The sequence below is a fragment of the Amaranthus tricolor genome, chromosome 6 (assembly GCF_026212465.1).
Source record: "Amaranthus tricolor cultivar Red isolate AtriRed21 chromosome 6, ASM2621246v1, whole genome shotgun sequence".
Lineage (NCBI taxonomy): Eukaryota > Viridiplantae > Streptophyta > Magnoliopsida > Caryophyllales > Amaranthaceae > Amaranthus > Amaranthus tricolor.
Genome location: NC_080052.1, coordinates 28,383,249 through 28,513,981, shown reverse-complemented (window position 1 = coordinate 28,513,981; position 130,733 = coordinate 28,383,249). Strand labels below are relative to the sequence as shown.

The 130,733-nt window shown below is 30.6% G+C and overlaps 9 protein-coding genes across 10 annotated transcripts; 6 read left to right on the top strand and 3 right to left on the bottom strand.

Moving 5' to 3' along the window:
• Positions 1-35,064: 35,064 nt before the first annotated feature.
• Positions 35,065-36,252, top strand: LOC130815798 (protein S40-5-like). Its single transcript, XM_057682276.1, has one exon. The coding sequence runs from the start codon at positions 35,182-35,184 to the stop codon at positions 35,827-35,829; it is 648 nt and encodes a 215-aa protein (XP_057538259.1). The 5' UTR covers positions 35,065-35,181; the 3' UTR covers positions 35,830-36,252.
• Positions 36,253-54,468: 18,216 nt separating this feature from the next.
• LOC130815856 (NEP1-interacting protein-like 1) lies at positions 54,469-59,854 on the bottom strand. The gene is made up of 5 exons (XM_057682361.1): positions 59,479-59,854; positions 58,689-58,840; positions 56,846-56,929; positions 56,160-56,342; positions 54,469-55,009 (listed from the first exon to the last, which is right to left on the bottom strand). The coding sequence occupies exons 1-5, from the start codon at positions 59,837-59,839 to the stop codon at positions 54,836-54,838; spliced, it is 954 nt and encodes a 317-aa protein (XP_057538344.1). The 5' UTR covers positions 59,840-59,854; the 3' UTR covers positions 54,469-54,835.
• Positions 59,855-67,093: 7,239 nt separating this feature from the next.
• Positions 67,094-74,488, top strand: LOC130814861 (calcium-dependent protein kinase 2-like). The gene is made up of 8 exons (XM_057681099.1): positions 67,094-68,396; positions 70,090-70,233; positions 70,324-70,476; positions 70,731-70,846; positions 72,346-72,513; positions 72,621-72,748; positions 73,012-73,111; positions 73,917-74,488. Exons 1-8 carry the CDS (start codon positions 67,586-67,588, stop codon positions 73,989-73,991), a joined length of 1,695 nt encoding a protein of 564 aa, XP_057537082.1. The 5' UTR covers positions 67,094-67,585; the 3' UTR covers positions 73,992-74,488.
• Positions 74,489-74,812: 324 nt separating this feature from the next.
• LOC130814863 (phosphatidylinositol/phosphatidylcholine transfer protein SFH11) lies at positions 74,813-78,012 on the top strand. The gene is made up of 2 exons (XM_057681100.1): positions 74,813-76,179; positions 77,194-78,012. Exons 1-2 carry the CDS (start codon positions 75,439-75,441, stop codon positions 77,620-77,622), a joined length of 1,170 nt encoding a protein of 389 aa, XP_057537083.1. The 5' UTR covers positions 74,813-75,438; the 3' UTR covers positions 77,623-78,012.
• A 2,653-nt stretch (positions 78,013-80,665) lies between these two features.
• Positions 80,666-82,736, top strand: LOC130815743 (transcriptional activator TAF-1-like). Its single transcript, XM_057682226.1, has 3 exons — positions 80,666-81,203; positions 81,448-81,520; positions 82,697-82,736. The coding sequence occupies exons 1-3, from the start codon at positions 80,666-80,668 to the stop codon at positions 82,734-82,736; spliced, it is 651 nt and encodes a 216-aa protein (XP_057538209.1).
• A 1,758-nt stretch (positions 82,737-84,494) lies between these two features.
• Positions 84,495-88,176, bottom strand: LOC130815450 (peroxidase 42-like). Its single transcript, XM_057681927.1, has 4 exons — positions 87,766-88,176; positions 87,207-87,395; positions 86,949-87,114; positions 84,495-85,226 (listed from the first exon to the last, which is right to left on the bottom strand). Exons 1-4 carry the CDS (start codon positions 88,024-88,026, stop codon positions 84,817-84,819), a joined length of 1,026 nt encoding a protein of 341 aa, XP_057537910.1. The 5' UTR covers positions 88,027-88,176; the 3' UTR covers positions 84,495-84,816.
• Positions 88,177-89,594: 1,418 nt separating this feature from the next.
• On the bottom strand, positions 89,595-97,124 carry LOC130815128 (tRNA wybutosine-synthesizing protein 2/3/4). Its single transcript, XM_057681488.1, has 9 exons — positions 96,252-97,124; positions 94,134-94,533; positions 92,855-94,027; positions 92,253-92,382; positions 91,821-92,056; positions 90,720-90,855; positions 90,456-90,532; positions 90,257-90,363; positions 89,595-90,142 (listed from the first exon to the last, which is right to left on the bottom strand). The coding sequence occupies exons 1-9, from the start codon at positions 97,087-97,089 to the stop codon at positions 90,039-90,041; spliced, it is 3,201 nt and encodes a 1,066-aa protein (XP_057537471.1). The 5' UTR covers positions 97,090-97,124; the 3' UTR covers positions 89,595-90,038.
• A 9,113-nt stretch (positions 97,125-106,237) lies between these two features.
• LOC130814675 (ATP synthase gamma chain, chloroplastic) lies at positions 106,238-107,836 on the top strand. The gene has a single exon (XM_057680817.1). It carries the CDS (start codon positions 106,528-106,530, stop codon positions 107,605-107,607), a length of 1,080 nt encoding a protein of 359 aa, XP_057536800.1. The 5' UTR covers positions 106,238-106,527; the 3' UTR covers positions 107,608-107,836.
• Positions 107,837-107,967: 131 nt separating this feature from the next.
• Positions 107,968-121,145, top strand: LOC130814674 (starch synthase 3, chloroplastic/amyloplastic-like). 2 transcript variants are annotated; one of them, XM_057680815.1, is made up of 16 exons: positions 107,968-110,731; positions 112,410-112,473; positions 112,579-114,207; positions 114,323-114,537; positions 114,630-114,897; positions 115,255-115,430; positions 116,137-116,244; positions 116,370-116,479; positions 117,343-117,448; positions 117,632-117,802; positions 118,153-118,281; positions 118,441-118,623; positions 118,689-118,820; positions 118,897-119,008; positions 119,397-119,520; positions 119,692-121,143. In XM_057680815.1, exons 1-16 carry the CDS (start codon positions 110,603-110,605, stop codon positions 119,822-119,824), a joined length of 3,789 nt encoding a protein of 1,262 aa, XP_057536798.1. In that variant the 5' UTR covers positions 107,968-110,602; the 3' UTR covers positions 119,825-121,143. The 2 variants fall into 2 exon arrangements, with proteins under 2 accessions (XP_057536798.1, XP_057536799.1); XM_057680816.1 differs by lacking the exon at positions 118,153-118,281 and having other exon boundaries at positions 119,692-121,145.
• The last annotated feature ends 9,588 nt before the right edge of the window (positions 121,146-130,733 follow it).

Sequence of the window (130,733 nt, the reverse complement as noted above, 5' to 3'; positions counted from 1 at the left end):
CTTCTACGGTTCTACAAAGTAATTAGCTATTTTTTTTTTATGTACAATTCATTTATTGTGATGCGTAAATGTGAAGATAACTGATAGGGTATTTACTATTAAGCAAAACTCTAAAAATAAGAACTAATTGACAATGCACTTCTTATAACTCCATTGACTTTAATTAATTAAATTTATAAGAGAATGTCTTTAATAAATTAACTGTTTATTAACTTTTCACTTTTAGGGCCTGTTTGGTATGAAAAATTAGACTCCTGGAAATGGATATGGTTAAGCCAATCCATTATAGAGTTTGTTTGGTTTGATACTTGGATAACGCAATCTGTTTTCAAGAAGTAACAGAATCCATTACATTGTTACCGCGAATAACAGAAGGTGTGATTTTCTTCTTTTAGGTGCATCTTTGGATTTCATTTTGCTTTTATCAAGTGCAGAACGTGGGATTTTATGGCATTAAGTACATGACAGGCATTGATGTGGGCTTAAAAAGAAAATCAAGCTTGAAGATGGGTCCTTTTTCTCTAAATTAATTTTTCCTTTTATTTTAAATAAAATTTACATACTTTTAGTTTTTAATAATAATTACGTTAACTTTTTAAATACCAATCAAAAAATAACAATAAGTCTTATAATTTCCCTTTCCATTTGATGAAGCATACCAAACACACCCTTAAGAGTTATTAGTTACTCATTAAATTTGATTTCTATACTTTGAAAAATGTTATTTACTAATTAACACTTAATTTACTAACTGAGTTTATTTTTATCGATGTTGTTAATCTAAAATGAGCTAAGTACAACCTAACTTTTAATTAATTAAAATAATTGTGCTCCATAAAATGACTTAGACAACTAAACAAGTCCACTTGAGAGGGTGTTTTTAATTATTAGATTTTGATATAATATAGAAGTATAAATATGGGGCGACGTGGGAACTGCTAAAGAAAAGGATCTTTGACTATGGGTTACATAAAGAGAAGGGGAGTTGTGAATTGTTAGGTGTGAATTAAATTTATAATGTTTAAAAAAAAGTAAAATTTATTATAATTTAGATAAAATATAATTTTTATTTATAATAGTTTTATTTCATGATCCCCAAATAAAAAATTAAATATTTAGCGGATCCAAATTTGAGTTGAGGGATACTTTTGACAAATTGACATTAGTATATTCGTTCATACTTCATTAAACCAAACTCAATTTCCCATATTTTTGCTTGATATTCATATATAAACTTCTTTAGTCTCATATTTAAAACATGTTTAGTTAAAGCAAATAGGGATGTAGTTCCTTGCAACAAAAAAATATTACAATAAATATGAGATTAGTATAGACAGAATACGACGTAAAATCCGACCAAAAACATGTAAGTTACTTGAAAATTAGGTCCACAATTCGAAAATGACCCGTTTTGTGAAAATTTGTATTTTTTTTAGTTACACCATTTCACTTTATTATTTTTTGTCTAAACCAACTATATTTCTCGTCACTTATTTTGTTTTGAGTTTAATTTACTTTATCGAAGGCTTAAAAGCTGTATATTAATCTCATTTTAAGTTTTAAAATTAATTTCTAAAAATCATTAGTGATAAAAACTTAAAAATATAAAAAATCAAAACTTTTTGATCCATTAGATCGATTCAAAGTGATTGAAACCAAAATGACCTAATAAAAACTACTATACCCATACTTAATCCTATGTGAAATAATTTGTCCCAAAACACACCCAATTGTTGGGTTTTGACAAGTCTAGATTAGTGGCACAACAAACAATGGAATTTTTATTGCAAAATTAGGTACGTTATACTTTCAATTTCGTTCATCTAACATCTAGAACATAAATCCCAAAATAATAATAATCATAATAATTACTTTTCTAATTTGGATTATCTTTTTAAAGAGTAATTTTAAGATGTCTTATATGAAATTATCTCTAATAAAACGAACTCATTGTCTATTTTTCTAATTGATGATTGTAAAGTTTTAAGTTATCATTTTAAGCTTATATGTTATTACTTTAATACAATAAATTTTATTGTTTCAGGCAGCCTGATAGAAATAATCTCATGATGATATATAAACAGTCTCATTTGAGAATTTGTGTGATAAATCAACATTGACATATTTGGATTAACTTCTAGTCTTTTAAAGCCCATTAAAGATGAGGCCCAAATATTATGTCTAGGAACTGTAGTGGTGATCATTCGTAATTTAGACAATCAACTAGTAGAACTCTAATAATTTAAATTTCAACACTTCCCGATTTCCATAGTTGGTTTGATCAAAGATGAGTTTAAGTTGGGTCAATTCGTCTTTATTGAAGGCCCAGATATTTAAGGCAAGAATATGATGAATGAAGATATATGTAAAAAGGACACTTTTCTCGCATAAGGTAGGATTTGGGTGAGGGTTTTATTTTTTCTAAAAGATACGGACAAATCATACTCGTTTCCCTAAGGAGGAAATGAAGAGAGATGCGCGCAGTCAAGAACCCCTCAACTGATACTTGCGCTCAGTAGGGGTCGAACCCCAAATCTTCTGCTCCACATGCAGATGCTCTATACATTGAGTCACAAGCGCTTTTGGTATGAATGAAGAAATGATCATATTTAATTCTAAGCCTAAAGTTAAAATGTATCCTATAAATTATGGGGTGTTGTGTAAACGACTGATATTTAATAGGAAAAGTTGCATATCTTGTGTCACTAGTAAGTCGTGTTTAAAAATAGTGATTTATTAAAAAAAATTCTATATTATACTGAAAGTAAACTATTAGATAAACTACTCAAAATTACTTGTTCCATAAACAAAAAGTGGAATGTACCATATATATTCCTTTTAAAGCTAGATACATTACATTATTTGGGTCTAAAATATTTCCAGATTTGTTCATCAGAGAAACTTTATAGAAAGTAAATTAATCATGATTGATTGTGATGGGTGTCATCTTTAGTGGACCACTAATTCATTACAATGAAACTACGTAACTAATATGGCTAAAATTATATATTTTTTTTAAAGAATTAACAATTTAAAAATGTGTTTATATAAGATAAGAATTGGAAAGATGAGATGCACCACATTTAATTATTTCAAAGCTCTATTGTACTCATCAACAATATTATCATGTTCACCTAAATGGGATTTCATTTCATTATAGGCATAGCAATTTGTGTGTAGAATATGTGTATGCACCAATCTAATACAGATATAGTGGTTAATTATGGTATTGTTCTCATCACTTTATGGTCTATGTAGAAAAGATACATCAAACTTATATTGTCACCAAATCAAGAACGTAAATAAAAAAAGTTTCTATACTATTCATATCAATATTGTACTACGTACTTATTCTATTCAAGAAATCTAGAAACTCCACAATTAAACATGCTTATTGTAATGTGAAGTAGAAGTTGCGTACATATTTTTTTCAAGGACAATTGTGTCAAAAAAAACTTGTACGTATTGGTTTGTGAGGCTAGTCTACAACCTTCATGGATAGTGTCGAAATATCATCGAGTACGCCAATCGAGATGAATATATTGTTATAAATGGTATCACAGCAACTCTACGACCGTAGTTGATTTGAGAGGGTTAGACCACTTAGTGTATGAAGAACTTGGAGCTGGATAGATAATTTGCAGAGTGCAATAAGAACGTTGGTATTCCAAGTGGAGGTGGGTGTAATAACTTATGTTGAAATCAAAAAGTAGAAAAAGAGAAGTTGAAATCGTCTTTAGTTTTCAAGGATACTTATCTTAAAAAACTCAAATTTAAGATTGGAGTGGAATAGTCTCATGATGAATAACCTTTAGAGAAATTCTCGGGATGCACATGAGTGAGGATGAAGTCCACCAAAAAAGATGTATGTTGATTTTTAGCTATGGCAAGTCTACAATCCTATAGATATAGTGTTACGATTGGGACAAAGCGAGGTTACCCTTAGGTATTACTATTACTGCTATAGTTATTCACTTGTACACAAGAAACATTATTTGATTGCGCGAACCATATTTGGAGAAACATATAAGGTCTAGGGCCATTTGATTGTGGGTCAAAGTTACTTTTTAATTTAACATAAAATTTCATCATAAATATCACTCAATTTTTTTTTATTTGTTCTTTCCATTCTTTTTTTTTTTAAATTTCAATGTAAAATTAAAAGTCAAATAATTTTAGTTATAAATTTCTAAAAATTTTAAAAGTAAATATTTGAAAAATATATATTTAGACAAATTCATCAAAATTCCACGTAAATATGTTTTTCATATAAATTAAGTTTGAAACTAAAATTTGTAAATTTTATTTGAAAAGAAAATACCAAAAAAAAGTGAGATTTTTTTTTCCAACGCACACTATATGAGATTTCTATATATGTAGGAACATAGAAGTAATTCATTCATCGAATATAATACTATAGTACTGCTTACCCAGCCAAATAAAGAACTTTCGGTACTTGTTCCAGTTTTTATACACTAAGTTTCAACTTTATGAATTATCTAAGCAAGTATTGTAAAATTTGTGGACCCAAAATTTTGACCGGTTTGGGAATTGGGACCGTAAAATGCAAATGATGATAATTGACATAATAGATCCGTCCAATAAAAATGATCTTATTGTAAGATTGTTCCGTTTCAAAATTTGTGATACATAATGAAATATGAAAAGACGATATTCAAGAACAAAAGTTGTAAAATGGAAAAAAATATGTTTCTTTTTAGATGCAAAATGAAGAAAAAAGAATAAAAGTTAAAAAAGAGTTAGTTTTATAAGTAGCAAATTGTATTAGTAAGACGTTATTGTTGCACGCCTTGATACTCGCCTTAATTTTGATTAAAATTGCATATAAAATCCTATATTAAAAAAATTAAATTTTTCTGTTTTCTTAGTTTATATATGCAAAACTTTGAATATCAAATTCAGACCAACAAATAATTACTAAATATTATATATTCTCTACATTTTTTTGAAATATCATTATATATTTAACTTAAATAGAATTATAAGAAATTTTTAAGTCAATTAATACTATTTCCAAGAGATATAAAAGTACTTAAAAAAAATAAAAAATAAAAAATAAAAAATAAAAAACTACAATGTAAAACCCTAAAACTGTGAGTTTAAAAATGGTTGCATGTGTGAATAGAATAAAGGGCCAACTGCCAATCTGATCACATATTATATCAGTAATCTAACAGAGCTGCGGCGCTGCTATAGTTGCACCGGCCTATAATTTGCCATCACAACTAAATTAATCGGTAGTTAAATGATCTTGTCAACGAAACTAATTCAATTAAAAGTTTGTATTAATGATTAAGACATTAAAATATGTTCTAATTTATATTTTAACACGCCTCTCTATCTGTTGCTAAAATTTCACTTTAAATAAGAGGGGCGGTTGAAATTCAAATATATAACCTCTTGTCACGCTAACGTTTTATATCATGTCAAATAACTAACTGAATTAAAAGTTTAAATTGATGATTAAAACCTCATAATATGCTATATACTCTAACACATTCCTCAAGTTTATTTACTGATGTATATATTCTTCTCTTTCTATGATGTAAAATTACTCATATGAGAGGTATTCACTCATAATATGTGTGTACATATTTTTTTTACATAATTTTAAATTATTTTTAAAGTTAAATCAAATTAAATTCGATTATAAAATTAAATAAGTTTTAGGTCATTGAATTTATTTTGAAGATATTGTAAGTAACAACTGTGTACTTTAACATTATTAATATTGCCATTTGCCTGCCTAGACAGCTCTCCATTCTACAACATTTCACTAACTTCCAACTCACATATTACCAGTATTTATTTGATTTGCTTCGAATGCCCAGTATCGTCCTATATCATCAGTATTTTACTAAAGATACTAGCGTCTTCCTAACAATTTCAATTAGAAGACAAATAATTCAATTGAATATAAGTTATTAATTAATCATACATATTTTGGAAACATAATGGGAATCAAAATTAAAAGAGCTTCTAGCTAGACTATTTATTAGAGTATATAATATATTTTAGGAATTTAATAATAAGATTAAACTGATGATTAAAATTCTATTATATTATTAATTAATGAAGTAATTTTTTTAGGACTTCTACGTACTATGTAAATGAACTTGAAAAAAATTGTAGTTTATAGTTTACGCTTTAGAATCATATATTATACTAAAAAAGCTTAAAAAATTTTAAGTATCGCAATTAAAGAGAGTTTGTTAAATGGAATTAATTTATTGGCTAAAGAAAAGTGACATAACATTTGATCTTGATCAATATCTCTACAATTAAAGTATCTTAAACTAGCATTATTTATAGTTAAATTGATGACTAAATTAAAGAATATAATATACTGCATAATATATTGTCGACAATTTTCAAAATTGTAGAGTTAATTTATACATATAACCGTCAAAATTGATACATATAACCGTCAAAATTGAGTGTTTTTACTACATAATTATCTGTCTTTATTTTTTTAATATCATATGTTTGTATATGTCGATTTAAAAAAAAAATTACATTGCATGAGTTTCCATACTATCATGTACTCACTTTATTAGTATCCTTAATTTTGATATTTAAGGAAGCTTCATTTTAATTAAAGATAATACCTCACGTTACTATTTGATAATTGGGTCCGGTCATTTATAAATCCTATCATAGGAATATTAATTTGTAGAATTGAGTTGATTGTGAAAAATTTGCAAATATGTTTTTATCATTTTGTATTTGTGCCATATTAATTAAAAATTCTATCAGTTAACGGTGTAGAAAGAGGGTGACGGGTTGGCTGAAGCGCAAAAGTTAGCAGAGTGAAAGTAGCAGTTAGGATTCTGATTCTGGTTGGCGATTTAAATCCAAATTCTGTACACATGCCCTCTGATCCTGTCCCTTCCATCCTTATGATACTCCACTATACTCTATCAATTATCATTAGAATAACATTTTAGAATTAGACATATGGGCAATGAAGAGTTGATTTTATCCATTGATTTTTTTTGCTGTTAAATTAATTTTATAAAATAGGAGTATTATTTTCTTGTTTATAAATATGGTAAAAAAGGTAAAAGACTATTCTAGTATTCCGCATAAGGTAAGATTCAGTGTAGTTTTTTTTTTGTGAAAGAGACGGACATACTATACCCGATAACCTTAAACAGGGAGTAAAGAGGGTTATGCACAGTAAACCCCTTAGGTGATACCTGCGTCCGGTAGGGGTCGAACCCTACACATTTTGCTCCACATTTAGATACTCTATCCATTGAGCCACATACAAATGCTTTTTAAATTAAGGAATTAAAAAAAATATAATCTTCTTAATATTTTTAACAACTCGAAATGATGCGAGTATTATTATGGAAGTATAATAATGAATAACTAGTACTTTCTTTGTTCCAAAACACAAACATTTGACTTTAATGCACTATGTTTAATACTATCGCTAATTATAAATAATGAAAAATTATAAATATTTAATATTTGTAATCTTTGTATCAAGACAAATCAATTAAAATTCCACTTAAGTATGTTTTTATTAGAGTAATTGGTTTGAATGAGTATTATCATTAATCAAGGGTGTATAAATATACAAAGTAAACCCTATAATTAGGGAAGGGATATAAACTTGCACAATATATAAAATATTTACATAATTAATCATATCTACTATCACACCCTCTCAGTTGAATCGAGTGGTTTACAGACGCTCTGAGCCTGACACGAAAATCATCAAATAGAATTAGGAAGGCCCTTGGTGAATATATGCTATCTGATACCAAGAAGGGACATGAAGGACATGGATTTCACCCCGTTCCACCTTTTTGCGAACAAGATGTATATCAATTTCTATACATTTGGTGCGTTGATGGTGAAATGGATTGCCAAAAAGGTAGACCGCACTTACATTGTCACATATACCAAAGTGGCCTTCGTAATAGGACATTGCGGTTCAAGAAGGAGATTATGAAGCCAACAAGACTCAAAAACAATTATAGATAAGAAAAACCAATCATACATTGAGAGTAATGAATGAATAATACAATATTTCTAATATTATATCTACCTATTTGTAATAGAACGAAGGAAGTATATATTCTAAGCCGGCTGTTGATTTAATTTTCTAGCCTGGCTTCTATCGCTGTAGTAATTAAAAGAGGTAGTCTAAATACATAATGGTGATTTGTAATAATAGAATGGGGCTTTTAGAATTTTAATTTATCTTTTCTTACTTTGTTTAATTTATTAGTACACCCTCCATCCCTATGAGATTGCACCCAATTTATATTGGGTAAAATTTAGTGAAAAGTGAAATTTGGTTGGAGAATAACACAAAAAACAAGTGGATGATAGAAATGAGTGGTTAAGATAGAGAGAAAAAATTAGTTTGTGGATGAGATTTAAAGAAAAAAGTGAAGTCATTGCCAAAAAAGGAAAAGGTGCAAATTGAGTGGAATAAACAAAAATAAAAAGAGGTGCAAATTGAGAGATACAGAGGAGTATTTGTTTTATCTTTTCATGGTAATTTAAAAATCACGGTAATTAATTGAAAATTTGGTAATAAAATTAGAGTATTAGTATCAGCTAGTCTCTTGAGAGACGTAAATCAAGTCCAACCCATTAAAAGATTAATGCCTACTTATCGTATTCTTAATGCCTACTTATCGTATTCTTAATGCCTACTTACATTATCCTTAATGGTTACTTTTCGTATCCTTAATGCCTACTTTCGATATTTTAAATGTCTACTTACATTATTCTTAATGCCTACATACAATATTTTACAAAATATATAATAAATCGACCTAATTAAAAATAATCTTTCAAAGACACAGTCTATCATATCATTTGTGTAGTGGTATTCGTAGGCCTTAAAATAAATTGTCAGTGTCCTATCTCATCAATGGCGTTACTATTGATCATGACATGGGTGGTGGACCTGCTGCCCTATGGAAATTGTACTCCTTTATTCATAAAATACAGATGTTTTGGGGTACAAATGTTAAAATGGACTTTCAGATAAACAATGTAATTTACATTAATTGTTAATTGATATGTAGCATTATGTTATAGATCTTAAAGTTTTATAATATTGTTATTATTTTTTACCTTAATTATTTTATTAGTTTTATATTTACCATTTTATGATTATTTACAAATAAACGTAATTGACTAAGATTTTCTAGTTAAAATGTTATATTATGAGTTAGGTTATTTTTTAATCTTGTCGGGTTTGGGTCAATTCGATTTTGTCAAAGAATATTTTAAATTATCATTTAATCTTAATTTTTTAAAAAATATATTTAATAATTTTTTAATAAAATAATATTTTCTTATAAAAAATTTAATATACCAATTGTGAGGTAGCAACAAAAAATATAATTGTTGACTAAAAGTATAAAAATTGACATGGAATTTAAAATTTTGACAAAATTAGAAAATGAGTCAAAATGGTGTAATTAGATTATGTCTGAATTAAACCCAATTTTTTCAATATTTTTAGTGTAAATTGTTTTGGGAGTATAGTTCGAACTTTTCGAATTATAACCCACTTTTTTTGTCAAATTCTAAGTTAATTTCTAATGGGATAAAAATTTAACAGATCTAATTAAAAGTATAAGTGATTCTAGCCTTCATAATTGGTTTTTTTTATAGAAGTACATATTTGGCTAATATTTTAAATTTGTGCTTGTTTTGCACTTCTACTAGTTTAAGTACTCCATTCAGTTTCGTTAATTTTTAATACTATTTTTTTTTATTTGTTCTTCTCATTTAGTTATTTTAAAAATTTAACGTAAACTTAAAAATCAATTAATTTTAATTTTGAGTTTTTAAAAATTTTAGAAAGTTGATATTTAGAAATAATATATATTAACGCGAATTTATTAATATCTCACATTAATATAATTTTTTCATATAAATCAATAAAAAATCATAGTAAAAATTTAACACTGAAATTCGTAAATTTTATTTTAAAAAAACATATATATGTTGTGAACTATATTTTAAGAATTCATTCATCAATATTTCTTAATAATCACGTAGCCTTTTTATTAATTTTCGTTAGCTCAACCAAATAAAGATTCTATGCTTTCATTGTCTCATAAATGAGATATAATTTATAGCATGTCATATCAATAAAGAAAACTAGATATGACGTATAAGCATGTTTCCTTCAACTTAACTAAGACAAAGTTATTAGTTATAGAAAATTGAATCAATTTTAAGCAATCAATTAGTTTAATAGTTTTGAACTTAATTATTGATCAAAAGTGAAATAAAATGATAGACAATGTAACCTTAGTTTGTTCACCTTTAACATAATCCATTTACAAAGAGGCCTTGGTCTAAAAGTATGAATTTACAATTGCTTAGCAAATATAAGGTAAAAATACTAGCTATGGCACAATTATTATCTCTAAATTGTACTCTTTCCGTTTTCTATTGTTCTTCTAATTTAGAATATTTCATTTTAAAAAGAGAGAAATTTGACTGTAGTGTTTGAGAGATATATCGAAGATAAAATATATTCAAGTAAAATCTCGTTAGATTCGTCTTAATGTATACTTTATTATCATATATTTTTTATAATTTTTTATGATGCATGTTTAAAAATATTAAGACTTAAAAATTACTTCGAAAAATATGTCAAAAATAAACGGGATTAAAAATTAAAAATACAAAACATAACATATTCTGCTAAGTGTCTATGTAGATAAATGTTAGTCTAGAGCTTTAGATACTAATCATCAGATATAACTAATACAAAAGGCACATTTATTTGTATCACTATTCCTTGTTTATTTAATTTTTTTTACACAAGAGTGTAAATTTTTTTTCTACAAACAAAAAATAAAATAGATATAAAATGAATAAAACTACAATAGATGTATAAGTCAAGTATAAATACAAAATTTATGTAGGAAATGTAAAATGCTATATCTATATGTCTTACTCCTATTATATTAATTATGTAAAGGTAGGGCATAATGTTGAGGGAAGCATGATGGGTTGATTATTGAACCCAATTGAATTCACGCAACTTGATTGTATTGATAAGTACAATTCAATTTTGGGCATGTAGATGATTGATGCCAACACCCACCAGAATGTCTAGGGGTGCAACTTTACTAATTTCGTCTCCTAAATTAACTTTTGGAGCTAAGTTTATTATTTAAGGATACCAATTTACTCATATATATATATATATATATATATATATATATATATATATATATATATATATATATATATATATATATATGCTTTTTTCTTATAATTGGGTTTTACATTTCTCTACATAAGTATATCCAGTATATCCTACTTGTAAAGCAATAATCGTCGTGTATCAAAGAAAATAAGAAGGTTACGACCAGTTAGATCCACGAACTAAAAGACTTTTATATACAAAATAAAAGGCTCAGAATATATTCATTGGCAAGACCAATAGCTAATCTTAATAGGGTGAATTTGATTTGCCCGTATTAAAATTTTTTTAAACGTATTGTCATAACTCATTTATTTTCAAATTGGGTAGGCCGGGCTTAACGGGTAGCCCAAAAATTATCAAGTGAACGATCCATAAACAATAAATAACACTATAAATATCACTTTTGAATCTTGATTGAATTTTTTAATAAGCTAAGATTTTTTTCTTCATTGAGAGTCGTGGTTAGTAGAATATGTATTTAATAGTGATTTTGTTTTTTATTCCATACAATATATGCCACTAAAATTGTGAATTCAAAGACTCACACACAACATGAGTGGTTTACAAGTCCTTTAACTCCCCAACCGTTACTCTTGAAACTTGGAAATATTGGACCACATTCGTTCTTCGATACCATGTTTTGCTCTATATTCAAATGTATTCCTTTTAACTAAAAAATTCTCAAAAAAATAATTAAATAGACAATTTTAAAGAGACGGAAAAATAAATACTTGCACAAATTTGTGACAATGTCCAAAAAAAATAAAATCACATGAAGGAATCAGAGAATAAAAGATACTCAAGAAAAAGGCCTTGAATAAACAATAACCATACCTTTTTCATTGATGGGAAACTGTTGATATTGTAGAGAGATTCTTTTAGAACCTTCTTTTCTTATCAATTGCAACAATTAGTTTTTAAATATTATTGAAGTTATATTATGAGTAACAAAATTTCTATTTTATATGTTAGTTTTGTCATTATTTAGAATAATTTAATTTATGGAGTATTTTTTTTAAATACAGCGAAAAGAATCAAATATGAAATGTGAATCTTTTGTAAATATTCATTATTTTTGAAAAAACTTATAAATTTAAAGAGGTTAAATACAATACTATATATATTTTCCTTGTCAAAATTATCTAAATGACAACTCGTTAAATCATTAATTTTTGGCAAAATGTTAAAAAACTACCTAACATAAACCCAACTTTGCAAATAACTACCTTAAATAAAAAATTTTGCAAAAAACTACCTTACATAATCCATTTTTTTGCAAAAGAGTACCTTGTAACGGAATTTGGCGTTTGACCGGCATTTTTAACCGTTGACCATCACGTGCCTTGCACGTGGTCCCTTTATTAACCTAAAATCGTCTTCTTTTCAATTCAGAGCATTCGAAGTACTGCTTTCATTCCTTCTTCTTCGCAGCGAAGAACCCTAAATCTTCTTCGTTTCAATTCACAGCTTTCTTTCATTCAATTCGCAGCGAAGAACCCTAAATCTCTAATTCATTCAAAGATCATCGTTTTCTTCCAATTAATCAGCTATGTCTTCTTGTTCTTCAAGCGAAAATTCTTCAATTGAAAAATGTGGGTGTGGAGTTCCCTTTGCAAGGAGGGTTTCATGGACCAAGGAAAATCCTGGAAGAAGTTTTAATACTTGCGTTTTTTATGATCCTGATACAAAATCGAGGGGTTGCAAAAAGTTTAAATGGGTTGATGAACCTGAAATGGCTGTTTGGCAAAGAAAACTCACTAACAAGCTTGTGGAGGAAAAGCGACAATTGGCAACCGAAATCAAGATTTTGACATCAAGGATATCTTGCTTGGAACATGAAAAGGAACAAGCTTTTTCAGAAATTAAAATGATTAAGAAGAAATGGATGAATGAGAGGGAGCATGGAAATCATATTAAAAGCTTTGTATTAGGGTTTTTGTTTTGTTTTCTGTTGGTGTTTCTTGTAAAAATCAAGATTTCTGTTGGTGTTTTGTAACATTGATTTGGATATTGTAACATAATGATGATGAATGAATGAATTAACTTTTTAGTCAAGGCTGTGCTGTGCTGTGTTTTTCTGTTGGTGTTTTTTGTTCTGTGCTGTGCCAATTGTTGTTGTTGGTCTTGATTTGGATATTAGCGTAATTGTTGGTGTTTTCTGTGCTGTGCTGTGTATTAGTCAAGGATGCACAACCTGATTCAAACACATGATCAGTTCATTACTGATTCAAACACATTGCTGCACAACCTGAAATGGCTGATTTTAGTTCAATTACTGATTAGTCAAGGCTCACTTTTGCTCCACATGATCAGTTCATTACTGATTCAAACACATTGCTGCACAACACAATTAATGATTTGCTGCATACTGATTCAATTTGTTGATTCAAACATATTACTGATTCAAACACATTTGCTGCACATATTCAACTTCAGTAGGTATTGATTCAAACACACAGTACAACTGATTCCAATAATGATTTGATTACATCTAGTTCAAGAACTTAGTTCAAACAGGGTACATATTCTGTGGTTGCTGTGCATAATAAACTTCAGCTCAATTGCTGTGCTGTGCTGAGTATTAGTCAAGGCTCAATTGCATTGAACACTAAAATTATGAACATTGAACACTAAAATTATGTGCTGTGTACATATTCTGTTGGTGATGTGTTTGATGATCAGTTCAAAATCAACATTGAACACTAAAATGAATGAATTAATACATGCTGCATACTTATGAACATTGAATTGTTTTGCTGAACATTGAACATACTCAGGAACTTAGGACCATTGCTGCACATGATCAGTTCGAAGGATCCTGATACAACTGATCAGTTCAATTCTGAATGATCAGTACAACAATGATCAGTACAATTAATTCAACATAGTACAATTAACTAAATTCAACATAGTACAATTATGATCAGTATTTGCTGTGTGTTTGCTGATGAACTGATGAACTGATGTGTTTGATGATCAGTTCAACATTGAACACTAAACATGCTGCATTAATACATGGCTCACTTGCATACTTATGAACACTAAACATGGCTCTCTTGCATACATGCTGCATACTAAACATTGAACACTAAACGTTGCTGCATTAATACATTGATCAGTTCAAATCAAACACATTGATCAGTTCATGAATAACACATTACTGATTTGATTCAAAAACAGAAACTGATAGTACACATTGCTGCACATTACTGATTAGTTCAAACAGCAGCACATCTACTTCATTTAAATCGACAATTTCAGTTCAATGAACATTGAACATTGCTGCACATATCAGTTCATTGAACACATTGTTGATTTGCTGATTTGCTGATAGTACAGAAACATTGCTGCACATGATCAGTTCAAACACAGAAACATTGCATACTGATTCAATTTGCTGATTCAAACTTTGGATACATCAACACAATTCAAACACATTTGCACCACATGATCAGTACATTCTGAATGAATCAACTTAAGTATTCAAATACAGGGTACAACAACATTACATTCTTAGTTCAACATTCATTTGCTAAAATACAATTAACTAAATTCAACATTACAGGGTACAACAACTTAATTCAACATAGTACAAGTCTATATTTGACTATTTTGATCCATTACACATGAAGTAGATGCATTTAACTGCATTTGTTGTTGACCACTGGAGCTAGGCACATCATTCGCTGTAGATTGTTGAGTAGAAGAGGTTCCCATTTTAGGCCTTCCACCTTTTGACTGGGTCTTTGTTGGTGGTGGTTTCGGTGGATTCTTGCAGCCCTTTTTGTAGTGACCTAGGTCACCGCAATTACCACATCTCCGTTGCTTGAATTCTTTAACTTTGGATACATCACTCTTACCTCCTTTACCTTCACCAACTTCCTTCTTTCTCTTCCTCTTGTTAGGCCTTCCAGGCATCTTTCGATATGGTGGAGGAAGTGGTTTGGCTAAAGTGGTTGTTGGCCACATTTTGTGTCCTGGCATACCATAAAACTTTGGACTATACGTTTTTCGATACGTTTCTACGAGATACGCCTCGTGGACAAAGTCTTTGGCATCTAATTTTCTAAGCACAATACAAGCAACGACATGTTTGCAAGGAATCCCTATAACGTCCCAACTTCCACAATGGCAAGTTCTATTGGCCAAGTTTACAACGTAACAGTCTTCAATATCATCCACCTCAAACTCATACACATCCACTGGGATTACCCTTAAACCATATATTTCTTTTGCATTTTTTTCAATAATTTTAGTGATAGCTGGCATCAACTCACCTTGAAAGTTACTCAACCCTTCCCTTTTGGCTGCGCTTCGTTGCATTACATATCTCCTAATCCACTCCATTAGAGAAATTATAGGCTTCGCCCTTGCTTCTACTAACACATTGTTGAATGCCTCACAAATATTGTTCAATAACATCCCAGACTTACTCCTATTACAAAAAGCATGCCTAGCCCAATGTTTTGCAGGAATAGCAGCTAGATATGCATATGCGTCAATAGAAATATTCTTTATTACATTCATTTCTCTATCAAAATGATTCTGTAACTTAAATTGTTACTAATTAGTTTGACATTACATTCATTTCTGTATCTAAATGATTCTATAAACATAAATGATTCCATACCTTGTTGTAGGCTCTGGCTGCACTCCAAAAGTGTTGTTTGAACAACTCTCCAGGGAACTTGATCTTGAAGTTCGCCCATATATGTCTACAGCAGAACCTAATTTCACATTCAGGAACCACTGAGTTCAAAGCTTCAACCAAACCCTGCATTTTACACAAGTTTTTTTAGGGTTATAACATTAGTTACATTTGAAACAAGAAACGTATTAACAAGAAATTACCTTTTGCCTATCGCTCATGAAGGTGAAAGCTTCACCTTCTGCTTGAACCCAACTACTCGATGCAGTTACCGACCTAAGGTCTTCCACCAGAAGATTTAGAAACCAAATCCATGTTTCTACATTTTCAGTTTCAACCACAGCCCATGCAATGGGAAAGATATTATTGTTCCCATCTTTACCAACAGCAGTCAACAAAACCCCAGGGAATTTTCCCTTCAGATGTGCCCCATCAACACCTATAATAGGCCTACAGCCAGCTACAAACCCCTCCTTACACGCTGTCAAGCATATATACATCCTTTGGAACAAAGGTGGGGGTGTGTCTATTCCAATGCATTTAACGATTGCTGTGCTTCCTGGATTAAACGTCCTTATTGCTTCCGCATAATCCCAAACCCTGCTATACTCTTCACTAGCATCACCATATAGCATTTTCATTGCAATTCTTTTAGCCATGTAACACTTAGAATACTTCACTTCACAACCTAACTCTCTATTAACCCGTTTCTTAAATGCCTTTAATTCCCAAGTTGGATTGTCCCTCCAATCATCTATGTATTTCTCAGCTAAATACAAAGCAGTGACTTTCTTATTTTGGTGTTGGTGACCACATGTGTGGTTTGGAAAATAACTCCTTATTTGAACTGTCTCCTCATCTTTCAATTTCACGGCATGAACCTTAAAATAACACTTCTTCTCCTTCCCACAAACACAGTTCACAATTCTACCTTTCAATTTCATGCAATCGCATCTGTTGTAGCAATACACACTGATCCTATTTGTACCATTATGCAGGTAATAATAATTGTAACCACATTCAATAGCATGGTACCTTAGTGCTTTTCTAAACACATATGTCGAAGGAAACTTAAGGCCTAAAGACAAATTAATCTTACCCTTGAAATCAACCTCAGGGTTGAATGTAGGATAGTTGCATATACCTTCCTCATCATCATTCAAGGCACTCAAATCATAATCATCAGACTGCGGTTCATCATCATTAAAGTACATGTCTGTGTTGTTTTGCTCATCAACCTCCTTATCTAATATCAACCTAATTTCCTCATCATCTATAAACACATCATCAAGACCATAAACTACATTTTCCGCAAACAAATCAGAATCATCCTCATATTCATCTTCATTAACACATGTATAATCATCATCACTACTACTATCCTCAACCTCATTAGCATTACCATCTATATTTGCTAAAACCAACTCAGAAATTTCAATCAAGACATCATCTACCCTTACATTACCCACCTCAGTTGACAACTCACACTGCTTCTTTTTCGAATCAATGGCTTTTTTACGGATTGTCAATTTCTTCATCTTAGCTAATTCTTACGGATTGATATAGCTAATTTTAAGAACCCTAATACAGTATTCAGATACAACAACAATCAAATTACAAATTAAAAGATATGAAACAACAATTTCAAATACAAAAAACGCAGCAGGAGGAAGCAAATCTGAAAACGAACTAAGATGCAACAAAGAAGAACAAAACCATAATTAATTAGTAGTACATACCGGATTTGCTTAGAAATTCCAATGAACTTGATCTTACGAGCTGGATGGGACCGAAATGAGAAGGTGAAAGCTTCAGGAAGAATGGCTGGAAGAGAGCAGGATTGAGTGCTGCGAATTTGGGAGAAAGGATAATTAGGTTAATAAGGGTAACACGTGACTGGCACGTGCTGGTCAACGTCAAAATTACCGGTCAAACGCCTAATTCCGTTACAATGTAGTCTTTTGCAAAATATTGTATTATGTAAGGTAGTTTTTTGCAAAATTTTTTATTTAAGGTAGTTATTTGCAAAGTTGGGTTTATGTTAGGTATTTTTTTAACATTTTGCCTTAATTTTTTAAAACCATTAGAAAAGTGGTAAAAGAGACCTTAGGGATGTCGTCGGGTAAACCAAAAGTGTTCAAAGAGTCATGGTGGTGGAACGATGAGGTGGAAAAGAAGATAAAAGATAAAAACAACAAATTTAAGGAATTTATGGTATGCACGAAAGAGGAAGATAGGGTTGAAAAGAGAGTGAGCTATAAAGAAGCAAAGTGGGTAGCAAAGAAAGCGGTAACGGAGGCCAAAAACCGTAGTTATGAGGACTTATATCGGAAGCTTGATACCAAACAAGGGGAGACGCAAATTTTTAAGTTGGCGAGGACTAGGGCCAAACAGCGGCAAGACTTAGAGGCAGTGAAATACATCAAGGATGAGGGGGGACGAGTTCTCCTGAGACAAGAGGAGATCAAAACCAGATGGCTCCAGTACTCCTCACAGCTGCTCAATGAGTCTAGGGGGCCAACGGAAGTGAATAATCAAATTTCTGACGTCCAAAGACCACTAGAATATGGGTCAATGAATGATATTACCACAGGAGAAGTAGGACAAGCTCTCAAAAAGATGGGGAGAACAAAAGCAGTCGGGCCAGATAACATCCTGATTGAGGTGTGGAGGGGTTTAAGAGAAGAGGGCATTCGTTGGCTGACAAACCTCTTTAACATCATTTTAAGGACACATAAGATGCCAGAAGAATGGAGGAATAGTACATTAGAACCTCTATTTAAGAACAAAGGCGATGCGGAAGTATGCGGAAACTATAAAGGTATCAAACTTCTAAGCCACACAATGAAATTGTGGGAAAGAGTGATAGAGGGGAGAATTAGACGGGAAACAGTGATTAGAGAGAACCAATTCGGGTTTATGCCAGGAAGGTCAACCATTGAGGCAATTCATGTTTTGAGGAGACTGATGGAGAGATATAGGGAGCAAAAGAAAGATCTGCATATGGTGTTCATTGACTTGGAGAAAGCGTATGATAGCATACCACGACGAGTCAGCTGTGAAAGCCTCAAGGCTAGAGGTATTTCTTCAGTGTACATTGAGGCCATACGGGATATGTATGACAGAGTTTCGACTAGCATTCAAACACCAGTGGGTAAAATAGAGCCTTTTCCGATTAAAGTAGGGCTACATTAGGGATCGACTCTAAGCCCTTTCATCTTTACTGTCATAATGGAAGAGAATTCTAAATCTATTTGGGAGACGACACCGTGGTGCTTGATATTCGTGGACGACATAGTGCTGGTAGCAGAAACCAGAAAGGAGGTTAGTGACAAATTGGATGACTGGAGGGAAGCTTTAGAAGGTAAAGGTTTGCGCATTAGCCGTACGAAGACCGAGTATTTGCATTGTGACTTTAGTGGGACATCACCGGTAGATGAATCAGAGGTGTCCATAGATGGAATTGTTGTTAAGAGTACAACCAAGTACAAGTATTTGAAATCGATCATCCAAAGGGATGGGGAGATTGACGGGAATGCAAATCATCGTATACAGGCGGGTTGGCTCAAGTGGCGAGCAGCCACCGAAGTGTTATGTGATACGAAATTCCCAAGCAAGTTAAAAGGAAAATTCTACCGGGCGGCAATAAGACCTGCTCTGCTATATGGGACCGAATGTTGGCCTATGAAGAAAATTTTCGAACATAAGATGAAAGTTACAGAAATGCGTTTGCTGAGGTGGATGTGTGGGCACACTTTGATGGATCGAATTAAGAACCAAGAGTTTAGGGACAGACTAGGGGTAGCCCCTATATCTGAAAAAATGCGCGAGCATAGATTGAGGTGGTTTGTCATGTGCAGAGAAAGACTTTTGACGCCCATGTGAGGAGTGTAGAAAGCATTATAATAGAGGGTAAAAGGAGTCGAGGAAGACCCAGGAGAACTTGGGATGAGAAAATAAGAGTTGACTTGCAATTGGAGATGACATATCCATGTCCCAGACTTTTGATGTCCGCATAGTTTTCCTTTAGTGCCCGTAACCTCATGCTCCTATCGTTTACTTTCTTTTAGTTATGTGTTATCCTCTGTAGTAGCTCCCCTTTTTTAGGCCTTTAAATTATCTTGCACGAGTAATCACGTCTCTTTATCTTACTCGAGCCGGGGGACTCCTTTGGCCGCGCTCTCCTTTATGCGTATGAGTTGCCGCCGTCTTTCCCTCCCCAGACCTTGACCTTAGTCCTCTATGCGCTGGATATACTGGATAGGATGATGATGATGATAAGTGAGGTTCATTAAACTTCTGTCTAAGGAGGGTTTAAAGGTTGATCGGATGTGTATGCCAACGTTCTGTAAACACAAAAAATTTGTTTATATTTGACCTTCAATAACATTTTTTTCTTGTAATTCTACATGAATAAGAAATTAAAAAACTACAGAATATTCTATCTGTAGATTATATTGTAAAAGTAGAGCACTTATTATTATTTAGAATTGCACCACAAGGGAAAAAAGTGTATAAATTACAGAATTACAATTTACAAGCTAAGCAAGAACAGTTAGAACGAAGCAGAGCCATAGTGTGAAGATCCTCAAAATGTGGTTTTCGTGAGTAATTGGCCAAAAAAATATTTTTTAAAAAAGAACCATATTGACAATTTTAATTTTTTTTAAAAAATCAAAACAATTCAATTAGATTTACATCAAACTAAATAGTATAACTACGGTTTGATTCAACTAAATTATTGAAGCAGTATCAACAATTAGCTGTCAAGCAACCATCTCAATCAACACCTTGTGTAATGACCCGTCTTAATATAGGATGTATTGGCGGAAACAATACACTAAGTTGAGTCACTAAACCTTTGAAAAAAAAAATTATAACTTCGAATAAACTAAATCAAAAAGTCATTACATAATAATCCAGGGAGTAAAACACTCCCATAAATAAAAAAAATAAAATATCTAAACTTCAACTTAATGTTCTAGGTAACCCTACACTCTCTTAGTCTTATTCCCCAGTCGCTCCGAGTGAATTCAATCATCACCTGCAACAACTAAACAGCAAATTACCACTTAGTGGCCAGTAACTAGACCGTCTTTAACACCAAGGTTCCAATTTAAACAAAGGACTAATGCGAGGCTTAATTAAAATTCAAATCAATTAACAACAATCCAACCATACAAGCCAAACCGATAGAGTCAAATATTGTTGATCAATTCAATTAATACCAAAGTAGGATAACCAAATCAATTAAAACCAAGGATAACTTTTCCGAAACAATTTAACAAAGTCAAGTTAACAATATTTTGAAGTCGTACTTGGAACAGACGCAGTGAACAAATTCGCGGCCCACTAAGCCTAGATAAAGTCAGGGCGATCCTCGGGTCAACCACAATGATATAACCCTGTCTAAGAATGGCCAATCTCTCTCGTTTTCCGAAGATCCAGCATAACGAGAACAACAACTAAATCTAAAACTAATCTACTATAGATGTGTTGTCCAATCGAAGGAACCACTATGGACTTACCCAACGATTTCCAAATAACAACAAAACCGATGTTCATAAGGAACCACTATGGATTTACCCTTAAGAACCCAAAAGCCACAATGACCATTTTCAGAATACCAAAACTACTAGGGAGTAGTTCAAAACCAATCAAGATCAAAATCATACAGTTTAAGTTGTAATGTCTGAGTTTGGAATAAGGATAATTCGAACATAATCAAGAATACACCTTATAACAACTCTTGGCAAGAATATACTACAGACAATGTTATTTTATTCTTAAGTATAAACTTGTCGACAAGCAACAAAACAGTTTTATAAACCATCACAATAAAATCACATAACCATTATAATAGTCAACAAAAGTCAATGGTTATGTCAAGTTAATGCCAAAGTCAAGTTCTCTATTTACATGACTTTAACAACAAATGATCATAAACTATCTAACTAAAATAAATAAGTAGTACATGAAATTAACACATAACCAAGCAATTAGGTACATGACCAAAATTAATGAATAAATTAATAAATTAAATCAGATTTTAATTCCTCTTAACCTTAATTAATTCACAAAATTCAAATTAACTAGTTTAAGCCATTATTAAGTAATAATTTTATAAAATTAAACCCAAATTCATTAATTTAAATATTAAATAATTACCAACTAATTAGATACTAATTAGATCACATGAAATTAGATTTTAACCTTTTAGCCAATTCTCTTAACACTTTACTCATAATTTAGTTAATTTAATTAACCAAAATGTAACTAGACCAATTATATTAAATAAATTTACTAAAATAATTATTAGACTTAAATTAATGATAAAACTTAATTTCAGACTCAAATTTAAATAATTTACGTGGCTAACTAATAATAAAATAAATTCTGGAAATAAACTGTCAATTAATCGCAATAGTTGAATAATTACTAGAAATTCCATTTTAATTAGATTAATTGGCCCGAATTAACCAAAATTAATTTACACTATTACCTACTGATTTATAACATATTTTAGTGTTAAAATAATGTGGAAATAAATTAAAATCAATAAATTACAGCCCAATTACTATTAACAAAAAGTGCAGATTTTCCAAATTTTCATAATTATTTAAAATAAAATTATTCAAATCACGAAAATTAATTTTAACCAATCCTAAATTAAATCTATGTTATAACACATCATAGAAAATTAAAATAAGAATAATATATGCACGAAATTAATTAAAGCAAAATTTACAATATAAAATCGAACCAATCAATTTAAATATTAGTTAATCCTAAACAAGACTTCTATGTTTAATTAAGAAACTAAGTGAGGAAAAATCTAGTTACCTGGATAATGGAGGAAAGTAATAATCTTTAGAAGATTAAAGAAAACTCCAAGAAAATCTCCCAAATAATTTGCAAAATAAGTTCCTTGAAGTAAGCTTGAATAATTCAAAATAAGTCTTCAAAAGTAGCCCAAAAATATTTTAATATTTTGGCACTTGAAGAAAAATAAAGCAAGTATTTTGTTATGTTCTTTTTTTTGAGAGAAAAGAATGAAAGAAAGAAAGTTTATGAGCTAGTTTATAAATGAATGAAAAATTACATAACAATAGGCTAGTATTTATAGGAGCGGAAAAACTATCCCAAAAGACTTCTCATAATGGCTAAAAATTATGAGCATTAGGGAGTTCAATCAACTTGAAGAAAAGAAAATGAAAAGATTTGAAGGATGTTCATGCATTCATTCCATTCTAGAATGTACCAAATAATTAAGCATGAATTAGAATCAATTAACCTAATTAAACACTAATTTTACAAGCCTATCATGATAATAATGTACTAAAAAAATATATAGTCCTCCTAATCGAATACTTGTTACCACAAGTTGGTCCAAAAAATAAATAACCTAGGACATATAATAGTAGTACATAAATTTAATTAAAATAATATATTAACTCAAAAACAACAACAACAACAACAACAACAACAACAATAATAATAATAATAATAATAATAATAATAATAATAATAACTTACCCACATTTTAAATCACATTATAAAGCATAAAAGAGATAGTTATAATAAATCACAAATAATATCATAATAAATTATTTTAAATTAAAGACTAGACTTAAAGAAAAGTAACTAGAAAGAGGAATAAAATGGAAATTATGCCATAGAGAAAATTCAGGGCATTACACCTTGAGTTGAAGGTTGAGCCATCAGGATATGTTATATACTCTAATACACATTCTCACACGAGATCCCTTTGGACTAAAATTGTGGATGTAACATGGACCCTCCTTATACCTGACGCTGAATATTCCACTTAAATAAAGAGCAATTAAAATTTGAACTCGTGACCTTTTATCATGCTAAATATAAAATATTAGACAAAGTGAGCTGACCCCAATGATCATGTTGAATGTAATGATTACTAAGTAAACACATGCAAAGGCCCGTCATTAAATATCTTTACCAATTACCATCATCATTTACAAACAACATAACATTTCTAGCAAAAAACAATGATTTAAGTATTTGGAACAACTAAAGTCTACAAGGTTACTTAATTGTGATCCTTTCATGGCTTCAAGCCTCAACTAACATTTAAACCAATATTAGATGAACCTAATAAATTTAATCTTAGATTGTCCATTTTAGTAACCATTTAAAGCCACTACATTAAACTATAAACATTTAAAGCGACTACATTAAACTAAAATTAATCATTGATTGTTAATATAAAGTTCTAAATAATATTTGCCACTAAGGTGTCTATTTGTTATAATTAATAACAGTAAGATTGTATAAATTAAACTCCTTTAAACTTCGCTTTAATTTGAAACACTTCATGACATTAGGATATATAGTGGTATGTGAAATTTAGTAACCTTTTAATGTGAAACTTTTATTTGTAATTGCAAATAAAAATCCTCTCTCCATTGGTGAACCATACAATTACGGCCCGTTTAGTAGGTAGTAAGACTAGTCTTAAACGGTGGTAATAGGAATGAAAAATTAGTATAATTTTATTTGAAAAATCTCTTGGCTATCTTGATGGCCATGGTTGTTCAACTCCAATCATCTCATTTTCTTCATAAAATTCATTCCAATGCATTATACCATTGGGAGATGTGGTATTAGGTGGTAATGAAAATTTGTAAACAAAAAAACTTTTTTGTGATGAAAGTTTCATTACCATGGAACTGATATGAAACTTTACTATAAATCATTCTCATTACCACCATTTAGTACGATTAACCAAATGGGTCATTAAATGTTCAAACTTGAGAATACTAAATTAGCTGAGTGACACAGATTCTACTCTCGTCACCTATATATAAAAAATTCATTTCCTCTCTTCCTTTGCCAATATAAAATCTTTAAACTATCCCAAATAAAAAATTTAAAAGTTGAGTATAGTATGACCGTTAAAAACGTATAACAATTGTTAGTTTAGCGAAGTGCACGAGTTCAAATCTTTATTTCTTTAATTACAACTTTTTTTTTGATAGATTTTAATAACAACTTAAAAGGTTAGACGAGAAAACTTTTATACTCTCTTTAATTTACAATTCAAATCCATAGTCCAAACTTTTTTTATAGATTTTTTTTACTTAAAATTTGCCACCTATAATCCTTATCAGTTATCCCAAATTATATTGCTCTTTGATTTGTTTTTTACTTAGTTTTTACTTTTCGTTTACTTATATGCTTAGTTTTTTTATGTATATTTGTTAATCATTGTTATAGGTCAAACCTATGGTGCTGACCGGCGAGTAAAGGCAGGAAGAACTTCTTCCAAGGATCAATTTTGAGTCGAGAGACTCTTTAACCGCATCCTCCTTTATGGATATAGTTTACCGTCTTTTTTTCCTCTTCAAACTCTGCTCATAGTCCCTATAAGCGGGATACACCTGGTATAATCGATAATGATGATGAGTTATCCCAAACTAGATAGAAGGGGATCTGTGGGGATGGAGAAACAACTTGATTCTCCAAATGCAAGCCATGTTATCATTGGATTCCCCTTGATTCCTAAAGTTAAAGATGGTCCCACATCTAAGCGCATGAGGGTGGGACCTACCAAGTCGTAAATCACCAATGATATCAAGGAAAAGCTCCTACCCCAGTGGAATGGGTGGGTCCCACAATAGTATTATTTGAGGCAGATTGGGCTCAATTTTCCTATTAACCGTCACGCTTACCTTCTCCTCAATCCTCATATCTTCCAAAGGCTAATGAAGTCGAAACATGAGCATGCATGGGTCCACTTCTTCAAGGTTGAGGTTGAAATCATGCCAACAATAAAATGTGAAAACGATCGATTGCAATAAGTAGTCCTATATGTTTTCCTTTATAATATGTTTTTAATAAAAATGATTGAATATGAGATAATAGTTATGAAGATGAAAATTTTCTGCTATATATATCTTGAAAAAATTAGTGATTGTTATTAATATTTTATCGCAAATTCGTGAATAAAATGTTGAATCTGTTGAAACTAGTACACTCATGTCTACTTTCATGCAATTCATTTTTTGAGACAAATAAAAATGTTTTTGATTTGAACAACATCTTTATTTAGCCAATATATTCCATAAACTTATGTTCCTTAAGAAGAAGAATCACGAGAAATCCATTGAAGTTAGTATTAATACGTCATGTTTCAAATCAAGCATCATGGGTTACGTAAGACCATCAACATTTTGGCCTCAAAAACAACATGTAAAATAAAATGACAAATTTTTAAATTCTTTTACTCATATGATATAATCTTAGAAATCTTGTTAAGGATCCGACTCAACTAAAAACATATGATGATAGTTGAATACTTGATATACTCTAGCATGCTTGGCACTTAATATTTCACTTTAAATAAAGGGTGGTTGAGACGTGAACTCGTAATCACTTGTCACACTGACTTTCGTTACCATGTCAAAGAACCAACACAATCGAAAATTTAAGTTAATAGTTGAAACTCCAAATATGTCATATATCTGTTAAGAGATTTATAGACATATTCCTAGTCCAATTATGAGATATCAACTAAAGTTTAATTGTTGAAGAAAAAAAGGGGCTCATATGAATTTGAGGACTCAAATGTCATACATAAAGTTGTTCCTCTAACTTATTTTCAATTCACAATAATAATATAGGTCCACACTTTCTCTTAACATATGGACTATTAGCCCCAACAAAGTAAACTAAATTAGAAGTGCATTGTTTATCAAGGCTTATTAAAGATTGTCACTTGACAATCGATTTTAAGATCCTAAAAATACATACTTACATACAAAATTACAAGAAGGGGCCAAAAACATCTTCTAAAGGCATTGACAAGGAAACCATTATAGACAATGCCAACTTGGTCCCCTACTTAACTATTCTTAGCCGTCCAATGTGCCCATCAAATGGGAGATCACCATCCTATTAGGGGCTTGCATTCATATGCATTGTTTTGGGTTTGGCAAGTTTTGTTCATCAATAAAAGCCAATTTTATATAATTACTATTTTCATTTATGACAAATTATTCAATTTTATTTTATTACAATTTACCCAACTTGACATACTATTTTTACTTTACATATTTTATTTGTCTAGCTGTTTATATTGTCTAATGCTTTGTTTTATGCAACACCAGTAATATATAATCAAAAAATTGTTTATCATAAATATCTAGTCATATTTCTAAGTTACTTGCATATTTTCAAAGCAACATTACAAATATTATAAAGAGGACACAAAATTCCATTACTCAAATCATTTTATTATAGTAAGATTGTTAGGTTCTTTATAGTTCATCACCATTAACAACAAGTATTTCCATATTTAGTGCAAGTGCATTGGCTTCATTAATAACCATTTTGGCAATATCTTCGCTTATAGCAAAATTAGGTATTATAATAAAAGTTAGGCAATTAGTAGACCAAAAAGGAGACGAATCCAATTTGACATGAAAGGCAACAATATTATTTCTGCTACTTGATCAATTAACAACTAAAAAGCAACCAATAAGCTAATTTTAAAATGTTTGAGAAACACCTTTGTTGGCATAATTTGTATCTAAACTTATTTTGGATATTTAGTTAATAGTTTAAGGTGGATTTTTTGTTTAATTTTTGACTTTTAATTTTTTAATTGGTCAAAAAGCTTAAAAAATATAATTGATAATTAGCTTCTGAAAAACTGACTTTTTAGCCAAAATAAAAAACTTAATTTGATTGGTTTTTTCATTGATTTTTAACTTGTTGATCTTCTTTATCTTTAATAATCGGTCAACAACTAATATCTAATTTCAATCTAATTTCAGTAAATAGTAAACATCTTCTCAAATAATTTGCTTATCCAACTTACTTATTTAAATAGCCTAAAAGTAACGAAAGAAACACTTCTAATTATTTTCAACAAAGCACCATTTACAACACTTGAAATTATTTTCGCTCACCATTTTCAAATCTTTTTAAGGTTATCATGCATGATTAACTCCTATCACTTCGACTGAAAAGCTAAGTTTTAAGTTAAAATCAAAAATTTGATTTAAATAGTTTTTCATTGGCTCTAATCATAATTTTTTTTTTTAATAGCCAACAACTAAAACTTATTTGTTTTATACACGTCAACATAACAATGCGTCAAGTGTCACTATTACAATGCATTTTGTAAGTACTTTATATCAAGTGTCACACTTACAAGGTTAGGTTGTTATTTTGGAACTCATTCCTTCATCTTCCCTAAATGTAATGCAGATTATCAATGAAGAACTTTATTAAGAGTGATTTTAATTGACATAGAGTCTACATATTAATAAATAATATCCTTTTTAGCTTTGAAAGAGAATCTAACTCATAAATTAATGTAAGACTAATTAATGTTAGTTAATTTTTTTAACCACTCCTTTTACATTTCCTAATGCAATACACTATAAATTGATAGTTCATAAAAAGACTAAAAGTTTGAAAAATAAAATTTAAGTAATATACATTAGAGTAACTCTACATTTTTAGTTTAGCTTATAAATTCACAAAGAGTCATAAAAAATACCACTCAAACAAAACACACATGTATTCCTTTCCATGATCAACAAAAACATACAAATTCACTCTCTTTTAAGTATTCCTTTTCAAGATATAATTCTAACATTCGTTTTAATAGGTAATATCTGATTATACTACTATTAAACTGTATCACTATGATAACATTCTTAGCACTTTAATTAAGTGTTATTATGTATATGATTATACTTAATTAGTATTAATTTGCTAATGCTTAATTGATAATTATTATGTATCATCACAAAGTAGTAAAAAGGTTCTGTATAAGGACTTTGCTGAAGTTGGTAAAAGGTCCTATACTCCTATATGTTATGAACCTAAATAATAATCTATAAATCTATGACAAAAAAAAAAAAAGCAAAAGTGAAGCTACATCGTGGATGACACGGGTATAATCCTAGTTAACAAAATAATAACAGTTATTTATCAAACTCAACCATCGTAAACTTTACTGGTGAATAGGCTGCCATGTGGTGAAAGAAAAGGCTAGATTGTTGGACCCACATTGAGAGTGATGTAACACGTGTTTGGCCATGGAAGGATGAGAAATTTGCGTCTATACCCATGTGGACTTGGGACCCAATAAGTTCCATTTGAGTGCAGCAGTCAAATTATGTGGGGATATTTCCAGTACGGTCAAGTGTCAACTATTTACTATACTTTCGGATTTTTATAAACTTAAGCACTAATATTGTTTAATTTTGATCAATATATCTGAAACAAATATAATTTGATCTTTTTATAAATAAAAGCTTCATAGTGAATTAACTACGATTTCGATTGTTTATATTATCTTTCTACGGACCAAGAATAATTTATTCTCTAAGATATAAAACAAAAGATACTAAATATTTATTTCTAGAAATTGGTGAGAGGAAATTATGAATTTCAAGCATTAAGATAGATCTAGGTGTTTGACAAACAAAAATAATTATTAGTTGGTAGTTGATTCAAGTGATATATTTAAACAATTGATTTTATTAGCTAATCAAACGAGTTGATTTTGAATATATTGTTAGTAACGACTTTTTTAAAAGAAATTTATAATAACAAATTATTACAACTAGCTAATTATTTTTTAAACGCTAACATTGAATGGGTAACGTGTTGTAAGCAGTTTAAACACAAAAAAGTCAATGTCAAATTATTTTACTAAATTCTTAAAATCACCTGGCAAGAAAATTAAAATGAATGGATTTTACTACCTAGACCACTAAAAGTTGTAAATTTATGGGATGAGTTATTCAAATGAAAGGTCTAGATTAATAAAAATCATTCAGTAATTTTTTTTTTAAAAAAAAGCAATCTACCTATGGATAGAAAAACATAAGTAAAATCAATTACGGATAAAAAAACGTAATTAAAAGCAATTTAATTTATTTCAAACCCTCATAATATTAATTAATTGATCAGATTAAGACCCTATTAGTTTTTATCTCAAACTCTCGTTATATTAATTATTCTACAAGAATTTAACTTAAATTTATCTTGAATCTAAGCTATTGCTCCTAGTCTCAAATTCTGAATAAATTGATAAAATTAATAAAGAGATTTTTAATTTATAATTAACAAGCACAATTCAATCACAGATTCATAATTTATAAATACCTTTACAATTAAACTAGTTCAAAGTCAAATTGGGATCAACCTCTATACCCTAGATAAAATTAAAAATACAACTAAAAACCACAATCATGATACTATAACAAAACAAAAAATATATGAATTAATTAATAAAATCAAGAATAAAAATTAAGAAAACTTTTCAAAAGAAAATAAATCAAAAAAAATTTCTCCTAGTAAATGAAAAGCCCTGAAGTGATTTAAGAAAAAAGGCTTTAGAAAACAAGCTGAAAAGAAGGGTTTATACAGTTGTAATTATAAAAGGTATAAAATAAATTTAAATGTAGTTGATTAATCCTAAAACATAGACAATTAGTTGGGAAAATATAGATATAATCTGGAAATTACTCAATTAGCCTTTGACGAATAACTTGATCTAACTAAATCCCATTTCTGGGTTGGCTCCTCATCAATTCTTGCATAATTATAACTTCTGTATTAAAAGTTATGATCAAAATAATAATTCATGTAAATTATGGTCTTATCAAAATTTTAACAATAATGGTCTAATACTTATCTCGAATTGTACCATTTAGCTTAATATACAACAATACACCACCATACATGTCAATACTAATCTTAAGGATACTATGCTTTATTATTTATGTGTGTAAAATTTTTAAAAACTTAATATTCTAAAAATACATACTTTATAGAGATTTGAAATAATAATTTATTGATTATAACTATATATGTTTTTTCTCAAGGTATAAATTTTATGTAATAGTCATTATTAGGTAAAGAGTATGACAAAAAAGTAACTTAGAAAACTGCAAATGTGCAAATGCGCTAATTAAGATATAAATTAAATAATTAAAATTTTATTTTGAATTAAATATTTTGAAATAATAAATATGAATTTAGCTCAATTAAAAAAATACTCTTATGAACTAATTTTTCTTTAAAGATAATTTTTGACCTTTAGGTTGTTGGGTTGTATCAAATGATGCTTGAGCAATAAAATTTTTGTGTTCATGAACTTGTCCAAGATTTGTCAAAAAAGTAAATGATTTTGTTATGCAAGTATCGTGTTCATAAAAATTCAATTGCCCCTTTCAAATCGTTATACTTTAATTTATAATTTTTCTTTTTTCTGTTTTACAATTACTTTCATAGAAATTTTAATTTATGTCATTGGTCATCTTTTTTATCGCAATTTTAAAAGGATAACGAGAGTTATTTTTAAAGTAATATTATAATTACTTATTAATATAAATACTATTTTTCAAATACTCTATGTAGTCAAATAGGTATAAATAGCAAGAAAAAAGAGTTTTTGGATGAAAGTTATTGATATAATGTGATCACTTGTTATGTTTCATGCATGTCACATGCATTTTTTCGTTTAATTTCTTTATGTTTGGTTCACGCGTGCATCGTTTTGATATGTAACAACTTGAATGTTATTTACGTTGTTGATCATATGGTAAATTCTCGAGCAATGTCCACAAAGAAATCCAAACTTCTCAAATCTCTTCCACTTAATGCACGTTTACTTTGTGTATGATCATAATTTTATTTAGTAACACCTCTTCATCATGCGTGCTAAAATAAAATATTCTGAATTAATAAATTCATTCCCACTCAAATACATGTTATAAATATAATGTTTTGTATAGATTTGATTCACATTAGTATGCATCAACCTTAAAAGGTATAAGAATAGTAAGTATTTTTTTAATTGACAAGTACAATCAATAAAAAACACACCTTCTATTTCTTGGAGAAGTTGCCATTTGCCATTTTTGTGGGGTGTTCCTTTTATTGTTTCTATAAAGAATCTTTCTATTTATATCACAAATTTTAGACAAAAATAACCTTGTTTATAATGCATATGGTCCCTACATATGTTGCACTAACTTTTTTTTTAACATTTTTATATTTCTTATGGTCTCTACATGTTTCCTACTAATTTTATAAAAAAAAATTTATAAGTTGTGCTCCTTATATTTTTTTCATAAATTGCTTTTAATATTATTTATGTTTATGGCCCCTACTTTTTTTTCTCCGTTAAATTTATTATTTAATAAGATATTTTTAATACATCTACTATCTAAAAGATTTTATTTTTCTTAATTGCCGTAAATGTTCTTTATGGAAACTTCATTAAGAATGGGAGAGTACCAGGTTTATAATTTACGGTTAGAAAATACTTGTATTGAGTAACGTACCAAAGAGTTATTAGATCAGGCATACTTCATCCACTTGATCTTAATTAGTAATTACAATTAGAAGGGTGTTAATTAAAGGGAAAAAGTCTAAAAAATATCATTAATCCAATAAATGAACACTTAATCATTGATTTAGCAACTTGTGTCCTTTTCCTACGGTAATAGCCCCTACATACTTTATTATTTTTTTCTTATTAAACATTAAAGAAAACAACTAATCTACTTGCAAACTACTCTTTTTCTACATCAATCAAGCAATTAGCTTCAATTATTCCTCTTTCTTTAACATTTTAGTATTACTTATTGCACTGTTAAAGATGATGTTTCCTGGAGAAGACAGTTTGGCAAGCCACATAATGGAAACTAATTTTTGGAATAGGCCAAAAAAATCTATTAATTGTATTTTTTTCTTACTCTTATTTAGTAAAAAGTTATTTTTCTAACTCTGTTATTTCAAATGTGCCCTCCATTATTCATCTTAACAAGGGTAAATCGTAATATTGAGAGTCGATATTACTTCAATGGTGACCAGTACCATATTTCATAGGCAAGACCTGAATTCAATTCTCATTAAGCTCATCCCCATCGTAACCTGTACTACAACAAAGAGCGTAATGTTGAAATAGGAGTATCTTTTATTACCGAGTAAAATTATTGATGTTTTTCACATATAAACTTTGATTTATCTCTCTTAATGCTTCAGTACTCACTATTCTTTCCTATTCATTTTAAAATGTCCCATTTAATTTTGGCACATTCGTCAATGAACTTTTTTAATTTTAAATATCTCTAATTTTCCTTGAGTAAAAATTATAAAAAGTTAATATTAATAAATTTTACAATAAGACGAATCAAACAAGATTTCACATGATTATGTTTTAACTTATAAATTAAGAACAAAGACACAATAAAAACGATTGATGAATAGTGTTGTAAATCAAATGGTACATTTAAAGCGCATAAGAGGAAATATAAGCAAAGATAATTTTATAATACTTCTATTTTATCATTTGCTACTTTAATTCTTGTGATATATACTTGAATACACCTTAAAAAACAAAAGAAATAATATAGCATGGGATACTCAAATTGGCCCATTGCTCCACTTTATTACATTTCTATTTACTCGTATTTTGGAGTTTTATTTTAATTGGTTTTTCCATCACATCATATAACACAACATGTTATTTTTAAATAGCAAATTTAAAAACACATACTAATATCTATGAAGTATTATTAGAGTTAAAATACTGTTAATTCTCAACTAAATCCAATAAAACAGTAATAAACATGAATGGCAACAGCACGCGCCACCTAAGGTGCATGAGTATCAATCAATCACCTCCTATTGGACAAAAAAATAATTCAATAAGACCTATGATCACTTTCATTTTTATTTATTTATTTATTTATTTTTATTCATTTATTTATTTATTTTCACTTATTTTCATTTATTATTTCCATCAAACAATTCCGTTCCACCCTCTTCATCCATTGACATGAATCTAATTCCTTCCTCCTCTCTCCACTTTCATTTTCATTGTTCACCCTTATTATTAGGGATGACAATTCAGTCCGAATCCGACCCTAGTTCGACTCGATCCGAGGAAAATAATCCGATTCGAGTTTGAGGAAAAGGTTATCCGACTCCAACTTCGACTTCACGATCCGAATCTGAGTTAGAGACAGACCGGAGTTGGACCTTATTAAAAATCCGACACTCCGACCCGACTTCCGACCCTGAAGGAAATCCGACTTTGAATTTGACTTTTAACCCAACATTTTGTTTTCTTTAAAACTCTAGACGTGACTAATTAAAGCTTTCTCTCATATTAATTGTAATTTTCGATTTCGAAAAACTACTTGGTATTTTTATTTAGATCAATTAATCAAAATACGACAAATCAGATCAAGTGAAATAAAATAGACCAAATCAAAATGCGAGAAAATTTTGTTAAATTGTAGTATTAGAAAAATTTCTCATGTTAAACTTGAATTCAAAGTACATATTTTTTTGTTAAATTGTATTTGAAAAATATATTTTGTTAACTTCGTATGCTTTAAATCATTAGTACAATATCACAACGATAAAGTTTGATAATAATCCGACTCCGTTGGAGGTCCGAGTCGGGGCAAACTTGGAGTATGCATAATCCGACTCCGAGTGGAGGTGGACTGAAAAAAAAAGTTCGACTAAAATCCGGAGCAAAGTCGGAGTATGTATAATCCGAGTCGAGTTCGACCCATTGCCATCCCTACTTATTATAAACTCTAAATTTTAGTCCTATTAATCAGATCAGGTTGCATTAGGTTGAGTTTGAATTCGGGTCATATATAAACAAGTTAGAAAACTCTTGACTAGAATCCAACCCATTTACTTAATTGGATCAAAAATTACAACCCTGACCCAACCTAAACCTAACCCATTCAATAAATAGATCATTTTAACCTAAATATTGAATAAATTAAATTAATTAAGTTTAGGTTATACTTAATGATTTAATTCGAAATTAACACGCTTAATTAAAAGGGTTAAACAAGTTTGTTTCATGTTTAAAATTTTGACCTGAACCTTACCTATTTAATAAACAGATGAGGTCGGTTAATTCATTTAATTAATTGGATTAGAAGTCACAATTCAAAACCACTTTTTCGAATTAAATTCAAATCGAGTTAGCAGGTCGAATCGACTTTTTTCCGGGGTACCAAATTCATCCTAAATACACCCTAAATCCCAAATTAAAATTGAATGTTAATGGCCAATAGGACCCACTAACCTTATAACTATAACATACTTACATACCCTTCAAAATTCTATATATACTTGCTTCTCTTCCAAACTCACCCTTATATTTTATTTTTCTACTATATTCAACTCTCATCTCTACTTTGTCCTAATTAATACATTTATTATTATTTTTAGTTAATCATCTAGTTAAAGAGGTGATCATTGATCAATGGCCAAAGGCCGGAGATTAACCTCGAGCCGAAGCGAACGGTTACTTGGTACCGGAAACTACCATAGCTACCACAACCACAACCACGGATACGGATTTCATGAAAATGGCACCGTATCCGAGGTGTCGGAATTTGCGGAGGAGGATGTATGGTCAATAGTGGACGACAACTCGGATAATTATAACCACCATCATCACGAGTGGGATCCACGCGCCGCCGTGGAGAGTGAGAGAAGGAGGGTGGCATCAAGTGTCACGTTCCGCCAGGAAGACAAGCACGTGGGGGGATTGTCCTTGGCATTTGAAGACAAAACGGCGCCGTCATCTCGTAGGATTCTGCACCAATATGGAGGTGCCACGGGGACCCCACGAGTGGTAGGCGCAAATAGGCATGTGGCTACGTCAGCTCCTGTAAACGTTCCTGATTGGAGTAAGATTCTCCGAGTCAACTCGGTTGAGTCGATGCATGACTCGGATGAGGATGATCGAGTTACTAACTCGGTCATGGAGCCACCCCATGAGTACTTGGCTCGGAGTAGACAAAAGAATGCATTTTCGGTTTTTGAGGGCGTAGGTCGAACCCTTAAGGGTCGAGATATGAGTCGAGTTCGTGACGCAGTTTGGAGTCAAACCGGTTTTGAAGGGTAAATATTATATTATATTAAATAATAAATTACGCATTGAAACAAAATATTAGTGTAATTTTTACCTCTCTTTATTTTCCTAAGGTGCCTTAAAATTAGTTAAAAAATATGGATTAGGAACTATTTTTTGAACAAGAGGGAGAAGATAAATGATGAGGAGCCACTCGGTAGTGAGTCAACTCAGTGAGTTAGCAAGTATTGGAAAAACTAAACTGCCTAGTGCTGCCTAAAGCTTCCCCAATATACTCTCCTTCTTCTCTGTCTCTCCTTTTTAGCTGGAATTTGGCAAAATTGTCTTAGTATTTGTCAATTGTCAGTAATAATTTTTACTCTTGGTAATTTTGACAGAAGGAAATTTGTAATTTACTAGATTTTTTAGAGACAATAATTGAAATTGTAGAGTGATGGTGAAAGTTTTTTGGATCAATTTTTTTTTCTTGTTTTTTTGTTTTTTGGCTTATTTTATGTTTTTTGTGTGAATTTCACATGAACAATAAATTATAATTGTCACTTTTGGATCCTTTTATTTTACTTTCCCATTTTTATCTATATGATGGACTAATGGTGAATTTTATAACATGGATATCAATGATTCAATTGGTAAAATTTTGGGAATATGAAATCTAAAAATTCTCTCTATTTAATATTTATATTTTCATCTTCTTCGGCATACCTTGTTCACATAAAAAAAATAATTAAAATATGGAGAGTTAATAGAAACACAATAGATCATACCCAATTAAGAGAGATAACAAAAGTGTGGGCTTAGGTTGCGGTCAATACGCTCTCAACTCGAAAATTTAACATTATATATTTTCAATATGTATGCAGTATATACTTCCTCCGTTTTGAAATACTCACTACATAACGATTATTGACACTATTTATTGTTGAAGCTTATTTTATATATTGCGGCTAATGTGTAAGAAAAAATATAATCAAGTGAGATCTTATTTGAATCGTCTAATCACATACTTTCATAATATTAAGTTTTTATAATTTTTAAATGTGCATAATTCAATATTTAAATGATTAAAATAACACATTGAATTGCGTAAAAAGTTAAATGCAGCAAATATAGTGAAATGGATGAAATATAACAATATAAAATTCAATAAGTTAATTACTTTTAAATTATTTTACAAGGTGAATAGTGAGCTTAAAATGCATTGATTGTAGTGATATGATGTTGATAGCGGATGAAATTATTATTAACATGAAGTATTAGGTGACACTAAATATATGTTAGTAGTAGTGCTAGTGTAATGAAAATGCAAGTCTAATAAGTGCTCAAATAGATAGAGGTAAGGTTTTGATGTGGACTACTAGAGCATTTTAGTCCCTTGAAACTAAACCATAAAGGACAATAAAAGATAGATATTCCTTTGGAGTTTCAAAGCTTGTAAAATGTGATTAATTTAGTGACAATTTTATTAATTAAATATTATGAGTTTTACAAAGGAAAGTTGTTTAAAAAGTTTAATCTAAATTATATTTTTGATAGTAGAAACAAAGTTTCATTATATTTTTCTAAAGAGATATATTTAAAAATTATATATTGTGGATTGAAAAAAGTGATGAAACTAAAAGTAAATAATAAGAAAGGTAATAACTAGAGAAAGTATAGAATTTATGAGTGCCATGAACAAAAGTATTGATCAATGCGATAAAAGGAAAAATGTCTCTTTTACTATTAAAGATAGCATAATTAAGATGGTTAGAGCAAAGGAAAAAGATAAATTAAAGAATATTCTAGAATCAATACGTTAGTTTATGATGAATAGCTCATATTTAGTGTTTGTTTGATGAACAAAAATTGGTCCTACATAGACTATATAGAGGGGCATAAAAAAAAGCATGTTTTGTTTAATCTAAATAAGATAGTAAATAGTATAACTCACTAATTTAAAATTAATCAACTAATAACATAAGATGAACTGATTATCATAAAAAAAACAACGTTGAGTTCATTACCTTCGTACATGAAATTTAGATTTTGCTGTGAGTATAAAAAAAACAGAATAGCTTATAGTTTTCAAAAAAAATCTAGAGTAAAAACTTTAAGTTTAAGTATCTAATTAAAATCAGTTCCTTCTATAAATTGTACTTAACTGATACCAAAATTAAGAATGAATTACACTTAAGATCATGTTAGTATTTTATATAGATAATAAATATCATTTAAGTTGGACATATTCTAAGCAAAACAAGAGAATTGGAGCATCAAACAATGGAATCAAAGATGAGTAGTAGAACTAGAAACAAAATCTCAAAAGAGTACATACAAAACCAATGAATTGAAAAGGTAGACAAGGGGAATAAAGATAAAAAATAGACACAAACAATTTATGTGGGGGACTTCAAATTCAATCCCTAAAGAAAAGAGAAAAGAGCCAATTGGTATAAATTAAGTGTTCATTTTTAGGAGAATGGAGAGATGGAGGGTGGTTCAATGTTCATATAGTTGTATCATCTTAGAGGGGACCTATTTTGGTTTCACAAGTTGACAAGGTCATGAAAATTGTTAACTTCATGTACTTGAAATATGACACAATTTTGGTGGGGTTTGTGCTTTTCTTTCTCTCCCACCCTTTTTTGAGAAAGGGACACACTTTTCCCTTAAGTTGGTTTCAAACACTCTAACTCATTTTCTTAACTTTTTCTTTTAAAATTATTTTTCACAAAAATAGAAAATAGTTTTTAAAAAATTAGAGTTTTTAATTGGAAGTGGTCCTTGTGTATCCTCAATATCAATGGTATAATAATTAATTAAGGTATTAAATAAATAAGGGCATATTCCTTTGATCTTTGATTCAAGATTTATTAATTGTTTGAATGAAGTAGTTGTTTGATGAAATATTTGCTTTGCATCATGATCTACTTTTAGTTTATAGTACTAGTAATAAAGCATACCAAAGCGAAGGTGTATGATTATTAATACTCTAGTACAAGAGCAAGAGCTCACTTTTGTCCTTTAGATTTAGGTTCTTGTTTTACTCCTATATGACAATTAGTAATCTTTATAATTTTATGCGTTCTCTAACTTATTTTTTAAAAAATTATAAAAACTAAGTATTTTAATTACTTCTAATATCATCATTATCAACATCCCAATGAATCTCGCTCAAGGCAGAATATGGGTAGGGTAGAAAAGAAGGCTTTAGGAAGACCAATACCCTTATCACGAGGAGGTCACGATCGAAGGAGCCTCTCAGCTAGAGTATCGTTTGACATATGAGGTCCATGCAAAGGAAAAGCCTGCAAAAGAAATCAAAAAAAAAAAAAAACATTTTTAACTATTTATATAACAAAAAATAATATGAAGAATTAGAAGTTGATATACTTAGATAAAATATATTCATGTGGAATCTTGTTGGATTCGTCTTAATACATAATTTTTTTATTATTAACATGCGAATTTAGAGATATTAAAGCTTAAAATTTACGTTGAAACACGTGAAAAAAAAATTAAAGTAGACAAAAATATAGAGGAAGATATATTTTCTCAAGATCTAAAAATTCATGCTTTAAACAAAAACTATTTTAGATTTGGGAATTTATCTAAAGTTTCATTTTTTAGACATAGGGATCCTTTCTCTGTAATGCATGTAAAAAGGTTTTCGTTAATTTTTGAAAACAAAAAACCGAAAATAAAAAATCAGAAAAATTGATTTTCGCTTCTTAGTTTTTAGTTTTCACAATTAATATGTTTTCAAAAACTTTGACTAATTTTATATATATAATAGGATATATATCATATAATTAACTTTAAAAATCAAAATATCAAAAGTTTAAAATCACAATAATACAGAACGAAACCTTAGCTATAGGTTTCCAATTTATGAGTTACATAATTAGTCAAATTTATTGATATAAATAAATTGTCATGTGCATGGATGCCCACTATATATTAACAAGTCATCAACTATTCCTTTTCATAGAGGTTGTTTGCAATGAGAAACCATACAATCATACAATCATACCACTGACACGGTGTGTGGACATCCAACTTTTTATTTTTAGTAATCTTCAAAATAATTAATTAATGGCCCGATGTCTGATTTTCTTTTATTTAATAGTAGCAATTAAATAAATATCTAACTAAAATTTTTCTTACAAATTATTCTTTGTAATTTCATTTACGAGTTAGGGTAGTTTTAATGTATAAGTGCACGCATAAATATAGTGTGGAAATAAAAATATAAAAAGTTCGGTAAATATAAAGCAATAGCAGTAATGTTAAATAAAAAACCGTATATGGATCAAACTAAATAAATAGGCCACAAAAATATACAGTAGAGACGGGATCAATAATGAAGAAAATTACTAATAAGCTTACAACAATTTCACGTACGTACAACATTATTGTATGTATATTCTAGCCAAGTAGTCAGATGAAATGATATTGAAGAAGTAATAACAATATAAAAATAAAATAGATGATGGATACAATAATTAAACTGAACTAAACTCAATTAGTCTTACATATAATTATAATTATCAAATCATAATCCATAATTTGTGATCATTTATGTATTGTACAGATAATGTTGTAAAGTGTAGGCTTGCGGATTAAACTTTAGTCTTTTTCTCTCGTTGTAGGAATCTTTCCACCAAAAAGTCTTTGTCGAGTCGATGGACACTTAACCGCATCCTCCTTTATGAATATGGGTTGCTGTCTTTCATAACTCTATAAAATTTGATCATGAGCGAAATACACCGTGTAAAATGATGATGAGTCCATAATTCATACCATCATACATTAAGGATAAGTAAATGGTTATGTGACAAAAATAATTAGTGTATACCATTAATTAATAAGTGTATATAAAATACAGGCATTGTAAAATAGTATTATCATTTTCTTTTATGGAGACTACGTCGTAGTTGAGCTAAAGTGACTTTCGTTAAAAAACAAAATAGGGCATCCCATCAAACCTTATTATAAGTGTAATTATTGGAGTTTAGCGATTAGAGAACAATAATATTATAAATGCTATCGTCACATTTAGTAAAAACAAATATACTTAATATATGTACAGTAATTAATCCATATATCTCCATCGAATGAAGTCCTTCTCTAGAATTATAGGACTAGGCTACTACGTTTTCTTTTAGTTTCACGTACACATCTCACTATTTCTATAATACACCTCATATTTATGCATGATTTGGATGTATAATAATTTTTTTGATAATAATGTAGAAATTTAATAATTTAGGTGAACATTTTCAGAAGTAGATACAAAGTGATGTTAATGCTATTAATTGACGCCACTTAAAATTGAAAATATGGTATAAATTAAAATTAAAGAGCTATAACTCTTTGGCGCCATCTAACATGGACAAACTATCAAAAATTGCAGATGTTAAATAAGAAAATAATCGTTAGTCAAACTTGAGTGCTCAACAATTTTACTGTGTGAAATATTAATACTTCATATGTGGATAAAATCTCAATCATCAACTTACAATTTTGATTTAACTGGTCTGACCTTAACACGGAGAGATTTCGATATAGAAGAAATTTTAGAGGTTTATAGTGAATGAGTATAAATTGAAGTAATATAAGTAGTGATATAGATGAAGTTTAAGTTAGCAAGGTGATTTTGAAGAATGTTTAAAGTTTTATGATTGAAGTAGTAATATAGTTGGCTAGTTGGACCAAAATATGACTAAAAATAGGTAAAGGTAAAAAGAACGATCAATGACTTTGAGAAGCATATTTTCTTTGCCATTGAAAGTGGGAGATGCCATAATCCCTCTTTTAATGGACTAAGTACACCCACTTGATTCTCTACTCTATCAATTTTCCTAGGACCACCCCACCACCCAGCTTGATTAGGGATTAGGAGACAAATTTCTATGATTTTGTTTGTTAATCATTTCAAATCATACTTTTAATCTTGGGGTGTTACTTTGATTATCATTTAATTAATCTTTTTATTAAATTTTGTTAGTTATATATTTATATACTTTTGATGATAATTATAGTGTGTAAATATGATTAAAAGTGAGAAAAAATAAGAAATGTGTTAAAAAGAATTAGAGAAAGTGTTGGGAATCGACATAATTCAACTAGAATATATTCATGAAAGCAGTAAAAATTTAGATTTTAAGTTGAATTGAAATTAGTTCTTAGAATTGAAATATGGAACGATAAAATTCAACATACAATTTGGAGTAATGTGTTGAATATATTTGACAATTTTATTAAAAGATGCTAAAAAAATTGAAACTTGATCAATTGTTTTTCATTTAAACATGCAATTTACTCTTTGTAGTTTGTTCGCACATGTATACTTACATATCTGTGTGTTCAAATGAATATTCTTAAGGTCTTAATTATAAGAAAAAAACAATAAATTACAACACACAATCATAAACCAAAAAGATAATCAAAAAATTTTGAAATTAAAAATTCTTTGTTATTCAATTCTCAAAGTAACATGGGGTAGTAGTGGTCGAAGGTATTTTTTTTTTCACCGTTGTGACAAAAGTTCGATCATTGATATCTATAAAAAGAATTAAATCATTTTTTTCCTTAAACTATAGGAATCCTCTGATCTACCTCCGAATAAAATAAAATTTAGGAAAAGTATCAAATAGTTGTTGAATTTAGTTAGAATAAAAATTAAGGGCAAAGTTTAATATTTGACCAAGGAACCCAAAGGTGATTGAGAGGTTGTTTAGCCAATTGAAGAAAACCATGAGAATCATATTGTAACAACTCGACTTTTCATTGACTAAGTAAATAGGGTCATTACAAGGTTTAATTCTCAAGAAACTTAAAACTCAATTCAAAAACTTAAGCAAAGAGGTTACCAGTTCTAAAACATAGCTAAATGAGCTAATTCTCAAACCAATCATCTAACTAAAATACAAAGTAATCATAAAAGTCGTTCTAAAAGTCCAATATAACCAACACAAGCAAGTCTAATATACATCTATCAAAAAACTATTACAATACTACAACTTCTCACGAACTCAGCTCGATTTAACATCCATGTAACTCTAATCATCACCGATAACCCATCATTCCGGACCGATTCTAATCTATAAACAATCTAAAAGATGGAAACAATAGGGGTCAGATTTAACTGAATCAGATGTAACAATCCAAAACAACAAAACGTAATAATTAAAATCTTAGGTTTAAAAACAACATTAGTTTCCTAGATCTATGTGAGCACAGGGAGTCTAGTTTGAGAGGTGCCCTATAGCTCTAAAGCTATGTCACTCTCGGGTGAAGCTAGTTAATATCTGAATGACAATTCGCCTCAAAAATAGGGAGCAGGGAACAATGTCCCTCAACTCCATCAATGACCAGCTCGCAAGCCTGATCCATTTACCATAACATAATATCAACATAAGCAATCTCAACAATTTTCAATTTCAAAAGAGCTTTAGTAAAAAGTTTATTTTCAAGAAATGTAGTCTGACCAGACCTCTTCAAGGGACTATTACTACTCACTAAATCCGACGCTTCTGATAGCCAAGGCCGATTCATCATAATCTATTAGAAGAGCTCCTCGACGAAGTCATCTCCTGAAACATAACCGTAAACATACCATCACTTACGTGCGTTCGATGCTACTATACTAACATATAACTTATTACATCTCCTCCTAAACTATAGTCTAACCAAGATCCTTATTTTACATTCCATGATTTTCAAAAGTATCTTTCCAAACTAAAGCTTAACCAAAACTCTTGTTTTAGCATTTCTACTCATCATAATAGTAAAACCTTAATCTTTAATTCACCATTATAAAATAAAATTTATGATCAAATCTAGACTGTTCAACCTCCCATGCTCACCACATCAAAAATCCTCCATTTATTATTTATTTATTTTATCTCAAACACAAAAGTAGTCATCTAAGCCCGTAATTGACAATGCTCATAACACTATATAAAAAAAAAGACAACTTACCTACTACCCGAAACAGTCGAAAATTAGTCGGTATAGTGCTATACTGACTGATTTCCAACTATTTTGGGTTAGTCGGTTCAAAATGGTCAGAAATTAGTTTTAGTAGGAAAATAGTCGGAATTTCCGACTAACTCTGGTTAGTCGAAAAGTTAGTCGGAAAACACTATTTCAGAATTTATCATAAAATGACAAGAGAAAAGATTTTTAAAAATTTTCCGACCAAATTCCGACCACCTGGTTGCTCGGAAAAAAACTGTTTAAATAGAAGTGCCACGACATGCCAACTTGGCGCCCACCTGGCACCCACGTCACGCCCATGTGGCGCCAACATCACACCTCAACAATCAGCACAATTACCTCCCACACCAATGCTCGGAGAGGTTTCAAACCTCAGACCTCTTAGTTATTACACCAAGATTCCAACCACTAAGCCATCTATTATTATTATTATTATTATTATTATTATTATTATTTGTGATAGTCTATGCAATGTTATTATACTTATAATATTAGTTGTATTAGTATATCATTATTATAACCCGTTTTAGTGTATCATTAATATGATATTAGTTGTATTAGAATAATATTACTCGTAATAATATTAGTATATTATTAATTGTATTAGTATATAACTAATTGTATTAGTGTATTATTAGTTTATTAGTATATAATCAGTTGTATTAGTGTTTATTAGTCGTATTAGTTTAGTATTAGTATTATTATTAGTTGTCTTAGTATATTATTACTTGTATTAATATATTATAACTCGTATTAATTGTATTAGTGTATTATTATTATATTATTAGTTGTATAAGTATATTACTATTATAACTCGTATTAATTGTATTAGTGTATTATTATTATATTATTAGTTGTATAAGTATAATACTTCTCGTATTAGTGCATTATTAGTACTTTAGTTTTTTGGTCCTATTAGTTATTATTAGGCATATTAGTGTATCATTAGTATAATATTAGTTGTATTAGTATATAATTAGTATAATATTAGCTGTATTAGTATATTGTTAGTTCATTTGTATATTATTACTCGTATTAGTGTACTATTAGTTGTTTAGCACATAATAAATAGTCATATTAGTATATTATTACTGGTATTAGTTCATTATTATTATTATTATTATTATTATTATTATTATTATTATTATTATATTATTATTATTATTATTATTATTATTATTATACTTAATAATTAGTTGAGCAAAATTACTATAAATAAGTTAAATAAATTATAATTAGTTAAAGAAAATTAGTTGCAAAATTATGAGAAACTAATAATAATAATAATGGTCGGTAAAATTGTAAGATTATATATTATTAGAAACCAAAATTGTAATATTATAGTATAGATAAATTCAATAGTGGGCCCCAACGAAATTGTGTTTGTGGCTAGTATTAGCTTATTCTTATAAGGATACCCCACCAAATGGAAATTAGTTTTATTTGGAAAACTTTACGGACTAATTTTCGATTCAATTTTAGTTGGAAAATAGTCGGTAATTTTTTTGACTAAAATTCAGTCGGAAAAGAATGAATGGTAAATTTTCTGTTTTTTTTCAAACTTAAAATTCTGACTAAAAACTGATTCAGTAGCAATTTAGTCCGAAATTTTGACTAACGCCTGTCAGTCGGATAGTCGGTCGGTAATTTTCGACTGTTTGGAATTAATCGATGAATTTTATTCGGAAAGTTTTTTTTGTTTTAGTGTAAAGACTCATAATCCCCTAAAATCTTAAATCATTTTACGTTTAATTCTTGACATGTATTTCCAATTAAACACCAATATATACATTCAAACTCAATATTAAAAATCCTCGAAAATTTTAATCCCTTTAAGAATATCAAATTATTCAATATTTTACCCATAACAAATATAAACCAAAATCCTTAAATCTCAACATCCATTAATTTAATATCAAATAACCCAAAATTCCTCTTCTTTAATAGAACAAGTATATACACTTAATCCTTAAGTCAACTAATTAATTATATGTAGTGAAAATAAGTTGTCAAGATCGATACGACGTTAAGAATTTAGATGAAAGATGTAAACAATAAAGAATAAAATAACGTTTGATAATGTAAACTTGCAAAGAGACACAAAGATTTAAGGAGGTTCACCCGAAGATGGCTACGTCCTCCGTCGTGTGTAGTTTTTGTTTATATTATATCAATGGAGTATAAAATACTATTACAAATGAAGTATTACAATTGTGTAAGAGATAAAACAAAATGCTATTTGTTTGGCTTAGGGGTTGTGTTTGATGTATCTTGATATGTGAATGAGAGCTCTCTATTTATAGGAGAGATCACACTAAGTAACATTAAGTACATTAAAGCTATGAATAAATGATAATAAAACAGCCCCAGGTACTTGAAGAGTCAAAAACAGCATTCTAGGAGTATCAGAGACTTTTCTCGACCAAAACAGGGGCTCGCTCGGTCGAGCGGGCTACAGGAAGTTTCTGATTGCATTCTGTCTGCTCATTCGACCCAGCCTGGAGCTCGCTCGGTCGAGTGGCACTTCAGAGGGCTTCTGACAGTATTGCTCGACTTGCATAGTAGAGCATCTTGAATTAAACATTTGCACTTCTTCATTAAGTCTCATAACTCCCATGAATAACTCACAACCTCATTAATCCATATTTTTAATCATCATCATAACTTACAATCATCAAGACTCAACTTAATACACCCACATTAACACACTCATGGGATTCCATCCCAAGCGTTAGCGATATTTTAAATCGCAAATCACATTTTTTTTAAGCACATAAAGCACATAAGCACATCATTTTTACATAAAAACAAATTTCATTTAAAATACTAATAATTTTTTTTTAAAAACGTAATTTATCACGGAGTTTCTTAGTATCGGATAAGAAGATCCGACCGTACGAATAACGTTGGCTCTGATATCAAGTGTAACGGAAAATCCTTTTCTAAATATAGTTTTAATATAATAAAATAGTAAGTAATGCTGAACCGTAATTATTGCGAAAAAGAAACGAACAAAATAGTATTTTCAAAAAAAACAAAGAAAACTTAAATCATTAAAATATAATTTTACGTATTACATCTTTCTTTAATACATAATTATCGTTTTTTACATACCCGTAATATAAATTACCTATATACTATATCCTAACATCACATAGACAATTTAACAGATTCATGTAAAGTCACCTGCAGCATCTGCTCCCGATATATGGGAACAGCCGATGAAAATCGGTCAGCTTTAAAAAAAACCGAGTATAAAAAACTTACCGCAATTATACAAGTATGGATAGTATATGCACGACAATAAGTAATAAGAAAAAATAGTGCATCACAATAAATAATATGCAAGGTATCTTATGTATTATAGGAAATTCATCATTTTTTTTATATTAGATTTATTTAAATATATTAAACTTCTGGTCCTTCTGCTTGAGTACCAGGGCGTGATTTACTAACACTTCTGCTTGAGCGTTAGGGCGTGGAATCCGATTACTTATTTAATGAATGCAACACATATGATCTTTGTTTGATATATGTAAGGGCTTGTTAGGGTGAGGTATACCAAAACCCCCTAACTTAATGAGAGTCGTCACTCCTCCAGTACAATGTTGCTCGAGCCACAGGTCAGGTTAAATAACCTTACTGCGTTCGCTGTATTTTACGTGCCGGAAAATACGTCCCAAGTTTTTTACATGCTGGAAGCATGGTTCGACATTTCCTTACTATCAAGACTTTTTATTATCATGTTATTGTTTTCATATAAATGCAACATTGCAATAACATAACAGCAATAAATTTATAACATCTTACATATAAATAATCATTTATTATTAAACTAAATCAAAACTTAAATGGGTCTTTAGTATTTATTTAAGATAAATTTTCAATTAAGCTTTATTAATTTCTTAATATTCAATTTCTTAAATGTCTATTTATTATAAATGATAAAATAAATAGTTCCATCATAAATAAATACTAAAAATATCTTAAAAAATGACATATTGGGTTTATTATAGATCCTAGCCCATTTATCCAAAAATTTTTAGAAAATAAAATTTTATTTAATTTAATTAATTTCTTAATAGCTTAGTTTTAGATTTAGTACATGAATAATTAATTTCCTTAAGATTAAAATCTACACGAAATATTTTAAAATAAATAACTTATTATTAAATGAGTTTGTGTATATTCTTATTCTCCAAAATAAATTAATTTTAATTATTATTTTCATTTTTCTTTGTTTTCGCCTATAATAATAATTTAGATTATTAATTTATTTCTTTAAAATTTAAATATCACGAAATTTCACAAAAAAATAATTTAAATGAAAGAAAATACAATAACACTAAAATAATTTATTTTTTTCCATAATTAATTATTTTTAACCCAAATTTATGAATTTCCTTATTTTATGCGTTTTTTTAGCAAAAAATTAATAATAATATTTATACTCAACTATAATTCACGAAATTAATACAAAATTTATATCTCACATATATATATGTACTGAAAAATTTTCGTTTAAAAATATTAATATTTACTATTTTAATTAAAATTATTTCAGATTATGCGGTTTTTGGCAATTAAAATGAATAATTCATATAAATTAAATTGCAACGAATTAATTCACCAAAATTTGTGGAAAATCAAATTTATATATTATAAACACATAAAATGTATGGGCATAATTTCATGTAAATAAATATATGTAAGAATTTATACATTTAATAATTTCACTATTAATTAATTTCCTTTGTTGTAGAATTTTTAGCCACAAAATTAGCTTCCTCCCCTTGAATTTCTATAATTAACACTAACGACTATTATTAGAAATTTTTTGAGGATTTTTAGGAATTTTTCTAAGGTTTTTAGAATTATTTTAGGAATTAGCTTTTATTTGAGAATTAATTTTCTGATTTTCCTTCTCCCTTTTTTTTGTTTTACCCACGGTATACTTGGTTTGTTTATAGGCTAAGGATTGTAAAATTATTTATTATTTTAATTTCCTTCATGGGCAAGAAAAAATAGGATAAGAACTAACTTATAATCATCCCATCCAAATAAGAGCTAAATGGAAATTATGCCACCTAACTTTGTCTTGATGACGCCAACTTTTAGATTTTTTTTTTAATTTTTTTTAAATTTTATTATTATTATTATTATTTTATATATATATATATATATATATATATATATATATATATATATATATATATATATATATATATATATATATATATATATATATATATCTTTTATTTTTAATCATAATCTAATATAGGAAATAAAAAGATTAAGTTATTGTAGGTAATTTAGCTAGACTTAATATTTAGGTAATTTATTTTAAGAGAAATAAATTATATATAAAAGAAAATCATGAACTTAAGAACGATTGGAATAAAATTCGAAACGGCATTAAAAATAATAAAACGAAATGATTATTGAATTTGTCAAAATATTTAAAATTAAGAAATAGGATCTGTTACAATTCAAATTCTAATGTTTATTTTAAGTGTCCAATTTTAAATATTCGTAATTTCCCAAATGTTACACATTTATTGTGATATAAGTAGTTTTCTCTATACTCCAAATTCAAAAATTTGCATGGGATATGACCGTATGGAATATGGATTATCTAGGTAAATTGAAAAAATATATTTTTCTTATATGAAAAATATGTTACAAAAAAATATTATTATTTAATGGAGCTTCATACTTTTTTTTTTAATTCACAATTCATATTTGCAATTGTTTTTTCTAACAATATTTTATAAATGAAAATTAAAAACATCATGATTAAATATGTGCGTTGGTAAGACGAAAAAGAATTGAGTTTGCTCTCGTTAAAATTGTCGAATATGAAATGATTTTGCACTTTACCCAAAGGCTGATTTATAAAATATTTTAAATGAGAGCTTCATCGCCGTGAAAACAATATACTAATTCTGTCTCAATTGTATTAGTAAGTGGAATATAAATCAGGATGGAGGGAGTAAAACATATTATCGAAATTAATAATAAAATAATACCAATAACCAAATTGTGTCACAGTTTTAAGTAGAACTGAATAAATTTTGGTCTAAACAGTAAATCAAACCAGACCAAACCGTAATTTAAGTATTTGGTCTAATCTACGGTCTAAATGGTTTGTCTGATTTTCTTTTCTAAATACAATTTACAGTCCGATCTAGGTTTTAAAATTTTCAGGCTAAACCGGACCAAAAAGTCGTAATATAGTTCGGTCTGATATAAACCGTAAACCATGGACCATTAATAATGTATGACATTATGCTGGACAATATGGCATTTAGAGGTTATTATGGATTAGCTGAGCAATCTAATAGTAGTAGGCGAATGTAATTTTAAGTATGGAATTGTTAGCTATGATGCTGCTTGTTTATAATCTGACTTTTTTTTAAGAGGCAAAATCAATTTGTTTTTTTCGACTATACTAGTACTTAACATATCATGATTGATGATTCATATATCATACATCAAAGAAAGAGTAATGTACCTAAAAATCAATAGATTATCTTAGATTCTTAATTAAAAAATGCATTAAAAAGAAAGAATCGTAAATCAGATCAAACCGTTGTAGAATGGTCTAGTCCGATCCGTTCTGGTGTATTGATTGGCGTGAAAAATTTTCAAATCGAAATTTCTGCTCTGGTTTAATTTTTGTATCAAAACAGACCAGACCAAACCGTGTGCAACCCTAGTTTTAAGAGCAATTTACATTTTTTTTGACAAGGATTACACAAATTGTTGTACGAAGTGGTTTCATTGTTAAATGTGTATTATACACGGATTAAGTAGACCAACTAATATAAATCATGAAATATAAGATCGTATCACTAAAAAACAATCACAAAAACTTATATGCAACGGTTGTATGAGTGCAAGCATTCATAAATAGGACAAATAGTCCACGACCAAATTTTTAAAAAAAAATTTTAAATATTTTTATACCAAATTTTAAACATAAAAGATTAAATTGAAGACCTAACATGCCAAATATAAGACTTAAAAGACCAATTCCAAGACTTAAATTGATTTGGTTTTAATTCTTAAATTAGGTATTATAATTTTTATTTTAAAAAAATCCAATTTTATGACTTAAAATGTCAAATTCGAAGCTTAAAAGACCAATTCCAAATATCTTAAATTTGGCCTTTTAAGTCTCAAATTTGGATTGAAAAAAAATTATATAAAAAATTAAAAAATAAATTACATGTTGGGCCTTTGTTGCTTGAAATTGGCAATTTAAGTATTGAAATTGGTTTTTTACATTTTAGAATGGACAATTAAAAGTTCACAAATTCTTATATGAGACGGTCGCATCCTGAGACATGCCTCATACTTGGATTAAATAGCGTAATAATGAAAATTTTTAGCGCATGGACTTCTTGTATTGAAGTCATCACACCGTGAGACGTTTAGTTTTGAGTGATTAAAAAAAACTTATTAGTTTGGGCTAATAGTGGTGGTTTCATACATAAGGTTGTTGCACATGAGAATTGCTCGAAAGTGATATCTGAGATTGCAAGGAACACGAATTCTTACTTGAGACCGTCTATATAAGAGATGTCTCATGTTTAGGCTGACCCAATTTATAAATTATAAAATAAATAAATAAATAACTGAATTTGTGATAACACGCGCTCCTCTTAACTTTTCAATTTCCATGTTCAGTTTTTCATTTCACTCGTCCCTGACATAAATCACTCATGGTCTTCTCTCAATCCCCGTTTGTGATTTTCAATCTCCATCTCTCTTTCTCAAATCCATTGTCGTTTATTCTCTATTTATCGTCTTCAACATTTACCATCAAAGGCATGTATTTATGCTTCATCTTCACCAGTTTTGTTTTCAAAGCTTTCATTTTCGTTTTTTTTTGGATTAATTATGTTATATATTAGTTGGAATTACAATCTTCTTATTTTTTTTAAAAAAATTAAGCTTCATCAATGGTGGAAATAGTGATGTTGAAGAAGGAAATTAAGTTGATGTTTTAACCTAATTAAAGTTTGTAGTTTAATATTTTAATATTTTAAATTTGTTTGTTTTTTGATTTAACTTGTTCTTGATTTTAGGGTTTAAGAATTAGGAAAGATAAATGATGGTGTTATCTTGGCTTCTATATTTACAAAGATCAAAAAGATTCCTTTTAAGGATCAAAATGACAACCCTCAACAATCAAAAATGGCTGATTAAGTACCCAAACAAAGGGCTTATAGTAGTTGGAATTATAATATTATGTATTTGGATTTATAATATTGTGTATTTGGGTTTATAATAGTGATATTTGTTGTATTGTTATGTATTCATATTTGGGATTATGTTGAAAATATAATAGTGTGTATCTGGATTTATAATATTGTACACATGGGTTTATAATATATTATATTTTAACAAACTCAAAATCCTTAATCTTAATCTTCCAATTAATTATTCCGAATTTTCAATTCAAATTCCTAATCCTTTGGTTATCCATTTCAAATCATCTTTAATTTCTAAACCTTTTTCCGATTTTGTAATTTCTTTCAAATATTAAACTTTAAAGTATTATTTTGTTTTAAATTTTTTTTATAAGCACTAAAATATTATTTTATAGTATGAAAAGTAAAATTTTATTATTATATTTACGATTTTGTAAAACGTTACGTTTTAAGTTTTCTTTCTTAAACTAACATTACTACTTATTATTTTAACCTTATAACTTTGATTAAATTATTTTATACCTAAAAATGAGTATACACTGGTGTCAATTAATTATAAGTTTGTACTTAAATTATTATTTTGTAAATGTAGCGAATAATTTCTGTATTTAGAGTTGGATAGGAAGTTATGCTTTGTGTTAAGCGCTAACCGATTCAACGTCTGTCATCCATATCATAGATGACAGCATTTTGCAGAATTTAGTTTCAGGTTTCGATAACTTAGCTGCTTTTATTGATGACTTGATGATGATGTTTTTTTTTTCCATTTTGAGCAAACAATATTTCTTATCAGATATAATATTTTACTTTTATTTTAAACAGTTTCAGTTTTTATAATTTTAAGTTTTTAACAGTTCGGCATTTTGAGACTTCCGCAATAAACATTATTATTAAATGTACGTTAATTCTGTATCAAGATTGTCATTGTTGTTACGATATTTGTGTTTATAATTGTGCGTAGTTTATAATATTTTGGATTTATAAAGTAATGTTATAATCCCAACTAAATAATGTTATACCCCCAACTAAACAATGTTATAATTACAATTAAACTATGTTATAACCCCTAATAAACTATGTTGTAATCCCAATTAAACTATTTTATAACACTAATTAAACAATGTTATACTCCCAACTACATTATGTTATAAAACCAACTAAAAATGATATAACCCACACAACACAATGTTATACTCTAAACTACATCAACCTATGTCAAATGTTCACAGTTATAATACCAATTATATTATGTTATAATCCTAAATATAAGTTATTATAACCCCGGATACACTATGTTATAACTCCAAATATATTATATTATAACCCCAAATATATTGTTACTACACAATGTTTACTCCCAACTACATCAACCTATGTCAAATATTCACAGTTATAATACCGATTATATTTTGGTTATATCCCCAAATATATGAATATATAACCACAAATGCTTTTATTACAATTCTCAAAAAATTGGCCATAGTTGTCTCCTTCAACATTACTGTTTTCCACCATCGATGAACCTTAATTTTTTTTAAAAAAAAAATCAGAAAAACCACAATTACTTTTATTATCTTCCTCAAATAGTTTATATTGTTGTTTTTTTCATCATCATTGTTTTCCTCCATTGATAAAGCTTTATTTAAAAAAACCTACAATCGAATTCAAGCATCATTTCTTCCAACAATATTTTAAGGTTGTAGAAGTTGTGTATGTTCGATGGTTGAAGAAGGGAGATGAAAAAATCAGGAAACCTTTCATCTTTCAAAAACACAACAATTTTCTTCTTTTGGGAATGACACGCATGCAGTTTTTAAAAACAACAGTTTTTTTTTAAATTATGATATTTTCTAAATATAGTAATGTGAGTTGGACTCTTTTAAGAGGCGTCTATACTATAGACAGTCTCTCAAGAGGGGGCCTGTGCAAGGAATACAAGGTTAACTTTTGAGAAAAAGAGCCAAATGAAAAGGCCAAAATGAATCACGACAGCCCAATGATAGCCCAAGATGAAGTTGTTTTTCAAAATAAAAAAAGCCCAATAATTTTAGTGGGCGTTCTATAGAGTACTCGATATGGAAGTCATGTAGGTTTAAGAGCTCAATAACACAAATTATTACAACACGTCTTGTTTTGAGAACGCCTCACCAAAAAATTGTCTTTTTCAAAATTAACTCTTTATTTTTAATATATAAATCGATAACAGTGTTAGCGGTATTAATAGCTTCATCAATTATCTTAAATTTTGATCCTATATAGACCTAAACTTTTTTTAATATAATTTTAACACTGTTTTAGAAAAACATTAATATTTAGTTAACGTTAGTACCTCCTCTTTTACTAAAAGATTGCAACACTTTTCCTTTTAATTTGTCCCTATAATTAACTTTGTTATATTTCTATTTTGAGTAATGGTCTCACCATTTTCATTAATTCTTATTCATATATCTTATGTTATTTTGCGCTTACTTTAATCTCATCTCCTATTATTTATTTTTAATATACATAAAATATCATCTTCTTACAGTCTGTAAGCGATATAAATTAAATAGTAATTGAACAAGAAATCTTTTCTCTAGTAGAGTACAACGCACCAACCATTCCATCCATTTTGTCCCTCTTCTATATGCTTATTTGATACTCCACGCAAATCAAAAAATAGAGACATAATAAGTAAGAATGGTTGGCAATTCATTGATCTCAACATCTATAGATTTCCATATATAGCAAATACTCTATAATTCCAACTTTTTACATTTTCTTGCATTCCTCCTCTTAATAATAATAATAATATAATAATAATAATAATAATAATAATAATAATAATAATAATAAATTTAATTTTGTAGTACATATTTGTTGCTCACACAATTAAATTCAGTTGGAAAATCAACAGTGTTTCTACAAACTGGACAAGATATACTTCGTGCAAGCCATTCGTCTATGCACAACATATGAAACAAGTGTTGACAGCCTGGTAGCTTCCTTGCTCTTTCACCCTCAACAACATCCTATAAAATGGCCATAAATATAATTAGGGACCACAATTATTCATATTATTACATACTTTAATGAATAAATTATAATATTTGTTGATTTATTTGACTTGTTTAACTAGCTGATATAATTGATTACTTTGTTGGTTGTTACGTCATTTGTTAATAAAGATGTGTGGCGAAATTAATTATTTATTGTTAATTGTTTGTCTGTTATTAAAGAGAAAATAAGTCGACAAATCAAAAAACTATGTAGATGAACTTTTTCATTTAGTTTTAAAAGTCCGTTTTCTAGTTGGTTTAAAAGCTGACTCTTCAATTGAATTAAAAGTCAACTCTTCGGTTGAATTAACAGTCATTTACCAATTTTATAGATTGTTTGAGGGGCAAATCTAAGACATTAGTGTTAGGTGGGTCGAATATTTATCTCTATATATTCAATCATAATTTTACCTAATTCTTTGAATATTAACGATAATGATAACAATTTATTTCGACTTTCTTTTTCCTGCATGACAAGGTGTGGAATAAAAACCCTAAAACTACTTAATTAATTATCAATATGGTAAAAATTTCTTGTTTGGTATGTAAATCACAAAGAAAATATGTTAGTTTAACTTTCAACTTCATAATTATTAGTTTGAATAATAATTAGGTTGATCACCTACATCATCACTACTTTGGCATCCTAACAAATATTGCTTTAATACATTATCAAAAGTTTAATCTAATGACTCGTGTCATTAAAATCGGTTTATTGTATTATCACACTCTCTAAACGAAACTCATGCAAGACATAACTCCTTCGTACAAGCACTAAAAACTCATTTGAAATGACTTGTAATTGAGAATGAAACCTATTTCTTTTGTCCCATTGAAATTGCAACATTTTCTCTTAAAAGCTCTTACATAAATTTTCGTAATATTATAATTTTAATGGAGCATAACAGTATAAAATAAGCTTTTTGTATCATATTAAAGAACCATCTCAACTAAACGGTAAGTTATATGATGTGGACATAAAGCTTGCTTCTACAGTTATGTTTAAATTGTTGATGTGATGACCTAATTAAGTGAGAAATTCCCACAAGTTATCTTTAAAGTGTTAGAAATTTTGTTAAGCAAAGATAATGCATTATTAAGATAAACTTAAGCTATTAATTACCTGCAAACAAATAGTGCAACAAACATCATTATGTGAAATTGGAAGATCAGAATTTGTTGATGAATTTAGATGGAAATTGATGACTGGGAGCTTCTTGATAAGCTCAGGGGACATTCCTTGAATTTCAACAATATTGTATAAGTCTGATCCATCCTCAATTCCATTGCCTTCATTCATGCTTGTCTGCATAAAAATTTATTTTTTTAGCCCCAAAATATAAAATAACATGTGATAATTATTGTAAATTTTTATCAATATAACCTTATTAGTTCATAATTGTAGACTATATAATATATTCTGGGACATTAATTATCAGCTTAAGCTTTTGGTTAAGCTAATGGTTGAGTTGGTTTCATGATATGGTATCAGAGCTAACAGACGGACACAAGTTCAAATTTCATCCACCTTCTATTCAAAGTGAAATATTTAATACCATATATATATATATGAGGACATATGTAGTCTACACTTCTATCTTAAAAAACTTTGTCTGAGGGGCGTGTTAAAATATATATAACATGTTTTGGACCTTCAGGTATCAGTTTAATCTTTTGTTTGAATTGGTTTCTTAATATATAATATTAAGTCCGCTATAATTAGAAAATAGTTGTTATGAATTTATGATTACATAAATAATTATAAAGAAACAAATATAGAAAAATAACAACAATAAAATTTTAACTTACTTGCCATTGGTAAGCCTTAAGAACTGCAGGGCTAACCCATTCCCTAAAAGCTTTCCCATTGAATATGCTTCCAAACAGAGCTACCTGCTTGTAACATGAATAATTAATTAAAAATTAATCACTTACTAAAAAAGATTTACATTTTGAGTCCTTTTGGACCATATTGGCTATATTTGGTGGGGTTTTCAGTTTTTTCTTGTCTCAAAAACCCTTGTCTGAATGTTTTATCCTCCAAATTATACCTATTTTGGGACCCAATCAAATTTAAGAATAAATATCAAAGGTTAATTTTTTCTCTAATTATGGATAATCAAATTTCTTTTTTAAAAAAATAAAAAATTATTTGAGTTACAAATTTTACTAAATTGACATCATAATTTATTGCAATAATTGTATTCTTATGTAAGATTTTCTAATTTACAATCGTTATAATTATGAATCAACTTTATCGGAGTGTTTTATGAAAAATAAAAGAAGATACTTTTCAAATTTCCAATTTAGAGATTCAATAACCATCAATAAATTTGATGATTTTGATGGCAACATAAGTATGCATCTAGATGTGTTAAGGAAATTTCGACTCGATATTTGTTCGATCTTATATAATCAATCCAACTTTAATCCCGATATTAAAAAAGGTTTACAATTATACAAAAATTAACGTGAACAATAAGACTAATATAACCCAAAACATTTAATCCCAATCCCATGACTAGAATAAAATGCAAAATTTTAAAAGTCAACAATGAAATGTTATTTGTTGCCATTAGAAACAAGTTGCCTCTAAAAAGACTGATATACTTCTTCCGTTTCACTATACTTGCAAGATTTGATTTTTTACGTAAAATAATGTGTTATTTTAATCATTTAGATATTAAACTCTACACATCTAAAAATTATAAAAAAGTTAATATTATGAAAGCATGCGATTATACGATTCAAACAAAATTCCACTTGGCTATATTTTTTCTTATACATTAGCCGCAATATATAAAATAAGCTTAAACGATAAATAGTATTAAAAGTCGTTATGTAGCGAGTATTTCAGAAGCATGGAATGGATATAGAAGTAGCCAATTTAGTACAACTGTACAACTATTAAAGTCTACTCTATGAACATAAGCAACTTGATTCCGTCCAATGGACCTCTATCAGGAGAACAATGATGAACTGAATTTTTCTACAATGATTTTGTCATAAATTACATATTTTGTACTAATACATAGCCAAGTTTAAAAGATTGATTATAACTTATAAGGACGGTTAGATAAGAATTCTCAAATGTATAAGTTATTTGGTATATGTTATTATGATCAAATAACATGTAATTTTTTCATTATTTCTCCATTTGACTTTTTATGTAATTCAATGTGTTATTTTTATTATTTATATATTGAATTATGTATATAACTAGAAAATTTAAAAAGTTAATTGTCAAACCAATTAAATAATTAATTCTTGTTTTCTTGATTTGGTTTGTTTTAAGATTATATAACAAACCCTCCTTGTAATTGTATATATATACTTATCTTCTCTAGTAATAAAATAAGAGTTTTTATAATCAAATTCTTCAACTTCTATATTAATATTATAAAAATATGCGATTCGATGAGTCAAATAAGATTCTACTTGACTATATTTTTCTTACATATTAGCCACAATATATAACATAGCATGAATAACGAATAGTGTTAACAATCATGACATAATAGCAAATATATATTTCAGAATGGAGGAATTATGTTTTATAATCAGTCTACAAATCAAATTAGTATATAGAATTATAGTGGTAATGAGTGATTATACACATAAAATAAAAGCAAAGGTGTAATTGTTAATTTACCTTAGATAGACAATGACCATTAAGGAGTGAATCAAGCAACTCAAGGGCAACAATGGCACCTGACATGATCCCAATTGCTGCGCCTCTACATAGTCCTGATTCTGTTGTTTGCCCTTTTATGGCCCCTGCAATGCTTCCTATTATTACCCCTCCTGCCAATTATTTACACAAACCATATTGTATTAGCTAGGGAAGAAATTAAACATCATTTGTATAATCATAATCAATTGCATGATAATAAAAAGTACATTGTTTCTTAGATACTTCTAGAAGTTCGATAAGCATTTTCCACACCATTTTTTCCATGAGTTTATATATGATTATAGTAAATGTAGGTTTGAGTCTGTTTATGTCAAAACTGTTACGGTCTATTTGGTAGGTGGTGATGAATGGTGGTAATGGGAATGAAAAATTAGTGTAATTTTGGTTGAAAAATCTATAGTTGACTTGATAATCATGCTTGTCCAACTTCAATCATCTCATTTTCTTCATAAAATTCATTCCAATGTATTACCATTAGTAGATGTGATGTGGTATTAGGTGGAAATGAAATTTATAAACAAATTTTTTTTTTTGTGATTAAAGTTTTATTACTATGGGAATGATATAAATCATTCTATTATCACTATTTAGTACCACTAATCAAACAGACAGTTAGAGTATAAAACAATAATGACTTTGGTTATTGATTAAAAGTCTTATTAATATTAAATTGTATAACATTTAGAACTGAAGAATGATATTAGTGGAATTAGTTCATAACATATATAGAGATGAGTATTCGGCTTACCAAATGCAAAAATGATAGTAGCAACAGCCAAAGCAAGATTCTTCAACATTTTCAAAGCTAATTGAAAACCAAACCCAAAGTCTATTATAATTTGCATGCTTTCAAACAAGTGTACAACCTTTCTACAAAGAGTAGAATTCAATTGAAATGAAGAAAAAAGACTTCTCCAATAGAAATTCATAATCAAAATATATAAAATAGCAAGAAATATCTTTAAAAGCTTTAGAAAAAAAGGACGGAATACAGAAGCAGAAGAAGGCCTGGCAAAGTGTGAAAATGAGAAAGAGGATGTAATATGGGAAAGGAGAGTAGGAGACTTAGAGCATTTAAATGGACTTTTGGAAGTACTACTCTTAAACATTATAAAATATGAATATTTAATATTTTAAATTAGAAAATGATGTAAATATGATGAGGACTATAAAATATAAGAGTATTAAAGATGGTTGAGGGCTACTTGCGCTTTTACTGGAAATATATGCATGAATGGGAGAAAATATGCAATAAATGTACTGCTTTAACCAAACAATTTTAGTAGTACCAACTTTACAACAGTGTAATAATATATGGATGGATATATTCTGCACATGTCAGCTACTTCATATGCTAAATTTTCTTTGTCTTTTGCAAATTTTTTGAATTCATTATCATCTAAATAATTTTGGTTATGGTTTTTTAATTGGAAATTCAATTTATATATTTAAAAGAAGAAAAGAATGTTAATATAGATGAAACTTAGATTGTTAAGATAAAAAAACTCTAGGAAGGTGAAAAGTCATTGGAATTAAGCCACAAGCAATAACTGGTCAGCCACCCAAACAATATAGGAGTGACTAACTGTTTCAATATTTATAAATTTTTGATGAAATGATCCGAGTTATGGCTTAGCCAAACTCATGCCTGATTCTCTCATGTAAGCAAATGCTATATTGTCTTTTTTTATATATGATTTATTATTTATGTTTTTAAATTACCTAGAATAATTTATAGTAAAAATTATTCACATCAGATAGAGAATAAGTGAAATTATTCAGGATATTTTTTTTTATAAATTATCATTTTTACATCTTTAGACAAGCTCTGTCCTTAATCACACATGTTATTAAAAATTAAAATACACCTAATAATAAATCTCTCATCAAAAGGTGACACTCAGAGCTCATTTGCACATGTACTCTAGCCATCAAACATGCCATCCACAAGACCACAACATCACTCTCCATTGTAGGTATATTATCCGAATTAATATGTATTATTTTTTTAAAATCTAAATTAATATGATATTATTTTTTAGACTGAGTCAACATTAATTTTTTTTACACCAATTTTTTTTACACCTTTCATTTCTAAAACCTCATACATATTAATTAGACTGTGATTATATATATACACGATTAAATTTATCTTATTTTTTAAATTACGTGAATTTTACTGAACACAAACAACAATTAATATATTGTAATACAAAAACTAGTCTTTGCATGTACTTTTTTTAGGCTTTTGCATGTACTTAATCCTGTGACGAATCGTAGAAGAAACTAGAAAGTTCTTGTAAGTTGTAAGGGTGAAGAGAAAGTGGATTCACGATTGGATGGTTATTTATTATTGTCTATTCGGCCCTTAATTATATTTTATTTTAGTTAGTTTTTATGAATTTATCTCACTATTTATTGAACTCTTTTAATTTTTAATATTAATATTTCACTATTTTAATTTATTATTTTAATCTCAGAATAAAAAATTAATGAGACTAAATAACTAGGAAAGGATTAATTCTAAGGCAAGTAGGCCATTCCTTGATAGCCTTACATTATATCGACATTCACCTTGGGCCATTCTATTCCGATCCTCGTGGCCAAAAATTAACCTCAATTATCCCTTCACTTGTTATTTGTTGTGTACGTTTTTAACAGGGTTATTTTGTAAATTTTAGGGTTTCTATTGGAAATATAATGCAAATACAAATAAACAAATCGATTTGTATTTCTCTTATGTGGATGACAATAGAATTCCTTACTTTGTAAATCACCAAATGAACACCATGAAGATAAAGTTGCGACAATCAAAGAAGTCGCTCGGAAACTTGATATGAGTAGAAGGCGTTCATGCACTTTCCTATTGTGATATTTCTCCCACAAAAGGTGCTTGGGATGATAAAATGAATTCACAATGAGATACAATCTACACAACAAAATTTTAGCACAAGGAAATTGCAATAGTAAATACAAGTGTTGTAGTGAATTATGAACTTTGATGATATTAAGAGTTAATTACTCTCTCAATAGTATCTCATGAAAGGAAGAACAAAAATGAGAGTATTCTTAAGAGAGAAATCATAAATGATATGAAATTGGGATGAAATGTCCTTTGACATGCAACCTCTATTTATAAAGTTATGCATCAAACAATACCTCATTTTGAAACAAAAGTGTTTCACCAAGTAAAGCTTATGAATCAAAGTAATGTTTCACCAAGCAAAGCTTACGAACTAAAGTAATGTTTCACCAAGCAAAGCTTATGAATTAAAGTAATGAGTATATATAAATCTAGGTCTATAATATATTTATTTAGTCCCACTATTATAGATACTTATAATTTAAAGAAAAAAAATTAAAATACTAGTATATGATAAAACTCTTGACTCTTTCTTATTTGGTTACTCTTGTGTACATGGTTTGCGACAATTGAAACAATAAATCAAATAACTATAAAAATAGATTTTTAGAATCCCTTTAGTAATGGAGCTCTCTATAGTAAATTGCTTTGCACATGCTAATCAACTGCCATGTCTTTTAATTGTATGGTGCTTGAGACTTTTTTTTAACATAAAAATTAATAAGCTAGGTTTGATCGGTTGGATTAATTGATAATTATAATGTGTGTTCATACAATTTTTATCAAAAAATAAATGACATGATTTGATTATAATGTAAACTATTATTGTAGAATATGTATAAAATTTATCTCCAAAAGAAATTTGAAAAAAAAAAAGAAACTGGAAGCTGTGAACTGTAATACTGGTAGAATACAGTAGATCCAATAATCTTGTGTGCATGTCTGTTTTATGGAGTAGGAGTAGTTTTTGGACTGTAAACAATGAGATATAAATAATGTCCACATTAAATAAGGCATTATTGTTATTAGCATTTTAAGAAATGTAAAATTTAATATGAGAGAGAAATGCAAAATAATTAATCCTTGTGATTATTAATAGGCATATCTCCAATTCAGTTTCTTACACTTTTTATTTTTGGTATCGCCTACAATTTTTCTTTAATTTTTGTTCATATTTTTTTTTACTTATTTTTCTATTTCATCGACATAATTTTCACAACTTTTTTGCAAATCACATTTATTTACCTACTAGTGTAGAAATCAGTGTAATGCATAGTTTTTTTAGCATAGTGATATTAAAAAATAAAGCTAGAGATATTATGCAGTAGGAAACTCAATTTGACAAATATGTATAAATTAACTTTGTAATTTTGAAAATTAACAACAATATATTATGCCATATATCTATTATACTCCTAGTCTTTAATTTATTCAATTTAACTATAAATAAATATTAGTCAAAGTATACCTTAATTGTAGAGATGTTGGTCAAAATCAAATATCATGTTATTTTTCTTTAGCCAATAAATAAATTTATTTAACAAGCTCTCTTTAGTTATGTCACTTGAAATTTTTAAGCTTTTTAGTATAATGTATTATTATTTTTTTTTATTTTCATAAAAATTATACTTATATCAAATTAATGCGAAGGTACAGAGAGAGTATATAGTAGGTATATGTTGTTGCTAAGACACCGGGGGCTACTTCTAGATTTCTGTGGGTTACTCATGGTTTTGAAGGGATCTTTAGGAAAGTAACCAAACAAGGAATTAAGGCTCTTGCTGTCAATCAATATGAATTATGAATGAATCAAGCTAAGATAGGATAACCCGATCCTCTCATAGTGTTGAAGCCCAGAAATTTAATGAATGGAATATATGATCTTCATCCTTCTCTTCTCCCATTCCTTTATTTAAGTATCAATAGTATCATTTTATTTCTTTTTTTTTGTTTTGTCTGCAAATTTGGGTATAAGCTAATGTTGAGATGATTTATCTCATATCTACAAATTAAGGATGGTGTGCACATTTTATAAGCTATTGGAGACCTTCCCATTGTCATATGATTTTGGGATAGTGTATATCCTTTGCTTATGAAGTGTGTGCACCTTGTATTTTCCCGTTAATATGCTGGCATTAGCAATAAGTCCAGCCTAATTTAACATGGTAGCAGAGCCTATAGATCGATCAAAAAATAAAAATAGTAGGTCCGAAAAAAATGACGTTCCTACCCTAATTGATTACTCCCACATGCGAACTTGACGGGGTTCGCATGTTAGGGGTATTGGGATGGTTTACTCCACTTCGACAAATAAAAAATGATAGTGTGTGCATTTTATAAGCTATTGGATATCTTCTTCCCATTGCCATATGATTTTGGAATAGTATATATCCTTGACTTATAAAATATGTGCACTTTGTATTTTCCCGTAAATATGCTGATACTTACAATAAGTCTAACATAATTTCACCGCTACTAATGGTTAATATGCTAGAGTGATCGATCAAGTGCATTGCATGAACATAACAATAATAATATATACACCTAACAATATCTAGCGCAATAAAAATGTACATCATCAAGGGTTGAGGGACTAAATCTGTACTATCATCTTGAGCGGTTACGCCAATGATGTATTGTTCATTATAAATTTTGAAATGAAATGGTTTTATGATAAAATTATTTTTGTTAGGTTGGTCTAATAATTCAGTAATTCTCTCTTATACATAAGTTTTATGCTGATTATCTTATAATGGTTTTAGGTGTGCGTAAGGTGTCTAATCGCATAGAGACATATAAATTACTGGACCTCAACTATTAAACAACATTAATTTACATTATCTTAATCTTAGTCTAATTACTTAATTATTAGACTAAATTATGAAAAAATATAAAACAAACAAAGCCTTTAAAATTGTTGTGTATTTTTATCGGCCTCTTTTCTTACGCGCTAAATCTACAACATTAACATGCATTCCATCCTGTATTATGGATAGATGTTAAATAGGAGTAAGATGTTTAAAATATTTATCTTTTCAAATCCCAAAAATTTAAAATTAAATTTAATTTTTTTAAAAGTTAATGTTAGCACTAATTCTGCAAATTCATGAGACTAGTATAGGATTGAACCAAAATTTACCTCTAAATAGCATAAAGAAAGAGTTTTTCAAATGACTAGGATTATACATGAATATATTTAAACAGACTTGAATTCAAATTCTCTGATATAAACCAACTTTAAATAAAACAATAACAAGAGATTCATTAAATTGCTCATTAATCATTATGATTTATTGATGAGTAATATGCTAATATTATTAATAATGTGGTTGAAGTAATTAAATCTAAAGTTTAAGTTTCACACAATAAGCAATATGCATATATGAGTAGGAATTAGAAAAACTTATCATAACAGCTACAACCTACATGGTGCATAGCTATGCTAGGCGGTCACCAAATTTGTAAAAAATGAAAAACAAGCCATTTAGTTGATATCCACTTAATTATGATTACTTTGATTCCCATGTTCCTTAACTTCCTTTTGTGTGTTAGTTATTAAATTTAATTATTAACACTCGCATGCTTTTTTGGCTTCATGAATTTGACCAATGTCGTTCTTGATAATTTTTGGGCTCTAGGCGAAAATTAAAAAAAGGTCCATATATAAGTAAAATTTTGATTATTTTTTCTCCAACAATGTGGTTTAATAGTCATACGCTTAACTGAGAAACGTAATACTGCAAGTTCGATTCATGTTAGAAGCTACTTACGTAAATACTTATTATTAATTATAAGCATTAACTCAATTTAAGCTCCTTTATGAATTGGACTCTAGATGATTGCACCTCAAAAGTACCTTTACGACTTAAATTTCACAAAGTTCACAATGTGTTGGATATTGATGATGATCAATGGGACGAACAAAAGAATTTGGTATATGGATGAAGGGGCCAATACAAGTGATGGAAGAACAAAGCATCCAATAATTGCTTTCACCAATTCATGGAAAAAGGCTAAAGTAAAGAAGCTAAACATAAACAATAATGGAATCATTGACTTAAATTATATAATTTTTATACCTTTACCTACATTGAATTGATAATTGCCTTAGTGAGGTGAAAGTTTAGTTTTTGATCTAAATTCAATACAAATTTAAATTAAATCGATTAAAATTTGATTTTGATATTTTCAGTCCAAATCCAAATCATAATATTTATAATTCAAATTGAACCTAACCGAATTTTAAAATACCAATCCAAATTGAACCGAATTGTATATTTTGCACCGAAAATCAAATTTACATGCATTGTTTCAAATTATTCTTTCTAAATAGATATTAATAATTTTAGGGTTTTTAATTTGAACAAGTAAAAAACTTTTAACAAAAATCTAAAAATACAGGCAAAAAATCAAACAAATCAAATGGAAGATATAACATGCCTTTAACATTTCGATTTTTTCGGTTTGTTGGACCCTAGATCGAGTCCAAACCGAACTCCGAATTATAATTAAAAGTCAGTCCAAACCAAACCAAATTTAAAATATAGTCAAACCAAAATACGATTTGATTTAATTCGATGTTAGCTTTTTCACCAAATTACTTACACCCCTACTCACCTAGCTCGTGCACGACCCAAACGCCATAGATTATAGACTTATTTTGATATAAGCCCACCAAATGATACACATCTTGTACACTACATTAAATTTAAAATTTGAAATATTTATTAAACAGAAATATTTGAGATGTCGTTTTGAACTGATTTAATTTGGTACGACAATGATAAAACACATCTTTTATTTTGCCACTCAACCTATGTACAACAAGGTTTAATGCTCATGAATGTATCAATATTGTTTTATCAATAAAACAAGCATTTGATTTCAGATTAATTATTACATTTCCTTTGTTTTATGGATCCTTAATGATCACAAAAATTTGCAGAAATAAATTAATGATTGAACGAGAATTCTTTACCTCATATTACATCTAATCTTCGAAAATGTGATAAATGTAAATTGGTTCTTATTTTCAATATTTTTCGGGTGTAAAATAACTTCTAAATTTAAATCCAATAAAAATATAATATTAGGTTTAATAATACATAAGAAGTTCTACCTAATGTGTGTGACAAAAAGGTTACATGTTCGAGTCCTGAAAGTAGGTTTCTCCATAAATATACAATAAGGTTTAGTTCAATCACACTTTGTGATGAAATCTTTCTTTGTGAACGCTTTGTGCACTGAGCTGCCTTTTTATACACTAAATTAAATCAATTAGTATGACAAAAATTTTGATTTACAATCTTCAACTTTTCTTTAGACTTTTAACTTGAAAATCATAATTAATGAAATAAATGTACTCCATTTTATTTTGATTTAGAATTTTCTAAATTTTAAAGCATAAATTATAATTATACTATTAACACAAATTATACGAAATAGTGTCACCGTAATAAATTATTTTCTTTTAAGAGGTAAAATTATAGGATGTGAAACATACAACATCAAGGTGGGATTAGATTTTTTTAAGATCACACGTTTTAGGAAGATTAAAGAAATTAGAAAATTATGTTATGAAAACGTCTAACATTCTAAAATCCAAATGAAAGACAAACTGACGACTGTAATTCAGCTGGATGGTGGTGAGTCAACTCAACAACTCATTTAAAAAACAATACCTAACAAAACCACTTCCGTTCTTTTCATCATTTCCCTATCTCAACACATAAAAATCAATCTGTTTTTTCCAGGAATCTACCTTTGACTCTCTTTTTTGAATTGATCAATATTGTTCACATCTGAAGTTCAATTACCCATATCCAAAAATTATTCATTGTACCCCAATTTAGATTCTTTTCATTTTTAACTGTCTGGGTTTTTATGTTCTGACTCTGGAATTTAGGGTTCATTCATAAGTAGAAAACCCCAAGTCAATTTATCACAAAATACATCAACAAGATCATTTCTTTTTGATCTTTAAGGTTTGAAAATGGGGTGCTGTGCAAGCAAAAGTAAGGTTACACAAGGGAAACTTAATGGGCATCGATCAAATGATATGAACATTCATGCTAGAAATTTGCAGCAACATCAACAACAAAGAGATCAGCAAATTCATAATCATCATCATCATCAACAACAAAGGCAGCAAATTGTTGTTCAGCAACAAAAGCCAAATACCCATCAAGAACAAAGGTCTAATCAACCTCAATCTCAACCTCAAAATGTGAATTCACAAGTAAAACCCATTATAATAGACCCAAAACCTAGACTAGCAATTGCTGCACCACCACCAGATACTATACTGGGTAAACCATTTGAAGATATAAGGTCACACTATAGACTTGGGAAAGAATTGGGTAGAGGTCAATTTGGGATTACTTATTTGTGTATTGAGAATTCAACTGGTCAATCTTATGCTTGTAAATCAATTTTGAAAAGGAAATTGGTGACTAGAAGTGATAAAGAGGATATTAAGAGAGAAATTCAGATATTGCAACATTTATCAGGGCAGCCTAATATTGTAGAATTTAAAGGGGTTTATGAGGATAGACAGTCTGTTCATGTGGTTATGGAACTTTGTGCTGGTGGGGAATTGTTTGATAGGATTATTGCTGAAGGGCATTACTCAGAAAGAGCAGCTGCATCTATTTGTAGGCAGATTGTTAAGGTTGTTCAGATTTGTAACTTTATGGGCGTATTGCATCGCGATCTTAAGCCGGAAAATTTCTTGTTGGCTAGCAAGGATGATGGAGCTATGCTCAAAGCTACTGATTTTGGCTTGTCTGTTTTTATAGAAGAAGGTTGAATTCTTACCCTTTTGTTTCTCTTGATCTTTTTGTGTGTGCTTTTATTGATATACACTTATGGTGTTCTGCATCACTCCCTCCGCCCCTCTGAATTTGCTACACTACACTAAAAAAGTGTCACAATGATTTGTGTAATATAGCAAATTAAAGGGACATAGGAGTACTTTATTTAAAGAATGTGTGAACAACTCTACACCCTTTTCCACCCTAAAGAAGAAAGAAAAGTTGATGGAATGGAATAAGTATGGTTTTTATTCTATTATGATGGTTTTTATTAAACTGGTTTTTGGTATATTATGCTATTTCTTGGTGTTTGAGTTCAAAATCTAGGTTTTATATATAGTAATGACATATATCATTTGATGATTTTTCCTTGCCTTGAAAGGTCAATTATAGGAACAGTGATGTCATTCTATTTTTCTCTCTCTCCTTGTGCTGTTTGTGATGAAAGGGATGCTTATCATCCTTTAGTTATGCTAAAGTATGTGAACTGTATTGTGATAAGTACATTCCAGGGAGTGTTCTAGAATTGCAATAGCTTTTTTAACTTGAGTGACATAGGACATAAAACAACATTATTTTTCAGATGATTTCTCTTGGATGATTTACTTGAACTTTTTTGTGTTCATTTGTGTCTGCTTTAGAGAACTGCATGGACATACTTGATACTACCATGTGATTGTGGTATTATTGCCTTTTGGAATGAATACTCTCACCGCTCTAATCCCTACAGAGAAGAAGTGAAAGGAAGGAAAGCTGTGTTTCTATTTTGTTTTCATGGTGCTATTGAACTGGCATCTTTTGGTCTGTTATGCTTTTTTTGTTTGTCTAGCTATATTGGTCGTATATAATGTTTTAATGAGCTTATGTGCCTTTTAATGCTAGTTGTAGAAACAAAATTGTAGCAGCCTTCAATTTATTTTTGAACAAACCATGATTAGAAGACCTAACACAATGTATCCTATGGAATCAACATTAGAATTTTGATGGAGCTCTGTCGTAACTGTAGTGTGTGATGAATACATTTCAAAGCATTGTACTGACAGCCGTGAATGTCTTACCCCTTGTAGATTGGAGTTGTATATCTTTTTGCATATGCTTTTTAGTTATAGAAGAAACCAGCATTATAACCACCGTGTTTTGGATGACTCTGAATCTGATTCTTCACTGCGTGTTGGTATAACACTATCACCTTTTGCAAGTTTCAATTGTAATCAATTGGGTATAAATATCAACATGGACAGTCCGAAGGCCAATAAATAATAGTGTATCAACAAGTATATGTCTATATCATCATGATGATATTTTTGGGTTAACACTCCCTTGTTTTCAGGAACTTTGGTGTAAGTGTTTGTTGATTCCATATTGTTATGCTTACTTGACATTGAAAGAATAGTTGGAGTCTTAGTCTGCACAAGCGTACAAGCAAAGGGCATCGAATGGCCATTTCCTTTTCCTATATTTTGAGTAGATTTTGGTGTATTTTTGGGCGTTCGGGTCACTCTGGGTCTTTTTCGTTTTTATAGGTACTTAAAGTTTTGTTGTCACAATTGAAAGACAATGATAAGCTGTTATGTTTTCCCCCCTTGAAAATTTGGATGCTATTTGTAAACTACTGATTATCTGATTCTAAAGTAGTTGAAAATCAAACTTTGACTTCAATAAACCTCTTTTAAAAACTTTCCAGGGAAGAAGTATCGTGATGTAGTGGGCAGTGCTTACTATGTTGCTCCTGAAGTACTCAGGCGAAATTATGGGAAGGAAATTGATATATGGAGTGCAGGAATTATGTTGTATATTCTACTTAGTGGTGTCCCTCCCTTTTGGGCTGGTGAGATATTTGTTATCTTGTTCTTCCGATTTTTATCTTATTAACCAGGAATAGTGAATACTAATAGTGCACTATATTGTTTTTTTGCAGAAAGTGAGAGAGGCATATTTAACGCCATACTGAAAGGGGAAATTGACTTTGAAAGTAACCCATGGCCAACTATATCAAAGTGTGCAAAGGATCTTGTCAAGAAAATGTTGAACCCGGATCCGAAAAAGAGAATTACCCCTGCAGAAGTTCTGGGTAATTCACTTTCTTGCCTCTTTAACTGAAAGCCAGTTCCTTAGGTCTTTTCAACAGTTCTACTTCTACCTCAACTCTTCAATACCCTACCCTTGAGCTTAAGAATTGGATGATGACTATTTTAATTACTGTTAGGATAGCCACTTATTGTTAGAGGTTTGCTGTATTGAAAATTTTCTTATCTTCCACAAAAGTGTTGCTCTATTATTAAACTCTGTGGATGTCTAATGTGACTCATCTCCATGAATACCCAGAGCATCCGTGGATGAGAGAAGGCGGAAATGCATCTGACAAGCCGATAGATAGTGCAGTGCTCTCTAGAATGAAGCAGTTTAGGGCAATGAATAAGCTGAAGAAGCTAGCTTTGAAGGTAATTTCATCTTTAACTTGTAATTTTTATTTATATGCTTCTTGTACAGAGATTTGTAACGCAAAGTCAATTTTAATTACAAATAAGGTAATGTTGGGCATGTATACCTTGAGTTTGCAAGGAACAAATACAGGAAGGTTTGAGCATCTATTGACAGAATGCATTTTCTTGGGAAGTTTGATTTTACTTGAAATTTTTGCAAAGATGAAAAGGGTTATTCTTTTACACCAATAACCCACTTTAAGTCCTGAATTTAGTAAGTGAGAAGAACAAAGTTGTTCTTGATTGAGAATCGATAATAGGATTGAACACTTGGGACAATCAAAGCTGATGTAGATCTTTATTCACAAGGGATACGTAAATGAACATTTGGATCATCTCAACACTTTCAATACAATGTCTTATTATGTTAGTTGGACACAAGAACTCATATCCAACATAAGTACGTGATCAAGTGTTAAATTTGGCTATTTGAAAAAAGCTTTTTGGTGCACAATGATGTGCTGATTTGTTGAAGGGTCGTAACTTGTACCCTATTTCCAAGTGATTTATCAAGGTATTTGAGGTAAAAGGAAGAGTGACCTTTATGTTATTGTTTTATGGACACGACTAAAGGAAGAATTTGGGTAACATAGTTACGTTGTACCTTTTATCTTATTGTATTATGAACACCACTATCTAAAGTTGTTACTTGTTACATACACAAGTGTACTTTGCATTCAGAATATTTGCTTAGTTTTACCTGTTTTGAAGTGTTCACATGTCGATATGAGAAAGGAGTTTTTATTATCCGAACCAATGCTTGCACGTTGAGGCAATGAAGTATCTTGGTAAACTTGGCTACCTCTCACGTGATCAACAAATTAACTAATAAGAACAAACTTCATATCAACTAGTAAGAATATTTTCCCTCTTCTATGCTGTAATTTGAATCTAATATTGCAACACACGTTGCTTAATCCATTGATGGGAGAGCCTGGGAGTTTTCTTATGCAAAATGATTCAAATATGGTTGTGTTTCACTTATGCAAAATGTTTTAACACTGAGTGGCTTTATCTCCTTGAGTGTTCTTTTTGGTAGGTCTCCTGAGAATCATGTGCACCTTCCCTTTTCTTATGTACCATTCACATTATTTGTGTCCTGGACGACCATGAACATGTGTTCTTGAATATGGTTATGTTTCACTTTGTACTTGAAAATGCGGTTTCTTCAATATTGTTATGTTTTATTTTGAACAATATAACAGTGACCCATGAGCATGAAATATCTCTTGATATGGCTACAATACGAGAAATATCAGTTTGTTGTTTTTGAAAACCTTTACAATGCAGCCGGCGCAATGCGATGCGACCTTGTTTTTACTCTATAGATTAAATACATTCTTTATATTCAAATTTTTTTTGTGGGATCTCATCATTTCAATGTTGGAAGTTACAGTATTAAATTTTGACTTCGGTTGATTGGGATGATCCTAGCCTTATTGAATCAAAAACTGTAGGTCATAGCGCAAAATATGTCTGAAGAGGAAATTAAAGGTTTCAAAGCTATGTTTGCTAACATGGACACAGACAAGAATGGTTCAATAACCTACGATGAGCTAAAAAAAGGATTAGCTGAGCTTGGTTCAAAGCTTACTGAGAACGAAGTCAAGCAACTTATGGAAGCTGTAAGTTGGAAAATATCATTCATATGATCCCTCTCCCCTTGCCGCAACATTTTCTTCCGAAAACAAGTTTTTCAGTAATCATAAAATATTGGAATATTTTGTTGCAGGCTGATGTTGATGGAGATGGATCAATTGATTACACAGAATTTATTACTGCAACAATGAACAGACACAGACTGGAAACCGATGAAAATCTGTCGAAAGCGTTTCGATATTTTGATAAGGATAATAGCGGGTGAGTACATAAGACAACCTTGGCTCATTCCCTCTTTTTTTGACATTGGTATTAATTTTGTTCTATATAATGTGTTCCATGTTTTTCTCATAATTTATTCATTTTTATATCCGACTCAATTGAATTAAAAAGCTCGAATGCAGCTCAATTTCTTTGTTTTTAAAAGAACTTAGTAGGCTTCTTAATCTGTGTAATTCTTCAAAGACTTTACATTTTGATATGAAGGGAGTGTTAGATACTGAACGTTTCCGTTGTGATCTCAGCTACATTACCACAGATGAACTGGAAAGTGCCATGATGGAATATGGAATCGCTGATGAAAGTAGCATCAAGGAAATTCTCTCGGAAGTTGATACTGATAACGTAAGTATTATATCTGATTTTCGTTATTAGAATTAGTCGGCCTTGTGCATTAGATGGAAAATGTGTAGTTTCCTTCAACTTTCATGAAGCTTTGAGACACAGGATCATAAAACCAATCTTCTGTATTCGAGATTAATAGTCACATGCACTAAATAAGGGAGTCCGAAACGAGTTGTCGCTCTCCTAATATGGGAAATGGTTTATGATTGAATTTTGCGACGTGTTTCTACCCGAGTTACATTGTGGAGATATATTAATAACCCAATTATTCTTCTGCTTCTTCAAGATTTTTAAGGTGTTTCTTTAGCTATAATGTGATAGATTGTGAATTGTAAAAGGTTCATGTCTACATTTTTGTATCAGAGAGGGAATGTCATTTAGAGATTTGGATATAAGTAGATAATCCAAATGGGATAATGCATGTAAAATAGAGATAACTTTTACTGAATGAGAAATAGAATGAAATTAAGAACTTAAAAAGGAAGATTAACTAGAGTAATGGAGTATTGTAAAAAGATTTTACTTAATATCCCCCTAATCACTGTCGTATTATTATTTTGAATGGATGGGATAATGCGACATATTTCGGATGAAAATAGGGTTAATGCCTAAGGATGGCAGACGGGTAAAATTATATGCATCCGCCCCAATTGGAGTGGATATGGGTATAATTTTGGTGGGTAGTGGGTGGGTATGCGTATGAAAAGTCCTACCGCCATGGGTGGTGGTAGTTGGGTATGAGGTCTTAGTTCGAGTGTCGACGTATCATTGCTTGGAGAACACTGATTTTATTGATGCTTAACAGGACGGACGAATCAACTATGAAGAATTTTGTGCTATGATGAGAAGTGGTACAACCCAACAAGTAAAACTATTCTAGCGCGTTTCATGAATATAGGAAGGTTTTGTACAGTAAAACCGGTGAGTTTACTGATGATTAAAATTATTTTCGACAGAAGCTTCAAGAACCTTGTGTATTTATCTGTGAAAATCTACTCTGCACTTGTGTATATGTATTTATAGATTTTTATTTTTACATAGGTTTTTTTCCTTTTGTATTTCTGCTTTAAGCAGAGTGATTTTGCTCATATTGAAATGAGAAGATTTACTGTTACCTAAACAATGCAGAATCGGGTGAAGCTGTTATGTGTTTTGGGATCGGATTTAATAAGAAAACAAAGAGGAACTTGTATATTGTTTCTTGTATCATTGTAATTTCACTATATCCAACCCCCCTCTCGAACGATACAAGAGCCTACGATGTTGCTTATCGAGCCATTGCTTCTGTATTCCTTTCTTTGTATCGGGAGTAGCTCTTATTCTAGAGAGTGGGATTTCACCAAAGTATCCGAATGGCAAACTAATAAAGAATCGTAATTTTGGAAAACGCAAGTAACTTTAGCCCTTTTCAGGTACCGGTTTTATTAGGTAAGATTTTGATGATTCTTGCTGTCTTAGTGCAATTAAATATGGAGTCATAAAGATCAATGATGTGGACAAAATTTGATGGTACACTTCAAATATCTCAAGTGCTTGCATGGGTGATGCCAAGATGCTTGGTGGCTCGATAATGGCGTCAAGAATTCAACTCAATCTATAAAAATATAAGCTAAAGCTATAATCTCAAAATATGTGTTATATAGTCTATGACGTCCTTCACATGACTCATAAAAGCTCTTTTCTATAAAAGTGCAAATGCAATACATATCTCTTTAATTATACACGACGTTAAATATTGTAACCTTTGTTCCTACCATATTTCATATGCTCTATCAAACCAAACATTTTGGCTACACTTCGTGTCCCCACCATTGATCAATTCCACCAGTGCTCAGTGGATAATTAACAACTTCCGAATAAAAGTGCATAAACAAAATAATCTCATACATCTTCGTCTACCTTCTCTCTATGCAGGTCTATCACTATTTGTGATAAAGTTGATCACATTCCTCTAGTCCTCTCTTAGGAGGAGATATAAATATAGATTGTCCGTTATCTTTTGTGTTTTCAAGTGAAAAATTAGGTTGATGATAATGATCATCTCCTCTTCTACCTTAACTTTAAAGCAATGAAAATTCTCTGCCAAAAAAAAGCATATCTATATACATTAAACAGTGAAAAGGTTTTAGGAATCTTTTTAGTAGCAGGAAAACCTCGTGAAGAATACTCTTATAAGAAAAATATACAAATTATTCTATGCTGTCCAATGAAGCCAAAAAAAAGTAACCTTAGTAGGATATACTTCATTATATACAAAAATTTCCTCAAATGTTGCAAAAACATCAAACCTATGTACATCTGTTTTGGGCACCTAAACACCTCAAAAAATGTCTGTACCTTTGAAAGTATTGCAAAAAATACTATGCAAAACAAAATACAAGAACAAAGATGATGTAGACGAAGAAGAAAATCGCAATCCTAGCGATCACGAAGCTATAAAAAAGTTACGCGAATTACTTAAACTCCAATTAGACGATAGAAACAATAGTAATCAGATAACGGATGATCATACTCTGTTAAGGTTTCTGCACATGACAGATTACGACATCTCGAAAGCTAAAGATTCATTTCTGAATCATTTAAAATGGAGGGAAGAATTTGGGGTCGAAAAAATTAGTAAAGAGTTCAATTTCGATGAATACGAACAAGTACAAAAGTACTACCCGCATGGATTTCATGGTGTAGATAGGAGTGGAAATCCTGTGTATATTGAACGTATGGGGTTGATTGATCTTACGACTCTTTTGGAGAAAACAAGCCTCGAAAGATTGGTGAAACATCATGTTTACGAGCAAGAGAATACTTTGAATGTGAGGTTTCCTGCGTGCTCGATTGCTGCAGGGAAACGTATTGGTTCGACTACTGCTATTTTAGATGTTAAAGGGATTGGTGCATCAAGTTTTTCTAAGCAAGCAAGGTATTTGTTAATGGAGATTCAGCATATTGATAGCAATTATTATCCAGATACTCTTAATAGGCTTTATGTTGTTAATGCTGGTTCTGGTTTTCGGCTTTTGTGGAAGGCTCTCAGGACTTCTCTTGATGCACATACAGCTAAAAAGATACAGGTTTAATCATTTGATGCACATTTATATGTTGTTTCTGAACCCGATACGAGTTTTATGTGAGTGTCGACGAATCAACCAATAGCTTAAGTTTATGGTTGAAACTCTAGGATATAATGTATATTCTATCAGTTCTCTCATGCAAGAGTTCATTGGGTTAGAAGTGTGAGTGCAGCACAAATTCTCCTCTCACCCCTCGCTAAATATTTCATTTTAAATGAGGGTAATTAGATTTGAGCTGTGACATGATGTTGAGGAACTAACCCGATCAACCAAAGACTTGAGTTTATGGTAGATGGTCTAGGATATGATAAATTCATGTACTCTCATGCGAGAGCCCATTAGGCTAGAAGCGTGGGTGTAACACAAACTCTCCTCTTACTCCTCGCCAACTATTCCATTTGAAATGAGGTTAATGAGATTTGATCTTTGACATGATGTTAAGGAACTAACCCAATCAACCAAAGGCTTGAGTTTATGGTTGAAACTCTAGGATATGATATATATTCTATCACGTCTTCACATGCGAAAGCCTATTAGGTTAGAAGTGAGGGTGAAACACAAACTCTCCTCTTACCCTCGCTAAATATTCATTTGAAATGAGGGTAATGAGATCTGACCGCTGACATGATGTGAAGGAACTAACTCAACTAAAAGTTTAATCTTATAAAAGTTGAAGCGCCATATCAATCGTAGGATGTGAATATTCTCAGACTCAAATTTCAATCTCCAGACTCTACTACATTAGATTTTTACTAACTTTTATCTAACTATCATACAAGACTCTCTAATTTTACAGTTTATCCTTCATTTCATTTTAGACACAACTTTATTTATCGGAGTCTCGTGTAAAATTTAGAAACTTGTTCCACATCAGGAGTCTTACAATGCGTTTTATATAGCAAGACTGCATGTAAGACGCTGTCATTTTTCCTCATCACCAATGCCTCTCTTATAAACAAAACTTAGCTCGACCGGCCTTGTTGACACCCTTATATAAATAAATATTTATTGCAGGTGTTAGGAAGCAATTACAAAAGTAAACTCATAGAAGTAATAGATCCAAGCAACTTACCAAGTTTCCTTGGAGGAAACTGCACCTGTTCAGAACAAGGTGGGTGCATGATAAGTGATAAAGGGCCATGGAATGATCCAAAAATATTAGAAATTCTTGAGTCTTTAAAAGACAATAAGAAGAATGCTTACGATAATCATACAAATGTAGAAGAAGTATGGTTAAGTGCTGAAAGCACACCAGATAATACACCCTTATCACTATCAGAGACAATTAAACAGATGAAAATTACAGTAGAAGAAGCAGAAAGTCGATTTCGAGCTATCGAGGTTGCAGTTGCACAAACTAAACAGGTTTTGCAAAGATTTTCAGAAAAATGTAAGGAGTTTCAGATGAAGGCATTACACTTTGAAAAATCTGGAACAATTTGAATTATATTACAGAGTGATGCATATTTTTACTGATGGTTGAGTTGTATTTGTCCTGCAGTCATGCAGGAACAGATTCAAACAATATGGTCTTAGGTTCTTTATCTGTACTCATACAACAATGCCCATAATTCAACAACTTTAATGGAATCACAAATTCTGTGACGGTCTCACCGTGGGAGGCGCCTCATACATATAGCACAATAATACAAATTATTATTACCATAGAAACGAGGTGGGATAGCTTTGAATCAAACATAATAGGGTCCTACACAATCAACTAACCCCACACATTTTTTAGATCGGTGAATTTTTTAGTTTTATATCGATATTTTTGAGTTAAAATTTATTATTTTTAGTTGTTTTGTTGTTTGATTTAATATTACAACGTATTACCTGAATTTGTTGTTTATCCAATATAAAAAGATTTTTTAATTTCAACGACAAAAGTAAAGTATCTTTAGGCTATATATAGGAATAAGAATAAAAGATTATATAATTATGATCTATTGGGTAAACCAATCGACCCTAAGCCAACTTGATCAACCGATGTAACAGGTTTATAGCTTGCCGGGTCCCAATGACCTAGGGTCAGACATCCTCAGCTCCCCCACTCCTTAACCTTCTCTAGCTAAGCTATAGTCATGGCTAACGAGAGAGATCTTTAACAAGTGTTGGTGTTGTTTGCTAAAGACTAACCGAAGAATGAAATACCCAATAACTCAAACGTACACCAAAAAAAAAAAGAACATGAGTGTTATAACTTTAATCTTTTTCTTTTTTTTATTTCAAAACCTTGTCAATATCGGCAAATAACGATACTCATAAATTCAAGTAATACATCAAAATAATAAGGAAATCAATATTATCCTACATTCCTACTATCCTACATTCCTACCTATTAATAATAAGAGATACTAAATATTTATATTATCAATAATTATGAGAAATATTAATGTTGACAGTGTTAGAGTATATAACATATTCTGGGATCACAATCAAAAGCTTAAGTTTTGTAGAATATTATTTTCAAGGATTTTAGAGGCGATTATTATCTCTAATAAACCTAGGTTCCTGATGTTTCTTGGGACATGGAAAAATACTTGTGAATTGTTGGAACTTTTTGAAATTGGATAACTTAAATATGGTTGGCATGTTTGATGGCTAAACAACTAATCAAATCGAACAAATTAAATTCAGATCGAGATCTGAGTTTTATCTTAGTTAAAATAATTAGCCTTTTTAAATAAGATCACTGAATTGAATCTTACTTAAAAAAAACTTGAATTAAGCTACTCAAATTAAAATTAAAGAATAAAACATATAATGACAGTATGACACCTTGATAAATATTCTCTTATAGGAGTGATTAATAATAATTAATAATAAACCATAATTCTCTAATGCAAATAATTCAGCACTAATTACTAATTAGCAAAGGACAACACATTGATGATAATGCAATCCTCCTAAGCTAAAATAGACAAAAAGTTGAATTATATAACTTAGTGCATGCAGCTCAAAGTAAGAAAACACCACCAGTAACAACCTACTATTGCTAAAATTGTGTTTTTCTACGGCAATTTTTTTATTATCCCAAAACAATGCCTATTTATGTTATGCTACTTTTTCCTTAATTATCTTTATTATTGCCACATTTCATACTTCTTACCATTACAATGCATATTCCCTTTATTTTTGTATAATTTTCTATTTGATTCTAATCATATATTTCTTTTAATGTAAGTAGGCTCAAAACTTTATGTATCACCATTAATTTTATGTGTTTTTTCTTATTATTTAATTGATTAATTGGCATTTTGATTCTTTTTTTCCTTCCTAACTAATATGATATTCATGAAAATATAATATATAAAATTCTTAGAAAAATTAACTTTTCTTTTTAAAAAAATATATGTATTAGTAATAATAATTACACAAATTCTTAAAAAAGTCAGCCTTAAAGAGGTCACTTATAACCTTAAAGCTAATGATCAATTAAAGACATGAACTAATTATATGGATGTATCTCATGATAAGATGATCTCGTATAAAACAAGCTGTAATAATTAATATATGAAGTATATTAAAAAATAATACAATAAATAAACTATTAAGATGTAATTGGGTTATTATTGCCCAAGTTAAAGCATTTCTAATGATGGAAACGAAAATATTAATATTGTTATTCATTTGAAAAAACTTTATTAGAATTGAATGTTTTTCATTTCAGCCTTTTAAAATTATAATAAGAGTTTAATTCTCACCATCTACAAAGTAAAATTCAATTTTAGAATTTTATCTTATAACAATACTTATTCTAAATGAGATAAAATCTGATTCTCTTATATTTTCAAAACATGTCTAAGTTTCGTATACTGTTGTTGATCATATTTTCAATTGCTCTTAAGAACTTCCTACATAATGTCATAGATAAAGCAAGGGGCAAAGAAATTAATCAATTTCCATTATTACAAATATGCACTAATTGCACTTTCGAATGCTTAACGTTATTGTCTCTTGATGCTTCAGTGCCGTGTAGATATATCAATAATCAAAATTGATCTTCATTTTTTTAAAAAATTTGAGGTGTTAATTAATTCTTATTATCACTAAAGAAACTAATTAACGTCTAATTAATTCTTTAAATAAAAAGATAAACCATTTGATCTATTTTCCTAATGCAAGTTTAATTCAGTTTTGTGCTTTCTGCCTTTTGTTTTTTGTTTTCTTTTGCAGATTTTACAGGAACTTCATATATCAGGCGAGGTCTCCCCTTCTATTGCGACCTCTTCATGACGAAGGTATTGATATGCCTTCTTTTCCATCTTCCCCAAACCCTATCTTAGGTGAGACTCATTTGAATGATCAATAATGACGAAGTTTAATTAAACACCTTGATGTTGACTTTAATCTCATTTCCTATAAATCATCTCTTCTATCATAATCCTTTTACCTCTCGCCTCCTTTCTCTTTACTTCTACGTTATTCTCTCTGTCCTTTTTCATTTTGCTCGAAAATTAAATTCAAAACAACTAGCTTAAAAATGTATCAGATTGATGAAAATAAAGGATTTCAAATCTTATCGACTACTCCCAAAAACCAATCAAACAACCCCTTAAATCAATCCCAATTCACAATTTCATCAAACCCTAATAATAAATTCATTACAAATCTCCACTCATATATCCCACTCCATGACCTAACCTCTTTAAACCCTAAATTTGATACAAACTCATCAAACCCTAATAATAGCATTATGAACCCAAACCCTAACCCTAATAATCATATACTAAGTTCAGATGATCAAGATCAAGCAAGTAAGGAACAAAATGAAGAACAAGAGATAAGGAGACTAAAGAGAATGATATCAAATAGAGAATCAGCAAGAAGATCAAGGCTTCGAAAACGAAAACAACTTGAAAATCTTCAATCACAAGTTTTGCAACTTCTTGCTGCAAATCACCAATTAGCTGAGAAACTTAACCTTGTCATGGACTCTAATTATGAGTTAATCCAAGAGAATACTCGACTTCGAGATGAATCTATTTGTTTGAGAAATGAGTTGATTATATCCATGAAATGTGATATTGAATTGGATAATAATAATAATAATGATAATAATAATAATAATAATAATAATAATAATAATAATAATAATAATAATAATAATAGTAATCAAAATGTTAATAGTCCCAATAGTATTACTACTTCCATGGATGTTTTGCGCTAAAAATGTATGTGAAATTTTTCCATGGTGATTGGCGAGTGAAGAAATTCTTGTACTTGATGTGATGGACGTATAATTATATGTACTTTTATATGTAGTATCATCTTTTTATAGTAAATTTATGGTTGTAAAGTTTAATTCAATTTCTTTCTACATTGGTATCATTATCATGTACTATATATATATATATATATATATATATATATATATATATATATATATATATATATATATATATATATATATATATATATATATATATATATATATATATATATATATATATATATATATATATATATATATATATATATATATATATATATATATATATATATATATATATATATATCAATTTATTAGGTTTATAGATTTCTCGAAAGGCAAAGATCTATGGTACATTTCTTTGATTTCGAATTACTATAGCAAATTAACTTATTAATTAGTCGTGCATAATTTTTTATGGGGAGAAATATATGTCTGTTATTAAAAGTTAATTAAACGACTTTCTTGTTACTACAAAGTTAAAATTGTGTTCATCTTACTCCTTAATCTTAAAATGATCACTTTTTATAGTCTTAAATTGATCATTTATAACCTTAAATTAATTACTTACATATTAAAGTGATCAATTAGAAAAATAGACAACTTATATAGGTCCATCGCACGGTGAGACGACCTCATATAAGATGAGCTAACCTATTAAACGAATAAGTGGGTTTTGGGTTGGGCTAATTTTTAAGAAAATTCGAAGTAAATAAGTAAAATTATATGAAAAAAATTTTTCAAAATAAGTATTGGGAAAACTTATTTTCCAAAATAAGTACTTTTAACTCAATGCTAAGATATGGAGTTTGTTTGTGGTTAGTAACAGTGGACAAAAACTAAAACTGAGTCAAAAAAAGTCAACCAAGTAACGCCCTCTCTTACTAACAGGGGGCAATTGAGTTGACTTTTTTAACTTTTTTGACTTTCGTTGGCTTTTGGATGTGTAATAGCTCGTTGTTAATAACAGCGGGCGATTGTTTTCTCATATACCTTAACCAATTTTTTTATTCGCATATGGCCCGCTGTTACTAACAGCGATCGATTACTTAAATTGAGTTAAAAAAGTCAACCTAAAAATTCTTATTTTTTATTCGCATATACCTTAACCAATGCTTATTTTGAGATTCTTTTGTATAATTTTGCTTATTTTGTTCAAATTTTTAATTTTTGAATGATTGTTATTTGGATTGGGTTTGATTGATCCAATGGTTCATGATTTTAAAATTCTTATCATTGAAATTTTTACAAAAAATATGAATCATGAAATATTTTTCTTATCTTCACTAATTCTCTATTTAGGTCATTTCACCGTGAGACTTATTCAATTGGGTCAACCTAAACTATTTAAAAAAAACTGCTTTATATACAAATAGAAATTCAGTATTTATGTTTTTTAAAATATTTTTTTACTAATAGACCTTTTATATGAATCCGTCTTACGATGAGATGGTCTCATATAAGACTTGTAATCTTATAGAACATATTGTATGATAAGAAAGACTAATGTATTTATTTTAAGTCTTCAACAAAAATATAGACTCCAAATATAAAAGTTGACGAGAATTATATTAAAGTCATGACGTGAAATTAGAAATGTTGACAAAATTGGAAAAGTGAAGGAGGTCATAATAGTTGAATTTAACCTATTTTTTTTGATAATTTAAGTTAAATTATTTTTAAATTAGGAATTAAAAAATTTAAATTATGAACCATTTATTTTGAATCTAATTTTAAATTTAATTTTGATAGGGTCAAAAAATAACAATTTTTAGATTTAGACACAGGATTTGAAAAGAGGATTATTGTTGTGTACTTTTCAAAATTTGTTAATCATAGTAAGACATATTATTTACTTTATTATCTTCTTGTCGACTTGAAATTGATAATAATTTGTTTGACAAGAATAAAAATTTTACAAATTATTATATAAAATAGACTCTTTATAAAATGAATTTTATATATAAATTAAATAGTTTAACTAATACAAAACATAAATATATAAGTTCATTTATTTTAAAATTGTCAAACTTAACTGATAGATTTTAGAAGATCCTAAGGCTAAGACATTATCCGGCCCATTAGGAGTATTATATTACAATCTTATCATTGATAATATCCCACTTGCTAAAGTGTATTATGAATTCCTCGATTTTGATGTTCCTTTATTTTTCTTTTAATCTAAAATGTCTTTTTTTTTTTCCATTTAAAAGTCCCACAATTGTGTCTTTCAACTAAAAAACTTTGAACTACCGACACTATGCTTGAAATCAATAGTTTTGTATGTTTCTTTGATATTACAATTAGGACTATCTTGAATTGTGACTTTAAGATTATTCTAGAATGTTGATATGAAAACCTACATATGACCAATGAATGAATCATATAGATTTATAGAGGAGGAAGGTATGTGAGAAGTATCAAGTTATTGTTTGTTGTTTGTTTTAGATACTTGATCGAGCAGTATTAAAGTTTCGATTCGATTTCACTAAAATGCTCAAGTGATAAAATAGTGTTTGAACGAGCAAATTATTGTTGAACATTTGTTTCATTCAATTTCAAATTAAAGACAAAGTCGTCAATACACTGGCAAAATAATTATAGTTGAATAATTGATCAGCTATCAATAAATAACTTAAAATTCTAATAGGAAATTTTTTTCAACTTAAGACAAAAATACTTTAAGTTATAACAAATAATTAAAGATCCAAACAAAACATTATCAATTATCAACTAAATGAGCTATTTTTGAGTTATTACCCAAAACATGATACGATACAATTATAAGGATAAGTAATCTAATTCATAGTTTAGGGCTTAATTTCACCATTTTGATAATGGTGATTACTTATAATGTATAATTAAATTTATATTTCCCGTATATAATGATATTTGCTAACATTTAGACTTTTGTACGCATATTTCGATACTTATTGTGATCATATATAATAACATTTATTATTTTTTAAGATTTCACTTGAATATTTTATATACAGTAATAATAAATATTTTATATACAGTAATAACAATCTGAGATAAACTTTATTTATAAATACTTCAAAAAGTCAAGGTTAATGAAAACTTTTAACATAATTAGGTATGACAACAAAATATGAGCACCATATATATGATTATACAAACAATATGCCATAAAAAAGGAATGAGCTTTTACATGAAAGTCATTAATTCATACATAAACTAATGTTCCACTTCTCATTTCATTACTCATTAGCACATAGTAATCTCATACTCCTACACTCATTACATGAAAGCATATAAGTGTGCACTTCATATGCAATCATTAAGCTCACCATACCACTATTTAAAGGGCTAAAATTAAAGCCACCCTCTTATTCTAATGCTTAATTAACACATAAAATTAAATATTAATCCATAATTAAGAAGTAAATAAGGATTAATATCTAATGAAGTTTGTTTACAGCATTACATTGCCTTCTAATCTCACCTTGGGATCCAGTAAGTGGGTTGTTTTCAGATAAAATGGTAAGTGCCCTTGAAAATTCCTTGAAGAAATAATCTTGATTTTTGGCCATTTTAACAACATAAGGCCTAGTCCTTTTGTCTGTGGCTAGTTGATGATCCACAATGAGTAAACCCTTACTGTCCAATATGTTTCTGTAGTAGTTGTTATCAAATATCATAGGGGTACCTCTGTCATTTCTCACATATTGAACCGCTTTCGGGTCGGGAATCGGGTCGTAGCATTTCTTCAGCATGTGGGGTACGTGGTCCGGGTTTAAGTTCGGGTCAACTTCTGGGTACAACCTGTGGACTAACTTCACACAATGGGTTCTGCCCACACTGTGAGCTCCTGTTCAAGGTTTAATTTAAAGTATTAATTAACATTAGTTAGATAGTAATAATTTGCAAAATTACAGTCATAATGTTTACTTTTTTCGAATTACAGCTAATACAGTATCAAAGTCTATAGCATTCAGGCCAAATCATAGAATTCCGACCACTTCATCGTCGGAATTCTATAATTTGGCCTATACGCTGTAGACTGGAATACACGGACATGCCACTGAACCTGCGTGTATGTCGGACACGGACACGCGAAAATCCGTGTCCGACACACCAAATAAAGTGTCCAATATTTTAATATTTTTCCGGACACGCGGGCACGGCAAGGACACAGAAGGGACACGGCAAGGAGTCAAGGACACGTTTTTAAAAAAAAAAAAAAAACTTTTGTAGCGGATCTTTCTCTCGATGAGCCCGAGTTGGAAACTACTTTTGTAGCGGAGGATGATGATGGATGTCATATGGATGATGTGTGATGATTAAACTTAAATTTACCTATTTATTTGGTTTTCTTTGATTTGGTTTGTATGACTATTTTTAAATACTCATGTTGTTTATTTGGTACTTATTTGCATTTTATGAGAGTTTTATGTTTTTAAAGTGTTTATTTACATATATCAAATAAAAGATTGTAAAATTATCTTTAATTTGATATATTTATTATATTACCATTTTCGTGTCCCCGTGTCCGCCATTTATAAGTTGGTGTTTTCCCGTACCCGTGTCGTGTCCGTATCCGTGTCCGTTTTAGTGCAACCTAGGCTGTAGATCTTGATACTTTGGTGACTTTAATTTGCAAAAAATAACATTAAAACTGTAATTCGCAAATATCCTAAATCTTTAACAATATAAATCACAGATTATTCACAGCTATATAATTAATTTTTGTTTTGATTAAGTTTCATTGTTTACATTAATTAAGCATTGTGATTAATTATTAGGTGAGAGGTGTAGTGGGTCCACTATTATATCGTGATCATGACTCATGAGAGGAAAATTTTGAAATTTAGGTCCAAATGGAAATTTACAAGAAAGGGACTTGATCTGTAGTTTTGAAAAGGTTAAAAAAATAAATTGTACTTTATTATTGATTAGAAAAAAAAAATTGGTAAATAGATTGAAATCTTCAAATAGAATCTTGAAAGAGATGGATTAAAAAAAGTGTATTGTTTCATATCATTATATGAGACTCAAAAGAGCAAGTTTGAGTGGTAAATATCACTTAAAAGTAAAACTTGAGCGGATCATATAAGAATAATTCTTCAATTGCTTAGATACTATGTCATGGAATCTACAAAGAACCCAAAATAACACCATGAGTATGTTTCACAAATGAATGTTATTTAGAGCTGTTGGCTAATAAATTAACCAAATTAATTGTTTAAATTACTTTTTTGAGTCAGTTTTTAAGACCATGTTTAGTACAAACTATTTGATAGTTGTTAGTTAATTAGGGAAAAGATAAGTTAAAAGCCAACGAAAAAAACTATTTGATAGTTGTTAGTTGTTTAGTATAAACTATTTGAGTTACCTTTTACGACGATGTTTAGTATAAATTTTTTGTTTTTTGGCTTAAAAGATAATAGTTAATCTAATTAGCATATGTAACACTTTTTGAGCTATTTGACCAATTCATAAATAAACGTCAAATTTTCAGCAAGGCTTATATATCGTGTATGGAAACAGCATGAAATTATGTAACATAATATGTATGTTAATTATTACATACCTAGCAAAGCAACCACTCCTTTAGTGTCAATACCAATAGTCTTAAACCTATCAAGCACAACACTCATGCTCTCATTGTGATCTGGTAAATATTTTTCCAACATTTCTGCTCTACTCTTTCTTCCATCTCTCCTTCCAGTTTTCAGTGGAATGTGTGGCCCACCTACCTGGGAAAGTTTTTTAAAAAATTAAATAATTAAAATATTAAATTTAATTAAGAAGTAAAAATAATAAATGGAAATTAAAATAGTGAATGAACCTGAACAATGGCATCTCTAGCAGAAAGAACAAGGATATCAGCACAGGAAACAACACCTGGACACTCTCTTTCAACAGCCTCTTTGATAGTGTCAAGGTACCTAAAGTTCCTTAACCCAAAACTTCTGTCCATCTCCTTCTCTGACATCATCCTTCTTGTTGAGTCCAGTAACAATGATGCATCACATGACTAATACCACCAACATACATACATACATCATACATCATGCATATCTATATATCTATATCTATATATATATATATATATATATATTTTCTGACCCACTCTCTCACATCACGTGAGAGCACTTAACATTTTGGACTAAAAGTATGCATACAATACAGATTCTTCTTGGAGCTAAATAATCTAATTTAAATGATGAATGGTTGAGATTAATTATTCAAATTTGTGACCAGTGATCTCTTGACTCTTGTCACGCTGACTTTTAATATCATGTTAAGAAATTACCAACTCAACCAAAAGCTCAAACTGATGCTTATAGCCGTAGACTCTAACAATATATTGAAAAAGTAAAGAGGAAAAGATAATTAATAATAACCTCAACAGCACAATCATGAAAGATGTTTCTGAGCCAAGAGAAAGCAGTATTTTTATGGCGTTTGTAAAGAAGCTTGACTTGTTGTTTGATAATATCTTCAGCTTGTGGGCAAGTATCATCATAGTAATTCATAACAAGCCCAGATCTCTTGATTATTTCTTCTTCCTCATTACCATTATTTCCTGCAAATGCAGCTGACAAAAACAAGAACACAGTAAAAATGGATAACAACAAATTAGCTTTGGATCTCATAATTTTCATATTTGATTTCTTTATTTCTCCTTCTTCTACCACTTACTCCTTTATCAATTATCACCTCTTATATAATGGAAGTCAGAGATACTACTCAAAAGTAAAGTTTTATAATAAGCACCCACTTGGCATAACTTGTCTGTATTAAATATAAAATATTAATATTAATAAATAAAATAATAAAGGTGGTAAAATTATGTGAGTTTTTTATATTGAAGATAAAATATATTTTGATATAAGAACAAATTTCTTTTCCATTAAATACAAGTGGAAATATAATAGAATTGAATAGTTCAAATAAGAAAAGGGAACATGCATGATATTGGAGGAGGGAGTACTATCTTAAAATAATAATATAATGTTTTGGTTTGATAAAATATGAAGTATACTAGATTAAGTTGTGAAGCATAATAATTGCTATAAGAAGAAAATTTTTACTATTCAACTATATATTATTATGAGTTGATAATGAGCTATGTACCACTTTTTGAAGTTGAATTTAGATATAATTAATAGTAAAAATTATTCAATTATAACAGAAAATATAATTAATAATAAAAATTATTCAATTATAACAGGAAATATAATTAATAATAAAAATTATTCACTGCAAATAAACAATAAATAAATAAGAGTTAAGATTATTTACTAATGTAGTTGATGAGTAATGTAGCCTAAGTTTCAACACTTTGTAGAGGTCATCAATTCAAAGCAATAAATGGTACCCACTGTGTTTATTTTAATAGAAGTATTTTGTTATTTATAGTCTTAATTTGTTTTGGGAGTTGAAACTTAATTATGGATCACTGAACACATGGATGGATGCATTCATCTATGTTTCAACCTCGTCACCTGTGACTCTTTTTTTAAATCAACTGCCTTTTAATCTATTCATGCCAATGTATATAATCACACCTCATTATTTTACATTTCTTTTTAAGTCCATCTACTGCTAGTTTTAAAGAAAAAATTTTAATCTTATGAGAGTAAATATCGCATTTCTCAAATAGGATTTTAAGTTTAAATTTTATTTTATTTTTCCTTCCTTAATTTACTCTATGAATTTACGATAATTTGTTGATAAAGTGGAATGATTGTTTGATTTACGAGTGATGTCTTACAAATTACTTTCTATGTCTTTTTAAGTTTGCAGTATAAGACTTAAAATTTTTTAAAATTCTTGTATGAGACGATCTTACCGTAAAACATGTCTTATACTTGGATTAAATAACCTAAAAATTAAAATTTTTAGCTTAAGGATTCCTGTTTTGAAGCAGTCAATCTTATACAAGACGAGCTAAAAATTCTTATATATTTGATATCTATAGTGTAAATTCAAAGGACAGTGAGTTTTGGTGATAACTTAGAAATTAGAATCAATTCCATTAGATATAGATAGCAATATTTCATTGAAGAAAAGGATCATTCTGTTAAATAAGTACTCCTACTCTTTGGTGAAGCACCGTCGAAGGGCCGTTTACTACCGTGACTTGTACGTTGTAAAATCACATGCATGCAATTTCATTGATATATATTTTTTTTTTACTAATGCTGATTCACAAATTTATGAAAATGCATTTCAAAAAAAAAAAAAAAAAATTCATCTATTAATTCTTTAGTTTTAAAAATGCCATGCAGTATAACTAAATATCATCACAAAACTAATACTATTGTCAGTGTCAGATGATCAGATCCTTGATACTCGAACATGAGCACGACACTTAGACACTTTATTACCAAGCCGGACACTCAATATGAGTTCCCGAGCCCAGGTAGCCAATCACAAAACTAATTGAAACCAATCATATATCTGAGCTTAGCTCCTTTCAATTTACTCTTACAACTAGCTGAAAATAATAATAGATAACATTACAAAACTGTCCTCTTAGAATACATAAACCATCACACATCCTCAATGCCTTTAGGCTTCACAGCTTTCCGTTCATGATCCCAGAAGAAATCGAGTTTTGATGATTCGAATTCGAAAATTTTTGGTATCTAATGGTCTCTGATATAGTTCATTATTGAATTTGTTCACATTTAATATCAGCAACCAGATGACGAATATGAGGCGCATACCATTTTACTCTCTCCAAATGCACCATCGAAACATTCCAACTGCGGCCTAAAGACATGTATAAGATGTTTTACTAGGATCAGATTTGCATCTCGGAAGCTGAATAGTTTTCAAGTGCAGTACTAATCTATCTAGAATTTAGGAAAACAAACCACAACATACCTTCTGCTTTGGCTATCTCGGAGATTGAGTTTATGACATGTTGTGTCCATTGACTCTCCTCCGAGTCCTTCACATTCCCATGTATATGGAGCATACCCCCCTCACACCTGAAATCGGAATTCAAGTCAAGCATAATTAATTAGCATGTATCCATGACTTTGATCATAAAGTTATCAACTATCGTAGTCAAAGAAACCACCTTAACGCTCTCACAGCAGTAACCCAGCTTCCCTCACTGGACGGCAGGAGGCCAAGAGAGACACGATCAGCAACTCCCTGCATTTTCGTATAATTAATTAGCATCAGCAAGACTTTCCAAGAAGAAATATTTCCACAATTGCGGCTGAAAAAGGCCCCCTAATGCGCAATTCGAATATATCATACATGACCTATTTGAAAGATAAGTGACGAGTCATACTAGACGTAAGAACCAAGGAAGTAAATAGCAGAAATTCAGCCTTACTTTAGGAGATGTAAGCCGATTATCTCCTTCGAGTACGATGCAACGATCCGATACCAAATTGACTTGAAGATTATGATGAAGCGCCTCGATAGCATGTGGATTCCACTCACAAGCATACACTAATTTAGCATGTGCTCTGATCAACAAACAGAAATAATTTTTCTATAAGCAATGCATTAGAATATGCAGCAGGAGAACAAAACTTCTAAAACTTGAAACAGCTAACAGATCGAAAAAATTGCTTCAAGAGAGGCGAAAAAGGAAATTAACAAAATGAATAACATTGAGGGAATGATGATCCTTAACTAGAGCGCAAGTGGAACCGCCCATCCTAGCTTTGACAACACCTCATTGAACTTTCTTTTCTCTGCTAATGGTAAAAACGTAAATGCAAATATGTCGTTCATCTCCTATGAGATGGAAGATCTACAAGGATTCACTAGTGGTTTACTGTATGCAAATTCTCGACCCCCTTTTTCTTTCAACCTCCTATGAGATGATAAAAAGTATTTAGGAAAACACTGATTCTTTATGCTAGCTGTATTTCTTTGTTTTGGATTGTGCTTGGAAATTTTACTACCATTGGAAAATTACTATCATTCAAAGATTTGAGAAGGTAAAGTTTGGGGGGTTTGAAAGTCCATCAACTGGTAGGCAGTAGGTCTAATGAGTCACCGGGCGCCCATCAGGCTAAGGCGGCATCTCATTAGTTGCAGGTTGGGTTATTTCTGACCATTGGTTTGCATTTTAACCTCAAATTGCAAACTTTTGTGGGACCTTCTACTCAACAGAGAAGCACACATATTAGATACAACCTCCTTTGCACAAAACTGCAGGTCTGTCCTTCACTCTCACAGCTAACACTTGTATCGTTTGTGCATAGTGAAGGAAAAAAGGTATGTAGCTCACTTGAACCAAATACTCATTGTCTGCGAGCCAACAAGCCAATCTTACAAGATAATTGATCCATAAAAAAAGAAGTGAGCATATCTTAGTATATAACATTTTTAAATATTTCAAGTAGGTTTTAGTTCTATTCATATTAAGAGTCAAGAGACAATCTATGTTTGAAGACCGAGTGAAGTTGGAAATTCGAGATACCTTACAAGAAAAGGCAATGAAAAATATCCAATTCCTGCAAAAAGATCCACGACAACTTCTTCTCGACAGTCCAAGTGGGCCATGCGAAGTTTCTCTGAAAGATTTCCCCAAGAGAACATGCACTTCGCGGCATCAAAGCAATACATTATTCCATTTTCTCGATGCTCCACCCAACCATGATCTCCAACAAGTATTTCTAAACGACTGTCTCGTGTTCCAGTTGAAGCAACACGGCCCTAAAATAAAGTGTATGAACTTTGAATAATAGCAAAAAAAAAAAATCTAGCTACATATATTAAAGAATCACATCTAGAACGAGACAGCTGCAAATACCATATATAGCAACAGTTTTCTTTATCAAATTCTTGTATCGAGAAATCAACGCTTTACATAGGTAACAGTGGTAAATCAGAAATGAATTAAACAGCTTACCTGGCGAGCAAGACGACGAGCACCAAGAGTCTTAGCAACAGCAAGCCAAAGCACACTACCTATTGTGTCCCATACAGGATCTTGGAAGGAGTTAATAGGAAGGACAACTATATCACCAAGCCGCTCCCATCTAGAAAAAAAAAAAAACAACAAACTCTAATCAAAATCTGGCAAACAAAATGACATTAAATCTAAATTTGCATCAATACTTCCAATGGTGAACTAGATATTGTAACACACGAGTCAATACCCTTTACCAAAACTAGATAGTATGGACACTTCGAGTCTGCCCAATGACTCCCAAAAGAACACTTCCTTAGTATTGACTGATCAAAAGTTGATTATTATTACAAGGGTGGCTCTTTATATAGCCTAAGCCCCAAGAGACAACTACAAAATAACAACTAACCTATTTACAAAATACAAAGACTAATTAATATGAAATGTCGATAATGCCCATTGGACCCTTTAACCCGAGTCATGACAATTAAGTACAGGAATCTTTGTTCTTTTTTCTTTTGCTGAGAAGTACAGCAATTTTGAGAGATAATCATTGAATAGGTAAAAATAACAAAAAATCAGTTTATAATACAAAGACAAACCTAGTTGGTAGCTGCTCTAAGAGCTCTTCAGATAGGCGTTTATGTTTCAGTATAGAGGCCACAGCTCCCTTCATTGCTTTCAAAGGGGACAAAGGGGACTTCTTCATTGCAATTAACTCATCGATGTGCTTAGACGCACCACAAACCACTAAAAAATCCAAGGCAGTAGCACAAGAATCAATAGAATCTTTTGACATATTAAGGTCACCCAATCTTTCATGTGGCCCTTTTTGTTGAGTTATCTTATCCCAGAATATAACACTGAACTTTTCAGTAACAGGGAAATATATGCAAGAACCATCTTCATGGGAATAAACTTTTCGACCAAGATCTAGCCAACCGAACTTCTTGAGTATGTCCTTTCCTAATTTAGCATACCTCTTTTCAAGCTTTAGAACCCAACAAAAATTCTCAATTGCTGAGTCAACATTGTTACGAGTTGCTTTGCAATCAACATTCAATTTAGTATCCAACCCAGATGATTGTACATTTGGGTTCTGAAGAAAACCAGAATCGTTACATCTTTTCTCAGCGGTATCTTCATGTGGGGGAGTAATCTGTTTCTCATCGGACACGGAGGACACCTTAACATCATTGAGAGTTAACATAGAACGTAAGTTGATCTTTGAAGGCTCACAGAATTTTGTACCAAAAGCGTAACAGGCTGCTCCACCACCAACCATTACCAAATCATCATTTATAACATTGGCTGTACTTCGAACAAACAACTGTTTATGAACTGAATTCAATATCACATGCTTCCAAGAAAAACTTCGTAGGTCAAGCAGGGACAACTCTTCACAATGCTGTCTGACAGGACAACCCCCAATAATTCCCAAGTAGCTTTTATACACAAACATTGAGTGCGAGAACCTTGGATAGGGAGCCTTTCCAACAGTTTTTACTTTATTCCATCGACATTCTTGAACATCAAAACTATGAAGGTCCCCCAGTGCTCTCTCGCCATTGTATCCACCAAACAGGTACAACATATTTCCATAAGCAACCAGCGAATGTGAATGCCGGGCACACGGCAAGTCTCCATATGCATTTATATCCTCCCATTTTAAAGTCTCCACATCCAACACAAGTAAGGAAGAATACAATATGTTGTTATTAAGCCCACCAAATACATAGATTTTTGAACCTACAACGGCTGCAGCATGACGATGCCTGCACAAATTTTATGCCATTAGCAAGTTTATGACGAGAAAAACAACTTTAATTAAAAAAATTAACTAGAGCACTTTCTGTAATTTTTTTAACTTGGAACCATCACCTTGGGGCAAATACATCATTGGTGTTGCGTACAAATTTCCATTGAGCTTTTGTGATATCAACGATCCATATATCATCCAGAATATTGGTTGGATCAGCTCGGCCTCCAATAACAATCATCAAACCTCCAGCTAATGATGATGTGTGACCCATACGTGGAGATGGACTGTCCTCAACATTCAGAACAGAAAATCTTCCAGATGATGGATCAAGTAGTATACAGTCACTTCTGCGTGCATGCCTCCCTACGCCTCCAAAACCACCATAGATCAGAATCTGGTTGCAGTCAGCATTGCAAACTGTGCAAGAAGAATGACCCCATAGGAAGAGCCTCTCCACTTGTTCACCCATAAGTTTAATGGGAATAATGTCTAGGCTGGAACCAGGAATTCCCGATGGCCCTGCCAATGATTCAAAAATTTCAGTCTAGCTCTCTTAGTGGAGGAATAGATTCCTGCAACCATCAATAATTGATAGTCATAATGCCACTCAGACCAACACAGTTACAGGTGAAAATGAAACAATAACGGGTGTATTATGGATATCTGCGGCAATCACACTTACACAGGTCACATACACATTGCTTCAGTCTTAAATTCTTTTACTTCCTGGTGTATTGGGATTAAATATATTTATTAGTTTGGAATGTTTTGCGCGACCATAGCACTACCTTTCATATGTCATAGACAGATTATCCAAATGGCTAGGATTTTTATTACCTCATTTAAACCAAAGTCCATCTCCAACTCCCACGATAATAAGAAAAAAGAAAACAGAATCCATTTCCTCATCAAATGCAACTCATGTTGCAATGATTCTCATGCTAAAATTTCAAATTCAGGTTTATTCAGCATTCAATAACATTAGTAAGCAATCTTATGCATTTTGTCCCAAGCAAAATCTTACTATGCTCACTTATTGCTACAAATAGCTCATAACAACTTTCCTCAATGAAAATCTTTTCTTAATCGGAATATCATCTAATGTCCGAGAAAACCCAAGGGCCAATTCATATTTAGTTGTGTTTTACTCAAGAACACTCAAACACAGAAGGGCATTCAAATAGTTCCAACTGTCTTCAAACACTTCATCAACTTTAGCATACTCTTGTATTTGATCCCTTTTTTTTTTGAAGGGCATACTTAATTTTTGTTCGTGATAAGTGAATACATTTGGTGTTGGATGTGGGAGGAAGTACATTCTCCTTTACAATCAAACAAAAAAATTATCAAGGCGTGTAGTTGAAGAACAAGATCTCAACCAAGTCTGGATCAAGGTCAGGATCCTGCCCTTAAAGAGCCGAAGACGACTTCCCCAAGTCTTCCTCATGTTCCTATCTCACATTTTCAGTATTAAAGTCATGCTACTTCAAATTCTCCAAGATAACTCCTAAAATTGAATTGACATCATATCAACATTAACTTCGGTCACCTTCATTAGCTCTTGAGCGACCGAAGTAAGCATAATATAGAGGAGAAATCTTTCATGTAGACAGACACAAATTCCCTCAAAGGCTCGCCATTTTTTTTGATCCTCAACGAGCATCGACATGCTCAAAGAGACTTTTTTATAAAGCCTCAATGGACATTGGCATCCTCAAAGGAACTCTTTTTTCAAATATGCATCCATGTCAAGTACCGAAAATCTTATTCTTGGACAAAAAACTTACTCTAGAACAGCTTAGAAACCCCATAAGGTCCGAAGTAAAAAAAAATTAGATCCTTTTTAGAGATAGCCTTTCTAAAGGGCTTGTCCAAATTGTATTTTTTTCAAGCAATTGGAAACTAGTCCAAAGGTTATCAATTCAAAGATTAAATTTTTGCCACTACTAAAACAATTACAAATTAGTAAAATAACATACATGAATTTCAGCTTTAAAAACGTGCCACCAAACCACAAGATCAGCATGAATCAAACATTTAACAGTGTGCACAACCCAGAGAGCAAATCACACTAATTAACCATTCTTGTAGAGTGTTAACATAATGGTAAGGGAAAATGCTAACCAAGGTGCTTGAATATAGGAGTTGTAACATAAACCCAGCATTAATATAACTTTCCTCCAAAATATACTACTGCTTAAATATGTAACTAAACAAACATAATCAAAACGAATTACCAGAATCCGTGTCCAAAGTAACTTCTGAATCAACATCAACACATTTCTCCTCTTCACAGACTAAACCACCAACATCAGCACCTCTGAACTCAGCAGCCTCGTTGGGACCCACAAAACCATTTTTTGTTAAACCCTCCAAAAACCCTTGAGTTCTTTTCCAATTAGCAGCCATTTTTTCATTAGCAATGTCCACTAGAAACCTCAAATACTCAGAAGACACCAAAATTCTACCTTTACAACCCAAAGGAACCTCCAATCTTATAGAACTACGAACAGCAATAATTACCCTCTTACTACTCACACTTGTAATCCCAGATTCCCTAAACCCACAAGAAATAGCCAAAGATACCAAAAACTGAGCTGAATCCACATCCTTACACTCAATAGCAATAATGAGGGGCTCAAATCGGAAGACTAACTCGGACGATTCAGAGTGAGTCGTTTCGGACGAGTTATTTGAGTCAGTAGGGAAAATGATATTGAGGATTGAAGAGGGATTAACTGGGTCATGAGAGATGAATAACCAAAAACCTCCTTTGGGTTTGTTTGGGAGATGAGAAAAAATGGAGATTCGACCAGAGCAAGAAGAGGTAGTGAAGTAACAAGGATGGTTGTTTATGGTGTTGAGAAGAGGGATTATTGGTGTATCAATTGTGCCTTTGGGAGATTTATCAATTTCTGTTGATGCTATTGACGCCATTGTTGCTGCTTTTCTCTTCTCAAACTCCATTTTTGCTCCTGTTTTTTTCCTCCCCGATTCCCTCTGCAAATGGTAAAACCACTCGACTAGTCGACTGGCCGTCGACCGATTCGTTGGATTTGATATAAGATCCGACATAACAATCCTACCAGACCCGGGGCCGGAGGTTAAGCACCCTCTGACCGAATTTTTAAAATAGATAAGTAAATTTATAATAATAATAAAAAAAAATACATTAAGTTATATTTCAACTTATTTCCAAATGTAAGCGCCTCTAGTCCAAAGTTCAGGTTTGGTTCTGTTCGCAGTTACTGCGAACAGAATCAAACTGGTCAAAAAAAATCAACCAAGTTGTTCGCAATTATTGACTGCGAACAAGATGTTTGGTAAAAAAAAAGCCAATAACTCTGTTCGCAGTTAGTAAGTGCGAACAGCTCTTTTGGCTTTTTTTTTTAATCAAACCCATTGTTCGCAGTTAGTAAGTACGAACAGAACCCATACCTCAGATTTGAGAATTAGGCGCTTATATTTGGAAATAAGTTGAAATATAGCTTAATATATGCTTTTTTTGATAATTTTACTTATCTATTTCAAATTTTCACCTCTGGCCTCTGTAGCCAACTTTTTTATACTTTCGGGCCGAATTCTTGTAAATTGAGTTTGATCCAAAAATAGCCCAACTAATTTTTCTCAAATGTCCAACAAAGCAGAAAATTTGAAATGAATAAGCGAAAAAATATAAAAAATTTGTATAATAGCCAAAGTTTCAAACTATTTCCCAAGATAAGCAATTTTTTCCCAAAATAGAAGTTCGGCTTATTCGCTGTTACTAACATCGAACAAAGAAGCTTGGTCAAAAATAGCCAAGGTATTTATTCGCTGTTACTAATAGCGAACAAAGGTTTTGACTGTTTTTGACCAAACTCCTTTGTTCATTGTTAATAACAGCGAACAGATACGACCCTAAATCAAGCTGCTCCAATCTTTTTTCCCTCATTTTCCTCAATTTTCAAAACCCTAAAATCAGCTCGACACTTCCCTTCCAAATTCCACCATTAAAAAAGCTTGATTCCTTCAATTCTTCAAATTCTCTCCCAGATTAAGACATTTGTAGTGTTCTGTCATTGTTTTTGGATTGATTTAAGGTAAATTTTTCTTTAATTTATGCATTTATTTTTTGAATTTTAGGGTTTTTGTGATGTTCTTATCTTTTACAAATGTAGGTACCACACTTACAAATCACTTTAATCTTTCAGATCCTCTTCCAACTTAAGGTTATCGTTAGCTAATTAAGGTACTTGAATGTTGATTTCACTATTTATTTTTGTAATTTTTGTTGATGGTTGTTGATGGTAATTTGCTGTGAATGTTGATGGTTACAACTTACGAACAGTTAGTTAAACTAAAAACATATATATACATCGATACTTAAGCTGCAAACTTACAAACAGTTAGTTACAACAACTAACTAACTAACTAAAGTTTGCACACAGATTGAACACAATTCACAACCAATCCTGCTGCAAGCATGCTGTGTATACATTGATACTTTGCACACAAACACAGAAACAAACAATGGTTGTCTAATTAAGCTGCAAACTGAAGTCACTAGTCTTATAGTTATTTCATAATTGATTTTGAATTGTTTGTGAATGTTGCTGGTATGTACATGTTTCATAAGCTGATGAATATTGTTCTTATAAGCCGCAATGTAGTTAAATGTACTTGGTTTATACAGTTTTATTCATGGTGAATAGTTGGAGACATCGAACAAAGTCATGGTGAATAGTTGCGAACATAGGAACTATCAAAACTAAAGGGTTGTTGCACAAGTAGATTTATGTTCAAGCATCACAAAGAACTCCAACATCATAGAAAATATTAACTTAAAAACACAATCAACACACTAATCTCCTCGATCAACAATATAAACTACCCCCTTTGTTTCACAATGATCTTTCACACTTTCACACTTTCGATCAACACACTTTCGATTAACTTAAAAACACAATCAACACCTACAAATGAAAATCATAGAGATGGAACCTTCAAAACTTCAAATGTTGATTTCCTAACAGTTCATTGAAATACAAAGCTTCCTCTACTTCACTATAAAACTATCACAAACATTCCTCTACAGTAGTTTAGATGGATCCAACAACTCCTAGCCCTCACGATCATAGTGTGCTCACTATACAGGCAGATCACAGGATTGGTGTACTATGGGATGTCTAGGTTGGTTTAGCACATATTTATTGAATGAATTTCCTTAGTTTTAATGATTTCGTGTGATTATAGTATATACTATCTTTGCTCTTAGGTCTCCGACACAGACACTATATACACTAGGCATCCTGACTCTGTTCCGTAGGAGATTGACGCATAGATCATTCCTTACATACAGCGAGCGACGTTGTATGACTTCCACCTCGTCGCTTACGGGAGAGTGGATCGTGCGATGATCACTCTCTTAGATGTATTTGTACTCACACGGCTTCCCATTAAGGGCCATGCCATGTTCACTATCGACCGCCAGCTATCGAGCTGGCGAGATATCGTAGAGAGGGTTTTAGGAGTGCGACCTCCCGCTAAGGCAGTTCGAGGGAGCAGGTTGTATTGTAGGTGGCTAACGCAGACATTCTCACACCTCCCTGAGGGTGCTGATGAAGTCACTATTAAGAGATACTCAAAGACGTATTCTCTTAAAACTGATTGGTGTTGTCTTTTTTGCCGACAAGACTAGTAGCCAAGTACAGTTGCTATATTTAACGTTACTCGATGCGCCCTGGGAGCGCATTGAGGAATACAGTTGGGGATCTGCAACCCTGGGTTATCTATATAGGAGGCTATGTGGTGCCTCCAAAAAGAACGTGAAGGAGATGGCAGGACCACTAATTATTCTCCAGGTAATACTAACTTCAAATTTTATGTATTAATATGTTTAAATAGTTACATATAATTAATTATGTGTACATTTCTTAGCTTTGGGCTTACGAGCACATCCTCATTAAGCAACCAATGAGGACTGTTGGTCGTGGTGCTGTTGCTCCACCTGTCATTCCACCACCTAAGCTCTCGTATGGATCGCGGGGGTCTTTTGATCGACGCACGAAGACTCACACTGGATCTGGTGTAGGATTCTATCGCGATCAGCTGGATCTACTTCGCCCTGACCAGGTAAATGCTCAACTCCTTAACCTCATTACTAGCATATTCCGTAATTTATTTATTAATTTCCTCTTAACTTATAGTTTCGTTGGGACCCGTACCTCGCTGAGGCATATGCTGCGTTGCCTCAGCACTGGGGAATACAGTCGGGTGCGTGGAGAGCCTCTGTACCATTGATATGCTTCGACATAGTTTACAAAACATATAAAACCAAAGTTTACAAAAGATAACAAGAGCTACAAAATTGAAAGATAACGGTATGGCACAGGTTATGCTTCACCCTCATCACTCTCCCCCAATACAATGCAATGCAAAAGAAGCTCCAATACCTGCTACGCCTGTCTATGATCCTCCTACTGCTCGACATTAGACCAAAGACCAATGTGTCATAGCAGGACAATCATAGAAGGTCATCAACAATCAAACATAAACACAAACACGTACACGTCAGTAACTAGCATCAAATATATTAAGGCCAACTACTAGATAACATTATGTTATACAGCAACATAAGATGATTTCATAAAACACAAGCACAGATAGTAACCGTTTTATCGTCCACTTATACTTCTTGATCTCATTACGTCCTTTCCAACCCGAACCATGTGTTCTTGGGTAGAATGCAGGTCTTCACGCTCTTCTTTTCAAAACATAAACTCTTGCAAAACACGCATAGTATCAACTCAACCAAGGCATGAACAAAATACCTAACACATGACCTTATAGAGCTTGTCTATCTTAAGGTAAGTGTGATCATTAGTCTATAATACCCTTGAGGTAAGTTAACTTAGGCACACTTCTCACTAGTATAAACTATTCTATCAATGAGTAGATATTCTATTAATCAGTAAACGTTCTATCAATGTGTAAGCTTTCTATCAAACAATGAACCTTCTATCATTAAATAACTTTCGATCAATGAATAAATGTTCTATTACTGAATAACTTTCTATCAGTGGATCTTTTCTCTACTTCCTGGCATAGTGACACGGCCAAGGGCGTTATCGGCCATTCGGCGCCTTAATGGCAAAGTATGAGCTCATGCCCCTCCAGCTGACCCTCTCAGGTCCTACCTTTGGGAAAAACTAACACACTGGGGTACTAAACTAGTGAAGAGGCCACTATATTGGGGTTTGCAAGGCCGCATGGTAACACCTCGGTCAAGGGGCGGTATCGACCATCCGGCGCCCAATGACAAAAGCATGCTCATACCCCCTTATGGTGATCCCGTCGGATCTCACCTAGGGGACTGCTAAATCAACCGGATATAATCCAGTTGAGTCACGTTAGCTAATCATAATCTAATACTTTATCAGATGGGAATAACCCCCCTTTCGACTATTAATGAGCGCCCTGGGATAGCAGCACGCCAAAACCCACTAAGCCACTCAAAAAAATATGAAATTCACCTACAAAGGAGTCATTCTAACTCCAAGTAAGGCATAATCCAATTCTTAAATAAACAAGGGGGTGGTCCTCGCCTCCTACTAACACTCTCATTCTCTATAACTATTCTAAGCGCAAGGATTTCATAGTCGATAGCTTTTCGTATAAAGTGTATTCACTAGTACCTCATAGTTTACAATGCATATTATCACAATAAACAATAACAATGATCTCTTGAAGGAAAATTGTATATAAGGGTTAATTACTGTGTGTACGTACCTGCAAGCGTCACTGCACGACCAAAAGTTATAAAATCACCCAACAAGGGTTTTACTTTCCTCTTATGAACTGGAAACCTATGCAAGTTAGGGATAGAACTAATAAGTTCCCTTAACTACTTTGTCATACCAGCTAAAAGCCAAAGTAACCACTATCATCCAGTCATGACAAGTTCTCAATTAATTCTAGCACGTACACAACTCATTCAACACCAAACATGATCGCTAATTCAACAATAACACAAGTCTTTCCATCGACAAAAGAATAAAAGGGTTATGTGAACTATTTCCTTACATTAACTAACTTTGAGTTATAACTATTTACATTAACTTAGAAAATAAAACAACAATCCACACTTAAGCCTCGCAATGTTAAATATGACACTAATATGACATGATGACAATTCTTTATAAATTCAATGACGACCTACTAAAAGTACTTGTAATCCACAACAATCAAGTCACAACAATTAGCATCTATTACTCCCAATTTGACCACTAGAATCATAACTATAATCGAGCTTAATCAAAATCATTACTAATTATCACAACAATAATTAACCGACTCTTAAAACAACTTATCCAATTACTCATAATAACACCACCAAAGTAGCATACAACGCACACACTACTAGTAATCTCATTTCTAAATCAAACCCTAACTATTGCATGCTCAAGGATAACAACATTTGTATTACCCATGATAAGATCAAACCAATTTAATACACAATCAACACACAACCCATAATTTCTAATCACACTTCAAACCCTAAATCATAAATATGTTCAATTCATCAATCAAACTCTTACCCACAAAAGATTCAATGAGATTAATACAAAACCAACATCAAACTCAATACACTTAATAAAACTCCAATTAAAGCTAGAAAATTAATTAGAGGAAAGAAGAGATGGTTCACAACGGGGGGACTAGAAAAGGGTGAGAGTATGGGTAGCTATTGTGGTGATGGTGGAGGGTGGACAGCCGGCTGCTGCTGGTGGAGTCCATCGGTGCACCTGCCGCTGAAGGGGAAGAAGAGACACGGCCTATTGTCGGTGTCTGGGCTGCTGCTTGCTGCTCATGGGAAGAGGTGACACGGCTGTGCAGGTGGTTGCTCGTGGGTGACTGGTTGGGGCCAGCTGTTGGCGGCACAGCAAGGGGGAAAGGAGAGAAAGAAGGAGGAGAAGGAGGGAAGAAAGTGACGGCTGGTGGGAAAGCAACGAGGGTTTCGTGCCCTTTTTATCATGGTTATTTTTATTATTATGATTATTATTATTATTATTATTATTATTATTATTATTATTATTTATTATTATTATTATTATTATTATTATTATTATTATTATTATTTATTTAGTTATTTATTTATCTATATTCATCTTCTTGCAACGGACCTTCGTGTACTCACAAATTTAATAAAATAATAATTTTAATTCGAACCTCTTTATTTTAGTAATCGCAAATTTACTTTTAATATAAATATGTTAATGTTTAAATTCGTATGCAAATGAAATTTATTAAGACTAACTCGGAATAATTTAATATGTTTATAAAATATCCGAAAGTAATTTTTAATAATAATAATTAATGACGTCATAAGAATGACGGTGTGTTACAACATTAGTTGCAACATTAGAATATATAGTACTATTTATTCACCACTCTTAATTTGTGATTAATTTTTAATCTATAAGTTAAAATATAGTCATGTGAGATCTTGTTTGATTCGTCTTATTGCAAAGATTATTAACATCAAATTTTTATATTTTTTATTAAACGTAATTAGAGATATTAAGGATTGAATTAGTGTATTGGACTGCTTGAAAAAAGCAAATGTTGCAAGTATTTAGAAAGGGAGGAAGTATTAAGAATATCTTATCATGAGATGGCTTAATATGAGTGGGCTCAATATTTAGTTTTAACAAAAACTATAAAATTAAAAAAATAATTTTTCATTTACTGAATTAATATTTTTAAAAAAAGACATTAATTGGGTTGTTTGTTGTGGATCCGTCTCATAATGAAACGGTCTCACTCAAGACCCGCTGAACCACAATTTATATTGATACTCACTCTATCCCCATGGGTTTGAACTCTTGAAATGATTGTTTTAGATTTAATTTGAAAAATAAAACAAAATAAGTGAATTGACAATGAATAAATTTAAAAGACAAAATAAATTGCAAATAGAATTAAAAATAAATTTAAAATAATGTCTAAAATAAAAATAATTTCAGATCGGAAGAGAAGTTTAAAATAAGATTATTGACTATTCATGGTACTCTCTTTAATAGTCGCATCTCATGTTATACTTTAGAACTTAATACCAGGGTTGAGCAAAACTATTTAATGATCCAAAAATTCATTAATTCGATTTGATATTCAATTCGAATTTTTTCGATTCGAAATTATGATTTAAATCTGATTTCCAATTCAAAATTTTGATATCAAATACGTATTCGAATATCAATTTTTGAGATTTCAGATGTTCTTATATCGAACATTTTTTAATAGTCAAATATCAGATATTCATAACAAAAAAAATTATAATTTGTAAAAAAATCATTTTCACTAAATTCGAATATCGGATATTTCGGATATCCAATTGAAAATATTCAATTTATCCTCATTGGCAATCGGATATTGTATATATTGGATATCCGATCTGGATATTTTCGGATATTCTATTGGAATCGAATCGAATATCAAATATGTTATATTCGGATATTAAATATTCGATTAACTGCATGTTTCGGATTGAATATTCGCTTACTCTAGCAGCTTATTGTTACTTCAAATAGGCCAACTAGTTAGTAGAAGTGCCTTAGTAGCAAATAGGAAATAGCAAATAGGAGTACTTCACATCCTTCCAATTGAAACATCTCTACACCAGGCAACATCAAGATGGCAGCATATTCTTCCTATAGTGGGAGTGTGGGACAATGTGGTACATAATATCTCTATCTTTGTCCAAATTGCTAATTACCACACCTTTACCTATTTTACTTCACAAATTCTTGTGAGAGAAGGTGTTTTTGAGAGATCATCTTTAATTGGATCAACCCATTATATATTTTTTAAATATTATAAATAGGCATTAAAAATAATGTAAGTAGACATTTAAGATATTGAAAGTAGACAATAAGAATACGGTAAGTAAGCATTAAGGATAATGTAAATAGACATTAAAAATACGATAAGTAAATATTAATCTTCAATGAATTGGACTTGAAATATGTCTCTCAAGACACTAACTTATTTTACTTTTAATATCTAAGCTTGATGACTAATACTATTAGTCGATCAAATAAGAAAAATAAATTATATCAATCAATAATTAACAATTAATTCTCAAAGCTCCTTGACCTAATTGGATGTCATCAATCACCTATAATGAAACTATAATATGTAGTCAATTTGTCATCATAACATATTCAAATGTCTAAGCATAAGTTAAACGCATTTCCTTTTTTTGAGGTGAAATGTATCTTCCTTCATTCTATTTAATTTGTTGTATTCTTGGGCTAATAATTTTATTACATGTGTATTTTTATTTTTAAGTACGATATAGTTTATATTATAATCTCATTTATAAATTTATTTTTTTATAATTTCACCTACTTATTTTTTCATGCACTTGTTTTTGTCTTGTTCTCTTTGCTAATTAACATCATCATCAATTTATCTTACCCAATATGTCCCGTTTATAAAAATTATGATCAAGTCTAGAGAGAAATAAAATACAATAGACAATATCCTTATCAAAGAAAGGTTACGATCAGCGAGACCCTCAATTAGATCAATACCTACAGAGAAAAATAAAAATAAGACAAATAGCACGAGCCAAAGCAAGGCAAGACAAGATAATAACAATCAACTAAAAATAAAAGGCATTCAACAACATTCTATTACCATTTATCTTAATGTCATTAAGAGGGTGTTTGACATGTCAGAATCGGTTGAGACTTGAAATAAACCAAGTATCATGTTTGTTTATGGGGAATAGGCGTAAGACTTCCAAGTCTCAACTCTCCGAGTCCCACCTTTTAATGTCTTATGGGGTAAGAAGACATTTGTGGTGAGACTTATATTTGTTAGAAAATGACACTTTTGTCATTAGTGAAATAAAAAGGACAAAGATATAATAAGGATAAATTGGTAACTTGTAATTATTTTTTATTATTTTTCTTTCCAATTTTCATTTTAAAACTTTACCAAAAATATAAGATATTTTTTCTTAAAGTCTCATTTCAAATCTTACATATAAGTCTCACAATTACCATTTTCATCTACCAAATATCCGCTAAGTAAATTCCATTTAAATTTGATTCAAAAGGTTAAATATACACAATTTTACCTTTATAATATGCTTATTAGTAATAACAAATACTTCAAATTATTTCCATTAAAAGTAAATTAAAAGTGGACGTATACCAAAAAGAAGTGAAACGAAGTGTTGAAACTATAAAATCTATTTTACCTCCCAATTCAACGGTCTAAATCTCCCATCTTATCCACCATAACCAAAAACCTCATCCACACCCTCCTTACCTCCACCTCTCATTTCCCTCCATTTCTCCACATCACACCCACACAAAACCAACCCAAAATCAACCATTTCAATCCTCAAATCACTTAGATAAGATTTCCTACACAAAATCTTCCTCTTCCTCTTCCTCTCTCTCCCTCTCTTACCTCCATTCTTAGAGAGAGCTCCAACAAACCCAAACAAAATCACCCAAAATGGCCTGCTCACTCTCTTTCAGCTCCTCCGTAAGCACCTTCCATCTCCCTCAAACCACCCAAGCACCACCCTCAAACACCTCCATTGCCGCCCCTAACCCAATCCAATGCAATCTCAGAGAGCTCCGAGATCGTATTGGATCCGTCAAAAACACCCAAAAAATCACCGAAGCTATGAAGCTCGTCGCTGCTGCAAAAGTGCGACGAGCTCAAGAAGCCGTTGTTAATGGCAGACCGTTCTCTGAAACCCTCGTTGAGGTCTTATACAGCATCAATGAACAGCTTCAAACCGAAGATGTCGATATCCCACTTACCAAAAACCGACCCGTTAAGAAAGTCGCTCTTGTGGTGGTTACCGGAGATCGCGGTTTATGCGGTGGGTTCAACAACACGATTCTGAAAAAAGCAGAGCAGAGAATCTCCGAACTCAAAGGTCTAGGGTTACAATACACCGTCGTAAGCGTCGGTAAAAAGGGTAACACTTATTTCATCCGTCGCCCTGCAATTCCTGTCGATAGGTACATCGAGGGAAGCAATTTACCGACAGCGAAAGAAGCTCAAGCCATTGCCGACGATGTATTTTCTCTGTTCGTCGCCGAAGAAGTGGACAAAGTCGAACTCCTATACACAAAATTCGTCTCGTTAGTGAAATCCGACCCAGTAATCCACACCCTTCTTCCATTATCCCCAAAGGGAGAAATCTGTGACGTTAATGGAGTCTGTGTAGATGCTGCGGAAGACGAGCTATTCCGTCTTACAACAAAAGAGGGGAAATTAACGGTTGAAAGAGATGTAATGAGAGCAGAAACAATATCATTTTCACCAATTTTGGAATTCGAGCAAGACCCAGTACAGATTTTGGATGCTTTATTGCCATTATATCTTAACAGTCAGATTTTAAGGGCTTTACAAGAATCACTAGCAAGTGAACTTGCTGCAAGAATGACAGCCATGAGTAATGCTACTGATAATGCTCAAGAATTGAAGAAGACATTGTCGATTGTGTATAATAGACAGCGTCAAGCTAAGATTACTGGGGAGATTTTGGAGATTGTTGCTGGTGCGAATGCTTTGGCTTGATTTTGAATTGCTTTTATATGCTCTGTTTTCTTTCCTTTACCTTATTTCTCTCTTACTTACTATTTTTGGAAAGAAATTGAGATATTGTTGGTATAAATATGGATATTTATTGCGTATTTTGGTATTGCTGGTTTAATGAACATAGATGTCATCAATTGATGAGGGTTTAGAATATTTTAATTTGTAATTAATAATTTCATGAATTTTATGGATCATACATTGCTATCTAGCTCATTTTGTTTTAATGATATATTATAAGTTTATAACCTTGTTTTATATTAATACTTCTACTTCTTTGCCCCCTTTAAATTTAAAATATTAGGTGAATTGAAGTTGAAATTATTTAAGTAAATTTGATTTCAAATATATGAATCTCCAAGAATTGATTCCTTGGAAAGATTATTAAAATAAAATATAATGAAAATTCTTAATATTTGGCAAATTGAAGTGGAAGCTTTTAACTTGATGGTTTTAAGTTAATTTGATTTCAAAATATATGAATTTTTAAATATTGATTTTTTTAGGAAGATTATTAAAATAATTTATAACGAAAGTTCTTATTTTATAATATAAAGTATTAGGCAGATCGAAGTGAGAACTTTTAACTTGGTGTTAATTTCAAATACTATATAGATTTTGAAAAATGGATTTTTTTTGAAAAATTATCAAAATAATTTGTAATGAAAGTTGTTATTGGTTATCTATTAAACGTCTTTGTTTGAAGCATAATTATTTAGCTAGCCAAGAAGATTGAAACAAATTATGAAATTCGACATGCAAAATCACCATGGTAGATTATTTTGAGTGCTCACATTGTATGAAATTAAATGAAGCTTCAATAATATTGACTTGATGAGATTGCATTGTTATCATATTTGTAGTGTGCATTTTTTTAAATGTTAAATAAACATGTTGGCACAAAAATATTTTCTCTTATTCACTCTAATAATTACATTTAACTTTTAATATTGTTTATGAAAAACTCTTACTGTCTCTTTTTTTTTTATCTTTCACTTTGAGTTTTTCACACATATTAAAGAAGATAGAATCTTTAGATTGTAGTGGGTATTATTTTAATTAAATACTTCCTCCGTTTCATAATACTTGCTACATTTTCTATTTTTGGCAATTTCATATTACTTGCTACATTTCCGTTTTTAGTAATAAAACAATCATTTAAAGTTCTATCTACCCCTATTTTTATCCTACTTTATACTCTATACTCTATAATAAAATATATACTATACTCTATAAAGTAATCTAAAGTAATGATTGTATTGAAAGTATGAGAGAGAAAATAATTATAAATAAAAGAAAAATGGTACATTAAAAAAAAAGGGGCGGTTTTAAGGGGTAAAAGTGGGATAAAAACTTTTTAAAAATAGAATGTATTCTAAAGTGGAAGAACTTTTGAAACTACTCGTTATAGTAATGTGGAAGATCAAAAAAGAACGGAGGGTGTAATATTTATTTTATTCTTAATTTATACAGTATAACATAGTCAAGGGAGATTTTGTTTAATTTGTTTCAATACAAAGATCATTAATATCAACTTTGTACAATTTAATCATGCACAATTAGAAATATTAATAATAGAATTATTACATTGGTCAATAAGTCCAATTAAATAGGACAATTAAGGTGAATAAGTTGGATTGGAGTATTACAATAAGTATAAACACAATGCTCTTTGTATCTTCATGAATTTGTCATAAATAATAAAATAAAGAAAACTATATTTTCATCGCGCTCTATATCTTAATGAATTTATCATCAATAATAAATAAAATAAAAGAAAACTATACTTTCATCAGTAAACTCAGAAAAATAAATGACGTATAGGAGAAAGCAACATTGAATATTTAATTTTTTAATAAACACATAACCTAATTTTGCTAGTAATTTAGAGGGATCAAGTAGTATTTTCTCGTGCTTTCATAAAAAAGAAGTATTTTCTTGTTTTTTTACTTACATCCAAAAATTTTAAATGCATTTATCAGACTATTTATAAGTAAAATTATACACAACTAAAAATTATATAAAAATTTAATGTTATAAAAATATACAATAACACGAATAAACAAGTATGCACAAAACCATGCTTTTTAATTGCAATACGTGAAATCTCATAGGATAATGAATAATAGAAGTATAAACTAAAACTTTATCACAAATTCTTACGAGAGACAGTTTCTAGAGAGACAATTTTTATTTGGGCTTGCCTAAAATAGATAATATAGGGTAAGTTTCTCATAGGCATTAAGAATATTGCAAGTACTTAAGTACTTACTCGGTGGGTATTAAATATATTGTAAGTAGATATTAAGGATAATATAAGTGGACATTAAAAATACAGTAAGTAAACATTAAAATTTAATGGATTAAGCCTCAGGAGACCAGCTACTTAATTTGGGTATACAACTAAAAAAAGAACTACTCAACCATATCTCAAAATAAAAAGCTTATATTCTTATTTTTTTTCTTTAATTTATATTAATTAAACTATTTAGATGATATTTAAAAGTGTAAAAACAATCTATTTGACATGAAGTTTGGTGAGCCCACAAATCAAATCTATTTGAACAACTTTCAGTCTTTCACAGTTTCACCCATCAATTCAGAAACCAGAAATAAACGGTGGAAAATGATCAAACATCGAGTATGCAAACGAAAACTGAACAAAAACTTTCCAACAAACGGCTCAAATTCCAAGGCCGTGACTTATAATTCCACCCAGGAAGAGAATTGAAGAATGCAATGGCTTTACTAATACCCAAATTTAGCCTGTCTACTTATCTTGATATTTTTCCATTTCTTACTAGTTTTTACAAAAACCAATGAAAAAGAATCACTGAATTTCATTAAAAATTATTTTTGCTGATTTCAAAAACCAAATGTGACACTAATCAGAGGGAGATTTTGGATTCTCGAATGCAAAGAAGAAACATTGGGAATTGAGAGTGAGTTTCTGATAGAAAGCAAGAAAATAGCAGCCATGGATGTTCCTTTACAAACTCAAAGATCATCTTTCTTGTGTAGACAAGGTTTTAGACAAAATGCCCATTCGAATTTCAGATCATTTTCTGGGGTTTTCCCTTTTAATCCATCCAGTAGATCCTCTCAAGTAAGTATTGAGTTTATGTTGTGAATTGTGAACCCTCTTAGTCTTTCTGATGATGGTTTTCTGTATTGCTTGATTTTTTTTTTTTTTGTGCTATGACATTTTTGTGACCCTTGATATTATTGGGTTCCACCTTAAAATAGAGTGGTTCAAGTCTATACTACATATCTATTAGAATAAAATGTAAATTAAGATTAATCAATGAATATTTAAAAAAAAAAAAAAAAAGGAAGATGATGGTGAGATGGAAATGAATGAGTATAGTTTTTAGGCTTTAGATTATAATGGATTATACTAATTAAAATGACTCCTTGAATCATGTGCACCTTTAGTTTATTTGAAGTTGTTGGTGATGTTTGCTACTAAGAGTCAATTGAAAATAATCTTTTAGTTATCTCTAATGATGCATGAGGTCGACTCTTAAACCGCACTTAGATGGGAGCCAATTCAATTTTTGGCATTGAGGTAATGAAATATTGTTGTGGTTGTTGGAGGCTTGAGCCTTGGACGATAAAAAAAAAAAATTCAAACTTGCTCATTTGATTTGATTTTATAGTGCTATGGGAACCCAAATCTGTATAAACAATGGATAGCTTGTGATGTGGCAATGGAGTTACACTTCTTTGTATGCTATTGTGCCTTGGCAATGGAACTAGACTTGCCCATTCAATATACCCCAATTATGAGTATTTATTTACATGTTAGGAATTTAACCAGGTTGATGTCTTTGTGTCATTCCAATTGTTGTGCTACAGATTGGTCTTGTTGCTTAATGGTTTGTAATTAGTGAATTAATCATTTTATTATTGGGAGTTATTGTGAATGTGAACATATAATCAGGACGACACAAGGTGCACATACTCAAGGAAAAACTATGACAAGGGGAGGAATGATTCCAATGACTTATATAGTGTGCACTATCTTAATTCATGGATGTAAGATAACTTTCCCACCCCCTTCACATGTGAACTCAATTAGGGTAGAACACATTTATTTTCCGACCTACCATTTAATCTTTAACCGAACCTTTGACTCTAATACCATGTTAAATAGGTTGGACTTATTGTGAATATCAACATATATTCGGGAAATACGAGGTGCACACACTTCATAAGCCAATGAGATACCATTCCGAAACCATATGACAGTGGGAGGAAGGGCTCCATGACTTACAAATGTGCATACTATCCTTAATGTATCGATGTGTGACAAACCATCCCAACAGAGGTTAAACTTTGTATCAAGAATGGAGATCTTGTCTAGTACCTAAAAAGCAATGGATCAACTTGCCCATTTGAATATTTTTCTTTGTTCATTTTTTATTCTGGGGTTTCATTATATTTTCAGGCTCTTTTGGTGGATTGCTTCAATTTCAATGGGTTGGAAGTTACTATGATACATACAAATAGTTCATTTCATACTTATTTCTACATATGTTCTGTGTTCATATTATTAGGATTTCCATTTTCTTCTTTTTGTTGATTGGTATTTGTCTCTCTGAAGTCATATTTGGATGAACTTGGAAGGAATTTTTAATCAATTGGACTGTCAGTTTTGGTATTAAAGATAATAAAAATTGGTTGTCTGCTTGGTTTTGGATCAGTAATTCCTTTTTGTGATATTGTTAGTTGTTTTGATTTATTAACTATATTTTTGTTCTTGCTACACATTTTTGTCCTAGTTTTATTCTTACAACATAGAGTATTCAAGAAATGGGTTTTTCCGTCCATGTTCTGCCACCGGAGGTTAGTATTGTGTTATGTTTACTTTGTCGCTTCTCTTTTTCGTTCAATCTTGGCCGTAATTTCATATATAGACAGAAAATCAGCAACGCTCTTGAATCTTAATAGATTTTTCCAAGAAGAAACAAAAAGCATTGTCAACATCAAGGTCCAAAAGCCCTACTCCAAAAGAATTGGCCTCAAAGGTTCCTGTTGGAACTAGCTCACAGAAGAGAAATGAAAGGAATGAAGAAGACGGCAGCAATTTAGTTTCTTCATCTCCGGAGAATAGTAGGAGAGAATTCGAAATAAATTCTAATAGTGGTGAGGAAAGTGAGAACTTAGAAGTTCCTCTAGTAAATCGAATCGAGCAAGGAGAGGATGCAACTAATGGGAAAATTGGAAATTCGCTGAAAGATATCGATAGTGCTAGTAAGTCGATAGGGAAAGGGATAAGCAGTGATGCTGCGTTGATTGATGAGACGGAAATTGAGTTTGAGCTTGAGCATTCAGACGATGATCACAAAATTACCGTTGAAAATCAAGTATTGGAATCTGAAATAAAGTTTGCAAGAACTATAATCACTGATGAGGAAGAAAATGAAGAATTAAAGGTAATTGAGGATTTGGCTTCAAAAAAACAGCTAAGCAATGAAGACAATTATGGGGCTGATGCGAAAATCTTGGTATTGGAAAAAATGGTTTCCGATATAATCCCTTATGAGGAAAATGTAAGGGATATATCTTTAGTGAGCTACAAAACCGTCGAGTCTGACAAGAATGTTTCTGAAAATGAAGTGCTGGGACCCGAAACTGACCCTGATGATGAGACGAAAGTTGATATTTTGGATAATAAGTTAGGTGATGATGATAATGTTGTGGAAACTGAGGTCTTACGCTCTGACATGAGCGGTACAATATCCACTTATGAGAAGGAATTGGAAGAGTCATTGCGAAAATTGGAGTTGAAGAGGGAAACACCTGCACGAAAACAAGTGATGGAGGAAATGGCTGTGGAGAATTTCTCTAGTGGCAACAAAATCTTTATATATCCGGTGTCAGCAAAACCTGATCAGGAAATAGAGCTTTTCCTTAATCGAAGCCTTTCAGATCTTAAAGATGAACCGGATGTGCTGGTCATTGGCGCATTTAATGACTGGCGCTGGAAATCGTTTACCACCAAACTTCAAAAGACCCATCTCAAAGGAGATTGGTGGTCCTGCCAGATTCGTGTTCCAAAGGAAGCATATATGATAGATTTTATATTCTTTAATGGGAAAGATATTTATGACAATAATGGGAAGAAGGATTTCCACATAGTTGTGGAAGGGGGTATGGATTTGTCTACTTTTGAAGTTTTTTTGCTCGAGGAGAAACGTAGAGAACAAGAAAAGCTGGCAAAAATAGAAACTGAGAGACAGAGACATGATGAGGAGCAAAGGCAAAGGGAGAAAGAGAGAGTTGCGAGTGAATCTGATCGAGCGCGAGCAAAGGAAGAAGTGGAGAAAAGGAGACGAAAACTGAGAGATTTGGTGAATAAAGCTGTTTCATCTCTGGAAAACGTTTGGTACTTCGAACCTCATGAGTTTAAAGATGGTGATTTGGTGTGTTTGTATTATAACAAGAGCTCTGGTCCACTCGTTCATGCGAAGGGCGTTTGGATTCATGGGGGTCATAATAGTTGGAGTTATGGGCTCTCGGTTGTTACCCCACTAGTAAAATCCGAGGAGAAAGGTGGTGACTGGTGGTATGCTGAAGGTATGATAATTCTTTTTACGCAAGAATAACTTTCGGAAAATCTTTTGTGAAAGTTACATTTTTGTATTGCTTCTTAGTTCTATATACTGATCCAGTTGAGTGCTTCTTTGTTTAGTTACTGTTCCTGATCAAGCGGTTGTCTTGGACTGGGTTTTTGCTGATGGGCCACCAAAGAATGCTTCCATTTATGATAATAATAAGCGAAGAGATTTCCACGCTATTGTTCCCATGGCTGTGCCTGATGAACACTATTGGGTTGAGGAAGAACTCCGTATTTACCATAAACTTCAGGAGGAAAGGAGATTAAAAGAGGAGGCCGTACGTGTCAAGGTAATCATTTTGTCAATAAGGTTTATCAGAATGGTATCTTATTACTGGTATTTTGGATACTTTCCTATCACTTGTGTTGTTTCATGGCACAGGCCGAGAAAATAGCTTGCATGAAAGCTGAAACTAAAGAAAAAACATTGAAGAGATTCTTGTTGTCTCAGAGGCACATTGTTTACACCGATCCTGTGGATGTACAAGCAGGACAAGATGTCACCATATATTACAATCCGTCGAACACCATTTTGCATGGGAAAGCAGAAGTTTGGTTTATAGGTTCCTTTAATCAATGGACCCATCGCCGAGGCTTGTTAACTCAGAAAATGTTATCTGCTGAAAATGGCTGTCATGTCAAAGCAACTGGTAGGCTTAATAACTTCTATACTCTATGATCAAAATCTAATCCATGGAAAGCAGAATTATTTGGTGTTTTGATTTTACATTGCTTATAGTTTGAACTTATTTTACTCGGACTCTTCATTTTGCTTCACGTACCCGTGTCCGATCCTTGATGCTCGGACATTGGTATGATACTTAGATACTTCATTTTAGTCGTAAAATTGAATATTTAGACGTATCCAACACTTGGACACGTATTAGTATCTAACATTAGTACCCGAGTCCAAGTAACATAGGTTTGAACTTTAAATATTTTTTTAGTTTTGCAAATGAGAGTTTTAGCCCTGATAATTTGGTGTTTTGACTTTACATTGCTTGTAGTCAAGATACCATTGGATGCATACACGATGGATTTTATTTTCTCTGAGCAGGAAGATGGTGGAGTTTTCGACAATAAAAATGGTATGGATTACCATGTACCTGTCTTTGGTGGTATAGCCAAAGAGCCCCCTTTGCATATCGTCCATATATCCGTTGAAATGGCACCTATTGCTAAGGTACAATTTTTCATTGTGCTAATGTTAAAGCAAGTTTTAGTTATCTCAACTTTTATTCGTAATAATATTTCCTATTGCTATGTACAAGCCAACAACCCTATTGGTAAAAGTTTTATCGATAATGTGTTACTAGACCACTAATATTTCTCTGTTTATCGTTGTTGCTTCTTACGTCTGAAAACTGACATATCCGCTATTTGATATCCATTCTGATCCAACTCGGATATCTGGTATTCGGCATCTGACTAAAAAGTCGGATATTCGAATACCCGACTCTCAAAAATGGATATTCAATTCCGTATTCGATATGCAAATCTTTGAATCAGATATCCGACCCGAATTATAATTTCAAATCAGATATTGGATTGAATCAACGAATAATTGTATCATCAGATAGTTTTGTTCAGCCTTAGTACATAGGGGATGGCTTCTAACTAGTCAATGGCAGCACAAAGACTTTCTTGCTCAAAAATGATACTGATTTTTATATTTAAGATGAAACCTAGTTTTACAACTTGGATCGAGAACTGAAATGTCGCAAAGGAGGATACTACAACTTGTTGAGCATTTTCAGAAAGTAATTTCGGTTGTCACTTATTTGTATATTAGTGATCTTATTTGAGGATACTGAAGTTTAATTTTAAGATGAAATCAAGTTGTTTACACTTTACAAACACAATAATTTTTTATCCGAAATCTGCTGCAGGTGGGTGGCCTTGGAGATGTTGTGACTAGCTTGTCACGTGCTGTTCAAGATTTAAACCATCATGTTGATGTAATTCTTCCAAAGTATGGTTGCTTGAACCTTAACCATGTAAGCCACTTCTAAATTTTCTATTCTTTTTCTTACTGAATCAGACGTTCCTTTTAACTTTAATTCATGAAATTATCAGATAAATAGGTTCTTAATTATGAATTTCTATCATTGGATTGAAATAGGTGAAAGACTTCCGTTACACCAAGAGCTATTCATGGGGTGGTACCGAGATAAAAGTTTGGTTTGGGAAGGTTGAAGGCCTTTCTGTCCACTTTTTGGAGCCTCTAAATGGGTAATTGCTGAAATTTGTGTGTAACAGACTGTTTTATGTGGCTACCAGATAAGCAGGGATGGGATCATAATGTTTGCATCATTATCATTATTATTTTCATTACGCCAATGTCATTTAGCGGCTCCCACGGTCCCACCCATGTGGGTTTGGGGGTCGGATGTATGCAACCTTATTCTTGTTAGTAATAACAAAAAGATTGTTGCCGATTGACCATGGTAGCAAACATTATCTGCAACTTTACATGAATAAAGCACATGATTTGATGAGCCAATTAAATTTACTCGATTATAACCTGAAACCAAAGAACTATAAATCTTTGGCCCCATCGAAATAAGGCACTATGTCAAAAAACCTGTAGAAAATCATTTTGGGAGTGGATGTTTGAAAATTGAGTGGTGAGTAGTAGGCAAACATATTTGCAACTGAATGATGTGTTGCTATCTAGTGCCTGAGCTTCAAATGAACGTTGACACTGAGATTAGTATCTGCCGTAGATTTCCATGGTGGAATCTAAGTTCTAACTCCTGAAATGTCATAAATGTGGCATTACTTGGTGAAAATTTATCACTGTCCACCATATGTAAATGAAGTGTTATCTCTAGACGTCATTATCTTCTTGCGATACATCGTTGAGATTAAATTTAAGGCTTTGGCATTGATATAGATTGCGTCGTTAGAAGAAATCTATTATGCATAACATAAGGGTAGTGTTCATTTCTACAAGTTGAATATGGGGTACTTATCTTGAGAATGCATGAACACAGGTCATTCATATACTGCTTGTAGTCTACTTCACATTTTTAATTTGCTATTGTGTTTGTGCATGATTTTTTCATTCGCTAACGGTTCCTTGTTTCGGACAGATTATTCCGCACCGGTTCTGTCTATATTGGCAGAAATGATGGTGAGCGGTTTGGCTTCTTTTGCCACGCTGCACTTGAATATCTCCTCCAAAGTGGATTTCATCCTGTGAGTTCTGAATTCAAACTTTTTTTAAAATTTAACATAATTTTGTAAAGTAAAGGTGAACATCCTCTGGGTTGCCATGGATTATGGTTTCATCTTTTTTTTGTCAATAAAGGTGCACTTTGAGTCTTTATTTTTTCAGTTTTAGCTCAAATGCCAATTTAACTTGTTCTTTCTTTTGTGCAGGATATAATTCATTGCCATGATTGGTCAAGTGCTCCAGTGGCATGGCTTTACAAAGAGCATTACGGGCAGTATGGTCTTACTAATGCTCGTGTTGTCTTCACTATCCATAATCTTGAGTTTGGTGCATATTTCATTGGAAAAGCGATGGCATTTGCGGACAAGGCTACAACTGTGAGTATATACATTTGATTGTTTTCTACATCACCAGTGTGAGAACTGAGAAGGGCAAGTGGTTCACATATGTGGCCTCACCATAGTGCAAAAAGGTCACATCGCATCACATTTGCCGCATTGTATAGGTTTTCAAGAAAATTGAACGCATTGTAAAGGTGTACAAAAACCGCGTTTTGGGTAGTATCAAGAGATATCTCATGCTTTCGACCGATCACAACCGTGACTGCATTTTTGCACTATGGTCAGTGGGCCTCACTTTCTAACTTCCATAGTGGTTCATTAGATCAGTTCTAACTTTCGATTATCTCGTGTAGTTGTACTATATTTTTGATGATGTATGCTATCAGGTTTCCTATACCTATTTAAAGGAGGTTGCTAGTAATTCTGCAATAGCTCCTCACCTGTACAAATTTCACGGTATATTAAATGGAATTGATCCAGACATATGGGATCCGTTTAACGATAAGTTCATTCCAGTGAGTTATTCTTCTTTTATGCTGTATACTTTCCCGGGCTAGTAGTGGGTTATTCGGGTATTCGGGGGAAAAAGGTAGTGTACGCGCTTTACAATCCATGCTTAGGTGCTCTGAACTGGGGTCAAATTCAATTAGTCTTTTTCTTGCTCTGAATCCCAGGTACCCTATACATCGAAAAATGTCATAGAAGGCAAAAGAGCGGCCAAGGAAGCCTTACAACAAAGGCTTAGCATAAAGAAAGGTGATTTTCCGATAGTCGGAATAATTACTCGCTTAACTCATCAAAAAGGCATCCATCTCATCAAGCATGCTGTTTGGCGCACTATAGAGCGTGGTGGCCAGGTACTTTTTTTTTTTTTTTTTTTGGTTCGTGCGTAGAATTCAACTTAAGTGCTCCGCATTTGCAGGTTGTGTTACTGGGTTCCGCTCCAGATCCACGCATACAGCAAGAATTTGTTGATGTAGCAAATCAATTGCATAATTTGCATCACGACCGTGCTCGCTTTTGCTTGACTTATGATGAACCTCTTTCACACTTGGTACTCAACAATATACTTCAAATTCATTCTCAACGATTTACTTGGTATTCAACTAATCATGCAATTTTCGGTGTAGATTTATGCAGGCTCCGATTTGATTCTTGTCCCCTCGATATTCGAGCCGTGTGGTCTTACGCAACTTGTTGCTATGAGATACGGTTCAATACCAGTTGTTCGTAAAACGGGAGGTATGAAGTATTCTTAATTTGTTCAATATTCTTCTTTGGCTGTGAGCCCGTGATTCCCGCAACATCATGAAGTACTCCATCCGTCCCATTGAATTTGAAACATTTTCTATTTTTATCCGTCCCACTTAACTAGCATCATTTCTATTTTTGGACAATGACACACCACTTTTTTTTAATCTTATCCATATATTTTAACTCTTTTAATTTCATCCACACAATTCATTCTCTCTTCATTATTACCACTTTCTCAAAAATCCTCCTCTTTTTTTTGATTCAATTTTATCAGGACAGATAAGTATTCTTTTTTCGTACGTGATGTGTAGACGTTCATTGGCTTTTCTTCCTCGTGCCAACATCAAATGTTCACATCTGTACTCTTGTTTTATAGGACTTTACGATACTGTATTTGACATTGATCATGATGTCGAGAGAGCAACAGCACAAGGTTTGGAACCCAATGGATTCAATTTTGAAGGCGCTGATCCTGCTGGTATTGACTACGCTCTCGATAGGTAAGTTGTGTTCTAGCTGCATAATGGAAATTCAAAACCGATAAATTAATCGTATTGATCATAAACATATATATAAGTTCGAGAGAATGGTACCTTTCTTCACACACCCAATATTTTCTGTTCTACAAGATGTATGCTTTAGTTCTGATTACGTCCTACTGGTTATATCAGGGCTATATCGTCTTGGTATGACGGAAAGGACTGGTTCAACGCATTACAGAAGCGTGTGATGGAGCAAGACTGGTCTTGGAATCGGCCAGCGCTCGAGTATATAGAGCTTTATCATGCAGCACGAAAGTGCTGAGGAGCTCGCAGTCTTTAAGAAGAAGGCGATTAGAACACACATTTCTACAGGTTGTACAGGTTTTAAGTTTTTGTGTTCGGCATATTCCATGATATCATAGTCATAGTAATGTGAAGTAGTAGAAATTTAGGCATACACTTAAGCATATCATAAATGGAGCGGTTCATGATTATTAAATAAAATAATTTATCAAATAAAATGATTTTTTTTTTTGTGTCTAAAGGTGTGCCCGACTAATATAAAAGTAATTATTAACATATGAGCTTCTTATTTTGAGATCGTCTCCTCAATAGATTATCTCACACAAGTAACTCTAAGTTTTTTTTTAAATATAAGATAGGCAGAGGGAAAATTGTATATACACCAATTGAAATAAGATTTAATGCTCTACTTCTATAAGTTATGAACTTAATTTTTTTCAAATTCAATTCATTTGAATTCATATTTCCTAAATTATGAAAATAAGGTGAAAGAGCAAACAAAGGGCCCTAACCCCTAAGTAATGGTTTTTTTAGTAAAAATTAATCAATTAAACACCTTTTCTTTAAATTAAAAAACCCATGATTATTGTGAATCATATCACCCATACCAAGTGAATTGGTAAGAAATAAAGAAAACCATTCTTTTGCAATCAAATACATTTAACCAAGGAGTTATATTAATCAACTAGTAGTAGTTAGGACCCTAATACATTAGATTAATGAATGGTTGTAATTAGAAGCTTTTAAGGTTAAAATGATTTGAAGGATTAATTTATAAAGACAAAGCATTATCATTATGATAGAAATGTATTTTATGATTGCAATTTATGATACGTGGGGTTTCTTATGTTGTGTGCAAGGTGATATAAGAGCCATATAATATGCTTTGATCCTTTTATTTAGTAGATTAGATTGGTCATGAAATGACCAGCAGCATCTTGATGAGGATAATGGTTGTAGTAGTAGTTTTGAGTGACCCATTCAGGTGGGTTTTTGACTAGGATGAAATAGATGTATTATTTATTATATCAACATGAGATTGACGCAGTACCTGATAAGATTAAAAATTAAATTAAATATTTTTTTTAAAAAAAACAAATTAAATAAAAATATAAACTACTCTCAGTGAAATAGACTGTTTAACTCATATATAAAATGCGTTTTTTAATAAGACCGTCTCATATAACAATTTACTAAAAATGTTGGCATAGTGAGGGGAACACTAACACAACTACATTCATGTTATAGTGGAGAATATTTTCCATTTACTCTTTGAAGACCCACAACAACTTATAGCAAATAGGTGTTCATTGGATCACTTTTATGTTAAAGTATGCCTTTTTATATCATGTTCTTTCTATATGATATGAAATTTGAGACTTTGCTTAAAGAAATTTTCCAACCCGACTTTTAAATACTCTTTAATTTTAAAAGATGAAATGATTTGAAATTGAAAAAGTCTCAAAATTAAGTACTTCTATTTAGGTTATTGATTTACAATGTGTTAATGTTATCCTCAAACTTTTATACATACATTGTATTTAAGAAAATTAAGACTCGTTATGAGATTGCCAGATCATATATACGAACAATAAAATGCAAGAAATTATTAATAAAAATGTAGCAAATTCGATTAAAAAAACTATATTTTCTTTCATCAAAGTGACATCGTTATAATAGTTTTTTATGATCTTGGTCAAAATTAGCTATTTTTGTAATGAATAAGGTTACTATGTGTAGAGTGCCCAAGTAGTAAAATAGTAGTTCATTGAAATGATTATAGGGTGGAATTTCAGATCAATAGAAACTACCTTGTCAACTTAACTTGACAATTGAAAACAAGCAGAATACAAAGATGGACAAGACAACTACATCTACATTTCAGACTACTATCTCTGTGGCCTTAGGTTAGCATCAATAAATAAATGAGTTGTTTTTAGAAAAAAATATATACATATTTAATAATAGATGAAGAAAGTGATTAAATTATGTGGATGAAATAAAAAGAGAACTATAAATTATGAATGATTAAATAAAAATAGTACGTCTATTTCTAAATGTAAAAATAATACGAAATAAGTAAAATAAAAAAAAGTAGCAAATCATATTCACATTGACTTTTAGTGACCTTGGTATTCAAACCAGCACAAAGTAGCCAATGTAAGTCTAATTGATCATCAAAATTTAAAAAATGTGTTTGGTTAAAAAACATCCACCTCATTGTGGAAAAAATATATGACATGAATCTTTACCAAAAGAATTATCTTGTGATTTTTTCTTCTCGGCTCATGCATAGACGTGAGATTTATATTGTAGATTTGTAGTATTTTTACTAAGAAGAATTCGATTTGAGATGATTTCGAGTATATATAGTTGAGTATCATTTTATTGTATAATAAAACAGTTCAATTGTAGATATAAAAAATGTTTCATTTCATGGGTGGGAGTAATAGTGTTGTGTTCAATGCATGAAATCACACTATACACACAAGATGCTCAGTTCTCTAAATATGTGAATATCCTCCAGAAACTTACAAAACTCTTTTTACTTTTACTATTTGAATTCATTTTTATTTATCAAAAGTTTCATGAAGAGAATCAGATATTTCCATCAACGCATGTATCACTTTTCTCGCGTAAAACCTTTAGTTCGATCCTCATTGTCCATTCTTAGCCCATTCACTTGTATTCCATGGCCAAGTAAGTCAAACCAAAACCCTCATTTTTTTTTTTATCATTATCCCAATGAGTACCGTTCGATATAATTTAGAAAGGATGAAAAAGAAAGCAAATTAATACCCTCATTATGAAGAAACAGACCAAAGACCCCCTACTCTCACAAACCTAAATCCCGTAGTAAGTGAAAGCAAGCATAATTGTAAGTTGCAACATCATGCGAGTACTCAACAGTACAAGTAATTATAAGAGCAAACCTGCCTTGTTTAAATGATTTACAATTCTCAAAATGGACAAGAGTATTTCGGTGCTAACTATAAAAAGAATAATAATAGTATGAGCTAAGCAAAGAAAAAAACAAAACAAGTTGACCCACAAATTTAATCAAAGGTTGTTTGATATTTCCAACCCAAAACCATCTGAAATGGCATAGATTATGACCCTTCAACCTCTTATCCCTACTATATGCTGACACCCTACATTATTTCACACAAATCGCATAATAATAATCCCAACATTTCCTAATATTCTTCCTATTTACTTTTTATACGATTTTCAAAGTAAATTTTGACTCTTAATATTTTTAAATACACATTATAAAAAATATATAATAAAAACGTATACATTAAGACGAATCTAACGAGATTTCACATTAATATATTTTATCATCTATACATGTCTTAAAAATCTTAATCAAATTTCTTTCTCTAATGTAAAATATTCTAAACGGGAAAAACATTAAAAAATAAAGGAAGTAGGCCAAACTTCTCTTTAGATCAACTACATGTGCATTATGGGTTAGTCTAATAATTAAGAGTTGTTTCGTTTATCTCTGTAGAAGAAATTTGATTTTTACTACTTATTATTATTAGTTTCCTCTCTTTATTGCCCGAAGAGATTTATATCCTACTCTTGAATTTTGGAAAAAAGTATGATCGCTATTATGGTTTGTTTGATAATCAGTATTAATAAGGAGAATAAGAATGACTTGTAATGTAAATTTTTATGATTTGTATTAAATCATTTCTATTGTCACGAAAATTGATCATAAAAAATTTTTTTATTTACAATTTTCCATTACCATAGTTTTCTATGAGTATGAACTGCTATCTTTTTTCCCTCTCCAGACCTTGACCTTAATTTTCTATGAGCGGAATACACTGGGTATGATGATGATGATGACAATTTTCCATTACCACCTAATACCACATATTTAAATGGTAATGTATTTAAATGAATTTTGTAAAGAAAATGAGATTTTTTAAAGAGAATAAGCATAACCATTAAACTTATCAAGAGATATTCCTATCAGAATCACACTAACCTTTTATTACCGTTCTTACCATTTAATATCGATTACTACAGAACTCCTTTTAAGTTTATCTAACATTTAAACTATATTTTAATACTTCACATCAAAACAAATCTCAATGCATGTTATTTGATCTTAAATCGACCAAGTGCTTTCAATTTATATTGCTAATATTTGAAGGAGTAGTATTACTATAGTATTAGCATTTCTAGTTGTTTTAAGTTCACCATAATCAAGACCCTCTATATCTTAAATTTTAGAAATTTTGCTTTGGTTGTGTCAAATTTTAGTTTCAAAGCAAAAGGATAATGTATTATAAAATCAATGTAAAATTTAAAATGAACTCTCTTACCTTAGATACTCTATTTGCCCCTTTGAAATATGTCCTTTAACTCAAATACTCTTTTATATTTTCGCGTTAAATGATTCTTTTCCTAGAATAATTATCCTGTCAATTCATTGGGCAAATTTAAATTTACTCAAAGTAGAATCATCATTAGAATAAATGACAATTTAGTGTTATCATTCAAATTAAAATTATACTACATTTTGTATGTTTTTTATTTTTTTACATTAATTTTGTGTTAATAAAGATGGGTTATAGCTTATGTTTCGTAATGAAACTAGAAAATGCAAAAAACACTTAAAAACCCCAGATATAAGGTGTAATCGGGGACAACTGTCAATATGCTGAAATTGATTATGATCCTTTCGCTGATGAGACCTTAAATCTTGTACTACAACGTTAGCCTTGCCTGGGGTGGTTTTCCGAAAAACGCCTCCGACGCTCAAGTCAGATCAAGAAAGAGAAATCAATGAATATTGAATGAAAGCAAGATGAATAGATTATAGATGAGTTCAGATTAGTTGAAAGAATATTTATTTAAGTATAAATTGTAAGTAGGATGGATGTGTATTTTAGCAGAGTAACAATAGGTAGCATACAAGGTTCCCCCTAAATGAATTATTGCAAGAAGTATTTATAGTAGTCTCTTGTAGGATCTTTAGAGGTTATTGCTTGATCATGGGCGAGATAATGTTTGATAATGTTGTAGATGTGGAAGTAATGGGGAGTTATTTTAGGAAGTGACCAAGAGTAGTGATAGTAGTGGATAAAGAGAAAGTTAGGTTTTAGTTTTAATTAGGGTTTGACTAAATGGGTTATGGGCTTATTTGACCCGAATAACAGCTTATAATAAATGAGGAGTATATAAGAGTGTATAACTAAATAATTGTTATAAATTTTATAATTGTAACTACTTTAGTATTTTATTATTATGGTGTGACTCATAATCTCTATTCGTCTTGATATTGTGTGGAATAGTGTGCTAGTTGTTGATGCATATATAGGTGTCAAGATCAGAAGCTATTGACCATGAAGCTCAACCCACACAAGCAGTGAGACTCGACCTACTGTTGGTCGGTCGACCAATTTGAGCGAGTTGGCGCGACTGAGTCAAGCAATTCTTCGCGGGTTTTTGTTTTGCTTATGTTGTGCATGGTTCTTTTGCTTGTTGTTCTCTCTTATTCCTAGCCTTATAAATACTCATGTAAACATTATTTGTAGTATGAGATTGAGAGAGAAACGCATAGTATATGTAGAAAATCATAATGTGGAAATAAAAATTGATTTGAGTTTTGAATACTTGGTTTGTATTATTCATAATTAGAGGAAAAACACCCCTATTTATACCAAAGCTCAAGAACTTAAATATAGAAATTAAAATAACACAATATCTTAAATTCCTAAATTAGAGAGATAATATTCTAATACAATATTTCCTAAAATAAAGATATAATATAATATCAGAGTTTATTTTGTTCCATATTTTCGTACACTCCCCCTCAAGTTTGGTCTCGGGATGACTAAAACCAAACTTGCCAAAATATTCTTCAACGCTTATGAGCCAATTGCATTTAACAAAAGATCTGCTAGTTGATCTTTTGATTTTACAAAGAACATGTTGATATTCTCTTCGACAAATTCTTCATAATTGATTTTTCATGTTATGGGTTTTGATAAAAGGTCAAGAAACAAATTGAGTAGATTTATTTTATTATTTGGGTTAAAACTTTGGACTTTGGATTTTGTCCCCCACGTGAATTTGGATTTCCATAATTGAAATTTCTTACTTGCCCCAATTATTTTCAACCCCATTTCTCTCTCCATAACTTTCAGTTGCTTTTCTTCATCTACTTCTAACATCAAATTTTTTTTCTTTCCCTTTTATCATTGTTTTCTAAATTCCAGTGAGAGCCATTATCACTTAAGTTCGATTTTGAATTTGGGTTTTCTCGAATTTTATGGGTTTGTTTTTAAATATGAATTTTGTTTTTTTGAGGTATTAAATCCCGATGATGTTTTTTCTACCATACTTCTCCTCCTCGCGACCTCACGTTGAATGGTCTCATCAATGGGAGGTAGTGAAATGAGTCCGAGAATGAAGTAGATTCTTGTCCATAAATCTTAAGCGGAGGTAGTGTAGTCAAGAAAATATTCTATAAGGTCGCGGTAGATATTATTGATGATCCATGAGATCACTGTACAATCATTCTGGACCCATTGTGGATTTGTGGTGGATGGAGATATGGCAGTGATATGGTTGAACCTCCGCTGATCACCGATTTCTGTTTTCATTTGTTTACACCACGTGTTGTAATTTTGGTAGTTTTATTTTTCAATTTGGATTGGTTGTTCAAGTTTCTGGGCCATTTTTTTATAAAGTTGGAATATTTGTTCCATTTGTGCCATGGAAATCATGGTACTGGTTTGGTTTTGTTTATGAATTGGTATGGTTTGGTTTTGGTTTGATTGGTTTTGTTTTGATTTGGTTTTTGTTTGGATCGATTTTGATCAATGATAAAATACCGATAGAATTTTTTCGTCCAGAAAAATCTTACGGCTCTGATACCATGTAGAAAATCATAATGCGGAAATAAAGATGGTTTTTGTTTGGATTGATTTTGGTCGATTATGATTAATGATAAAATACCGATAGAGTTTTTCCGTCCAGGAAAACCTTACGCCTCTGATACCATGTAGAAAATCATAATGCAAAAATAAAGATTGATTTGAGTTTTTGAATTCTTAATGTGTTTGATTGATTTTCTTTACATTTTACAATCTTTATTATTCTTTGTAATTAGAATCTCCATTGAAAGAGCATTTCCTCTAACAATAATCTTTTTGAGTCCTAAAATTAATTCTATTGAATTGGTTAATGGTCGAATTATGCATAGTTTAGCTAAAATGAAGAATTTGACATAATGGAAAGGTTAATTGGGCAAATACAGCCGTGTAATGACGAAAGAGTAACACTATGGGTCAAATCTATCCATATCACCGGTTTTAGTAAATAACGATTATTTGTAAGATAAATAAGTCACCCTTATGTGGCAGGATTTGATGGAGTGGTAGTTTTGTTATTATAATTTATCTTTTTTTTATTTTTTATTTTATTATTATTCTTTTTGTTTTTTTGTGGTGATTTTTATATCACAGTGATTTATTAGGAATTTTTGTATATTTTAAATGTTTAAAAAGTGGTAATAAATAAAGAGAGAGAATAAATTGTGTGGATGAAATTAGGAGAGAGTTAAAATGTATAGATGAGATTAAAAGAAAGTGGTGGACCATTGTCCAAAAATAGAAATGATGCAAATTAAGTGGAACAAACAAAATGGAAAATGCTTCAAATTCAATGAGACAAAGGGAGTATCTCTAATTGTGATCGAGTAAAAACTATTCCCTTCAGCACTAACGTTCCATTTGTTTTTTGGACACTATTTATCTTTTACTTTTAATTTGTATTTTATTATTAATCTATAAGTTAAACATAGTCATTTGGGATCTTGTTGATTCGTCTCAATGCAAGGATAATTCATATTAACTTTCCATAATTTTTAATAATGCACAATTAGAGATATTAAGGATTAAATAAATGCATTGGATAGAGTGTATAAAGTAAATGAGACATTAATAGTGAATTGGAGGGAGTATAAAAAGTTGATATTAATAAAATTTACAATAATACGAATAAAATAAGATCTCACTTGTCTATGTTTTAACTTGTAGATTAAAAACAAAACATATAATATAAGTGATTGATGAATAGTATTGAAAAATAAAATCAGACATTTAAAGTGAATAGGAGGGAGTATAATTTTATTATATACTTTGATACGAGAGTTTGGTAGACTAAAAATGTGAATCTAGCACAAACTTTCAAATACCTAATGTTTAGGGTTGTAAGTAATTTGGTGAAAAATAGAACACCGAACCAAACCAAATCGAATAAATAATTTGGTTTCACTATATTTTAAATTTGGTTTGTTTTAGACTGAATTTTAATTATAATTTGGTGTTCGGTTTGGACTCGGTCTAAGGTCCAACAAAACCGAAAAGACCGAAATGTTAAAGGCATGTTATATCTTCCATTTGATTTGTTTGAATTTTCGCTCTTATTTTTAGATTTTTGTTAAAAGTATTTTACTTATTCAAATTAATAACCCTAAAATTATTAATATCTATTTAGGAGCTTTAGATAGAATAAGTTTGAAACAATACATGCAAATTTGATTTTCGGTGTAAAACATACAGATCGGTGCAATTCAGTCTATTAGGTTCAATTTGGATTGGTATTTTAAAATTCGATTGGCTCAATTTGAATTATAAATATTATGATTTGGATTTGGACTGAAAATATCAAAACTGAATATAATTCAATTTGATTTGAATTTGTATTGAATGCAAACCAAAAACCAAATTTTCACTTCTACTAATGTTAGACATTTATTTAGAACAAATAGATAAAAGAAAATGAAATTTAAACTAATGATGTGGTGACATTATATGAAATTTACTAGCTAAATGTGTTCTTTTGGGTCACTAAATTTGTGTTATGATGGATTAAAATTAGGTAATTGATTTTTGTTATTTTGTATTAATATGAATCTCTTTTAAAAGTCGGATAAATGTTAAATCAATTATATAAGATCAGATAAATATTGAAATAAGGTAGATTTGAACACTAGTAAGAATAGCTAGTGAGCATTCTGCTGCTGAGGCCGCGTCAGCTGATTAGGTGTGTGGGTATGACTGTAACAACGACAGGTGGAGAGAGAAAAGAATAGAGTATGAAATTTGGATAAGGTTAATTTTTATTTTTATACTTGTAGTACAAAGTAGTGAAGCTTATTGAAGGATTGGATCAGTGATCACGCCAAGCTCTTCTTTTTCATTCTTCAACCAATCATATTGCTTGCCAGATTCCATTATGTTGACATACTACTACTATTGCTTAATTCATATCCTATCAAGATATCTAGAGATTGCCAAAGAACTCAAAAAAAAATAAAAAAAATTAATTCTTTCTTGTTCACTTTAAACGTCTTATTTAAATCAAGCACAAATATTAAAAAAAAAAAAGAAATCATAACAATTGTAGATATTTATTTGGTAGTTGAGATGTTTCAAGATAAATTGTAAAGTTAATAGGGTTATTTTGAGAGCCACAACAATTACAAAGTTAATATGAGTATTTTTGTAATAAAATACTATCTGTTTTTAAATATTCTTCTTATTTATTTTTTGTAAATTGCAAGGCAAACTTTAAAATCTCAAATAATTATAATTATGAGTTTTAAAAATTTTTAGAAAATTGATAATCTCTCCTATTTATTTTACTTGTCCCATTTACTTTTTTACATTTGTCGAGGTAACATTTTAACTCTTAATATCTCTAATTATGCTTAACTAAAAATTATGAAAAGTTGCATCAAGACCAATAAAACAAGACCTTACCTGACTATATTTTAACTTATAGATTAAGAATAAAATACAAATTAAAAGGGATTGTTGAATATTGAGAAAAAGTAAATGGGACAAGTAAAATCAATAGGAGGTAGTAATTAGAAAGTATATATTGAGATGAATCTAACAAAATCCCATACGAATATGTTTTTTCTTATTGATCGATGAGAAATAATTGGTAAAGTTTACACTAAAATTCGTAAATTCTATTTGAGAAAAACATTCGAAAACAAAGAGAGTAGAATTCAAGGGCAAATTGGTAAAAAACCTTTACTTTGAATAGAAATAAGACAAATAAGGTGAATTTATATCCAATAAAAAAATGAGATAATTAAAAGGAATAAAAAAGTATGATATAAACAACACAAATTTTTATGGTCTTTTTGAGAGACCATCTCTAATTGGACGGACCCATTATTTATATTTTTGAAATATTGTAAGTAGACATTAAGAATATGATAACTAGGCATTAAGGATAATGTAAATAGACATTAAATTTTTCGTAGTTGAGTTTGAGAGATGTCTCTCAAGAGACTAACTATATAAACAAATATAAGTATACTAAAACGTTTTTAAGGGTAAAAATATTCATTATAGAACAGGAATTTAAAGAATTATAAAGATACTTCTAATATTTTAACGAATTATCTAATGAAGAAAAAAAAATATTTCTTCTATTTGAAATTGTTACTATAATATCAAATAAACAGTTAAAAAAATGTAGTTCTATTTATAGAATTTGTTACTTTATTAAACAGATGATGTGATGGATAATAATTCCTACTAGCTATAATAAGCCAATGGCATTCAATTATAGGAGTATTAATTTTTTGGCTTAAATTACTCCTTTGATCAGAGCTATGAGGCCTCATTTTACAGCTGCTAGGAGTCTTTCTATACTTCGCAGGCAATTTTCCTGCATTAAATCACTGTCACTGCTGCTATCTCTTTTGCTCGTCTCAATAAATTAGTCTAATACTTATTTTTTAGTTAATTTTATTAAATTTACCTTATTTTTTTTTTTTTTTTATAGTTCACTCTTTTAACTTCTATTTTCATCCACCTAATTCATCAGACTTTTTATTTTATTTATATTCTTCTCTGCTTTGCTATAAAATAAATATTTTT

Bases quoted from the DNA above. Each gene is read 5' to 3' on its own strand.
- LOC130815856 (XM_057682361.1), bottom strand. From the start codon at position 59,839: ATGTTTAAGAGTAGTACTTCCAAAAGTCCATTTAAATGCTCTAAGTCT. The intron at 56,930-58,688 runs GTAAATTAACAA...TGTTACAAGCAG, and splicing joins ATGGTCATTGTCTATCTAAG to GTAGCTCTGTTTGGAAGCAT. The intron at 55,010-56,159 runs GTAATTAATAGC...GCCATTTTATAG, and splicing joins GTTGCACTATTTGTTTGCAG to GATGTTGTTGAGGGTGAAAG.
- LOC130814675 (XM_057680817.1), top strand. From the start codon at position 106,528: ATGGCCTGCTCACTCTCTTTCAGCTCCTCCGTAAGCACCTTCCATCTC.
- LOC130814861 (XM_057681099.1), top strand. From the start codon at position 67,586: ATGGGGTGCTGTGCAAGCAAAAGTAAGGTTACACAAGGGAAACTTAAT. The intron at 68,397-70,089 runs GTTGAATTCTTA...AAAACTTTCCAG, and splicing joins GTCTGTTTTTATAGAAGAAG to GGAAGAAGTATCGTGATGTA. The intron at 72,514-72,620 runs GTAAGTTGGAAA...ATTTTGTTGCAG, and splicing joins TCAAGCAACTTATGGAAGCT to GCTGATGTTGATGGAGATGG.
- LOC130815128 (XM_057681488.1), bottom strand. From the start codon at position 97,089: ATGTCGGATCTTATATCAAATCCAACGAATCGGTCGACGGCCAGTCGA. The intron at 92,383-92,854 runs GTTTGTCTTTGT...TTTTTTTTCTAG, and splicing joins TTAGAGCAGCTACCAACTAG to ATGGGAGCGGCTTGGTGATA. The intron at 92,057-92,252 runs GTAAGCTGTTTA...ACTTTATTTTAG, and splicing joins CTCGTCGTCTTGCTCGCCAG to GGCCGTGTTGCTTCAACTGG.
- LOC130814863 (XM_057681100.1), top strand. From the start codon at position 75,439: ATGTCTGTACCTTTGAAAGTATTGCAAAAAATACTATGCAAAACAAAA. The intron at 76,180-77,193 runs GTTTAATCATTT...TATTTATTGCAG, and splicing joins ATACAGCTAAAAAGATACAG to GTGTTAGGAAGCAATTACAA.
- LOC130815743 (XM_057682226.1), top strand. From the start codon at position 80,666: ATGTATCAGATTGATGAAAATAAAGGATTTCAAATCTTATCGACTACT. The intron at 81,204-81,447 runs GTGATATTGAAT...TTTTATATGTAG, and splicing joins GTTGATTATATCCATGAAAT to TATCATCTTTTTATAGTAAA. The intron at 81,521-82,696 runs GTACTATATATA...TTCTCTATTTAG, and splicing joins TACATTGGTATCATTATCAT to GTCATTTCACCGTGAGACTT.
- LOC130815450 (XM_057681927.1), bottom strand. From the start codon at position 88,026: ATGAAAATTATGAGATCCAAAGCTAATTTGTTGTTATCCATTTTTACT. The intron at 87,115-87,206 runs GTTCATTCACTA...AAACTTTCCCAG, and splicing joins CTAGAGATGCCATTGTTCAG to GTAGGTGGGCCACACATTCC. The intron at 85,227-86,948 runs GTATGTAATAAT...AACCTTGAACAG, and splicing joins AGGAGTGGTTGCTTTGCTAG to GAGCTCACAGTGTGGGCAGA.
- LOC130815798 (XM_057682276.1), top strand. From the start codon at position 35,182: ATGGCCAAAGGCCGGAGATTAACCTCGAGCCGAAGCGAACGGTTACTT.
- LOC130814674 (XM_057680815.1), top strand. From the start codon at position 110,603: ATGGATGTTCCTTTACAAACTCAAAGATCATCTTTCTTGTGTAGACAA. The intron at 116,480-117,342 runs GTAATTGCTGAA...TGTTTCGGACAG, and splicing joins TTTTTGGAGCCTCTAAATGG to ATTATTCCGCACCGGTTCTG. The intron at 119,009-119,396 runs GTATGAAGTATT...CTTGTTTTATAG, and splicing joins AGTTGTTCGTAAAACGGGAG to GACTTTACGATACTGTATTT.